The sequence below is a fragment of the Oncorhynchus clarkii genome, chromosome 20 (genome assembly GCF_045791955.1).
Source record: "Oncorhynchus clarkii lewisi isolate Uvic-CL-2024 chromosome 20, UVic_Ocla_1.0, whole genome shotgun sequence".
Classification (NCBI taxonomy): Eukaryota; Metazoa; Chordata; class Actinopteri; order Salmoniformes; family Salmonidae; genus Oncorhynchus; species Oncorhynchus clarkii.
Genome location: NC_092166.1, coordinates 46,604,848 through 46,749,026, shown reverse-complemented (window position 1 = coordinate 46,749,026; position 144,179 = coordinate 46,604,848). Strand labels below are relative to the sequence as shown.

Below are 144,179 nucleotides of genomic sequence, written 5' to 3'. Positions count from 1 at the left end.
CAAATGTAATCTTCAGGTTAATAAATAATATGTCCATCTCAAACAAAAATCAATCCAATTAAATCAAACTTTATTTATAGTGCATTTAAAGTCCTGTTCTTTAACTTAGGTTTTTGGTTGAGATAAAAACGTATGTACGCTTGACACTAATTTCTGTATTCTATGGAAACGTGGAGCTTCATGGCAAATGCTCCAGGAACACAAGGAAAGCACAAAGGACAACGTCAGCCCACAATGTATCTCTGTTACAGTATCCAGAGGACTGACTATTGTGACAGGATAATGCTATAGTGTCCATGTTTGGTATCTACGTATCTGAAACTTGTTAAATGAGGATAACTCTGATGTTATCTATATGGATGTATTATCTCTGTGGTTACTTGTATCTGTACAGGGTGAACATTGAATTACTCTTACATTGGTCTCATCCCCCACACAAGCTTAGATGTTGTGACACCCTGCGGAGATTGGGCCTGGGAGTGTTTAGGTTACTGTAAACTTGGTATCGTATCATTGGATTGGTCAATGGTGGTTGGTTTTTGGTTGGAAGGATACACCAAGGAGGAAGGTTGTATGATCCAAGGAGGAAGGTTGTATGATCAATTCTCCTTTCCTAGGCTTCTAGGCCTCTGGCCTAATAGGCATCTCTTTGTTCATGCTTTGTCTTCTAAGTTAACCTAACCTTAGGATCTATATGCCTAGAAGTATGCTTTGTAATGCTTGTTAATGCTTTGTAACTTAAGCTTCATGCCTTGAATGTGGATCCATTCACTGTACAATGTTAATTGAATATCTGCCTTTGATATAGACAATTCTCAGACCTATTCTTACTAGTCAATGTCAACTCATTGCCTAATACTTGCTTGTATATTTTAATTATCTTTATGGAGTCAGATAAAGATTTTAATAGGCTAATTACTTAGTCTTATTACGAGTCACATGTGATGTATATATAATATACTGTATATACACATATCAAATATTACTGCCCACTACATGCAAATCAACAATTATTATTTTGTTGACAAACTGGATATTGAATTGTGTTTGGTTGTCAACACAACCAAATATCAACATTTGAAGAAGATGTGTCTTCCATCTAAGCCACTGGCATTAATTCTAGTTTGTCTACAAATTAATGTATATGTTGGACTCATGTCTCCATCTCAACCAAAAATCTAAGTTATAGAATAAGATTAAATCAAGTCAAACTTTACTTGCATGGATTTAGTCAAATTCTTTACATTTTGTTAAACACTTTTAAAATAAATAAATAAAAATGCACGTTCTCCCGACTTCTACTCACGGTACAACCAGTACTGCAGCTACAACGGATGAATATGGCAGTGTTCCGATAAGCTTGCAAAGTTATTATTAGCGACTTGTGTCTTTTTCAATATCAAGGAATATTTCACTTTTTCTGGTCATGGGAGTAACAACATAAATTGGTGAATGATGCAGCAATAATGCAGTGCGACTTCAGTTTCACTATCAGATGGAAGACTGTGTCCCCTTTTCTCAGCAGAGGGAGGGAGAGCGGAAGGACGGTGAGTCGGGTGAGAGGCAGCCTCACTGCTGCTCCTTCTCTCCCCTCAGACTGACCATCAGCTGCAGGCCACCAGTCCAGTAAAAAAATATTTACAAAAATGTAATATTTAACAAAATATGCTCGATCAGCTATGCTTCACAGGTAATACAACAAATGATCTATTATCAGTGTGATATACCTAATTTAAAAATATAATACTTTCAAAATGGTCTAAGATGAACAACATTGGCAGGGCAATTCAAGCATAGCCAATTCAAGAATAGCCAGTGATATAATACATTGGGCCTATAGACTACCGCACAAACCTCATTGCTACAGAACTGTTTTTGAAATGGTTTAATGTTGCATTGGCTTCCTTTTTTTACCTTCTTTTTCTCCCCAATTTAGTGATGTCCAATTGTGATCTGGTTTCATCGCTGTAACTCCCCAAAAGGCTCGGGAGAGGCAAAGGTCGAGTCATGCATCCTCTGAAACATGACCCGCCAAACCGCACTTCTTTACACCCGCTCGCTTAACCCTGAAGCCAGCTGCAGCAATGTGCCGGAGGAAACACAGTTCAACTGACGACCGAAGTCAGCCTGCAGGCGCCCGACCCGCCACAAGGAGTCACTAGAGCGCAATGAGCCAAGTAAAGCCTCGCCAGCCAAACCCTTCCCTAACCCAAATGACGCTGGGCCAATTGTGCATCGCCCTATGGGACCCCCGGTCACGGCCAGTTGTGACACAGCCTGGGATCGAACCCGGGTCTGTAGTGAAGCCTCAAGCCAAGCGATGCAGTGCCTAAGACCGCTGCGCCACTCGGGATGCAAGGCTTATGTTTATTAAGTCAAGTTTAAAAGAAATCTGATCCCGGCTTGCATTTTGACTCAGAAAGTGATCTTGACTCTGAAAAGTTTGGTTACCACTGCTTTCCTGTATACCCATTTGATGTCGTTACCTTTATGATGACTCATTTACAGCCTGTGTGTGAAATTCAAAGGGAGGAAGACGTAAATATTGTAGTTTTTTTTAAAGCTACATATACTTATGAAATCTACATATACTTGTATAATGAACGTGCAGTATTAATCTCCAGTCTCTCCTCTCCCCCGCTCCTCCAGACTCCACTGTCCACTCCTCTCCAATCACGCTGTGTAATCTAGTTACCTCACTAATTATGCGCCATAGATATTTTTAGCAACTAGGTCGTCATCGCCATGCAGTCCTATGACCCGTATAGACTGACTGATTGTAATGTCCAGCCTAGTCCAACATACTAGCTAGTTCTGTCTTTACTGCAGTTTGATGGTGCACAGCACATTCATTCTTACATTCATATTCATGTAAAATACATCAAATTCACACAAAGACTAGATTCAAAGTTCCAATTTCTTGTTCTTATTAATTTGATTCAGAGATGGCACATTTTCAGGGAGCTAGCATTGGAATGACTATTCATTCTGGACCAGGGGTCTTCCACTCTTACCCTATGTCGTGACGTGACTATCATTAATGTGATGACTGCTATTGGTGCATATATCCTTGAGTTAATTCGGGAAATGGCAACTCATTAAACAAACTGTTCCCATGTGTAATGATTTGCACTGAGAGTCGGAAAGCAAGTTCAGGGAGTGAGTGTTTTAATAAATAAACGGAACATAATACAAAACAAGAAACTCGAACAGCAGACAGACATGAAACAGAAACAATGATGTCTGGGGAAGGAACAAAAGGGAGTGACATATATAGGCCAGGTAATCAAGGAGGTGATGGAGTCCAGATCAGAGTGTCATAATGTGCTGATGCCCGTAACGATGGTGACAGGTGTGCGCTATAATGAGCAGACTGATGACCTAGAGGCCGGAGAGGGAGAACACGTGACACGTGGTGCCTCAAATTCCTAGTGAGTTGATTGTTAAATTATTAATTTAATAGAGTAATAATTCAATGTAGTAGGTGACTTTTCGATGAATAGCAGTGATCATATTAATGACAGTCATGTCACGACATATTGGTGCCCCCTGTGAGTAATGGAAATATCCGCTTGAGTCAGATTCTGTACCAAGAGGTGAAGTGGATCTAGCGTTTAGTTCCAACAGCGAGTTACTATTAATAGTTAGCCTCAAGTCGAATAGTCGCGGAGAGGGTTGGAAGAACGCAGTGGTGCCTTCCATCCGGTAGATGGGTGCCAGGTTCAGTCTTCAGTCCGGTATCATCACGGCGGACTCAGTAATCATTTTGCAAGCGTCAGGAATAGTCTGCCCAGATGCCATTCGCACAGGGTCAAAAGACAAGGTGTGTTGGGCTGGCTGCAGCAAAGACCAAAGAACTTTGTGTATGATATTGAGTTTAACACCAAATCTCACCAAAATGTCCGCTCCCACATAGACTGTATGGGGTAGGTTTGCATTGACCAGTAGGTAGTGAGATACTTCCTTGGTTCCAATGCGGAGTGATAGTGCACACACCTCTAAGGCGTGAGTGTCATCTGGGGAGTCATTCCCAGTGGGAATCTGAACGTATTCGAAACAAAGGGGCGTTGAACATTTCCAAACTGATTGCAGATTTTTCGGACCAGGTTGCCCCCAGGTGGTGAGGGTAGGCAACAACATCTCCTCCCCGCTGATCCTCAACACTGGGGCCCCACAAGGGTGCGTTCTGAGCCCTCTCCTGTACTCCCTGTTCACCCACGACTGCGTGGCCACGCACGCCTCCAACTCAATCATCAAGTTTGCGGACGACACAACAGTGGTAGGCTTGATTACCAACAACGACGAGACGGCCTACAGGGAGGAGGTGAGGGCCCTCGGAGTGTGGTGTCAGGAAAATAACCTCACACTCAACGTCAACAAAACTAAGGAGATGATTGTGGACTTCAGGAAACAGCAGAGGGAACACCCCCCTATCCACATCGATGGAACAGTAGTGGAGAGGGTAGCAAGTTTTAAGTTCCTCGGCATACACATCACAGACAAACTGAATTGGTCCACTCACACAGACAGCATCGTGAAGAAGGCGCAGCAGCGCCTCTTCAACCTCAGGAGGCTGAAGAAATTCGGCTTGTCACCAAAAGCACTCACAAACTTCTACAGATGCACAATCCAGGCTGTATCACCGCCTGGTATGGCACCTGCACCGCCCTCAACCGTAAGGCTCTCCAGAGGGTAGTGAGGTCTGCACAACGCATCACCGGGGGCAAACTACCTGCCCTCCAGGACACCTACACCACCCGATGTCACAGGAAGGCCATAAAGATCATCAAGGAAATCAACCACCCGAGCCACTGCCTGTTCACCCCGCTATCATCCAGAAGGCGAGGTCAGTACAGGTGCATCAAAGCTGGGACCGAGAGACTGAAAAACAGCTTCTATCTCAAGGCCATCAGACTGTTAAACAGCCACCACTAACACTGAGTGGCTGCTGCCAACACACTGACACTGACTCAACTCCAGCCACTTTAATAATGGGAATTGATGGGAAATGATGTAAATATATCACTAGCCACTTTAAACAATGCTACCTTATATAATGTTACTTACCCTACAATTTTCATCTCATATGCATACGTATATACTGTACTCTATATCATCGACTGTATCCTTATGTAATACATGTATCACTAGCCACTTTAAACTATGCCACTTTGTTTACATACTCATCTCATTTGTACATACTATACTCGATACCATCTACTGTATCTTGCCTATGCTGCTCTGTACCATCACTCATTCATATATCCTTATGTACATATTATTTATCCCCTTACACTGTGTACAAGACAGTAGTTTTGGAATTGTTAGTTAGATTACTTGTTATTACTGCATTGTCGGAACTAGAAGAACAAGCATTTCGCTACACTCGCATTAACATCTGCTAACCATGTGTATGTGACAAATAAAATTTGATTTGATTTGAGGTTGCCAGTATGGCATCCTCAACCATAGTGACGTTTAGGCACACGCCACCTATCAAAGGAGGGTGGTATGTGTCGACTGGTGAATCAACCAAGCCACACAGGAAAACCTCACGTTTGGTTCATTTCCGAGTTGAACTTATCACCCTGCCATTTGCCACCAGTGGCGGACTCATGACCAAGTTCACCGGTGGTATGTCAGTTGATGACTTCGAACCCTCGTCATTGCACAATGTATGGCATGTAGCCTTTGAAAAATACTGTGACGCCAACGGAGTTGGAATTGTTTTTTTGTGAACAGACTTGGTTGGTTTTCCAATCCATTAGTGGTACCAAACGGTCAATTAAATCTATCCCAATCAACGTCTGTTCCGTGTCAATGCTAGTCATGTACACAGGGTGGATAAGTGACACACTTTTGTAGTTCAGTTTTAGTAGGAGAGGCTTGGTTAGAGGCGAGGTAGACTGAGTGAATCCTCAAAGTGTCGTGTCGCAGTGTTCCGTTTTTAACCAACGTTTTGCTGGGTCCACTGCCCTTTTGAGTTCATCCAGAAAAGTTTGAGATATGAGAGAAATAGTCAAACCCAACTCTTTCAGTGCATTACAGGTCAAACTGTCCTCTAAGACTGGGCGTCCTCTATGTCTGCTCTATGTCAGTGTTGTTTGGCTTTCCTGAAACAGGGTCAGAGAAACAGTAGTTTGACCATTTGGTCAAGGCGATCCCCGCCAAGTGCGCAGAGAGCATCTGTTCCCACCTGTGGGGAATTCTGGGCTGAAAGGTCAAGAAGAAAAGCCAAGCTTTGGTTTTGTCGGCGAGAAGCCGCCATGTTATTCTGGGACGAATGGCCAGGAGGAAAAGACTGAGAGATCCCTAAGAGAGGTGAAGTCTGAAATCTCCTGTCGTTCCTTCATTCCCTGAGCTCCGGAAGCGAGCTAAGTTGCTCTGTTGGGTAGTCCCGTGATAGCTTGTGACTGTTCTGGAGTTCCTCCAGATGGTACCTAAGGGTGGTATTCTGCTGCATCGCAGAGTCCACCTGGAAGCCTAGGGTATTTATCTTAGACACGTGAGTGTCGCACTTGCTCAGGTCGGCCTCATACTTATCTGTCATGGTTTGCAGGGAGAGGTCTCAAGTGCGGAGAGATTCAGGGATGAGATGTCCTCCGATTGCTTAGAGCTCACTTTCTCCAACTTTCTCACCTGGGTTCACTCATCGTTCATTTGAGCAGCGACTTCAATGAATTCTGCTGTTTTGTCATCCAAATTGGTTATTGTGTTCATTAACTGATTGTCTTTGGTCTGCAGCTTTTGGAATAGAACATTATTGTTTGACTGGTGTCATTCCAATCTGCTTTCAGGGCATCAAGTTACTTGCCCTTGTTTTTAGCTCGTCAGATTCATCTAGTTTTGCATGGATTTCATCACACTTAGGGCTGACTACTGCCCCCTTTGGAGGAATTGCGTGCCCATAGTAAACAGAAAAAAAATCTGTCAAAAATTGCTAATATATGCATATAATAATTATTATTGAATTGAAAACACTCTAAAGCTTCTAAAACCGTTGGAATTATGTCTGTAAGTATAGCAGAACTCACAGGGCAGGCATTCTTCCAAACTAGTTTTGGGATCATGAAAGTTGGGGCAACTTTGACGTCATCGCCCCCACCCTTCCCAACCAGCTATGGATCTGGGGACACTTTCTATGTCTTCCACTAGATGTCCTCATTCAGTAGAGCGTTTAATCGTTCAAATCCCGCGAGTTTTGGCCCTATGGGAGTGAATTGAGTGAGTGTCGCGAGAAAATACCTTGGTCCCATCCATTCCTTTGTTCCAGCACTCCGGAGGAGAACTAACAATGACCGGTTGAATTGAAAATTGTTTTGTACGTTTAGAACATCCTAAAGCTTGATTCTGCACTTAGTTTGACCTGTTTAGTCGACATATAATATGTAATTTTGAAGTTTTGATGCGCAACTTTTCGGGACCAGAGGAAATTTTGGGTGCATTTCAGCTGATATTGTTAGCAGATGCTAATACAAAGACACAAACCAAACAATGTTTTGGGTAAGTATGAACCCTTCCAGTACATTCTGAACGAAGACCATCAAAAGTAAGGGAATATTTATGCTGAAATTGTGTGTCTCTGTTGACTCCAACATAGCGGAGAAATATTGCTTATGTCTGAGCGTCGTCTCAGAATATTGAATAGTGAGCGATTTCTGTAACGTTAAAAAGAAATGTAACAAAGCGATTGCATTAAGAAGCAGTGTATCTTTCTAACTATATGTAGAACATGTATATTTAGTCAAAGTTTATGATGTCTATTTACGTTATCTTGCGGCGCTATCTATATTTTCTGCTGACATTTTTCAGTATTTTCTGAACATGAATTCAATGTAAATGGACATTTATGGATATAAATGGCATATTATTGAGAAAAAAAATGTACTGTGTAACATGTCCTATTACTGTCATCTGATGAAGATTTTCAAAAGGTTAGTGAATGATTTATTTTTTAATCCTGCTTTTATAATTTAATATTTTCTGGGACAAAATGGCTGCCTCTTGTCTTCGTTTCGGTGGTGGTCTAATATAAATATGTGCTATGTTTTCGCCGTAAAACATTTTAGAAATCTGACTTGCTGGCTAGATGAACAAGGTGTTTATCTTTCATTTGAGCTATTGGACTTGCTAATGTGTGGAGGTTAAATATTTCTAAGAATATTTGTGCATTCCGTGCGCCACCGTTCCAGCTGGTTGTTCCCAAAAGGGATCCCTACCCCGTCAACAGGTTAAATTAGACTTTATCAAGGGTTTGTTCACTTTCATTGTCATAAGTGTTTGCCAGATATTTCAATTGATCTGTTCTCAAATGCAGTTCCTCTGCTTGCAGTATCTTGTCTTTGTCTGCATTTATCGTCAACTTCCTGGTTCATTCCACCTGTACCCTTCATTTCCACAGCTTCCTGCTCATGCCTCTGCTGGGCGCTGAGGTTTTGGACCACTTTCCATCTCTGCTGGTGGGCATAGTTTAGGGCTAAACTGAAGAGAAGGCCAATTTCTGCAGTTTTTTTCATTTATGACATCGTAATCTAACATTCTCAGCCCTTCGGCATAATTAGGATTTGCGTCACTGCAGAGGTCAGCGATCAATCTTACAGTGGGTGAGGATTCACTTATTAGCGGGGGAATGGGTGGCACCATATCTGATAGCTTGATCATTATAATGATTATAAGTTATTTAAATGTATGTAAAGTTTGGTTTTTGAGTCGCTGGAAGCTGCAAACACGATTTTAATCAGTTTATAGATGTCAATGAATCATCAATACTGGATCAGTAAAGTGGGATTTGGGCTAATAATGAACTTACAGAATCTCAATTGATTAATCAAGTTTTATGATAAATCAAACCTATATAGGCTATTTGGGAATACAACTTTAGTTAACCTGAAAGCGTTGCTGTATCTACAGTCTTGGCCAAAAGTTTTGAGAATGACACAAATATGAATTTCCACAAAGTTTGCTGCTTCAGTGTCTTTAGATATTTTTGTTGGATGTTACTATGGAATGATGAAGTATAATTACGAGCATTTCATAAGTGTCAAAGGCTTTTATTGACAATTACACGAAGTTGATGCAAAGAGTCAATATTTGCAGTGTTGACCCCTTCTTTTAAGACCTCTGCAATCCGCCCTGGCATGCTGTCAATTAACTTCTGGGCCACATCCTGACTGATGGCAGCCCATTCTTGCATAATCAATGCTTGGAGTTTGTCAGAATGTGTGGGTTTTTGTTTGTCCACCCGCCTCTTGAGGATTGACCACAAGTCAATGGGATTAAGGTCTGGGAAGTTTCCTGGCCATGGACCCAAAATATCGATGTTTTGTTCCCCGAGCCACGTAGTTATCACTTTTACCTTATGGCAAGGTGCTCCATCATGCTGGCAAAGGCATTGTTTGTCACCAAACTGTTCCTGGATGGTTGGAATAAGTTGCTCTCGGAAGATGTGTTGGTACCATTCTAAATTCATGGCTGTGTTCTTAGGAAAAATTGTGAGTGAGCCCACTCCCTTAGCTGAGAAGCAACCCCACACATGAATGATCTCAGGATGCTTTACTGTTGGCATGACACAGGACTGATGGTAGTGCTCACATTGTCTTCTCCGGACAAGCTTTTTTCCGGATGCCCCAAACAATCGGAAAGAGGATTCATCAGAGAAAATGACTTTACCCCAGTCCTCAGCAGTCTAATCCCTGTACCTTTTGCAGAATATCAGTCTGTCCCTGATGTTTTCCCTGGAGAGAAGTGGCTTCTTTGCTGCCCTTCTTGACACCAGGCCATCTTCCAAAAGTCTTTGCCTCACTGTGCGTGCAGATGCACTCACACCTGCCTGCTGCCATTCCTGAGCAATCTCTGTGCTGGGAAAACCGGGAAGGACTAGAAAACAGTAGCAAGAAACAGGCAGGAGCAGGGGGAAACAAACGAACTGGCAACAGACAAACAATGAACACAGGGGATAATGGGGAAGATGGGCGACACCTGGGGGGGGGGGGGGGGGGGAGATAAGCACAAAGACAGGTGAAACAGATCAGGGTGTGACACTAGGTTAATGTTGAAAAGTTTAGATGTCTCATTGGTTTTCCAATGTTATCCAAATGTTAACGTCCTTGTTACATTGAAGGAGACAACGATATCCAATCAATTGAGATCAGATGGATATCATATAGCGTTCCCTGTTGCAATAGGTGTGAGAAGACATGTGGTTTCACCTGAAATAAATAAAAAAAAATGTACTGGTGATACGGATGACCTGAAATATTCTGCTTTTACAAAACTTTATGCTGTTTTCAAATGAAACACAAACACTTGCTCTTGTTAAAGCTTTTAGAATTGATTGACTACAGTCAGCATATATATCACCTTTTAGGCTCCTACTAGGATTCATCATAAGGTGAGGCACTCATATTATACACCTCCTTCAACACCCACTTATCAAAAGAGGATTCCAGCAAAGGCAGGACTTCCAACAAAACCAGATCAGTAATGTGGGATTAGAGGCTCTAATGAGCTTGCAAAAGCTAATTTAATTGATGAATCAATGTTAATGATTAATCATCCCTGTATAGGCTATTTGGGGATTTATATTTCAATCAACCTGAAAAGTTGCTGTATCTAGGTTAATGTGGAAAAGTTGGAACATATCAATTTGGATATTATCCAATGATCAACCAGAAAAGGTAAGTTGAATTACCTAACACATTTATACAATTGAATGAGACACTGATATCCATTCAGTTGAGATTGGTTGAATACCATCCAGTGTACCCACATGGAACAAGATGTGGCATAATACATGAGGGGGCGTCTAGTTTGCTGCCAGTTTCAACCCTCCAAGCCACTTCACAGAGCACCCTAACACCCCTGGAGCTCGATCCAGAACAACCTGGTCGGCCCAGTTGCCAGGTCGGCAAGAAGCAACAAGTGACACAATGAAAACCGTGGCCGTTCTTTTGCTCAACCACGTTTGTCACTTTGGCCTGCCAGGAGAAACCGTGGACAGTGACAGAGGAAACCACTTTTCGGCTGCTGTAATGACCCAACTGTGGAGGCTCCTGGGAGTCAAAGCTAAACTCCACATTGTGTACCACCCTAGGAGCTCCGGCAGGGTAGAAAGGAGCAACCAGACAATCCTGAGGAAATATGTGGCAGCCAACCACAAAGATTGAGACCTCAAACTCCCACTGGTACTGATGGCGATCAGAGCTACATGCAACAGGACTACTGGAATAACACCGTTTGAGATGATGACGGGCCGACAAATGACACTCCCACTGCATCTCCTGTACAAATCTGGAGATGTTGCCGCAGTCATCTCCTACACGGCTCATCAATACATGACAGACTTGCAAACCCACCTCCAGGCTACCATTGCATATGCTCACGGAAGTTTGAAAGAAGTTTAGAAGGTGACAAGACCCATTATGACAAAAAGGCCTCACACCAGGTGTTCGAGGTCGGGGATAAGGTGAGGTACTACATATACACCAAACCTGCGATCTTAGCGTACTGGATGAGGCACTTTTAGTTGACCCAACTGACTACAAGCCAAAAGATTGGTCTGTCACTCGCTCTTGGACAGTGCCAGACATTATCCTGACTGTTACCATGATCCTTGTTCTTATTGCCCTTGGTGTGTGCACCTACTATGTACACAGGAGCACACGTGCAATGGAAGACCTAATGAGGTCTTATACTAGAATCACCAGTGGGACGGAAGCAATCCCGATTTTCGGAAAGTTGGCAATAGATCCTGAAACCCCATTAGGTGTTCATTCCACAGCATCCCCAGCCTCCTCTCCCGAATTCACTAGGTCAGCCCTGTAATGTCCACAGTGTAAGTTTTGTCATTCAGGGTGCCACTTTTCTAAGTGCCAAACCTCTTACTTCTACCCCCTCCTTTTTCGAACATTCTGTTAAAAATCGCGCAACTTTTCAGCGTCCTGCTACTCATGCCAGGAATATAGTATATGCATATGATTAGTATGTGTGGATAGAAAACACTCTGAAGTTTCTAAAACTGGTTAAATCACGGCTGTGACTATAACAGATCGTGTGTTTCATTGAAAAACGCAAGAAAAACTGCTCTCTGAAAGCTAAAAATAATTTCCATAAGTCACTTCCACGAGTTGTTAAAAGAAGACAAAATGTAATATCGACCTGCATGCAATTCATACAAATTCCACACGATGTCGCCATTGTCGTCATTTTCAATTGAATTAATTGTTGGAAAATCCATCTATCTGGCATCCGTTTCTTCCAGTCTTCACCCGGATGTTGTTACTGAGGACTATGGCAGCCAAGGATTTGCAAGCGAGGAGCTATTGAATAAACATCGCCCTGTAATCATTTTGATAGATTATAAACGTTTACTAATACCTAAAGTTGGATTACAAAAGGATTTCGAAGTGTTTTGTGAAAGTTTATCGTCGACTTTTTTAATTTAAAAAAATTACGCAGCGTTTAAAAACAATGTTTTTTTCTGAATGACACAGCTTCCATACAAAGCTATTTTGGGTATATATGGACCGATTTAAACGAAAAAAAGACCCAATAGTGATGTTTATGGGGCATATAGGAGTGCCAAGAAAGAAGCTCGTCAAAGGTAATGAATGTTTTATATTTTATTTCTGCGTTTTGGGTAGCGCCGGCTACCGCAAAATCTGTTGTTTACGTGTCGTGCTGGTATTTTGGGGGGTGCATGCTGTCAGATAATAGCTTCTCATGCTTTCGCCGAAAAGCATTTTAAAAATCTGACTTGCTGGCTAGGTTCACAACGAGTGTAGCTTTAATTCAATACCCTGCTTGTGAATTTTGATTAAGGTTTGAGTTGTAACGAGTACATTTAGCATTTAGTGTAGCGCATTTGCATTTCCAGGTGCCTACTTGAGACGTCTGCGTCTCAAGTATGGTCAAGAAGTTTTTAACTACCAGCTTCAAGTAGAATGACCATAGATATGACAGAGACAATGCCATGATAGAGTCATTTAGCAAAGATAATGGACTTCTCTAGAACATAGTCCGATTAGATGATTGAGGTGTGGTAGCTATATTTTGTATATCTTTTGTTTATGTTTTTATTCATTTTTGTTTCATTCGCTTTGACCCTTAGGAAATGATCGAGCGACAAACCCGTTCCACATACAGCCACCAGTTATTGCCACGCTGCTAATTTGGGGAATAAATGTAATTATGTATTGACTGGTGTTGTGCGTTATTAACGTCTAGATCCACTAAGCGGGACAACCAAACGACGGGCCCGGAACGAAGAGTTCATTCTGGTGGTGGTCTGCAGCTTGCTGAAATCCTACCAGGTTAAACCACCAGGGGGAGACTGTTACGATGCTCTTCAAACCAGGACATCCAATAGTCATTTCTTATGTTAGGTTGCAACTTGCAGGATCCTTCCAAGGTTGAATCCACCAGAGGGGGACTGTCATGACTCTCCTGTGAGGATCCAAAGGATCATGTCACAGTGGATCAGCTCTACAATGCTCTCTCTCACCCACAGACAGGAAGAGGGATGGATGGGGGGGGGGGGTTATGACATCTCACATCGATCGTAAACCATTAGGCATCAGACGAGTCCTTTGGGGCCTAGTTTAGGTGATCGGAATGTCTGTGTGCCTTATGAAGAGACAACCACACCAAAACTATAACATCAAACAATGGACACAGGGACAATAAAAATCATCCTCTGAATTTTGGTAATGATGAGAGTTGGAATGTGGAAGGTTAATGTCTATTAAGTTATGTCATTAAAAGTTAAATGAAGATGTTATAAAGAAAACATTAACTTGAAGTGTTTTCATACGGTGTACATCATGTTAACATACTTTTTTTGTGACGATAAAATTGTGATTTTAGTTCACTAAATGAGATCATAGTAAATTCTGATACCTTGCCTAGGAACTATCTACGCCGCAGGGAACCCAGAGAGCGTGTCAGCAAGACGGAAATGCCCCCTTTTTACCTGAGGGTATAAAGCATTTGATTTAATAATTAACATAGCAGACAAGGATGACCACGAGCTGCAGCCGAGGTCTATGCGACCCCGAACACGCAACACGATGTTGATTACAAAAGGAACCTCTTAACAAACAACGCTACGGTTGAGTAGCTGTTTTAAGGTCTATATCTAAGATGGTGAATTTATGCTGGACCATCCGGTTATTCTCTTCAATCATAATTTGTCTACATCGCTTTTACCCCCATGCTGGGATAATCTACACTGCTGATTAGCTGTCCTCAGAAGACCACTCTTCCAGAACGAGTACAAGGAAACAGACAACTAAGAGAGAGGACGTTGTCACATCTTGTGGACAATCAGAGACTTACACCTGAGAACGAAGGAGACGGCCATCCAAAGAACAAGGCCTCCGTCGAACCTTTCTCACTAAGCGGAACTCGGCCCACGAATGCCTGGGCCCAACAGAGATACTCAATAAAGTCCTTCAAAATTTAACTACATACATTAATTTTTACCCATAGGAGCGTGCAGTTTGGGGCAAGGTATTAGGGCTACTCTAAGTATATATGTAGTTTCCAAATGTATCAAAGTGTTGCTTTCCTCTCTTGCTCCCTCTCTCACACTCTTTAAATCTCCATTATATGTAACACGTGTCATATTGTGTTTGTCCGCTAGGGACCTGTTGTCATTGTATTAAGTTCTAATCAATAACCTATACCGTGTGTGTGTATATTATGTTATCATTTAGCTTGTTAGTAAATAAATAATAATATCAATGTGTGATACGGAATGATTAGTGGGACCCGTGTTTGTGCAGATTTACAGAATCTACGACGTTCAGAATAAGACAGACTTGAGGAAATGATTCATTGATGACTGGTATGATACAGTGCCTTGCGAAAGTATTCGGCCCCCTTGAACTTTGCGACCTTTTGCCACATTTCAGGCTTCAAACATAAAGATATAAAACTGTATTTTTTTGTGAAGAATCAACAACAAATGGGGCACAATCATGAAGTGGAACAACATTTATTGGATATTTCAAACTTTTTTAACAAATCAAAAACTGAAAAATTGGGCGTGAAAAATGATTCAGCCCCTTTACTTTCAGTGCAGCAAACTCTCTCCAGAAGTTCAGTGAGGATCTCTGAATGATCCAATGTTGACCTAAATGACTAATGATGATAAATACAATCCACCTGTGTGTAATCAAGTCTCCGTATAAATGCACCTGCACTGTGATAGTCTCAGAGGTCCGTTAAAAGCGCAGAGAGCATCATGAAGAACAAGGAACACACCAGGCAGGTCCCAGATACTGTTGTGAAGAAGTTTAAAGCCGGATTTGGATACAAAAAGATTTCCCAAGCTTTAAACATCCCAAGGAGCACTGTGCAAGCGATAATATTGAAATGGAAGGAGTATCAGACCACTGCAAATCTACCAAGACCTGGCCGTCCCTCTAAACTTTCAGCTCAAACAAGGAGAAGACTGATCAGAGATGCAGCCAAGAGGCCCATGATCACTCTGGATGAACTGCAGAGATCTACAGCTGAGGTGGGAGACTCTGTCCATAGGACAACAATCAGTCGTATATTGCACAAATCTGGCCTTTATGGAAGAGTGGCAAGAAGAAAGCCATTTCTTAAAGATATCCATAAAAAGTGTTGTTTAAAGTTTGCCACAAGCCACCTGGGAGACACACCAAACATGTGGAAGAAGGTGCTCTGGTCAGATGAAACCAAAATTGAACTTTTTGGCAACAATGCAAAACGTTATGTTTGGCGTAAAAGCAACACAGCTGAACACACCATCCCCACTGTCAAACATGGTGGTGGCAGCATCATGGTTTGGGCCTGCTTTTCTTCAGCAGGGACAGGGAAGATGGTTAAAATTGATGGGAAGATGGATGGAGCCAAATACAGGACCATTCTGGAAGAAAACCTGATGGAGTCTGCAAAAGACCTGAGACTGGGACGGAGATTTGTCTTCCAACAAGACAATGATCCAAAACATAAAGCAAAATCTACAATGGAATGGTTGAAAAATAAACATATCCAGGTGTTAGAATGGCCTAGTCAAAGTCCAGACCTGAATCCAATCGAGAATCTTTGGAAAGAACTGAAAACTGCTGTTCACAAATGCTCTCCATCCAACCTCACTGAGCTCGAGCTGTTTTGCAAGGAGGAATGGGAAAAATTTTCAGTCTTTCGATATGCAAAACTGATAGAGACATACCCCAAGCGACTTACAGCTGTAATCGCAGCAAAAGGTGGCGCTACAAAGTATTAATTTAAGGGGGCTGAATAATTTTGCACGCCCAATTTTTCAGTTTTTGATTTGTTAAAAAAGTTTGAAATATCCAATAAATGTTGTTCCACTTCATGATTGTGTCCCATTTGTTGTTGATTCTTCACACAAAAATACAGTTTTATATCTTTATGTTTGAAGCCTGAAATGTGGCAAAAGGTCGCAAAGTTCAAGGGGGCCGAATACTTTCGCAAGGCACTGTATCTATATTCTTGAGTTAATTCGGGAAATGGTAACTCATTAAAAAAAACTTTTCCGGTGGTGCCCCAAATTCGTAATAAGTTAATTGCTACATGATTAATTTAATCAAGTAATTATTAAATGTAGTAGGTAATTACTCAATGAATAGCAGTCATCACATTAATGATAGTCACGTCATAACACCTACAATGTCCGGTTGTCTGTTAAACCTGTTACTTAATTGCACTTACCTGGTGTCCCAGGTCTAAATCAGTCCCTGATTAGAGTGGAACAATGAAAAATGCATTGGAACTGGCTTCGAGGTCCAGAGTTGAGTTTTAGGGATCTAGAGTGTTCATTCTAACCCACTCCTCTTTGGGCTCTGCAATTACACTCTAACCAAAGGAATCATCCTCTGATGGTTGAGTGCCTTTTCCCTGACCAGGGTTCCCAGGCAATAATCATGGAACCTAACCAACCTTTCTCCGTAGGTTACAGGAGTAATTAAAGGCCTAGTTCATTCATTTTGTGGGATTATTTCAAATACATTTTTGTTGTTATATATATATATATATATACTTTTTATCAGGGGGTGCTGCGCAGCTATGGCTAGGATGGTGACTGATGGTGATTGAGTAGAGCAAAACCATCAAAGTGGATGAGATTCTGTCTGAAATGTTAAGTCTGCAATGAAAAGACAGATTAGCATTCCCAATGAGTGGGCCGCAATGGAAAGTGAGGTGTCTTTCGTTAGTTAAATCTAGTCTAGGGCACTGCATCGCAGCGCTAGCTGTGCAGTCAGAGACTCTGGGTTCGCGCCCAGGCTCTGTTGCAGCCGGCCGCGACTGGGAGGTTCGTGGGGCGATGCACAATTGGCCTAGTGTCGTCCGGGTAGGGATATCCTTGTCTCATCACGCACCTGGCTTCCGGGTTGGATGCACGCTGTGTTAAGAAGTAGTGCGGCTTGGTTGGGTTGTGTTTCGGAGGACGCATTACTCTCGAACTTCGTCTCTCCCAAGCCCGTACGGGAGTTGCAGCAATGAGACAAGATAGTACCTACTAATAATTGGATACTATGAAATTGGGGAGAAAAGGGGGTAAAATAAAAATAAATAAAAAAATAAGAAAATGCATGAGCAGCTAAACTCTATCAAAAGCTTCCTCAACATCAGTCCTTGCCATGAACAACATGTGAGAGATAGAGGGAGCAGGACATTGTCTATATAATATTAACATTTTACAGACAATGTCCTCCTCCCTCTATCCGTCATAAATGGGAAAGAAAAGCAAGATAGCATTATCATAGCCTGGTCCCATATCTGTTTATGCTGTCTTGACAACTCCAGATATGACAAATATGCTGGGACCATCATGATTTCTGAATCCTGACTTTGTGAAAGGAGATATACTTTAGGTGTGTCTTTATTCTGTTCATCACAGTGTGTGGTTTGAGCTTTGGCTGGACCAGCTGCTGCTGTGTGACACCCTAGCCCAGTGAAGCCAAGGCTTGACAACGATCCTTAGATACAATGAAAATGTGTGGTAGTAACACAATGACAATGTGACAATTCTATTGATTTTCTAAATTACAGTCGAGTTTCAGTGAATCTGAAATAAGTCTCTCTTATGCCAACTTTCGTGTCATTGGGGCAATACAGATAGGAGGACAAGCAGTCAAGTATCCATTTCGACTACAGACTCTGCCAGGGGGACACAACTCCAGTTACATCTCTGTGAGGCTGGGCCATGTGAGGCTGGTTACCTGAGAAAGAGCACTTGCTGGCACCATGTAACCACTGAGTCACATGTCACTTTCATCATTACACAAGGTGGACAGGTTAGGTACTTTCGAGATGACAAGTGTCTTATCAAACATTTGAAAGATATAGCTAATTAAGAATTTGGTGCATTGTATTTAATCATCGCACATGTTTTGTTTGCACCATCATAGAGCATAGGATTACAACAAATCACGTGTTTGATCAGCTGTATCTATTTCAATACTTTAAAAAAAGGTTTTTAAAAGCAACAGCCTTCATCAAAATCTTATTTTAAGACCAATAATCAAATCAAATCAGATTTGTCATATGCGCCGAATACAACAGGTGTAGAACTTACAGTGAAATGCTTACTTACAAGCCTTAACCAACTATGCAGTTAAGAAAATACCCCCCAAAAAGTAAGCGATAAGAATGACAAATTATTAAGGAGGAGCAGTAAATAACAATAGAGGGGTGTCGGTGCAGAGTCAACGTGCAGTTGCACCAGTGTTGAGGTAATTGAGGTAATATGTACATGTAGGTAGAGTTATTAAAGTGACAATGCATAGATAATCAACAGAGAGTAGCAGCAGCGTAGAAGTGTGTGGGGGGGGGGGGGGGGGGGGCGGCAATGCAAATAGTCTGGGTAGCAATTTGATTAGATGTTCAGGAGTCTTATGCCTTGGGGATAGACGCTCCGGTCCCACTTCCCGTGCGGAAGCAGAGAGAACAATCAATGACTAGGGTGTCTGGAGTCTTTGACAATTTTTATGGCCTTCCTCTGACACCGCCTGGTATAGAGGTCCAGGATGGCAGGAAGCTTGGCCCCGGTGATGTACTGGGCCGTATGCGCTACCCTCTGTAGTGCTATGCGGTCAGAGGCCGAGCAGTTGCCATACAAGGCAGCGATGCAACCCATCAGGATGCTCTCAATGATGCAGCTGTAAAACCTTTTGAGGATCTGAGGATCCATGCCAAATCTTTTCAGTCTCCTGAGGGGGAATAGGTTTTGTGGTGCCCTCTTCATGACTGTCTTGGTGTGTTTGGACCATGTTAGTTTGTTGGTGATGTGGCCACCAAGGAACTTGAAGCTCTCAACCTACTCCCCTACAGCCCTGTCTATAAGAATGGGGGCATGCTTGGTCCTCCTTTCCTGTAGTACACGATAATCTCCTTTGTCTTGATCATGTTGAGGGAGAGGTTCTTGTCCTTGCACCACACAGTCAGGTCTCTGACCTCCTTATAGGCTGTCTCATCATTGTCAGTGATCAGGCCTACTACTGTTGTGTCATCGGCAAACGTAATGATGATGTTGGAGTTGTGACTGGCCATGCAGTCATGAGTGAACAGGGAGTACAAGAGGGGACTAAGCACGCACCCCTGAGGGGCTCCTGTGTTGAGGATCAGCGTGGCGGATATGTGGTTTAACTACCCTTACCACTTGCTGGCAGCCCGTCAGGAAGTCCAGGATCCAGTTGCAGAGGGAGGTGTTTAGTCCCAGGTTCCTAAGCTTAATGATGAGCTTTGAGGGCACTATAGTGTTGAACGCTGAGCTGTAGTCAATAAACAGCATTCTCACATGGGTGTTTATTTTGTCCAGATGTGAAAGGGATGTGTGGAGTACAAGAGAGATTGAGTCATCTGTGGATCTGTTGGTGTGGTATGCAAATTAGAGTGTGTCTAGGGTTTCTGGGATAATGGTGTTGCTGTGAGCCATGACCAGCCTTTCAAAGCATTTCATGGCTACAGACGTGAGTGCTACTGGTCGGTAGTCATTTAGGCAGGTTACCTTAGTCCCTGTGCCTAAGAACACTATGGTGGTCTTCTTGAAACAAGTTGGAATTACAGACTCAGACAGGGAGAGCGGATGCTCGGAGTACACGTCCTGGTATTCTGTCTGGCCAAATGCCTTGTGAATGTTGTGAATGTTGACCTGTTTTAAGGTCTTACATCGGCTGCAGAGAGCGTGATCACACAGTAGTCTGGAATGCTCTGATGCATGTTTCAGTCTTACTTGCCTCGAAGCGAGCATAGAATTTATTTAGCTCATCTGGTAGGCCCGTGTCACTGGGCAGCTCTCGGCTGTGCTTCCCTTTTTAGTCTATAATAGTTTGCAAGCCATGCCACATCCGAAGACCTTCAGAGCCGGTGTAGTACGATTAGAATTAGATCTTAGTACTGTATTGACACTTTGCCTGTTTGATGGTTTGTCGGAGGGCATAGCGGGATTTCTTGTAAGCTACCTGATTAGAGTCCCGCTCCTTGAAAACGGCAGCCCTACCCTTTAGCTCAGTGCAAATGTTGCCTGTAATCCATGGCTTTTGGGGTGTACGTACAGTCACTGTGGAGACGACATCATCGATGCACTTATTGGTGAAGCCAGTGACTGATGTGGTGTACTCCTCAATGGCATAGGAAGAATCCCGGAACATACTCCAGTCTATGCTAGCAGAACAGTCCTGTAGTTTAGCATCTGCTTCATCTGACCACTTTTTTACAGACCGAATCACTTGTGCGTCCTGCTTTAATTTTTGCTTGTAAGCAGGAATCAGGAGGATAGAATTATGGTCAGATTTGCCAAATGGAGGGCAAGGGAGAGCTTTGTATGCGTCTCTGTGTGTGGAGTATAGGTGGTCCAGAGTTTTTTCCTTCTGGTTGCACATTTAACATGATAGAAACTGGGTTAAAACGGATTTACATTTCCCTGCATTAAAGTCCCCGGCAGCTAGGAGCACCGCCTCTGGATGAGCGTTTTCCTGTTTGTTTATGGTGGTATACAGCGCATTGAGTGCTGTTTTAGTGCCAGTCTCGGTCTGTGGTGGAATGTAGACAACTAAGAAATATACAGATGAAAAAAACTCTAGGTAGATAGTGCTGTGTACAGTTTATCATGAGATACTCTACGCCTGGCAAGCAAAACCTCTAGACTTTTAGATCTCGTGCATCTGCTGTGGTTTCAAATATGCATAGGCCAGCTACCAGTGTCTTACCAGAAGTTGCTGTTCTATCCTGCTGATAGAGTGTATAAACCGCCAACTGTACATTATTGTCATCATTCAGCCACGACTCGGTAAAATATATGTTAATTTGTAGGATATACGTGCTTTCAGTTCATCCCATTTATTTTCCAGCGATTGAACGTTAGCTAGCAGTACACAGGGCAAAGGCAGATTAGCCACTCGTCGCCTGATCCTCGCAAGCACCCTGATTCACGTATCTGCATCACCTCTTGGGTTGCAGTAAGCACTACTACTTTTTTTCTCTCTCTCAAATACAGGACAACAAAGAGGGTAGGTTGTGTTTCTGTTCATGGCTGCCAGTGGTCACAGTTCCCTTGCAGACCCCGTGTTTTGGCTCAGTTTCTACCTGGCTAGCCAAGCCTTTTTCCATTTTTGACTGATGAGCCTAGCGATAGCTGGGCCTATCAGCATGGCCCTCTCCTTACTTTCACCTGGGGTGCTGAGCTGATATGGCCCTCTGCCTACCCTTCTCCCTTCCTCGCTATGTCACTGTCTGCCCCCATGCCACCTCCCCACCTCTCCCATGGGAGCTAAAACGAAGATGTAAACCAAGCTACCACAAAACCAGCTCCCTCTAATTCATTATTCATTTCCCAACTTAATTAGTTTTCCATCCACTACACACCACTATCGCTGGCAATTAAATGGACAATAATGTTGTTATTCTGTCCAATTGATTTTATTTAATTGATCTGTATGAAGTAGTGGAAAGAGGAAGACGTGTGTAACAGACCAGGAAGTACAACTTAAGGTTAAATTGTTTAGCAGAGGTATGGCCATGCACTGTCATAAAATGGAATCAATTCAGCTATCAGATAATGGCTTACCTTACTGATAAAGATGAGTGGCTTGGTATGGGAAAATGTATAATACTATAATAGTTCACTTCTCCCCGTGACATACTGTAGGTGCACACTTCACATAATGGTTCTACATAGTGCCAAATAAGGGTTATTTTGCTTGTAACAATAGCAGAACTTTTTTTGTGCACTATAAAAACAAATATGCTGATACAATTGTACTTTCTAAGGCAACCAGCTGCAATATGATAGAGAGTTTGCTCAACATTTGGGAATATAGCTGAGCCTACCAACATAGTGGGGTTCAGAATTATTGGATCCTTTGATGAAGAGGATGAAAAAAGAATAGTATAAAATCAATAACCAAATCTAGCTGCCTGTAGCTCAGGCCCTGAAGCAAGGATATGCATATTATTGGTACCATTTGAAAGGAAAGTTTGTGGAAATGTGAAAGGAATGTAGGAGAATATAACACAATAGATTTGGTAAAAGACAATACAAAAAAATACATGAGTTCATTTTTTTTTTGTACCTTCATCTTTGAAATGCAAGAGAGGCCATAATGTATTATTCCAGCCCAGGAGCAATTTTGATTTAGGCCACTAGATGGTAGCAGTGTATGTGCAACATTTTAGACTGATCCAATGAATCATTGTATTTCTATTCAAAATGTTGTATCAAGACTGCCCAAATGTGCCTAGTTTGTTTATTAACTTTGCATGGCTGCAGGGGCAGTATTGAGTAGCTTGGATGAAAGGTGCCAATATCAAACGGCCTGCTCCTCAGTCATAGTTGCTAATATTTGCATATTATTATTAGTTTTGGATAGAAAACACGCTGAAGTTTCTAAAACTGTTTGAATTATGTCTGTGAGTATAACAGAACTCATATAGCAGGCAAAAACCTGAGAAATTCCACTTCCTGTTTTTATTTCTGTAGGTGACAGATCTTCAACCAAGCTCTCATTGAAATTACAGCGAGATATGGATGAGTTTTCACTTCCTACGACTTCCACTAGATGTCAGCAGTCAATTGAACTTTGTCTGATGACTCTAATGTGAAGGGGGGGTCGATTGACACAGGAAATAGTCACCAAAGCCAAGAATGGACCATGCTTTCACAGGGAAAGGACTTGCGTTCCACCGCTCATCTGAATTAATTATAATTCTTCGATTGGAATGTTATTCAAGATACAGTGGGGCAAAAAAGTATTTAGTCAGCCACCAATTGTGCAAGTTTTCCCACTTAAAAAGATGAGAGGCCTGTAATTTTCCTCATAGGTACACTTCAATTATGACAGACAAAATGAGAAGAAAAAAAAACAAGAAAATCGTATTGTAGGATTTTTAATGAATTTATTTGCAAATTATGGTGGAAAATAAGTATTTGGTCAATAACAAAAGTTTTTCAATACTTTGTCATTGCCAACAAAGGGTATATAACAGAGGTCAAATGTTTTCTGTAAGTCTTCACAAGGTTTTCACACACTGTTGCTGGTATTTTGGCCCATTCCTCCATGCAGATCTCCTCTAGAGCAGTGATGTTTTGGGGCTGTTGCTGGGCGACTTTCAACTCCCTCCAAAGATTTTCTATGGGGTTGAGATCTGGAGATTGGCTAGGCCACTCCAGGACCTTGAAATGCTTCTTACGAAGCCACTCCTTCGTTGTCCAGGCGGTGTGTTTGGGATCATTGTCATGCTGAAAGACCCAGCCACATTTCATCTTCAATGCCCTTGCTGATGGAAGGAGGTTTTCACTCAAAATCTCACGATACATGGCCCCATTCATTCTTTCCTTTACACAGATCAGTCGTCCTGGTCCCTTTGCAGAAAACAGCCCCAAAGCATGATGTTTCCACCTCCATGCTTCACAGTAGGTATGGTGTTCTTTGGATGCAACTCAGCATTCTTTGTCCTCCAAACACGACGAGTTGAGTTTTTACCAAAAAGTTATATTTTGGTTTCAGCTGACCATATGACATTCTCCCAATCTTCTTCTGGATCATCCAAATGCTCTCTAGCAAACTTCAGACGGGCCTGGACATGTACTGGCTTAAGCAGTAAGTGGTCTTGTATGTCTTCCATTTCCTAATAATTGCTCCCACAGTTGATTTCTTCAAACCAAGCTGCTTACCTATTGCAAATCCAGTCTTCCCAGCCTGGTGCAGGTCTACAATTTTGTTTCTGGTGTCCTTTGACAGCTCTTTGGTCTTGGCCATAGTGGAGTTTGGAGTGTGACTGTTTGAGGTTGTAGACAGGTGTCTTTTATACTGATCACAACTTCAAACAGGTGCCATTAATACAGGTAATGAGTGGAGGACAGAGGGGCCTCTTAAAGAAGAAGTTACAGGTCTGTGAGAGCCAGAAATCTTGCTTGTTTGTAGGTGACCAAATACTTATTTTCCACCCTAAATAAATAAAAATAAATTCATTAAAAATCCTACAATGTGATTTTCTGGATTTTGTTTTTTTCATTTGGTCTGTCATAGTTGAAGTGTACCTATGGTGAAAATTACAGGCCTCTCTCATCTTAAGAGGGAGAACTTGCACAATTGGTGGCTGACTAAATACTATTTTGCCCCACTGTATATGTAAAAACAACATTCTAAAGATTGATGCAGTACATCATTTGACATCTTTCTGACTGTTACGAACATTTTTGACATTGACATGTTATAGTGAACGGGCTTTGTGACTTTGGAATTGTTTACCAAACGAGCTAACCAAAGTAGCTAATTGGTCATAAGACATTTTCGAACAAATCAAGCATTTATTGTGGACCTGGGATTTCTAGGAATGCATTCTGATGAAGTTTATCAAAGGTAAGGAAACATTTATCATGTATTTTCTGGTTTCTGTTGACTCCAGCATGGAGGCTAATTTGGCTACTGTTCTGAGTGCCGTCTCAGATTATTGCATGGGTTGCTTTTTCCGTAAACTTTTTTTGAAATCTTACACAGCGGTTGCATTAAGGAGAGGTATATCTATAATTCCATGCATATAACTTGTATTATCATCTACATTTATGAGTATTTCTGTTGAAACGATGTGGCTATGCAAAATCCCTTGATGTTTTTGGAACTAGTGAATCTAATACGCCAATATAAACTCAGATTTTTTTATATAAATATGAACTTTATCAAACAAAACATGCATGTATTGTGTAACATTTTTATTTATTTATTTCACCTTTATTTAACCAGGTAGGCTAGTGTAGAACAAGTTCTCATTTACAACTGCGACTTGGCCAAGATAAAGCATAGCATTGTGAACAGACAGAGTTACACATGGAGTAAACAATTAACACAGTAGAAAGAAAAAGAGAGTCTATATACATTGTGTGCAAAAGGCATGAGGAGGTAGGCGAATAATTACAATTTAGCAGATTAACACTGGAGTGATAAATGATCAGATGGTCATGTGCAGGTAGAGATACTGGTGTGCAAAAGAGCAGAAAAGTAAATAAATAAACAGTATGGGGATGAGCTGGCTAAATTGGGTGGGCTATTTACCGATAGACTATGTACAGCTGCAGCGATCGGTTAGCTGCTCAGATAGCAGATGTTTGAAGTTGGTGAGGGAGATAAGTCTCCAACATGAAGTCCTATGAGTGTCATCTGATGAAGATAATTCAAGGTTAGTGATTCATTTTATCTTTATTTATCCTTTTTGTGAATGCTATATTTTGCTGGAAAATGGCTGTGCTTATTGTGGTTTGGTGGAGACCTAACATAAGCGTTTGTAGTGCTTTCGCTGAAAAGCCTATTTGAAATTGGACACAACGAGAATAGCTTTAAAATGATATAAGACACATGTATGTTTTAAGAATTGTAATTATGAGATTTCTGTGGTTTGAATTTGGCGCCCTCTATTTTCACTGGTAGTTGTCATATCGTTCCCGATATCGGGATTGCAGCCATAACAGGTTAAACTTTGTTCACTCTCCTCAAAACGATAGCATGGTATTCTTTCACTGTAATAGCTACTGTAAATTGGACAGTGGAGTTAGCTTAAATTTGTGTTAATCTTTCTGCCAATATCAGATGTGTCTATGTCCTGGGAAATTTCTTGTTACTTACAACCTCATGCTAATTGCATTAGCCTACGTTAGCGTAACCGTCTCGTGGACGGGACACCGATCCCGAAGACGTTTTAATTAATTGATTTTAAATGTGTATTACAACTGGTTTTGTTGCAAAACGCTATACAGGTGTATTCACACCCTTTGGCTTTTTCCACATTTTGTTGTGTTACAGCCGGAGTTTAAAATTATTCAATCGAGATGTTGTCACTAGCCTACAAACACAATACTACATAATGTCAAAGTGGAATTGTTTGTCAAATTGTTTACAAATTAAATTAAAAATGAAAAGCCAAAATGTAGTGAGCCGATAAATATTCAACCCCTTTGTTATGGCAAGCCTAAATAGTTACAGGAGTAAAACATCGCTTAAGTCACTTCGTTGAATGGACTCTGTGTGCAATAAGTGTTTAACATGATTTCTGAAAGACTACCTAATCTCTGTACCCCACACATACAGATAACACAGGTAAGGTCCCTCAGTCGAGCAGTGAATTTCAAACACACATTCAACCAGGAAGACTAGGGAGGTATTCCAATGCCTCGCAAAGAAGGGAAACTATTGGTAGATATTGGTAAATATTCTTTAAAAAAAGCAAACAATGAATATCCCTTTGAGCATGGTGAAGTTATAAATTACACTATGGATGGTGTATCAATATACCCAGTCACTACAAAATGTCAGGCATCCTTCCTAACTCAGTTGCCGGAGAGGAAGAACACTGCTCAGGGGTTTCACCATGAGGCCAATGGTGACTTTAAAACAGTTACAGAGTTTAAAGCCTGTGAATGGAGAAAACTGAGAATGGATCAACATTGTAGTTACTACACAATACTAACCTAATTGACAGACAGAAAAAGAAGCCTGTACAGAATAAAAATATTCAAAAACACGCATCCTGTTGGCAACAAGGTGCTAAAATAATACTGCAAATAATGTGGCAAAGATATTAACTTTGTGTTCTGAATACAAATTGTTATGTTGGGGGAAAATCCAACAACACATTACTGAGTGCCACTCCCCATATTTTCAAGCATAGCGGTGGCTGCATCAGGTTATGGGTGTGCTTGTAATTATTAATTAAAACATTTTAAGGATCGATGTCCCGCTAGAAGTACAACATCCGGTGAAATTGGAGGGCGCGCAATTCAAATAAAGTCATAAATATTATGGATTTTAAACATTTATGTACATGTGTCTATATCGGCTATAAGCTTAAATTCTTGTTAATCTAACTGTGCTGTCCGATTTATAGTAGCTATTACAGCGAAAACATGCCATGCGATTGTTTGAGGACGGCGCCCCACAAAAATATTTTTCCACCAGCACAGGTTTCATACATTCACATATAACGATTAAATATTCACTTACTTTTTGAAATTCTTCCTCTGATTTGTCATCCAAAGGGTCACAGCTATAACATGTAGTGTCGTTTTGTTAGATAAAATAATTTTTTACATCCCAAAATGTCAGTTTAGTTGGCACCATCGATTTGAGTAATCCAATTGTTCAACTTGCAGAGAAAGGAATCTGAGAATCTACCCCTAAACTGTTTCAACAAGTCAAAATACGTTTCTATTTACTCCTCAGATACTCTAAAATGTAATCAAACTATAATATTTATTTCGGAAAGTAGTATGTTCAATTGGAAACCAATTTTAGCAGGTGCATAATGTCTTCATGGCTCGCGCAAACACGAATTTCCAAGACTGTGTCCTACTAAAATTGATATTTCTTATTTGTTTTTGAAGTTACAAGCCTGAAAACTTAAACATTGCCTTCCACAGGGTGTCAGCAGTCTTAGGAATTGCATCCAGGGAGCTAATTTTCAATATGTCCTTTCTCTTGCATTTCTAAGAAAAAAAATTCTGGTTGAATATTCACCTACCATCTAATCTAATTGTTGTATTCTCTTATATTATTTTAACATTTCTACAAACTTCAGTGTTCTTTCCAATGTTACCAACTATATGTATATCCTGGCTTCAGGGCCTGAGCTACAGGCAGTTTACTTTGGGCACGTCATTCAGACAGGAAGTTGGGAAAAAAGGGGCCTTGCCCTAAGGACTGGGGAGTTTCAGGATTAAAAAAAATAAAACTGAATGACAATAACCTAAAGCACAAGGCCAAGTCTACTCTGGAGTTGCTTACCAAGAAGACAGTGAACATTCCTGACTGGCTGAGTTACAGTTTTGACTTAAACCTAATTGAAAACCTATGGCAAGACCTGAAAATGATGCCTAGCAATGATCAACAACCAAGTTGACAGAGCGTGAATATTTTAGAAAAGAATGACAGGCAAAGGTTTCACATTCCAGGTGGGCAAAGCTCATAGAGACTTACCCAGAATGACTCACAGGTGTAATCCCTGTCATGTCTATTCCTGCTCAAAGACCATCCTCCAGAGGGCAGAGAGGGAGGGGAGCAACTTTTCCACCTCTGGCAGGGTGCCCAGAGCACTGCAGAATACACCCTCACCATTCAGACTGTTGTAGCCTCCAGCGGATGGAATGAGCCGGCTCTCCGCACTCTCCGCACTTCAGCAGTGGACTGTGCGTGGAGGTCCTTGGACGCTCTCATCCCGATGTCCATCAGTCTGGATAACCTTCTTGTGGAGCGCCGGTGTCCACCTCACCCCCTTCCCTCCTTTGCCTATCCTAAGGCAGAGCCTGAACCAATGGAGGTAGGGGCCGCACAAATCTCCGCGGCAGACAGGCGTGCCGGAGACAGCTGGGGCTCTGTCCCTATTATGGCCATTAAGGGAACCAGCTTAAGCGGTGTCCGTTGCGCCCTAGAGCGGCGAGGGATGCATGTGTGCGCTAGAGCAGAGGAGTGGCCGCGTGACCTTCCATCTCTCAGGGTAAGCGTGAGTATTCCATTATAATTTTCCGCCAAACCCTTTTATGGTTCATATTTCACTGTCTGGCTTTGCCTCAATTGTTGTCTCCACAACTCGTGGACTCCGGTGCCGCTGGGAACTACATCGACCAGGTCTTCTGTAATCCTCGGCCTCCCGTGGCTCCAACGTCACCATCTCACGATCGAGCTTGAAAATCACTGCCTGGGAACCAGAATGTCAGAGGACCTACTTTCCCGTAACCTGTGGTTCCACGCCGTTTGAGAGTCCTGTAAGTGCTCACCATCCCATCAATTGGCCCTCCCGTATTGTTGGCCCAGTGTTTTGGGAAGTAGATGTGGACATCCGCCAGGCTCAGGAGAGGGAACTCGCTCCTGCCACCTGCCCCCCAAAACTAAGTCTCCACGGGGGTGAGAGATCAGCTGTTAACCTGGGCACATAGTAGGATAGTGTGTGAACCTAGAATACCTAGATTTCTGCATAAATTAGTCTTAAAATGTAGAATGCAGTCATCTTTGCAGGTCGGCCACTCCTTAGGAGAGTAGCAACAGTGCTGAACTTTCTCCATTTATAGACAACGTGTCTTACTGTGGACTAATGAATATCAAGGCATTTTGTAACCCTTTCCAGCTATATCCAAGACTGAGATATATTGTGTTTGAGGCAATGCTTCTTGTGAATAGCAAACTCAAATTTTGTTAACGTTTTTTTAGGGCAGCTCTAACCAACATCTCCAATCTCATCTCATTGATTGGACTCCAGGTTAGCGTTTTGAAAATAGACAAGAAAAATACAATAATGTGTGATATTAGTTTAAGCGCTCTGTTTGACTATTGTGACTTAAACGAGTATCAGATCAAATTTCATGATCAAATTATGCAGAAATCCAGGTCTTTCCAAAGGGTTCATATACTGTTTCTTGCCACTGCACATCCCTCACCACTAGACACCCAGGTATCACCCACACCATCCAATCACTCTCCGAAAAGCATTGGTGGCCCTACAAAAGAACTTCACTGGACTTTATGCAAACTGGTAATCACATATCCTGGGGCTGCATTTATTGAAGCTAGGATTTTAACAAAGTAAATCTGATGACTAGGCTGCCAAAATTCTATCAACATATTGACTCTCCTACTCGCTCTACTAAGACACTAGCCCATTGCTTTTCAAACTTCGGGGATGCTTACAAGTCCCTCCCCCGTCCTACATTCGGCAAATCTGACCACGACTCCATCTTTCTCCTCCCGTCCTATAGGCAGAAGCTCAAACAAGAAGTGCCCGTGCTTCGTACTATTCAATGCTGGTCAGACCAATCAGAACCCACGCTTCACAATTGTTTTGATCACGTGGACTGGGATATGTTCTAGACGCGTACACGGATACAGTGACTGAGTTCATAAGGAAGTGTATAGGAGATGTAGTACCCACAGTGACTATTAAAACCAACCCTAACCTGAAACATTGGCGCGAACCACCGCATTTAACAATGGCTAGGCGACTGGTAATATGGCAGAATAAAACAGTTGTTATTCACTCCGCAAGGCAATCAAACAAGCTAAACGTCAGTATAGAGATAAAGTAGAGTCACATCTTGTGTCTGACTTGTTAAATTGTATGTGGCAGGACCTACAGACAATCACGGACTACAAAAGGAAAACCAGCCACATTTCCAAGACCGACGTGTTGCTTCTGGACAGGCTAAACATATTCTTCGCACGCTTTGAGGATAACAGTATCACTGATGCGGCCCGCTACCAAGACTGTGGGCTCTCCTCCTCCGTGGCCGACGTGAGTAAAACATTAACATGTTAACCCTCACAAGGCTGCCGGTCCAGACAGCATCCCTAGCCACATTCTCAGAGCATGCGCAGACCAGCTGGCTGGTGCGTTTAGGGGCATGCTTCAAGATGGCCACCATTGTTCCTGTATCCAAGAAGGCAAAGGTAACTGAACTCAATGACTATCACCTCTGTCATCATGAAGTACTTTGAGAGACTAGTCAAGGATCATATCACCTCTACCTTACCTGCCACCCTAGACCCACTTCAATTTGCTTACTGCCCCAATAGATCCACAGACGATGCAATCACCATCACTCTGCCCTATCCCATCTGGACAAGAGGAATACCTTCGTAAGAATGATGTTCACTGACTACATCTCAGCATTCAACACCATAGTACCCTCGAGGCTCATCATTAAACTCGAGGCCCTGGATCTGAACCCCGCCCTGTGCAACTGGGTCCTGGACCTCCTGACGGCCTCCCCCAGGTGGTGAAGGTAGGAAACATCACCTCCACTCCCCTGATCCTCAACACTAGGGTCCCACAAGGGTGCGTGCTCAGCCCCTTCCTGTACTCCCTGTTCAGCGGGGCCACGGACATCAACCAGGGGGTTGGTAAATGGCATCATGAACTTTACCAGGACTTTCTGCCAAAAACCTGGTTGCCTCTGCCAGGAGGCTTAAATTTGGCCGCAAATTAATCTTCCAGCAAGACAATAAGCCCAAGCACACACCAAAATCCACAAACAAGTTATTAATTGACCACAAAGATCAACATTTTGCAATGGCCATTTCAGTCTCTGGACTTGAATCCCATTGAAAACCTATGGTTTGAGTCGAAGAGGGCAGTCCATAAGTGCAGACAAAGGACATCAATGATCTAGAAAGATAATGTATGGAGGAATGGTCTAAGATCCCTTCTTAAGTGGTGGAAAAAGTACCAAGTAATTGTCATACTTGAGTAAAGGTAAAGTCCAGGAGTCCAGGAGGTACAGAGTGGCAGGCAGGCTCGAGGTAAAGGCAGGCAAAGGTCAGAACTGAGAGGACTAGAAAAATAAAAAAAGGATTTAAAAATAAAACAGAAATACCTTATTTACATAAGTATTCAGACCCTTTGCTACAAGACACACTGAGCTCAGGTTTATCTTGTTTCCATTTATCCTCCTTGAGACGTTTCTACAAACTCTACCTGTGGTCAATTCCATTGATTGGACCTGATTTGGAAAGGCACACCCGTCTATACAATGTCCCACAGTTGAAAATGTGGGACTCTTCCTAGAGCTGGCCTCCCGGCCAAACTGAGCAATCGGGGCTTAAGGGCCTTGGTCAGGGAGGTGACCAAGAACCCGATGGTCACTGACAGAGCTCCAGAGTTCCTCTGGAGCTGGGAGAACCTTCCAGAAGAACAACCATCTCTGCAGCACTACCAATCAGGCCTTTATTGGAAGCTGGATGGAAGCCACTCCTCAGTAAAAGGTACATGACAGCCTGCTTGGAGTTTGCCAAAGGCACCTAAAGGAATCAGACCATTAGAAACAAGATTCTCTGGTCTGATCAAACCAAGATTGAACCCTTTGGCCTGAATGCCAAGCATCACGTCTGGAGAAAACCTGGCCCCATCCCTACAGTGAAGCATGGTGGTGGCAGAATCATGCAGTGGGAATGTTTTTCAGTGGCAGGGAGACCGGTCAGGATCTAGAGAAAGATTAACAGAGTGATCCTTTATGAAAACCTGGTCCGGACCGCAGACTGGGGCGAATGTTTAACTTCCAACAGGACCACGACCCTAGGCACACAGCCAAGACAACGCAGGAGCGTTGAGTGGTCCAGCCAGAGCCTGGACTTGAACCCGATCGAACATCTCTGGAGAGACCTGAAAATAGCTGTGCAGTGACGCTCTCCATCCAACCTGACAGAGTTTGAGAGGATCTGCAGAGAATAATGGGAGAAACTCCACAAATACAGGTGAGCCAAACTTGTAGCGTCATACCTCGCGTTTTCTTGGGTGAGGCAAATTATTTAAGATACTCTTTGAAGAGGTAGGGTTACAGGTGCTTTCGGAAAATAGGCAGAGACTGCTGTCCTAGCTTCTGTGGGAAGCTGGTTCCACCGTTGGGGTGCCAGGACAGAGAAGAGCTGGGACTAGGCTGAGTGGGAGCTGCCCTCCTGTAGGGGTGGGAGGGTCAAGAGACCAGGGGTGGCAGTACTGAGTGCTCTGGTTTGGGTATAGGATTTGATCGTAGCCTGAAGGTAGGGAGGGACAGTTCCTCTTGCTGCACCGTATGCAAGCACCATGGTCTTGAAGTGGATGCTAGCTTTGACTGGAAGCATGCAGAGGAGTGGGGTGACATGGGAGAACTTAGGAAGGTTGAAAACCAGGTGGGCTGCAGCGTTCTGTATTAGTTGCAGGGTTTTGATGGCACAAGCAGGGGGCCCAGCCAACAGAGTTGCAGTAGTCCAGACAGGAGATGACAAGCACCCGAGTCTGCAGATCCTGAGACACATGGCCCTGAGAGGGTGGAGAAAAGGATGATGGTTCACATTGTTGAAGGGAGCGGATAGATCTAGGAGGACGAGAACAGAGAAGGTCAGCTTTGGCAGTGCGATGCGCCTCCGTGACACAGAAGAGCGGACTCGGTTGAGTGACCCGTCTCAAATTGCTGAGGATCAAGAATATAATTCTGAGATAACGAGAAAGTTGAGAGATAACACCCTCCAAGTGTTTTGGAAAGAAAAGGGATACAGCCAGGTCTGTAGTTTTTACATCAGATGAGTCGAGTGTTGGTCCCCTCTGACTCCAGGCCATTTTGAAGTTAGAGGACGTAGCCAGTGTTCAGGGATGAAGAGGTCAAGTCATAGGGTAGTTGTGTGAGTGGGACCAGTGGACTGAATGAGGAGCGGATGTTGACATCCTTTTTCAAAGTGTTTGGCAAAGTCATCCGTAGAGGGGGAGGGCTGATTAAAGAGGCAGGAGAAAGTGGAAGAGAGTTTCCTGGGGTTAGAACCTTGACATTTAGAGTGGCTTTAGCAGCAGATACAGATGAAGAGAAGGTAGAGAGGAGGGAGTGAAAGGATGATGGGTCCTCCGGAAGTTTAGTTTTCCTCCATTTTTACTCATCTGCCCGCAGCCCTGTTCTGTGAGCTCGCAATGAGTTACTCAGCCAGAGAGCAGGAGGGTGGCTCGAGCAGGCCTGGAGGAAAGGGGACAGTGCGAGTCATAGGATGGGGAAAGGGAGGAGAGTAGGGTCGAAGAGGCAGGATCATGAGACAGGGAGAAGGATTTGGCAGAAGGGAGAGATGATAGAAGAGGAGAAAGGGAGAAGATCACAATGGCACATGGCCTTCTGGGCAGGGGCTGAGTGGTTAGGGTTAGAGGAAGACAAAAGTAAACAAATTAGTGATCAGAGACCTGGAGAGGGGTTGTAGTGAGGTCAGTAGGCAAACAGCCTCAAATAAAGATGAGGTCAAGCATATTGCCTGCCTTGTGAGTTGCAGGGTTTGGGAAAGGGTGAGTTCAAGAGGCAAGTAGAGGAAAGAGTTGAAAATAAATTAATCTAAAGCAGATGTTGGGAGGTTGAAGTCGGAAAGTACAAAGCGGTGTGCCATCATCAGGAAGTTAGCTCATTGAGGAACTCTCCAAGGGCAACTGGTGGGCGATAGATGACAATGTTAAGCGCGAGTTCAAAAGTGACAGTATGGAATTCAAATGGACAGGTGAGGGGGAGAAAATCTCCAGTCAAAAGAAATGAGTAGCCCTGTGCCACCACTGCGATGACCAGATGCTCTTGGACCATGAGAGAAGACTGTCAGACGGAGAGCAGCTTGAGTAGCAGTGTTCTGTGGTTATCCATGTCTCCGACATCAAGAGACCGAAGGGCAGTGTAGGCTGAGAACCTCTGCATTCTTGGCCGCAGATCGGCAGTTCCAAACACTGCCAGAGACACGGAATTCTACATGGATGGTGTGTGCAAGGTACGCTTAATTAGAAAGGTTGCAGCCAAGGGGTGGGGAGTGTCTAAAATCTACAGGGAGAGGAGAGAACAGGTATAGAAAACACACATAGTTGCCAAAGCTACAAAAGAGAAAAATGTGATAATCAGAAAATAACTAGTTAAGCTACTCAAGTCAGAGTGGTCTGGAGCCTTCCTCTCGTTCCTTCCAGGAACAACTTGGCAGAACCGGCCATGTTCAGCTATTGTCTTAGTTTTTCTGACAAGACTGACACGACTGCTGCTTAAAGCTGCTGCTGAGCAACAGGGGAGACTGAAGTACTAACACTAATTGCTAATTGCCTAGCAGAGGGAAAGAGCACGCCTCCCAGTACTAATTACTGATTGCCTAGGAGAGGAGAAACCACTCCCCCTCCAATACCACCACTGATTACAAAAACAAGTCACAAATTGCCTTGCCCCTTGATCCTGGTTGATGTGTCAATGACTACCTGCAAAATACGAGCAGTCAGAAGTGTACACACCAAGTAGGCTACTGGGAAGACAGGCAGCACTTAAAGTACTGTAGATGGCCTTAACTAGCAAACAATACAGTAGTTGACAACAGCTAAAGAAAAGTATCCTTTTTATCACTCCTGGAGATAACAGGTGTCCTCTAGCTATACAATTATGCAAAATGTATTTCTCTGAGCAATTGTTTTAGTAGAAAGTCATCACAAATGTTATACAATATAGTTCAGTATTTGTATTATTTATATTTTATACAGTCTTGTGTTCATCTTTATCAAGGGATCCGATCATTCAGGACCACACTGTACATTCTCAAGTTGAATTGTATGTTCACCTAATTTAGAAAAGATTCTCAACCAAAAAGTCTATCTTATTTGCATATTTCCCAATGTAAAGTTAAACTCTTTATGATATATTTGGCATTCCTTTGAGAGCCTAGTTACAGCCTAATGCAGTGGTCTGAAACAGCTGGTTTACAAGCCACATCAAGAGGGCTTGCAAAGTGAATCCAGCCTGAGTGAGAATAATCAACACTCACAACGTACATTAAAACAACCTAGTTATTGAGACAACCTAAATCACATAAACTGGAGCAGCCATCTCAGTAATAGGTGCAAAAAGTCCAACTACTAATAGATTGGATTAGTTTAGCAAAATGTACGTATTTGATGTTTATGTAGGATACGATTAATTAACCAATCAATGTACAGGTATTGAAACAAACAATACTGAAAATCAACCTGCAATAGAGCATGCTGGGAAATGTGATAATGATGGGCGTGGTTTTGACGCGCTTTGAGCACTTCGAGGATAGTTTGTTGAGTAAACAAACTTTAACACATTAGCTCAAACTCTTGTCCTTTTGAAGTCCACTCAACTCACAGAATAATGCTGATTAAGCGATTGGTTAAGTTGGCTTTTTGACAGTGTGCTACAAAGAACCCTTTCCTAAGGTTCTATAAAAATACAAATAAGATTCTTTATAATCAATATAGCACCAGAAATGGTTCGGTCATCATTAAAACCCTTTTCTGGTACTACAAATAACTTTTTTCATTGTTCTTTATAGAACTTTTTCAGTGCTGTAAATAACCCTTTCTGAAGGTTCTATAAAGAACCATTCCCAATCCCAAAGGTTCTACAAATAACCTTTTGAAGAAGCATACAGAGTTCTTTATTCTGGTTAGTCGTATTATAGTAGGTGTGTTCAAGTTGTAAGGCCACTGATGAACTACAGACAACTTATTTGACATAAAGCCTTGCATGACTTTTTGCACCTTCAACACAACACTGTTACTGGCCGTAATCATTGCAACACATTAGATCAACTGGAATGACACTGGAATGGTTGCACAAAAAGAGCTGTGCGAAATCCACGCCCCAAACTATTCCAATGAGCCGCACCCTCACGTTTTTTTTCCTGAACTGCAAAGAACCATTGAATGGCTCCAAGGGTTTTTTGAGTCGTTGTGGTCCTACATTCAGTAGAACCATCACCCGAAACCAAAGAACCCTTGATGAACAGTGTGTGTAGAGCAAGGGTCTTCAACCTTTTCTTGCCCAAGTACCCCCACCCAGGCAAGCTGACAACCTAGGGACCCCAATCATATATTAGCAAAATATGTTTTTTTCTTCCGTCATCTGGTGAATGATAATGGCAAGGCCAAGTAATCAACATTTTTAAATAGATTTGGTGGATAGTTTTACCAGATCTATTTTTAACTATGATTATTTTCATTATTTTGATCTCCCAACATTATACAGTAACTGGAAGTGTAAACTCTAACATAGCCTATTCGCTAGAAAGGTAACCATTAATTGTCATGCAAATGGAGACAGTTATTATCGTAATTGTCATTTTTGTAGAAATGTTTTTGAGTTTGTAATGCATCATAATGCATCTTTGAAAATGAGCTATGATACACCTAATGAAAACAAGACCATTTTGGTGACACCCCTGTCTCAACAGAACAAATGGTTTTGACTGTTTAGAAAGTTTGGAAATGTAGCTTCTCCTCCCAACCGTGCCATTCTGCTCATAAAATGATTACACCTTTACTAACTTTACCCACAAATGAAAAACTGCTATTGGGTAAACTACGCTGAACAAAAATATTAACACAACATGCAACAATTTCAAAGATTTTACTGAGTTACAATTCATATAAGGAAATCAGTCAATGTAAATAAATGAGTTAGACCCTAAGCTATGGATTTCACATGACTGCTAATACAGATATGCATCTGTTGGTCACAGATACCTTTAAAAAAAAGTAGGGGCGTGGATCAGAAAACCAGTCAGTATCTGGTGTGATCACCATCTGCCTCATGCAGCGCAACACATCGCCTTAGCATAGAGTTGATCATTTCTGGGATCTTTTGTTTCAGCTCTTGAAACATGGGACCAACACTTTACATGTTGCATTTATATATTTGTTCAGTCTGTATCTAGTTGAATACAACGTTGAATCCACCCTTCTTGTAAAATCAATGTATTAAAACGATGATGACGAATATTATCCGATAAAGCCCTCTGTTCCTTTTACAATAAGTGGGTGCATAAGTTTTCACTGCTGTGCCAGGCCAGTATATTGTGTGTCAATCACACAGATAATATGCTTGTTTACATACTATCATCATGAAAAGGAAGCCAGCTAAATATTTGACGGCTTCTTCGAGCTACCCATCGAACAGTCAGTCACCTTGTGACCCAGGCCAGGGCTTCAAGAGAGCAGTGGATTCATTGTTCAATTTAACACCTCGGACTGTTTGTAGGTCTCAGACTCACATCATCTGCTACACACAGAATGAAATAGGACAATGTGTTGTTATAAAATGATATCATATATGCATAGGTCCATGGTCTACACAGACTCCCATTATCTCTGGATACATCACTGTATGTAGCATACAATATCCAGATTCCTTGGACACACACCTTTGGTAGCGCACCCTTGGCTCAAAATACAGTATATATACTGTATGTGAGACTGTAAATGTAGTCATTTAGTCACATAAGTCACTGTATGTATATCAGCAGCTCTGCACTAAGACTGCAGCCATCTACTTTGCTGTTAATTAGTGTTACTTCCTGAAGTCAGTCATCACTGAGGTCAGAATAAGGACTTGAGCCACACTTAACCCTTACAAAAAAAATAATGTCACATTTACAGTTTCACATGTGAAATCGCATTTTCACAAGTGAAATAGCTGTTTTCACATGTTGCACTTAAATTTCACACTTGAAACCATATTTTCACATGCATTACATTTAGAGTTCACATGTTAACACCACCTTTTCACATATGAGGAGAATAAAATTTTCACCTCACATGTGAATTGTATTTTAACATGGGAAATTTGCGGTATGCAGTTCACACGTGACATTCTATCAGATAGGAAAATCACATTTGCAGTTTCACATATGAAAAACTTCCACATTATTGTTTTTCATATGTGAACATGCAATTCCACATGTGAAAGTGAGATTTTAACGTGTAAGTTGTTCACATATAAAAATGCTAATTTAGTTTTTTACATGTGATTGTTTTCCACATGTGAACTTACAATTCCACATGGAAAAGTGAAAAACTCCACATGTGAAAATCTCACATTTTCAGTCTCCGGTGGGGGAAAAGGCATTGTCGTGCCCTCTTCACAACTTTCTTGGTGTGTTTGGACCATGATAGTTTGTTCCTCTACAGCCCCGTCGATGTGAATGGGGGTGTGTTCGGCCCTCCTGGAGTCCACGTTCATCTCCTTTGTCTTGATCACGTTGAGGGAGAGGTTGTTGTCCTGGCAAAACACTGACAGGTCTCTGACCTCCTCCCTATTTGCTGTATCATCCTTGACGGTGATCAGGCCTACCACCGATGTGTCATCAGAAAACTTAATGATGGTGTTGGAGTCGTGCTTGGCCACGCAGTCGTGGGGAACAGGGAGTACAGGAGGGGACTAAGAATGCACCTCCGAGGGGCCCCAGTGTTGAAAATCAAAACAAATCAAATGTTATTTGTCACATACACATGGTTAGCAGATGTTAATGCGAGTGTAGCGAAATGCTTGTGCTTCTAGTTCCGACAATGCAGTAATAACCAACGAGTAATCTAACTAACAATTCCAAAACTACTACCTTATACACACAAGTGTAAAGGGATAAAGAATATGTACATAAAGATATGTGAATGAGTGATGATACAGAACGGCATAGGCAAGATGCAGTAGATGATATCGAGTACAGTATATACGTAGACATATGAGATTAATAATGTAGGGTATGTAAACATTATATTAAGTAGCATTGTTTAAAGTGGCTAGTGATACATGTATTACATAAAGATGCAGTAGATGATATAGAGTACAGTATATACGTAGACATATGAGATGAATAATGTAGGGTATGTAAACATTATATTAAGTAGCATTGTTTAAAGTGGCTAGTGATATATTTTACATCAATTCCCATTATTAAAGTGGCTGGAGTTGAGGCAGTGTGTTGGCAGCAGCCACTCAATGTTAGTGGTGGCTGTTTAACAGTCTGATGGCCTTGAGATAGAAGCTGTTTTTCAGTCTCTCGGTCCCAGCTTTGATGCACCTGTACTGACCTCGCCTTCTAGATGATAGCGGGGTGAACAGGCAGTGGCTCGGGTGGTTGTTGTCCTTGATGATCTGTATGGCCTTCCTGTGACATCGGGTGGTGTAGGTGTCCTGGAGGGCAGGTAGTTTGCCCCCGGTGATGCGTTGTGCGGACCTCACTACCCTCTGGAGAGCCTTACGGTTGTGGGCGGAGCAGTTGCGTGGCAGATGTGTTGTTACCTACCCTTACCACCTGGGGGTGGCCCGTCAGGAAGTCCAGGATCCAGTTGCAGAGGGAGGTGTTTAGTCCCAGGGTCTTTAGCTTAGTGAAAACCTTTGTGGGCACTATGGTGTTGAATGCTGAGCTGTAGTCAATGAACAGCATTCTCACATAGGTGTTCCCTTTGTCCAGGTGGGAAAGGGCAGTGTGGAATGCAATTGAGATTGCGTCATCTGGTGATCTGTTGGGGCGGTATATGAATTGGAGTGAGTCTAGGGTTTTCAGGATGATGGTGTTGATGTGAGCCACGATTTTCAAAGCACTTCATGGCTACAGACGTGAGTGCTATGGAGCGGTAGTCATTTAGGCAGGTTAACTTTGTATTCTTGGGCACAAGGACTATGGTGGTCTGCTTGAAACATGTAGGTATTACAGACTGGGTCAGGGAGAGGTTGAAAATGTCAGTGAAGACACTTGCCAGTTGGTCCGCGCATGATCTGAGTAGACGTCCTGGTAATCTGTCTGACCCGGCAGCCTTGTGAATGTTGACTGTTTAAAGGTCTTGCTCACATAGGCTACGGAGAGCGTTATCATACAGTCGTCTGGAACAGCTGGTTCTCTCATGAATGCTTCAGTGTTGCCTGCCTCGAAGCAAGCATAAAATGCATTTTTAGCTCGTCTGGTAGGCTCGTGTCACTGGGCAGCTAGCGGCTGGGTTTCCCTTTGTAGTCCATAATGGTTTGTAAGCCTGCCACATCCGACAAGCATCAGAGCCGGTGTAGTTGGATTCAATCTTAGTCCTGTATTGACGCTTTTCCTGTTTGATGGTTCATCTGAGGGCATAGCGGGATTTCTTATAAGCGTCCGGATTAGTGTCCCGCTCCTTCAAAGCTGCAGCTCTAGCTTTTAGCTTGGTGCGGACGTTGCCTGTAATCCATGGCTTCTGGTTGGGTTATGTACGTATGGTCACTGTGGGGATGACGTCATCGATGCACTTATGGATGATGCCGGTGACTGAAGTCGTATACTCCTAAATGCCATTGGATGAATCCCGGAACATTTTCCAGTTTGTTCTAGCAAAACAGTCCTGTAGCGTAGCATCCACGTCATCTGACCAATTCCGTATTGAGTGAGTCACTGGTACTTCCTGCTTTAGTTTTTGCTTGCACGCAGGAATCAGGAGGACAGAATTATGGTCAGATTTTCAAAATGGAAGGTGACGGATAGCTTTGTACACATCTCTGTGTGTGGAGTAAAGGTGGTCCAGAGTTTTTTCCCTCAGGTTGCACATGTGACATGCTGGTAGAAATTAGGTTATATGGATTTAAGTTTGCTTGCATTAATGTCCCCGGCCTCTAGGAGCGCCGCTTCTGGATGAGCATTTTCTTCTTTGCTTATGGCCTTATACAGCTTGTTGAGTGCGGTCTTAGTGCCCGCGTCGGCTTGTGGTGCTAAATAGACGGCCTACGAAAAATATAGATGAAAGCTCTATTGGTAGATATTGTGGTCTACAGCTTATCATGAGGTACTCTACCTCAGGCGAGCAATACCTCGAGACTACCTTAACATCAGATGTTATTGACAAATAGACACACACCCCCACCCCTTGTTTTACTGGGCGTAGCTGTTCTGTCCTGCTAATGCCCACAAAACCCAGTCAACTGTATATTATCCATGTCGTTGTTCAGCCACGAATCGGTGAAACATAAGATATTACAGTTTATAATGTCCCGTTGCTAGGATAGTGTCGAACGGGGCTCATCCAGTTACCTTGGTATATATTCTACAAGTGTCTGGAATTCTATTTTACGGATGCAACAAACAAAATTAATGAGAAATTCCATCATTTGGTGCTTTGTTGATGGTGATGAAAAAACACTGTCTCGGATGCCGCTCCAGAATCTCCCATAAGTGTTCAATTGTGTTGAGATCTGGTGACTGAGTCCCCTCTTTCAAAGTCACTGAGATCTCTTTTTCTAGCCATTGTAGCCAAATTAATGGGCAACTATACATTTTATACATGACCCATAGTATTATGGGACTCCAGCCACCCTAGTCATGGACTGTTCTCTCTGCTACCGCACGGCAAGCGGTACCGGAGCGCCAGGTCTAGGTCCAAAAGGCTTCTTAACAGCTTCTATCCCCAAGCCATAAGACTCCTGAACAGCTAATTAAAGGGCTACCCAGACCCCTCTCTTACACTGCTGCTACTCTCTGTTTATTTTCTATGCATAGTCACTTTAACTCTACCTACATGCACATATTAACTCAATTAATTCAACTAACCGGTGCCCCCACACATTGACTCTGTACCGGTATCTCCTGTATATAGCCTCCACATTGACTCTGTACCGGTACCCCCTGTATATAGCCTCCACATTGACTCTGTACCGGTACTCCCTGTATATAGCCTCCACATTGACTCTGTACCGGTACCCCCTGTATATAGCCTCCACATTGAATTATTAGTTACTTTTATTTTTAATTTTTTACTTTTCTTAAAACGTCTTAAAGCATTGTTGGTTAAGGGCTTGTAAGTAAGCATTTCACTGTAAGGTCGACACCTGTTGTATTCGGCGCATGTGACAAATACATTTGATTTGATTTAGTAATTGCTTAATTAACTTAGGAACCACACCTGTGTGGAAGCACCTTCTTTTAATATACTCAATATACTTATTATCCCCCATTTACTCAAGTGTTTCCTTTATTTTGGCAGTTACGCGTAGTTCTGTGTATGAAGGTCACTGCCTGTTAAATGGGAAATCCTTAGTTGCTACATCCATTTTTGGGTTTATAAATGAATGATATGTACCCATTGATTCTTGCAGAATATAACTTGTACATGCCTCATGAGTTTACAGTAGTTCGACTATTGTTTGTACCCCATCAGAACACAAAATGTAAGTTCGTTTAACTCCAATGTTTGTAAACAAAGTAAATGGAAATAACAAGTGTATAGCCTAAAAACATGGTTAAAACTATGTATAGTTTTGATATCATGGTTGGTCAGTCTTTGCATCAATAGCCTGCTCTATGGATTTGACAGTGGTTGCATTTCTCCAGCCACATCCCTCATCTTTTTACTGAAACTGTGGTGGGGAGAACACACTGTTAATGTTTCAATTAAGGATTGCCGCTTTAAACACCTTTTAGTGGAGTTATAGTGTTACTATATGGTGCAATCCTCTAGTGAGTTACTTCTGTCCTATATCAAGCAAAACTTCTTAGTATTGCAAACAAAAATAATGATATTAAAAGCAAAACATAAACCAAAAAGTATTGATAGAAAAACAAAATATTGCAAAGAAATTATTTTGAAATGCGAGAACAAATGAATGTAAATGGAGCCAAAAAATAATACTTTTTATAAGACAATTAAATAAAACGCCTCCCTCTTTCCTGCAATTTTCCCTTTGTTTATGTTACCCTGGCCTTTGTTTATGTTACCCTTTCTATTCGCTGCTATTTTTCCAGTTGCAAGTTTTGGCACTTTCATTCCAGCAACATAGCAAATCAAATCAAATCAAATGTATTTATATAGCCCTTCGTACATCAGCTGATATCTCAAAGTGCTGTACAGAAACCCAGCCTAAAACCCCAAACAGCAAGCAATGCAGGTGTAGAAGCACGGTGGCTAGGAAAAACTCCCTAGAAAGGCCAAAACCTAGGAAGAAACCAGGCTATGAGGGGTGGCCAGTCCTCTTCTGGCTGTGCCGGGTGGAGATTATAACAGAACATGGCCAAGATGTTCAAATGTTCATAAATGACCAGCATGGTCAAATAATAATAATCACAGGCAGAACAGTTTAAACTGGAGCAGCAGCACGGCCAGGTGGACTGGGGACAGCAAGGAGTCATCATGCCAGGTAGTCCTGAGGCATGGTCCTAGGGCTCAGGTCCTCCGAGAGAGAGAAAGAAAGAGAGAAAGAGAGAATTAGAGAGAGCATACTTAAATTCACACAAGACACCGGATAGGACAGGAGAAACTCCAGATATAACAAACTGACCCTAGCCCCCCTACACATAAACTACTGCAGCATAAATACTGGAGGCTGAGACAGGAGGGGTCAGGAGACACTGTGGCCCCATCCGATGAGACCCCCAGACAGGGCCAAACAGGAAGGATATAACCCCACTCACTTTGCCAATGCACAGCCCCCACACCACTAGAGGGATATCTTCAACCACCAACTTACCATCCTGAGACAAGGCCGAGTATAGCCCACAAAGATCTCTGGCACGGCACAACCCAAGGGTGGGGCGCCAACCCTGCATCCCCACTGCTGAATTGCCTCTGGAGCTAAGCATGGTCGGTTCTGGTCGGCCCCTGGATGGGAGATCAGAAGTAGCTTGAAGTGGTGAAAGAAAATTAAAAAATTCACATTCTTTTTTTCCCCATTCGCTTTTTTGGAAGGGGAGGGTGATAATGTCACAGAGTGCCATCTCTGACCTGCAGTGTCCCCTGCTAGCACGGCCAAGTTATCATTCCCTAGAGGAGAGTTCAACTACTCAAGACGCTGTCACTCAAAAGGTCAATGCTGTTGCACCTACAGGGGCTGCAATGGTCTCTGTCATGTTCCACCGAAGTCGGTTCCTCTCCTTGTTTGGGCGGCGTTCAGCGTTCGGAGTCACCGGTCTTCTAGCCATCGCCGATCCTCTTTTCATTTTCCATTTGTTTTGTCTTGTTTTCCTTCACACCTGGTTTTCATTTCCCTCATTAATTGTTGTGTATTTAACCCTCTGTTCCCCCCCATGTCTTTGTGAGGAATTGTTTGTTGTAAGTGCTTGTGCACATGTTTACTGGTGCGCGTCGGGTTTTGTATCCATGTTGGTTATTTCTTTATGCCGTTGGTTTTGCAATTAAACTGCTCCGGCTATTACCTAGTTCTGCTCTCCTGCGTCTGACTTCCCTGCCACCAGTCACGCACCCCTAACAGTACCAAATGGAAGAAAACTGAATAAACAAGAAGGGACTATTCAGAGGGACTATTCAGATGACGAGACTCTGTATAATACACGTAAAACAAAGGAGAGAGTAGGAGGGAGAGTTTCATCTAAATGCTGCTCATCTTAATGCTGCTCTGTGTTTTTGTGTTTCATTTGCTATTGTGTCACTGTCACTTGAGAAGAACACTTAAAATAGGAAGCAGCATAAAACCATCCCTTCTTATAATGGCCCATTCTATTTTGACAGGACTATTATTGGTAGTTCAAATATTTGTGTCACTTTTTTTTAAAGAAATGTTGATACGTTTCTGATTTCAGTCAGTATATTATAATGTTTATTATAGCACTATTAGAACTAGCATTTGTCTGACCTTGATGTTTTGAATGCTTTGCAGGAACAATAAGCAACCACAACAAGGAAAACTAATCACCTTGTTACTGTCAGTTCAAGTCAGGACATCTGATAACCTGATCTTCGTTGAGCCAATAGCAAGTTGATCAGGGTAAGATGGATTACCTGATTTACAAGCCTCTAATTGCCAAGTAGCTCCTTCTTATATACTATGTCAGACAACCTTGTTTATGGGACAAGGTCGTTCATAGATCATAGATCAGGGTACTCAAATACTATTTGAAAAGGTCCAGTCACACAAATTTCCTAGGTGGGAAAGGTCCGGATGGATTCAATTAGCTTTTAGCGTCCATTGCTATGTCAACTTAATTTTTTTTAAAGTCAGGACCAGCGGTCCGTATTGAGCCCGTTCTGGGTCCGGACCAAGGTCTGCCTACTGAGTATGGATGCCCTAGAACATGCAGTCATTCATAGGCCATAGCGACAGAGAAAAACCCCAAAGCATATTACCAATGGTTATTGATGGTGTTATTCTAAGATAACTGATTTCTGGTCTTAGTCAACCCCCCCCCCCCGCCCTCTCTCTCTCTCTCTCGCTCTCTCTCTCTCTCTCTAAAACTACAGTTTCCTTATCTTTCATTCCCCGCTCCCTCTTTTTTTTGGTATTCTTCCCCTCATTCATTCCCGCAGGGTTTCTCTGAAATCCCTTGAATTTACACACAGAGTGAAGGGCTTTGGGAGGCGTGTGATGGATCACCCTCCTTCTCTTTCCAGGTCGGTTATATTCTTGTTGTGCTAATACTTATTCATCATCCCTGTAAGGCCACATTGCTCTCAGGGGAGATTGTCTAAACACCTATACTTATACCAAACGAGCCTGAAAAAGACACCTTTTTCTTTATGGGTTAGGGTTTATGTTTATGGTGCGTTGTAATGAAAATGGGTCATAGGCCAGCTCAGGGACTTTTATTTGGAACATCTCAAATGCCCTGGGGTGTCATCTATCATGTATGTGCATAAAAGCCATTGCCTGACTGACTGGAGAATAGCTACACGTGCTCATGTATGGCCCAGTAGTTGAACTTGAATAAACTCCCAAATGATTATCTGTAAACTATATGGTCTGAAACCAGAACTTTACATGTAAAAGTAGTACAATGGCGCCAGAGAAGAAGGCTGACATTTTACAGGTCCCCAACCGATTGTGTTTTTTGTTCATATATTTGCGTTGTTTGTAACTTATTTTTTAACTTATTTTGTACTTAATGTTGCCGCTACCATCTCTTATGACAGAAAATAACTTCTGGACAACAGGACTGCGATTACTCACCACGGACTGGCAGAATCTTTTTTTTCCATTAACGAGTCTGACGAGCCCGGCGCGAATTATATACTGCTTTCTTAGGTATAGGCCCAAATCCCCGTGATTTGTGCGAAGAGTAGGCGGAGAAAAAGAGGCCAGAGGGCGGGCTGCCTTCTGAGAATTCACATGATGACTCCTTGCTGTCCCCAGTCCACCTGGCCGTGCTGCTGCTCCAGTTTCAACTGTTCTGCCTTATTATTATTCGACCATGCTGGTCATTTATGAACATTTGAACATCTTGGCCATGTTCTGTTGTAGTCTCCACCCGGCACAGCCAGAAGAGGACTGGCCATCCCACATATGCTCTCTCTAATTCTCTCTTTCTTTCTCTCTCTCGGAGGACCTGAGCCCTAGGGCCATGCCCCAGGAATACCTGACATGATGACTCCTTGCTGTCCCCAGTCCACCTGACTGTGCTGCTGCTCCAGTTTCAACTGTTCTGCCTTATTAATATCCAACCATGCTGGTCATTTATGAACATTTGAACATCTTGACCATGTTCTGTTATAATCTCCACCCGGCACAGCCAGAAGAGGACTGGCCACCCCACATAGCCTGGTTCCTCTCTAGGTTTCTTCCTAGGTTTTGGCCTTTCCAGGGAGTTTTTCCTAGCCACTGTGCTTCTACACCTGCAATGCTTGCTGTTTGGGGTTTTAGGCTGGGTTTCTGTACAGCACTTTGAGATATCAGCTGATGTACGAAGGGCTATATAAATACATTTGATTTGATTTGATTTGAATTCGTAAGCGATCGAATAAACCCCCACTTCCTTCCATTCTGTTAGCAAACGTGCAATCTTTGGAGAATAAAATCGATGACCTACGTGAAAGATTAAACCACCAACGGGACATTAAAACTGTGATATCTTATGCTTAATGGTGTCGTGGCTGAACGACGACACTATCAACATACATCTGGCTGGTTATACACTGTACCGGCAGGATAGAACAGCGGAATCTAGTAAGACAAGGGGCGGCAGACTATGTATTTTTTTAAATAATAGCTGGTGCACGATATCTAAGGAAGTCTCGAGCTATTGCTCGCCTGAGGTAAAGTAGCTCATGATAAGCTGTAGACCACACTATCTACCTAGAGAGTTTTCATCTGTGTTTTTTGTAGCTGTTTACATACACCACAGACGGAGGCTGGCGCTAAGACGGAATTGAATGAGCTGTATTCCATAAGCAAACAAGAAAACGCGCTCCTAGTAGCCGGGGACTTTAATGCAGGCAAACTTAAATCTGTTTTACCAAATTTCTATCAGCATGTTAAATGTGCAACCAGAGAAAAAAAACTCTGGACCACCTTTACTCCACACACAGAGACGCATACAAAGTTCTCCGTCATCCTCCATTTGGCAAATCTTACCATAATTCTATCCTCGATTATAAGAAATCTCGCTATGCCCTCCGACGAACCATCAAACAGGCAAAGCTTCAATATCGAATCCTACTACACCGGCTCTGACACTCATTGGATGTGGCAGGGCTTGTAAACCATTACAGACTGCAAAGGGAAGCACAGCCAAGAGCTGCCTAGTGACACGAGCCTACCAGACGGGCTAAACTACTTCTATGCTTGCTTCGAGGCAAATAACACTGAAACATGTATGAGAGCACCAGCTGTTCCGGAAGACTGTGTGATCACGCTCTCCGCAGCCGATGTGAGTAAGACCTTTAAACAGGTCAATATTCACAAGGCCGCAAGGCCAGACGGATTACCAGGACGTGTACTGCGAGCATGCGCTGACCAACTGACAAGTGTTTTTACTGATATTTTTTTTAACTGCATTGTTGGTTAGGGGCTCGTATGTAAGTATTTCACTGTAAACCTGTTGTATTCAGCGCATGTGACTAATAACATTTGATTTGATTTGAAAAGTCACACTCTCAAGGTGAGGTTGAGCTATGCTGCAACCAGCACTTATTGGCCTCATTGGTCACTCCTAATAATAGAAACGTAAATGGAGAAATAGTAGTTACTCTTGCTAATATGAACATAATGACTTGTGTGCTGGCAATTTTAAATGAAAGTATGCTCCAAGCTTTTCTTTAAAAGAGTGTATAAAGTCCAAGTCCTCTGTGTTTCAATCAGTCGTCAATTACAGTGAATAGAGTTATTTATCAGGTAATGATGGGCCCAGAGAAAACAGAGAACAGAGTAGAGTAAATGAAGCAGTAACACCACTGCTCTTTAACTGATCTGTTTATACGTCACAGACAAAACACAGACAACTAACCCTAAATGAAAACAGAGGAACACAGCAAATCACGCAATGTCTATTTTCCACCAGTCCAGCTCTCTTCTGTTCTTGTCTTGTAGAAGACAAGGACAAGATGTCATGTTCACAAAACATGCTTTTTTAACTGTGTTCACTAAGTTGTTGTTTATATTTTCCTCACATCATCACAAAGCGGCAATCAACTTTTTATCAAAACTCCCATTAGCTGCCCTTACGGAAAAACGACAGAGATAGTTCATACATGTATCTACAAGCCATCAGACTGCTAAAACCTTGAACTGGACTGACCACCTGCACTGACTCTATAGATCTTAGCACACACCCACTCACCCACACAGATATACACTCATCACACACACACAAATATATATACTGTATATACAGTTGAAGTCGGAAGTTTACATGCCCTTTAGCCAAATACATATAAACTCAGTTTTCACAATTCCTGACATTTAATCGTAGTAAAAAATGTCCTGTCTTAGGTCAGTTAGGATCACCACTATATTTTAAGAATGTGAAATGTCAGAATAATAGTAGAGATAATTATTTATTTAGGCTTTTATTTCTTGTAGGCCTCCTTGCTCGCATACACTTTTTCAGTTCTGCCCACATATTTTCTATATGATTGAGGTCAGGGCTTTGTGATGGCCACTCCAATACCTTTGCCACAACTTTTGAAATATGCTTGGGGTCATTGTCCATTTGGAAGATCCATTTATTATATCCACATAATTTGCCTACCTCATGATGCCATCTATTTTGTGAAGTGCACCAGTCCCCCCTGCAGCAAAGCACCCCCACAACATGATGCTGCCACCCCCGTGCTTCACGGTTGGGATGGTGTTCTTTGGCTTACAAGCCTCCCTCTTTTTCCTCCAAACATAACGATGGCCATTATGGCCAAACAGTTCTATTTTTGTTTCATCACACCAGAGGACATTTCTCCAAAAAGTATGATCTTTGTCCCCATGTGCAGTTGCAAACTGTAGTTTGGCTTTTTTTTATGGCAGTTTTGGAGCAGTGGCTTCTTCCTTGCTGAGCAGCCTTTCAAAAAAAATGAGTAAAAATGACTCCAACCTAAGTGTATGTAAACTTCCGACTTCAACTGTATTCATGCTACACACACATCACAACTGCCACTACCAGACTCTTATTATGATTGCTAAATACTGCACAATTTAAACACTTGCTCCACAATCCCCTGTTCCCCAAAACACGTGTAAATATTGGACTGTAAATTGTGCCTTTCTGTATTGTACTTATGCTAGAAAAAATGAACACAATTGGAATGACCCTGGCTCCAGTTGGTTAGCGTTTTACCTGAGTTGCTTTCACCATGTTGGGTGTTGAAGGTGCTTTTTGTTTTGTTTTATAATAGATTTAGCAACAGGTATCCCAGAATGCACAGCACGGACTGAACTGTCATTTATCTCTCGACCAGAGAGGAGCCAGAACAACACACAAAATAGAGGACAATTAGGAGTCATATTGCAGTCGCTGTAGTTTCATCACTATGGTAATTAATCAAAAGCAGGCATAAGAAAAACCAAAACATTAGCAAAAGCAGGCATCAGTTGACCTATGCCTACCTGAAATATAGGATGAGATGTCCTTTTTTGTCTACTCTCTCGTGAATTTAGATGTAGGTCTTCAATGTCACTTAAGTGCGAACTTGAGGCAACACTATTCACTTTCAAATGTGTTTGTCACATCAGAGCACCCAAACCCTCACTGACCTCACTGCGGACCAGTAACTAGTCTGTTGTGACCCCTGGTGGGCATGAGAAAAGTTTTGCATGTCAATATTCCACAGCTATACAGATTTTATGCTAATGCATCGCATCCCCTTTGCAGGTTAGCATTTTTTGTCATGAATCATGTTCTGGAGGCAGCTCTGCAGAGTGGTCACTAGCTGCACAGTCAAAATGTCATAAAATCTGATTTTAAACCTAACCCTGATATTAATCCTAACCTTAACCACACAGCTAACCCTAATGCCTAACCTTAAATTAAAACCAAAAGCCACATTTTTCTTTTCATTAATTCTTACAATAAAGCCAATTTTGACTTTGCAACTGGCCATCTAGCGGAAATAGCTCAGTTCTGCCTCAAGGACTCATCCCAATAAACGTCAACCTTCATCTCCTTTGTCCATCTCCCTATCAACAATCAGCTCATGTTGAAGCATGATATGATTGTGGATGACTGCATGCTCAAATGAATCTTCAAATCCCTGATGTATGGGTCAATAAAGGTTATTCTGTCAATAAAAACAATGATCTGTCAGAGATTCTCAAAGTCAGATGAAAAGCTTATGATAGGCTAAGAACTGTCTCTAATGTCCAGCTCAAGCACAACATTTGATACTATTCTAGTAACTATTTTTTTGTTGAAGCGTCTTCCTCCAAGTTCTCGTGCGTCACATTGCAAAGTAACGACAGCTGTTGCCATGGTATAGAAGACCCTCAATACTGATAGAGATTTTGAGTACGCCCACTGGTTACAAACTGGACGAATCAATATTATTTCAACGTAATTTGTCAAGGTATTGTGACGTGGAATCTGTGGAAAATACACTGTATTTGCAAAAAGTCATCAACATAAACGGTTATTTTGAGGGTGAAATTTCAACCACAGAATTATGTCATTATGGTAACCAGTTTTCACCATAGACAAGCCTAGTCTAAAATACATTGAGTTTGTACCTTTAAAACAACATCAAATCTTCAATGTTATTTTAACTATTAAAAAAAACAATAGGCTGGGCAGTACTTCCTACTGGAGAGTTCATCTATCTACAGCTATCCATTTGGTCTCCCATCCAGGATTAAGACTGCCCAAATATGCCTAATTTGTTTATTAATAACTTGCATGTTTAAAATTATGCACTCTCCTCAATCTTTCCCTGTAATAGCTACTGTAAATTGGACAGTGCAGTTAGATTAACAAGAATTTAAGCTTTCTGCCAATATCAGATATATCTATGTCCTGGGAAATGTTCTTGTTACTTACAACCTAATGCTAATCGCATTAGCCTACATTAGCTTAACCGTCCCGTGGAAGGGACACTGATCCCGAAGAAGTGTTTAATACATCATTTTGAACAGAAATGCAATGGTTTATTGGATCAGTCTAAATTTTTGCACATACATTGCTGCCATCTAGTGGCCAAAATCAAAATTGCACCTGGGCTGGAATAATACATTATGGCCTCTCTTGCTTTTCAAAGATGGTTAAAAAAAATTACAAAAGAATGGTTGTTTTTGTCTTTGTATTATCTTTTACCAGATCTATTCTGTTATATTCTCCTAAATTCCTTTCACATGTCCACAAACTTCAAAGTGTGTCCTTTCAAATGGTACCAAGAATATTCATATCCTTGCTTCAGGGCCTGAGCTACAGGCTGTTAGATTTGGGTATGTCATTTTAGGCGGAAATTGAAAAAAAGGGGTACGATCCTTAATTAACCAAGCCCAGCTTTGATATTTGTTTGAGAGATCTCGTAATGACTGAATAGATTCACTGTTGCTATCGACGGCATTCCATAGGGTTTAATGGAGCAAATGAAATGTAGCCATACTCTTTCTGTAAGTCAAATATCATCAATGATACTATTTAGGCCTATGTAGCATCATCAACAGCTACTATGTTGTTTCAATTCGACCCAGAGTTCATCTGAAAATAGACAGTACATGTAGGCCTAGAGTTTCAAGCTTTGGTTGATGTCAAATATAAGTTAATAGTGAACATGTTGGATTCACGTCTCCATTTCAACCAAAAATCTAAGTTAAAGAATAGGACTAAATCAAATCAAACTTTATATTAAGAGCATTTATAACCTTGTGGCAAAAATTCTTACACAGGGACACCCGAAGTCAATCTTAAATGAATCATTGTTCATTGTCAGCGCCCTGGAGAGGTTCCAACCCACTCAATACACCATATTACACGTCTGTCAGAAGCTCTCCCGGGGCAGTCCCAACGGTCTTATATAGGCTATACACAGACAAATTATATTTGCATGATTTGGTATTGTGAATCACTACTATCACTACTACCATTACCGTTTTGTTTCATTCATGTGACTGACAAATACTGTTTCATAACATGTGACAGAACAACACCCCACAAGGCTTCTCCTCTCTAAGCTGAGACCTCAGATATCTTTAGTTTTTATCAGGAATCAAAGTAAGACCCAAGTGCAGACTGTGAAGTAATTATGTTTAATGTAACAACCAGGGCAGGGAAATGACAGGTCAAGGCAGGCAGTGGTCGATAATTAGAGGCCAAGGTACAGGACGGCAGGCAGGCTCAGGTCAGGCAGAAGTCAGTAATCCAAAGGTGGAGCAAAGGTACAGGATGGCAGGCAGGGACAGACAGGCAAACAGGAGGACAAGAAAAGCGAAACTGGAAAAAGCAAGAGCTGAGACACAAACCACTGGCAGGCTTGAACAAACAAGACGAACTGGCACAGACAGACAGACAACACAGGTATAAATACCCAGAGGATAAGTGGGGAAGATGGGCGACACCTGGAGGGGGTGGAGACAAGCACAAGGACAGGTGAAACAGATTAGGGTGTGACAAGTTTGTAATGAATCATAAGAAAAGCACAAACAATATTCCTATAAGCACTGCTTATAGCATTTACAACCACTGCCACTAGAACAGGGTTCAGATTATACAAGTTAACCCTGTATCTCTCTCTTTCTTTCTTTCAGTGTCTCTTCCTTGAGGTTTGTGAGGCTTGAGGACCTTTTCTCTACCAACCGCCCCCTGCTGCCCACAGAGTTTGAGGATCTGGTTTAGAGATCGTAAAAAAATCACTAGGGACGACCTGGACAAAACATTAGTAGAGGCAGACAGACAGACATAAAGACAGTGAGCTAGTCAAGTCAACCAACTAAACAGACAGGAAGAGCCTGTAAGACAGTCAGGCAGCCAGGTAGACAGACAGGAAGAGCCTGTAAGACTGTCAGGCAGCCAGGTAGACAGACAGTCAAAGCCTGTAAGACAGTCAGGCAGCCAGGTAGACAGACAGGAAGGTTGACATACGGGAAGCAGTTAGGCCAAGGTTTGCATGACTAATTCCAGTGTTGTAGTGAGAGGCTCTTGCTTCCTTCTTGTCCACTGTGTTAAGGCCGTGTCACACCACTGTCATGTCTTTGTGGAGATTAGCTGACCGTCTTCTCACTTAAGGATTCCAATGCAACCCACTGTGTTTAGTGCAAGGGAAAATATAAGCCATTGCAATTTCGCAAAATTGTCTATTTGTAGATTTTTTCCTGAGTTTGTGCCTGCTTGGATACCATTGTTCTCTGAAATCTCAGTCTCCCTTGCCAACCACAGTTTAGCCAAAATACATAATGTTCTTGTGTGGCTCTGTTGAAATGCTAAAGTGTTGCACCAGTTGTGACAAACCCTGATCTGTTTCACCTGTCTTTATGCTTGTCTCCACCTCCCTCCAGGTGTCTCCCATCTCCCCATTATCCACAGTGTATTTATAGTTGTGTTCTCTGTTTGTCTGTTTCCAGTTTATTTTGTACGTCAAGCCTACCAGTGTTTTTCCCCTTGCACCTGTCTTTTTCTAGTTCCTGTTGTCTAGTTTTTCCTGTTCTGACCATTTCTGCCTGCCTGCCGTTCTATACCTTATGGACTCTGATCTGGATTACTGACCTCTGCCTGCCCCCTGTTCTTGTAATAAACTTTTGTTACTTCAACACTGTCTGCATCTGGGTCTTCTCCTGAAATGTGAGAACTGACCCAGCAGACTCAAACCAGCTCCACAATGCTGTCTCCCTGCAAGGAGCCACCATTGGAAGACACGAGGAGTTAATTCAATGTCATATGTAGGGACTCCATACCCTGGCAGAACGCCATGACCAGGCATTTGATACTTTGCTGGAGAAATTCAGTGGATTCACCACTGGGCAGCAGGTCACATGAGTAATCTCCCAGCCTACCCCAGTGTCCCGAGAACCCCACTTCCCTCCTCCGGAGCGCTACGCTGTAGATTCTGGAACCAGGCTTTTCTCTCCCAGTGCTCCTTCATTTTCAAGCTGCAGCCTTCTTCATTCCCCTCGGACTGCTCGAGGATAGCGTACATCATAACTCTGTTGTCCGTCTGGGCTACGGCGGTGTGGGAGCAACAGTACGTCATCTGCCTCATTCTGGAGGAGTTAGTGGAGGAAGTTCGGAAGGTGTTTGATTCTCTGTTGTCTGGGAGAGAGGCTGTTCGTTAGCTGCTCCAGCTACGTCAAGACTCCCGTAGTGTGGCAGACTACGCGGTGGATTTTCGCACGTTGGCGGCTGAGATTTCCTGGAACCCGTAAGTATTGTTTGACATGTAACTGCACAGAGTATCGGAGAAGTAAATGACGAGCTTGCAGGCCGGGAACTACCGACGGATCTCGACTCACTCATCGCCTTGACCATTCGGATCGATGGGCGACTACGGGAGTGAAGGAAGGAGAGGTTCGATTTCTAGGCAGAGTTGCAAAGAATAAGCCATATCTCAGACTCGCCAATAAAAATGAAATATTAAGATGGGCAAAAGAACAGAAACTGGATAGAGTAACTCTGCCTAGAAGGCCAGCATCCCGGAGTTGCCTCTTCACTGTTGATGTTGAGACTGGTGTTTTGGGGGTACCTTTTAATGAAGCTGCCAGTTCAGAACTTGTGAATCGTCCGTTTCTCAAACTAGACACTCGGAAAATCTGTTGCCAATTGGATGGAAACCTAGCTAGAGACGTTTTCCTCTTTATTCGTTGTTGTTCTTCTTCTAGTTCTCGTTGTTCTTCTTTCGTGAACAGATTGAGTTCAGCCCAGAGGAAGTCGGTGCCAAATCTCTCACACACACTAATTATTATTACTCACACACTCTCTCCTCTCTCTCCCAGCTCAGGACATGGTAGCTAAACTCCCTGAATGTGTCACGGCTTTCTTCCTGTGAAGGAGAGGCGGACCAAAACGCAGCATGGTAAGTGTCCATGGTTTTAATAGGAAAACTCAAACATGAACACAACTACAAAACAAGAAACGTGAAAACCCGAAAATCCTGTGTGGCACAAACACTGACACAGGAAACAATCACCTACAAAATACCCAAAGAATATGGCTGCCTAAATATGGCTCCCAATCAGAGACAACGATAAACACCTGCCTCTGATTGAGAACCAATCTAGGCAACCATAGACGTACCTAGACACCTAAAAGAACACAACCCCATAAATCTACAAAAAACCATAGACAAGACAAAACACATAAATCACCCATGTCACACCCTGGCCTAACCAAAATAATAAAGAAAACAAAGATAACTAAGGCAAGGGCGTGACAGAATGACTTCTCCTGGATTAGTCAGCTGAGGTACTTTTGGGAGGATGGAGATGTGTGCCTGCATATGATCACCACTACTGCCAAGTACGGCTACAAGTACCTGGGGGCAGATGTGGCATCATAGGTCCCAGAGTAGTGTGGCGGAAACAAAATTGTGGGGCCTGTAGTATTTCCTGATCTGGTAACCAACCCAGGTAAACTCCGGACCTCATATGGTATGATGTGATTAATCTGTTGTAAAAAAGGTTTAACACTTGGTGTCGATTTCCAAAGCACTGCTGAAATCTAATTAGCATAATAAAAAATCCCTTTATAAATACGTCAGTTTAAGCAATATCTGGTTTTAGAGATATCTGTTTTTCATTCACCACATATGCAGATGTGGCACTTCCGCATCACTTCCGACTTGGTTGACTTACCACTAGCTTTGTCATGAACTAGCCATGGTTATGAACTGGCCATGGTTATAATGCAATGAGACATACATGCACAGCCGTGGGCAGTAGGGGTGCTGGGGGACCTGCAGCAACCCTGATAAATTGAAATCATTTTGCCGAAATTAGGCTATACATCACAAGCATTTACAGTCAGGAAGGCTGCAATTTGGGCAGCATGCATGCCAAATATAGAACAGCTTGTTACATTGTGTCCATAGATATAATCTAAAAGATTTCGGAATTTCTAACCCTGGCACTTTGACTGTTAAACTCATGGGTACACTAGCAATGGCTGCCAATCCGGTATTGAATGGGAATTGCCATCAATGCATTATATTTATATGGTTGGTTGTGGCTGTCAGTTTGCCTTTCACGAATGTAAAAATAGACCAACTGTATGGGAAGCAAATTCCTACTGCTGAAAAGAGAAGAGTAATATGTCTGTAAAAAAAAAAGAAACAACACTGTTTTTCAAAGTAAACTAGTCTATCTGGAGATACTGGCACGAGTGCGTCGGCCATCACGTTGAGTAGCCTATGTTTCATCTTCATCATTGGGTGAGTCAGTGTCACCAGAAAGGTTATTTTGTTACCTACTGTAGCCTATATATTATATATCAGTGCTTCCATTAGGAAAATTCGGCACCAGACAAGTGACTGGGAATTTATGGGACATTTGAGAAATGTACCGATCATCCACATGCATTAGGTGCGTAAACCCATTAATGCATCCACTGACGCAGCCAGCAAGTCACCACATTTACATGTCCTTAAAAACAGCATACAACAAATTACAAAGCACTAAAATTGGTGCACTGACAAAAGAAAATGCTGAGCGGCGCACAGCCAGTGCTGAACAGGACTAATACAAACGTCGACTGGGGCTGCCTGAAACTGATGGTGAGAATATGAGGGATTGTGATTGACATTACTGAGAAGATTGTTCCATATCCCCCTGCTGTCCTGAACATCGCTGTAGATGTTGTACACCGTCTCAGAGACAAGTGAAAAGAGATGAACAGATACAAACAGGTGATCCGGCTGTTTGCGTTGAGGCACGTGAGAGACAAGGTGTAGAGAGCTGCGAAACTGGCGCCGATCTGCAGGGAGAAAGGCATTCGCTTTGCAGAAGATTTGAGCAAATGCGACAGGGAAGCCCGTGCGAAGCTGTGGCTGCAAGTCGATGAGGCAAGACACGGGGGAAAAAGCCTTCTTTCCGCAGGGTAGACCTAAGTGACTGACTGATTGCTCTTTTACAAGTTGGCATGCTTATACAGAAGTTGACTATTGAAGCCATATACTTTTTTAACTGGTGAATTTATTAATGCAATCATTTATCTGAACACTGCATATACAGTGCATTCGGGAAAGTATTCAGACCCCTTGACTTGTTCCACATTTTGCTATATTACAGCCTTATTCTAAAATGGATTAAATAAAAATCCTTATCCATCTACACCCAATACCCAATAATAACAAAGCAAAAACATGTTTAAACATTTTGCAAATGTATTAAAACATTTATTAAGGTGCATCATGTTTGCATTGATCATCCTTGAGATGTTTCTACAGCTTGATTAGGGTCCACATACGGTAAATTCAATTAATTGGATATGATTTGGAAAGACATTGACCTGTCTATATAAGGCCCTACAGTTAACAGTGCATGTCAGATCAAAAACCAGGCCATGAGGTGGAAGGAATTGTCTGTAGAGTACTGAGACAGGATTGTGTCGAGGCACAGACCTGGGGAAGGGTAGAAAAACTTCTCTACATCATTGAAAGTGGCCAAGAACACAGTGTCCTCCATTATTCTTAAATGGAAGAAGTTTGGAACCACCAAGACTCTTCCTAGAGCTGTCCGCCCGGCCAAACTGAGAAATCGATCGGGAATAGCCTTGGTCAGGGAGGTGACCAAGAACACAATGTTCACTCTGACATAGCTCCAGAGTTCATCTGTGGAGATGGAAGAACCTTCCAGAAGGACAACCATATCTGCAGCACTCCACCAATCAGGCCCTTATGGTAGGGTGACCAGACGGAAGCCTCTCCTCGCTAAAAGGCACATGACAACCCTCCTGGAGTTTGCCAAAAGTTACCTAAAGTATTCAGACCATGAGAAACAAGATTTTCTGGTCTGATGAAACCAAGATTGAAATCTTTGGTCAGAATGACAAGCGTCACGTCTGAAGGAAAGCTGGAACCATCCCTACGGTGAAGCATGGTGGTGGCAGCATCATGCTGTGGGGATGTTGTTCAGCGGCAGGGACTTGGAGACTGTTCTGTATCGAGGGAAAGATGAACGGAGCAAAGTACAGAACTCCTTGATGAAAACCTGCTCCAGAGCGCTCAAGACCTCAGACCGGGTCGAAGGTTCACCTTCCAAAGGATAATGATCCTAAGCACACAGCCAAGACAACGCAGGAGTGGCTTTGGGACAAGTCTCTGAATGTCCTTGTGTGGCCCAGCCAGAGCCCGCACTTGAACCAGATCGAAAATCTCTAAAGAGACCTGAAAATAGCTGTGCAGCGCTCCCCATGCAACTTGACAGAGCTTGAGAGGATCTGCAGCAGAGGCTCCTCAGAGGAGGAAGTGGAGGACCATCCCTCAGTGACATTTTCTAAAAGTACAAAAGTGAAACATTAAAGTTGTCCTTTTTAGATAAAACTATGTCACTAAATAATTGGTTAAAATATATTGTTTTGCAATGAAGGTCTACAGTCGTGGCCAAAAGTTTTGAGAATGACACAAATATTAATTTCCACAAAGTCTGCTGCCTCAGTGTCTTTAGATATTTTTGTTGGATGTTACTATGGAATGCTGAAGTATAATTACAAGCATTTCATAAGTGTCAAAGGCTTTTATTGACAATTACATAAAGTTTATGCAAAGAGTCAATGTTTGCAGTGTTGACCCTTCTTTTTCAAGACCTCTGCAATCCGCCCTGGCATGCTGTCAATTAATATCGGGGCCAAAACCTTGACTGATGTCAGTCCATTCTTGCATAATCAATGCTTGGAGTTTGTCAGAATGTGTGGGTTTTTGTTTGTCCACCTGCCTCTTAAGGATTGACCACAAGTTCTCAATGGGATTAAAGTCTGGGGAGTTTCCTGGCCATGGACCCATAATATCGATGTTTTGTTCCCCGAGCCACTTAGTTATCACTTTTGCCTTATGGCAAGGTGCTCCATCATGCTGGAAAAGGCATTGTTTGTCACCAAACTATTCCTGGATGGTTGGGAGAGTTGCTCTTGGAGGATGTGTTGGTACCATTCTTTATTCATGGCTGTGTTCTTAGGCAAATTGTGAGTGAGCCCACTCCCTTGGCTGAGAAGCAACCCCACACATGAATGGTCTCAGAATGCTTTACTGTTGGCATGACACAGGACTGATGGTAGTGCTGACCTTGTCTTCTCCGGATGCCCCAAACAATCGGAAAGGGTGTTCATCAGAGAAAATGACTTTACCCCAGTCCTTAGCAGTCCAATCCCTGTACCTTCTGCAGAATATCAGTCTGTCCCTTATGTTTTTCCTGGAGAGAAGTGGCTTCTTTGCTGCCCTTCTTGACACCAGACAGAGCCTGGGTTACGACAGCCGGTTACGACAGAGCTTGGGCGCGAACCCAGTCTCTGGTGGTGCAGCTAACCACTGCGCCACCCGGGAGGCCCCGGATATAGATACTTTTGTACCTATTTCCTCCAGCATCTTCAGGGTAGCCTATTGGTTAGAGCGGTGGACTTGTAACTGGAAGGTTGCAAGTTCAAATCCCTGAGCTGACAAGGTACAAATCTGTTGTTCTGCCCCTGAACAGGCAGTTCTAGGACTGACTGGTCCTAGGCCGTCATTGAAAATAAGAATTTGTTCTTAAGTGACTTGCCTAGTTAAATAAAGGTAAAAAACAAAACAGCCTATCAGAAGCTTCTAAAGCCATGATGTCATTTTCTGGAATTTTCTAAGCTGTTTAAAGGCACAGTCAACTTAGTGTATGCAAACTTCTGAACCCTCTGGAATTGTGATACAGTGAAATAATTAAAAACTAAATAATCTGTCTGTGAACAATTGTTGGAAAAATTACTTGTCATACACAAAGTAGATGTCCTAACCTACTTGCCAAAACTATAGTTTCAATGACTCCAACATAAGTGTATGTAAACTTCCGATTTCAACTGATATATATATTGTGTGTGTGTGCGTGTGTGTATGTGTATATATATATATATACACACATATTAAAATCATACAGTGGCCTATAGCCCTATGCATGCAATGCCTGATGCATTTAGTGCTCAAATCTCTGACTGCTGAACCGTGAGGTGGACATATGCTACACATGCTATCCTTTGAGGAGAGTGTACAGTTATGAACTTGAAAATGTATTAATAAACCAATTAGGCTCATTTGGGCAGTCTTGATGCAACATTTTGAACAGAAATGCAAGGGTTCATTGGATCAATCTAACACTTTGCACATACATTGCTTCCAGCTAGTGGCTAAAATTTTGCGCCTGGGCTAACGTAATACATTATGGCATTTCTCTTGCATTTCAAAGATGATGGTACAAAAAAATTACAAAAAAGTGTATGTTTTTTTCTTTGCATTATCTTTTACCCAATCTAATGTGTTGTATTGTCCTACATTAATTTAACATTTCCACAAACTTCAAAGTGTTTCAAGAATATCCATATCCTTGCTTCAGGTCCTGAGCTACAGGCAGTTAGATTTGGGTATGTCATTTTAGGCAAAAAAAAATAAAAAGTGCGATCCTATAAGTCGTCTGCTATAAAGATATAGGCATGCAGAAGGAGGTAAATGTGTAACTTTTTATCCCAATATTTTTTTATAAAGATATTATTTTGTTAGATTTTAGGAGTAACTCTGGTAGGCCTAAAACGTTCTTCCTCTCACCTCAAGTTCAACTGTCGGAGTCAGTTCATATCATAGGTCTGCAGTATACCCTGAGCCTACAAAACATTAGTAAGACCTTCCTAATAATGAGTTGCACCCCCTTTTCCCCTCAGAACAGCCTCAATTTGTTCGGTCATGGACTCTACAAGGTGTCGAAAGCGTTCCAAAGGGATATTGGCCCATGTTGACTCCAATGCTTCGTACAGTTGTGTGAAGTTGGCTGGTTGTCCTTTGGGTGGTGGACCATTCTTGATACACACAGGAAACGGTCGAGCGTGAAAAACCCAGCAGCGTTGCAGTTCTTGACACACTCAAGCCGGTGACCCTGGCACCTACTACCATACCCTGTTCAAAGGCACTTAAAGGTTTTGTCTTGCCCACTCACCCTCTGAATGGCACACATACATAATCCATGTCTCAATTGTCTCAAGGCTAAAAAATCCTTCTTTAACCTGTCTCCTTCATCTACACTGATTGAAGTGGATTTAACAAGTGACATAAAGGCTAAAGCTTTCACCTAGATTCACCTGGTCAGTATTTGTCATGGAAATAGCAGGTGTTCATAATGCTTCATACACTCAGTGTAATAGCCACACCAAACCTTCACAACGTTTCTAAACTTTATTAGGGTAATATCAAAAGTAAGTCAAGCCATTGTTTATAAGGGAAAAGCAAGCAGGATATTATATTGTGGTAAACACAACAGTACAGGTTAAAGACAGTACAGTTTTGTTTCAACAGAATGAAACAAAACAAAAGGTTTTGAACAGGCTATTTTGCCAACCATACCAGTACCTACCATACCCAACAAATGTCAGCATTAGGCTAATTATATATATATTTTTTTACAAAAAGCCTATTTTACAAAAAGCCTATTTTACAAAAAGCCTACTTATAACCTATCTTTAAATAAATACAGAGCACACAATTAGAAGACAGATCAAACTTAATTTAGCCAAGGGACATGTCTCAACATACATTTAATTGTTTAGCATATTAAAATAACTGGTTTAGATTAATAAATAGGCCTATCAATCAATGTACATGCAAAAATATACTAGATATTGAAACAAACAATTTTGCAATAGAGCATCCTGGGAAATATGATAATGATGGGCGTGGCTTTGGTTCAAATCTGGGTATTAATACCAACACTGGGGTTCTTTTACGCCAATGAGTATTAATGTAAAACCTGGAGTTCATTTAACTCCTGAATCAACACCAGAAATGTACAAAAAAATCAACACTAAGTAATACCGGCCACTTTACTGTGCACTAATGTCATCATTATAAACATGTTATGCTTCTCCACTGAAGCGCATTCTGTCAAAGCTTTCGTAGCTTTTCACCTGCTTGTGTGCTAGTGCACATTTGAACTTGTCTGTCGTATGTCTCACACTTTCACAGATGACTGTATGCTGGCATTGTATCCAAGTTCTACAGCTGCACCATTGAGACCATCTTGACTGGCTGCATCACCACTTGGTATGGCAAATGCACCGCCCTCGACCGCAAAGTGCTACAGACTGTGGTGCGAACAGCCCAGTACATCACGGAGGCCAAGCTCCCTGCCATCCAGGACATTTACATCAGGAAGTGTCAGAAATAGGTCAGTAAAATTGTCAAAGTCTCCAGCCACCCATGCCATAGACTGTTCACTCTGCTACCGTTCAGCAAATGGACCAAAAAGCTCTGAGACAGCTTTTTACCACCAAGCCATAAGACTGCCAAATAGTTAATTAAATGGTTACCCGGACTATCTGCATTGACCCTATCTTGCACTGACTCTATGTACACTCACAACAATATACACTCAGTGGTCAGTTTATTAGGTACACCCATCTACTACCCCACTTTGCCTCCAGAACAGCCTGAATACTTTGGGGGCATGGAAACTTTGCTCAATTGGTATCCCGGGACCCGACGTGTGCCAGGAAAACATTCCTCAAACCATTACACCACCGCCACCAGCCTGTATCGTTGACACCAGGCAGTAGGGGTCCATTGGCTCATGCTGCTTACGTCAAATCCTGTCTGTGTCATGCCATCATCATGACGCAACAGCAACCGTGATTCATCGGACCAGGCAATGTTTTTCCACTCCTCAATTGTCCAGTGTTGGTGATTGCGTGCCCACTGGAGCTGCTCTTTCTTGTTTTTAGCTGAGAGGGAAACCCGGGATGGTCGTCTGCTGCAATAGCCCATCTGTAACAAGGATCAGCGAGTTGTGCGTTCCGAGATGCCGTTCTTCACAGCACTGTTGTACTGCGCCGTTATTGGTCTGCTTATGGCCCGGCTGTTCGCTTGCACGCACGATTCTTGCCATTTTCCTTATACCTCTCTCATCAACGAGCTGATGTCACCCGCAGGACTGCCGCTGACTGGATGTTTTTTGTTTGTCCCACTATTCTCGGTGAACCTTAGACACTGTCATGCTTGAAAAGCCCAGAAGGGGGGCTGTTTCTGAGATACAGGATCCGGCGTACCAAGCACCGACGATCATATCATGCTCAAAGCCGTTTAGGTCACTCGTTTGGACAATTCTAACGTCCAATCGAACAGTAACTGAATGCCTGCTCTATATAGCAAGCCACGGCCACGTGACTCACTGTCTGTAGTAGAGATCCATTTTCATGAATGGAGCGATCATCATTCATCATGTAGGCAAATACTAGACCTATATATACAGTGCTTTCAGAAAGTATTCATACTTCTTGACTTAATTCACATTTTGCTGTGTTACAGCCTGAATTCAAAATTGATTAATTATATGTTTTTTCTCACCCATCTACACACAATACCTCATAAAGACAAAGTGAAAACATGTTTTTAGAAATGTCTTTAAAATTATTGGAAGTATAATACAAAAATATCTAATTTAAATTCACACCCCTGAGTCAACACTTTGTAGAAGCACCTTTGCCAACGATTACAGCTGTGAGTCTCTGGGTAAGTCTACGGGTAAAGTGCAACATTTGCCCATTATTCTTTTCAAAATTCTTCAAGCTCTGTCAAATTGGTTGTTAGTCATTACTAGACAACCATTTTCAGGTCTTGCAATAGATTTTCAAGTAGATTTAAGTCTAAACTAACTTGGCCACTCAGGAACATTCACTGTCTTCTTAGTAGCAACTACAATGTAGATTTGGCCTTGTGTTTTAGGTTATTGTACCCCTGAAAGGTTAATTAATCTCCCAGTGTCTGGTGGAAAGCAGACTGGACCAGGTTTTCCCTCTAGGATTTTTCCTGTATTTAGCTCCATCCCATGTATTTTTTATCCTGAAAAACTCCCCAGTCCTTAACAATTACAAGCATACCCATAACATGATGCAGCCACCATTATGCTTGAAAATATGGAGTGGTACTCAATAATGTGATGTATTGGAATTGCCCCAAACATATCACTTTGTATTCAGGACAAAAACATAATCGCTTTGACACGTATTTTGCAGTATTACTTTAGTGCCTTGTTGCAAACTGGGTGCATGCTTTTGAATATTTATATTCTGTACAAGCTACTTTTTTTTCACTCTGTCAATTAGGTTAGTATTGTGGAGTAACTACAATGTTGTGGAGCCATCCTCATTTTTCTCCTACCACAGCCATTAAACTATAACTTTTTTTAAATCAACATTGGCCTCATGGTGAAATCCGTAAGGGATTTCCTTCCTCTCCGGCAAACTAGGTTAGGAAGGACGCCTGTATCTTTGTAGTGACTAGGTGTATTGATACACCATCTAAAGTGTAATTAATAACTTCACCATGCTCAAAGGGATATTTAATGTCTGCTTTTTATTTTTTTTTACCTGCCTACAGATAGGTGCCCTTGTTTGCAAGGCATTGGAAAACCACCCTGGTCTTTGTGGTTGAATCGGTGTTTGAAATTGACTACTCGACTGAGGGACCTTACAGATAAGTGTGTGGGGTACAGAGATGAGGAAGTCATTCAAAAATCATGTTAAACACTATTATTGCATACAGTGAGTCCATGCAACTTTTAACTTGTTCAGCAAATCTTTGCTGCTTGCCATTAACAAAGGGGTTGAATACTTATAGACTCAAGACATTTCAGCTTTTCATTTTGAATTAATTTGTAAAAAATGTCAAACATCATTTGAATTTGACATTATGGGGTATTGTGTTTAGTGACAAAAACATTTCAATTTAATCCATTTTAAATTCAGGCTGTAACACAACAAAATGTGGAAAAAGTAAAGGGGCGTGAATACTTTCTGAAGGCACTGTAATCATTACATGACTTTAAAGGATAGGCCATTTGATGCAAACATACAGTAAGTAGGTTATAACTTTTCCATTGTATAAATTACATTATCACAATCGCTTGATTGCTCTACCAGTCTGTACAACAAAGGGAATTAGCCAGAACCAAGCATGACAGACAATGTTGATTTGCAGGTGGAATGATGCCCAATGAGCTTGCAAGGTTAAAGTGGGACGCAAGGTCCGATTGGCACTGCATTGTCCAATGAGGTTGTGGGGTGAAGCCATGCATGTGCACAGCTCATGAACACTACAGAGTTTTTTAATTTTTTATTCTCTTTGTGCATGCTACAGAGGCTAGAGAACAATGATGTGATGGTGAAGTACAACATTTTTGGGACCACTTTTGGCTCGTGAGCGCTACTTTCAGAACTACTGGCTAAAAAGGATCGGAAAAGTACTGAGGAATCTAAGTATTTTTCTACCTGACAGATTTCATCTGTCTTTTTATTTATTTATTGAAAGCATGAATGCAGAGGAGTGGCATTTATCAAAACTCAATTTATTGAAAGAATAAATAGTCAAAACAATATCATACATCTTTTTGGCTGACTATCTTACGGGACAGACAAGACTGACATTTACATAACAGCTTTTGTCAGGAAATGCATGCATAAATATACTCGGTAAAGTATACTGTTGCACAGACATGATGGATTGGATCCTGCAGTGCGCATTCAAATGTGCTTGATGAACATTGATGTGCGTGATGAACATTGGATATAAATTACTTTTGTCATCTACAGCTGAATGGTCATATGAACTCAACTCCTCCTGAGATCAGCCAGTGACGGTCTTCCTGTCCTTGGCAACATGAGTTAATCTAGTCTCAACTGTCTTCGTCATGTGACTGTAGGTAAACCGGCTTGGCCTGCTTCCTCATGCGTTGCTGTGCTTTCAGCTTCCTGCCTTTCTGGGTTGCCAGTCCCATTATAGGCAGGTAGAGCTGCAATTAAAGAACCAAAATAAAACCATTACATTAGACAATAGTGAAATGACACAATAGTTCCTGAGAGAGAAACATTTGTTCTGGTTTAGATGTCTGTTACTTACAGGTCTTGGATAGGGATTCCTGTAATGAAGACCTGCAAATTAGAGTGCATAAAAATGTCACATTCTCACACCTGATACATTGCTAAATGAAATCATTAAAAACGTCAACCAGGCTGTCGTTGACACTTACCAATTCCTATCCTTGCCTCACATTCGTCTATGCACTTCTTTATTGATGTATGATCTGTCAGCTAAAGGGGATACACAGAACAGATAAAGAAAAATTTGAGCTACACCAGACAACCTTTAGGGCCATCTTTTAGGGATAGGCATGAATAATAGAGTACTTGAACGGCCGTCAAATCTCGATCTTAACCAAAGATCAATTTTTTTTTTCAAATACTGTCAAATTATTTGGTGGAATGAGCTTTGTGGCTACCTGAACCGGCAAGTTACATTTTGTCTTGAAGACAAAGTGAATTTGCTTCGACTCTAGAGTTCAATTTGTACATGTGCATTTGCGGGGCACAACAAAAAAGAAACCAAGCCAAGCATCACACCATTCATCTCCCTAAATTCACTTTCCCCTCTGTGTCTCAATCACTCAATTGCGTTCTAACCGTTCCCTCCACACACACAAAAGTCTTATTTCTCTCACAAATTTGTTTACATCCCTGTTAATGAGCATTTCTCCTTTGCTAAGATAATCCATCCACGTGACAGTTGTGGCATAGAAAGAAGCTGATTAAAAGGCATGATCATTGCACAAGTGCACCTTGTGCTGGGGACAATAAAAGGCCACTAAAATGTGCAGTTTTGACACACAACACAATGCCACAGAGGTCTCAAGTTTGTTTTGAGGGAGCATGCAATTGGCATGCTGACTGGAGGAATGTCCACCAGAGCTGTTGCCAGAGAATTTTATGTTAATTTCTCTACCATAAGCCAACTCTACAATGTCGTTTTAGAGAATTTGGTAGTACGTCCAACCGGCCTCACAACTGCAGACCACGTGTAACCACGCCAGCCCAGGACCTCCACATCTGACTTCTTCACCTGTTGGATAGTCTGAGACTAGCAACCCGGACAGCTGATGAAACTGAGGAGTATTTCTGGCTGTAATAAAGCTCTTTTGTGGGGAAAAGTAATTCTGATTGGCTGGGCCTGGCTCCCCAGTGGGTGGGCCTATATCCTCTCTGACCCATGGTTGCGTCCCTGCAACTTCTGTGAAGTCCATTTAAATTGACTGATTTCAAATATGAACTGTAACTCGTTGAAATTGTTGCATCGTTAAAATTGTTGCATTTATATTTTTGTTCAGTATACTTATTTTTTTCCATCTGTAGCCCAATAAACTGCATGGTTCCTGAGTCATAGTGGGAGGGCCACACACCATATCATCACGTGACTCCAAGTCATATATCAATATTTGCGCATAATGGCCTTTCCACTGCCATTTCTTGCATAACACATTTTACCAACGCAAAAAGATCCATTACAAATTAACAAATAATCTGTCGGCATTTACAAAACTGTACCGTAACTTCCTGTTTCCATCACAGCGGTTGTGATTTTTTTTATACGTATGACTTCACTCACATAAAAACTGTGGACACGCTGATCTATTTTTTGGTCTATAAATATGCAGGAATATTCTTAGATATCTAAACCTATTGTCAACCTTTATTTAGGCATTTTAAAAACACTTAATTTCCCTATTACGACAATACTGTCAATTTACGGATATGATTGCGGCTGGCCAGATAAACACACCAGTAAATAGCTAAAGTTACACCGCAAGTCAGATGGCTTGTTGCCGAAAATGGAGCATGTTCAAAATGATAACCAGCTAACGTTAGTTAGCTGCATTGGCTAATAGTTTCTATCTGATATCTTAGCACAATGTTTATCTAGCCAGCTAGCTAGCACAGTAGCCAATATAGCTAGCTAGCTGACACTACAGATAAAAGGGTTAGTTATCGTAATCTTCGCTAACAGGTCACCAGTGGTGTAAAGTACTTAAGTAAAAATACTTTAAAGTACAACTTAATCATTTTTTTGGGGTATCTGTACTTTACTTTAATATTTTTGACAACTTTTAATTTACTACATTCGTAAAGAAAATAATGTACTTTTTACTCCATACATTTTCCCTGACACCCAAAAGTACTCATTACATTTTGAATGCATAGCAGGACAGGAAAATGGTTCATTCACACACTTATCAAGAGAACATCCCTGGTCATCCCTTCTGCCTCTGATCTGGCAGACTCACTGAACACACATGCTGTTCTGGATGACTGTGTGATAATGCTCTCAGTAGCCGATGTGAACAAAAACTTTAAAACAGGTCAACATTCACAAAGCCGCTGGGCCAGATGGATTACCAGGACATGTACTCAAAGCATGCGCGGGCCAACTGTCAAGTGTCTTCTGTGACATTTTCAACCTCTCCCTGATCGAGTCTGTAATACCTACATGTTTCAAGCAGACCACCATAGTGCCTGTGCCCTAGGAAGTGAAGGCAACCTGCCTAAATGATTACCGCCCAGTGGCACTCATGTCAGTAGTCATGAAGTGCTTTGAAAGGCCGTTCATGGCTTACATCAACAGCATCCTCCCGGACACCCTAGACCCACTCCAATTGGCAAACAGCCCTGACAGAGCCACAGATGACGCAATCTCAATCGCACTCCACACTGCCCTTTCTCACCTGGACAAAAGGAACACCTATGTGAGAATGCTGTTCATTGACTACAGCTCAGCATTCAACACCATAGTGCCCACGAAGCTCATCACTAAGCTAACGACTCTGGGACTAAACACCTCCCTCTGCAACTGGATCCTGGACTTCCTGATGGGCCACCCCAAGGTGGAAAGAGTAGGCAACAACACGTCACGCTTGCCACGCTGATCCTTAACACTGGGACCCCTCAGGGGTTTTTACTTAGTCCCCTCCTGTATTCCCTGTTCACCCACGACTGCGTGGCCAAACACGACTCCAACACCATCATTAAGTTTGCTGACGACACAACAGTGGTAGGCCTGATCACTGACAACGATGAGACATCCTATAAGGAGGAGGTCAGAGAACTGGCAGTGTGGTGCCAGGACAACAACCTCTGCCTCAATGTGAGCAAGACAAAGGAGCTGATCATGGACTCAAGGAAAAGGAGGGCTGAACAGGCCCCCATTAACATCGACAGTGCTGTAGTGGAGCGGGTTGATAGTTTCAAGTTCCTTGGTGTCCACATCACCAACAAACTATCATGGTTCAAACATACCAAGACAGTTGTGAAGAGGGCACGACAAAACCTTTTCCCCCTCAGGAGACTGAAAAGATTTGGCATGGGTCCCCAGATCCTCAAAAGGTTCTACAGCTGCACCATCGAGAGCATCCTGACCGGTGCATCACCGCCTGGTATGGCAATTGCTCGGCATCTGACCGTAAGGCGCTACAGAGGGTAGTGCGAACGGCTCAGTACATCACTGGGGCAAAGCTTCTTGCCATCCAGGGCCTGTATAAAATAGGCGGGCCCTTCTTATGAACAACATTCTTCCTTTATGAACAAGTCTTATATATTGATATATTCTTTCAACAGCTTATTAGCGTACACCTAATATGTTCCCCCTGTTTGATGATGCTCCTTAAACATTAAGGTTGAACCAAAAGATTACATGTAACAAATATGAAATGAAATAGAAAATTGTGTGAAATTGAATGAAACAATGTATGTTGATGCGAATATGTTGTAAAATATTCCATTATGTTTCTATATGATAACAATAGCGTAGTAGATTTAATATGCCATATACTATTTTTTAACAGTTTCATTAATTAATTTGAATTAACTTAATCATTATGACATACTCCTCACTATTGTCATTGGTTGCACTAATTGCACTGTTTGTCTACATAACCTGGGTCAAGTATTCATGACATTACCCTGAGGAAGGTATAGTGATGCCCAAACAGTGGTAAATACCCAATAAATTGCTGGGAGTTTATACATGGAGTGTGCAACTTTATTTTGATAGTTTATGGTGTCAGAGGAAAACTCATAAGGTTGTCAGAGACTCCAGTCACCCAAGTTATAGACTGTTTTCTCTGCTATCGCACGGCAAGCGGTACCGGAGCTCCAAGTCTAGAACAAAAAGGCTCCTCAACAGCTTCTACCCACAAGCCATAAGACTGCTGAACAATTAATAAAATCGCCACCAGACAATTTACATTGACACCCCCCGCATCCTTTTGTACATTGCTGCTACTCGCTGTTTATTATCTATGCATAGTCAGTTCACCCCCACATACACGTACAAATTACCTCAACTAACCTGTACCCCCACACACTGACTCAGTACCGATGCCCCCTGTATATAGTCTCGTTATTGTTACTTTTTATTTCAGTCTAATTGGTAAATAAACTCAGCAAAAAAAGAAACATCCCTTTTTCAGGACCCTGTCTTTCAAAGAATTTGTAAAAATCCAAATAACTTCACAGATCTTCATTGGAAAGAGTATAAACACTGTTTCACATGCTTGTTCAATGAACCATAATCAATTAATGAACATGCACCCGTGGAACGGTTGTTAAGACATTAACAGCTTACAGACGGGCAATTAAGGTCACAGTTATGAAAACTTAGGACACTAGAGGCCTTTCTACTGACTCTAAAAAACACCAAAAGAAAGATGCCCAGGGTCCCTGCTCATCTGCGTGAACGTGCCTTGCATGCTGCAAGGAGGCATGAGTGCTGCAGATGTGGCCAGGGCAATAAGTTGCAATGTCCGTACTGTGAGACAACTAAGACAGCGCTACAGGGAGACAGGACAGACAGCTAATCATCCTCGCAGTGGCATACCAAGTGTAACACCACCTGCATAGGGTCGGTACATCCGAACATCACACCTGCAGGACACGTACAGGATGGCAGCAATAACTGCCCGAGTTACACCAGGAACGCACAATCCCTCCATCAGTGCTCAGACTGTCCGCAATAGGCTGAGAGAGGCTGAACTGAGGGCTTGTAGGCAGGTCCTCACCAGACATCACAGGCAACAACGTCGACCATGGGCACAAACCCACCGTCGTTGAACCAGACAGGACTGGCAAAAAGTGCTCTTCTCTGACGAGTCGCAGTTTTGTCTCACCAGGGGTGATTGTCAGATTCACGTTTACCGTCAAAGGAATGAGCATTACACCGAGGCCTGTACTCTGGAGCGGGATCGATTTGGAGGTGGAGGGTCCGTCATGGTCTGGGGTGGTGTGTCACAGCATTACCGGACTGAGCTTGTTGTCATTTCAGGCAATCTCAACGCTGTGCCTTACAGGGAAGACATCCTCCTCCCTCATGTGGTACCCTTCCTGCAGGCTCATCCTGACATGACCCTCCAGCATGACAATGCCACCAGCCATACTGCTCGTTCTGTGCGTGATTTCCTGCAAGACAGGAATGTCAGTGTTCTGCCATGGCCAGTGAAGAGCCCGGATCTCAGTCCCACTGAGCACGTCTGGGACCTGTTGGATCGGAGGGTGAGGGCTAGGGCTAGGGCTAGGGCCCCCCCCCCAGAAATGTCTGGGATCTTGCAGGTGCCTTGGTGGAAGAGTGGGGTAACATCTCACAGCAAGAACTTGCAAATCTGGTGCAGTCCATGAGGAGGAGATGCACTGCAGTACTTAATGCAGCTGGTGGCCACACCAGATATTCACTGTTAGTTTTGACCCCCCTTTGTTCAGGGACACATTATTCCATTTCTGTTAGTCACATGTCTGTGGAACTTGTTCAGTTTATGTCTCAGTTGTTGAATCTTGTTATGTTCATACAAATATTTACACATATTTACACTTTGCTGAAAATAAACGCAGTTAACAGTGAGAGGACATTTATTTTTTTGCTGAGATTATTTTCTTAAATCTTCTTGAAATGCATTGTTGGTTAAAGGCTTGTAAGTAAGCATTTCACGCTAAAGTCTACACATGTGACAAATAAAGTTTTGTCAATTATGTCTGAGTGTTGGAGTGTGCCCCTGCCTATCCATGAATTTAAAAAACAAGAAAATTGTGCTGTCTGGTTTGCTTAATATAAGGAATTTGAAATTATTTATACTTTTACTTTTGATACTTAAGTATGTTTTAGCAATTACATTTGATACTCAAGTACATTTTTTTTTTAAATTATAATTTTCTATAAAAGTATCAAGTATGACAATTGGGTACTTTTTCCACCACTGCGAGTCATATTTATCTGCTTAGCTAGCTAGCTTGCTTAATGCATGCATGTCCGGGCACGTCGACACAAGACTTATTGTTAGTGAATTAACTAAACTAATATTTGCAACAGGAGTTTGACTTTGGTCACTGTCTCAATTAATCAATTTCTCAACAGTGCACCTTTCTGTTGGAGAATGAGCAAGCTTACTACTACTGCTGATTTTCCCAGCTAGACATTCCTCAGCATTGTGCAGTGCTGCTATGCCAGAGGTGGCTGGCATAGCAGCAGTTTTGCTATGTAAAGGGACTATCGGCATTGCCGATAGAAGGGGATGGACTAGAAAAGGCCTATATCTGATATATAGCCTGACATATGGTCTTGGACAATTATTGGTCGTTCTCCAAAAATGCTTTTTCCATTCCGAGTACTTTAAAAAATATATATGCGAACAGCCAAATAATTTCAAATGCCCATCCCTACTATCTGTACCTGTTGGTTCTGTCTGAAGAGGGTCTGGGCCTCCTGGACAATGTACCGTCTCTCGCTCTCAGTCTCTTGTGGGAGTGTGGACTGCCAGCCCCGGGCGATCCGAAATACCCTCATATACAGTGACAGGACCTGATTACGTGTGGCAGATGTCATTTGGTCTAAAAACAATACAAAGCAGGGAATATGAAGAATATATGCAGGGAGTCAGACTGGGACCCTGTTTGAAATGATATAACCACTGATCAAACATCATTGGATAGGTGAAAACATATATATATATATGGATGTGAGTTAACTGCTTTGAAGTGTTACTGAAACAGAAGTAGGTTTACCCCTGGAAAGTGTGGGAAAATAATACATGTACTCGCATGTTTAAATAAACCACTAGGTGGTAATATAACATCGGAAATGTTTTATTTTCATTGTAGCAGAGACTAGAATCACAATCACAATCAGCTTAGAGTCCTTCACATACAGACCATCCCTGGTGACATTGATCGTATGTACACTAGAATTAAATTAACTGATTTTCAGAAAAGTGTATAAGTATATTTAATTTTGATTAGCTCACTGGGTTCTGCATCACGCTGATGAACATGGGCAAACATGAGCAAGCAGGGTGACTTTTTTTATGGGAGAATGTGCTGCTCGGGTTTCCTTAACCATAATAAGGATGAAGAAAAACTATTTTATCTCATAAATCTAATTGTGCTAATGGAAAAATGTCATATTCATAAATTCACTAATAAAAAAACACTTCCGTGTTTTCTATAGGTAATTCGAGCAGTACATTTGAGCAGACTATTCAACATCCTTCTAAGAAAGCTGTTAAAACAAATAATATGTGTTTCTTTTAAGGTGTTTGTATAATATGTCATTTGTTGTACCACCTAGGATATGTTATCATTATCTATTTGTATACTTCTTGTATGTATACTGGTTTTTCTACATTTAAAAAAGAGCTAGCAGGGTGGCAAGCCAATATACCTGGCTAATGATGACATGTTATTCTTTAATGTAATTGGAACATATAGGACAGGAATATCTAACGGTGTATGTCAACATTACAATAACATTCATTCCTAATGCTAATTTGCAGAATAGTCGTATTATGAATTACTTGACCTACCTGCTGTGCGCTTTTTTGTCAACATGTCGCATAGAGATGACGATTACACTGACGTAATTTTATTAACGTGTTCGCAGCAATCAGTGGGTTGCAAAGTCGCTACGAAACCATTTCATTTTTTTATTTAACCTTTATTTACAATGACGGCCAATCCGGACGACGCTGGGCCAATTGTACGCCGCCCTATGGGACTCCCAATCACGGCCGGTTATGATACAGCCTGGAATCGAACCAGGGTCTGTAGTGATGCCTCTATCACAAACATGTAGTGGCTGAGACCGCTGCGCCACTCGGGAGCTCAAAAGTCCAAATGTAATTCGCTTTTCAAAGCCCTTCAAGTTCAAACCAAAAGAGGAATAAGATTTCACCTAATATTACATCATGTTGATTCCTGTTCGTTTGAATTTTTGCCAGCCACTTCAAGGTTTAACTAAATCTAAACAGGGGAGCCCATCCTTATCCATGTAGATCAGTGGTTATCATAGCTTTCTAGACGTCTCGCTGGTGGGGTGCTCTGCGGGGAGGAAGTGATGCAGGGAATATTCCCTTAATGTCCACATAAGGGCGAAACACAAAGAAACTGTAAGCCTTTCGTACTGGTTCATCTGAGTTGTTTGATTTAGCAGTCAATTTAAAGTAGAAGTCAGTCGTTTATGGCGGTTGTTTGCAAACCAGGTGCGTTCTTATCAGGCGAAAGTCAACTGAAACGCTCGGTTTTGTTTATGATGCTGACTAGCTAACGTTAGCTGGCTATATTTTTAGCTATGTGGGGATGTTTGTGTCGTGTCCTAAGATAGCAAGCTAACGTTTTGTTTTACTAGCTAATGTTATTGGAGTGATGTACGCGATTTTCTAGACAATCATTTATTTGTAAAAGGTACGTTTGTTGTTCACTATCTAAACCAGTGTATAGCTTTGGCATGCTTGCTAGATAACGTTATCTGTAAAGTTAGCGCTCTAGCTACATGATGACGTGCTAGTTAGACAGCCACTAGCTAGGGTATGATGATGGCGAAGTATAGCAAGCCAAGGGAATTTAGCTACTGAAGTTGTTAGACAGTCATGTTGATTAGGTCAGCATGTTGTTAGTTGGTCAAACTAAAATACGCAACTTGCCAACGCCGCGTTCAGATGAGTTAACGTTAGCTAGACTAGCTAGTTTAGATTATTTCTGGCAGTGTTATTTTGATAAATGGGTTGCTAACTAAATAGTTACGTAGATAGCTATGTTAACTAGATATTCCCCTCAGTATTGAAATGGTAGATGCGTTCCTATTCAGCTAGCTAAAACAATAATCTCCATTTGCCAATAGAATGGGGTGAACATAATTGAAAGCACTGAAAGCTTTTACCTGTACATGTCCACGGTGAACTAGATCGGAGGTTCCATTCCTCATGAATAGTTTCAATCGCTAAATGTGATCAGGGGCGGTTCTCTTGTAGCTAAGTGTTTCATCATCAAATCATGAGTATTGCTAGGTGGCTTATGAATCTTGAGACAGCTGGAAGCTATCATGAATTTCTCATGAGTCACAGAATATTTCAAATGTATATAATTAAAAGCTCTCACAAAGGAGAAGGCTTGGGCATATTTGTTGCTATAGTTTGCTGTGGGAATACCCTGCTACGTAGTAACTGACTGCTTTCTCGATCTCAAATTACAAATTCACAGCAAGTAAACAAACTGAATCTACATGTGGGAGAACAACACCCCTGTATGACATTATGCTTATGGTGACAAGATGGTGTGTGTCATTCAGCATTGCGGTCACTACAATGGAGCAGAAAAAGACACCTTCATCTAGAGTGGTCAATGCATTCTGAGGAAGTGTCTGTAAGTATTTATCAGCACCAACCCTTTTCTTGCTCTATCTGTGAACTACTCTGGTAGGGTATTGTGTAGGCTAGTAGTATGTATGAGCCAGACCACTTCTAATTTTTTTATCTTGTGGTTTCTATGGTTAAAAACATCTTGTTGTTAAGTATTTTAGTCTGTTTCTATGATAATCCATGCTATATAAGGCTCCTCTCTATAAGTGTTTCGTACTTATACAGCCCTCCAGTTTGATTTGGACCCCCCCTCCTCTCCATGGTACAGTACCAGCTTTTATGGTACCAGGGCCAGGCTTCAAAAAGCTGCCAGGCCCTCCACCCTTCTTCGTTGGTGGTGATGTAGCCTACTGTATGATCTTCATATGTTTTTCTAACTAGCATTTAGTGATCGTTTTCTCTAGTAATTATCACCTCAGTGTTGTGGCTTTTGACCCTTTGTGACTAGCAGCTTTGTTGATCCAGTGATTCATTGTTACTGTTATTGTTGACTCTGTGTGACTGTGTTGGACTCCTCCTCTGTCTCAGGGCCCAAGGGCATGTTGAGACGTCTCACCAGGCCAGAGCAGAGGCGTCTAGGTGGGGCAGGCAGGGCCTGAAGGAGGGGAGGACAGACCGTGAGAACCAAAGCGAGCGACATGGGCCAGTGTGTCACCAAGTGTAAGAACCCATCGTCCTCGCTCGGGAGCAAGAGTGGCGACAAGGAGCCTGGGTCCAAGTCCCACCACAAGAAATGCGGGGGCACGGGAGGCAGTGGGGGAGGAGGACACAAGGAGGAGCCCAGCTCCCTGAGCAGCAAGGCCTCCAGTGAGCTCATGTTCAATGGCACCAAGAATGCCTTGGAGGTTACCGTGGAGACCACGATGATCCCCACATCGGCCATGATGGGGGACCTGAGGAATGAGGAGCACTCGGTGGCAGATAGGGAGGGGCCGTCCTTGCTGCGCATCGAGGAGCTTTTCTGCTGCTACAAGGACCCACAGGAGGAGTCTATCTTGGAGGAGGGCATGGAGAGGTTCTGCAACGACCTGTACGTGGACCCCGCCGAGTTCCGCGTGCTGGTCCTCGCTTGGAAGTTTCAGGCTGCCACCATGTGCAAGTTTACAAGGTGAGAGATGGGTTGTGAATGGGAAGGGGTAGGCATAAGACAAAGAAAACGCTACATCAATGTGTTGTTGCTGATATTCAGAGAATATATTCTGAGAAGATTCTTCGAGTCAAGAATTGGTCCAAAAGAGACCATATTAGCTCATAATGTCTGATGCTAAACCTGGATCAAATTCAAAAATGTCTACGGCTGCCATGCACTGTCTGTTTTAGGCTAGTTTCCTGTTACTGTGCAGTGTTTCAATTAACATTGTTCTGGCTGGCCACCCCACTCCACCCCCCCCACCCCCCCACAGGTAGGGGGCACAAATAGAATCCGTCTCTGGCTCTGACACTGCACTCTGTAATAAGTGGCTGAGATGAGTATGGAGTGGACAGTGTGTCTTTCTGATGGTCTATTCCTCAGATGATTTTGTCTCATCAATTGTCATAGTCTGAAAATTGGACCTATTACGATCATTTTACATAAAACAAAATGTTCCCATCTGAGCTACCTAGCTACCTAAACTTTGAAAGTTTTACTGTTGCTTTGCTGTTCAGACCAGGTCTGATTTAATGTCTGCAGTATAAAATGGGGTGGGGAAAAAAAGGCATATCAGAGGACATATCTGGCCAGGGTGTCATGTGCTGAAGCGACAGAAGCACAATATGGCAGGGTGACAGGATGTGGTCAAGTTTATCTCAGGGGCATCTTGCCCTTTCTCTCCCTGTGCTGTAAAATGTCTGGGCCTGCTGCACGTTATCATACTGACAAAGAGTTGAGAGACCAAGACGGCACAGTTATTTCCTTGCTTACTTTACCTGACTTGTTTATGTTGAGGCCTAGGTGATGTTTTATCAGTTTGATGGTAAGAGTTTCTCAACTGAGCTTATTGGCTTGAAATTGCCCCAGGTTTTTCTCCATAAGGCTTATTTAAGGCTTATTGCCTGGTTCAAAGGTTGACATTATGTTGCAGCAACATTAAAGTTTTGTGTTTTTATATTAGTTTTATTTCTATTAAATTTAGTTTGTTAGTTTTCAGTTTTTTATATTATTTAGTTGCAGTTATAGTTTTAGTGTTGGACAGAAATCATGTGTGGAGGCTCGGAACCATTTGTCAGAGTTGTTTGTTATTGTGTTTTTTGGGATGTTACCACATAGTGCCATGGCTTCATGGAACTCTATTCCACATCAGGTAACTGATGCAAGCAGTAGGAAATTAGGATAAACGGATAAAAAATACTCCTTCTAGAACAGCGAGGACTGTGAAGAGACAGACACACACGCATACACCTGATAAGACACACACTCTACACACACGTACACATGGATTTTGTATTCTAGATATGTGGTAGTAGGGTAGTGGCCTGAGGGTATATAACTGCCTTTATGTTGCTAGACCCCAGGAAAGGCAGCAGCTAATTGGGATCTTTAATAAATACAAATACCACAGAGAAGGCAGTAATATTAAAGGTGATCGGTCAGGTCATAGGTTAGGTTGAAATTATAAAGTAAATCTCAATGTGACTTGGATTCAAAAGGAATAGCGCCAAGACTGGTGCAAAAAATATGGTGGAAGCAAACTCTCCCCATGCTTACACCAATCCAATGCTTTTTAACTTTGGTAGTACATGTAAGAAGAATCAAGTTAGCTAAAAAAAATTCCCACCCTGTTAGCAAGTGATAGTGACGCACTAAGTAGACCTATTTGAAACAACACCATCTTCTGGCAGCATTTACCAGCCAGATTCTGTAGCTTGAATCTCTTGAAAACCCTGTTAGATTTTTTTGCCAAAGTTTACAATAAAACTAAACAAAAAGTTTACAATAATACTGAACAATTCATGATGATTTTATTTAGTTTAAGTCAAATATAGTTTCAGTGTTGTTAATTATTTTATTTAAGTTGTCTAAATAGTTTTTTCATGATACATTTTATTTTTTATAATAACCTTGTGTTGTGGTCTATAACGCAGCCCTGTTTTCCTCCACCTGTCTATAGGAAGGAGTTTGTAGACGGATGCAGGGCGATCAAGGCAGACAGTCTCGAGGGCATCTGCTCCCGGTTCCCCTTCATGCTGCTGGAGGCGCAGGGCGAGGAGAACTTCAAGGAGCTGTACCGCTTCACCTTCCAGTTCGGCCTGGACGCTGATGAAGGCCAGCGCTCGCTGCAGCGTGACATCGCCATTGCGCTGTGGCGCTTGGTCTTCACGCAGGATACGCCAGCCATCCTCGAGCACTGGCTGGAGTTCCTGGGCGAGAACCCGTCAGGTGTGCGGGGCATCTCGCGGGACACCTGGAACATGTTCCTCAACTTCACGCAGGCCATCGGGCCGGACCTGAGCAACTACAGCGAGGACGAGGCCTGGCCAAGCCTCTTTGACACCTTTGTAGAGTGGGAGATGGAGCGCAGGAGAAAAGAAGAGCAGTTAAAGAGGGCAGAGGAGGAGGACAGGGGATGCACTGAGACAGATGAGAGCTCTCCCTCCAGTACAGACAGACTTGAAACAGAGGGCGGACGGGGCTCACAGACCTGGGGGGGGCAATGACTATAGAATTCTGGGAAGGGAGGTTGGGGTGGGCGGAGTCTGACCTAAGTGAACTGTACATCTGTGAATCATTGGATGACAAATTGGTATTACTGTTATTCCTCTCTCTCCTTTTCTGTTGGGGTGGGCTGGGATTCGCTTCCACCCTGCTTTATTTCTGGTTAATGAAAGGGCTCAAATAACTATTGTTTTAGCACTTCTATTTAAGTTATTTGTTTTATTTTTCTTTAATATGTGTTTTAGGTAATTTGGACCTGTGGTCCATTTGAATCTTTCCCCACCCTCCCTAAACTCACAAAACAAGCTCAGTATATAAGGTTGCTTTAAAAGCCAGGTGCCAGAAAGCCATACCCCAAGTCTCATATTTTTACAGCTTACATTGACCTGGAAACACTGGTGATTTGACCTCTCACCCAAAGACGCAGGCCTATTAAATTCTCATATTACATTAAGGGAAATCTAGTTGTCTGCAAATAACACCTTATTACCAGAGCCTGAGCTTTACCTTTTGGGGTCAGTGAAATCAACTTGATTTTAAATAATAATGTTTTTATTTTGGAACAATATTTGAGTGTGGATGAATTGGGTTGCGTTTTGAAATGTGGACTATTTAAAGGGTTATTCTTGGCCTATCTATTGCCTGTAGTTGTGATGGCCAACCATGATTTGTTCAAAGATGTGGTCGTACTCAAGCGTGCATAATGTCCTAAGACTGAGTAATGTCCTAAAGTAAACATTTATTTGACAGTGACAATACCAATTACTTCCTAGAATTTTTATTTTATTTATCTAAATTAAATAGTGTTTAGTGCATTCGGAAAGTATTCAGACCCCATCACTTTTCCCACATTTTGTTACATTTTGCCTTATTCTAAAATGAATTAAGTTAATTTATTTCCTCATAATGACAAAGCGAAAAAAGTTGTAGAAATTTTAGCAATTTGATTACAAATAAACAAATGCCTTATTTACATAAGTATTCAGACCCTTTGCTATGAGACTTGAAATTGAGCTCAGGTGCATCCTGTTCCATTGATCATCTTTGAGATGTTTCTACAACTTGATTGGAGTCCACCTGTGGTAAATTCAATTGCTTGGACATGATTTGGAAAGGCACACACCTGTCTATGTAACGTCCCACAGTTGACAGTGCATGTCAGAGCAAAAACCAAGCCATGAGGTCGAAGGAATTTTCTATAGAGCCCCGAGACAGGTTTGTGTCAAGATCTGTGTCACAGATCTGGGGAAGGGTACCAAAAAATGTATCCTGCATTGAAGGTCCCCAAGAACACAGTGGCCTCCTCCATTCTTAAATGGAAGAAGTTTGGAACCACCAAGTCTCTTCCTACTGCTGGCCGCTCGGCCAAACTGAGCAATCGGGAAAAGGGCCTTGATCAGGGAAGTGACCAAGAACCCGATGGTCACTCTGACAGAGCTCCAGAGTTCCTCTGTGGAGATGGTTGTCCTTCTGGAAGGTTCTTCCATCTCTGCAGCACTCCACCAATCAGGCCTTTATGGTAGAGTGGCCAGACAGAAGCCACTCCTTGGTAAAAGGCACATGACAGCCCGCTTGCAGTTTGCCAAAAGGTACTTAAAGGACTCTGACCATGAGATACAAGATTCTCTGAATGCCAACAGTCAAGTCTGGAGGAAACCTGGCACCATCCCTACGTTGAAACATGGTGGTGGCAGCATCACGCTGTGGCGATATATTTCAACGGCAGGGACTGCCAGGTTAGGATCAAGGGAAATATGAACAGAGCAAAGTACAGAGGGATCCTTGATGAAAACCTGCTCCAGAGCGCTCGGAACCTCAGATTGGGCTGAAGGTTCACCTTCCAACAGGACAATGACCATAAGCACACAACTACAACAACGCAGGAGTTGCGCTGGGACAAGGCTCTGAATGTCCTTGAGTGGCTCAGCCAGAGCCTGGACTTGAAACCGATCGAACATCTCTGGAGAGACCTGAAAATAGCTGTGTGCGGCAACACTCCCCATCCAACCTGACAGAGCATGAGAGGATCTGCAGTGAAGGTGCTCTAACAAAGTACAAAGGGTCTGAATACTTATGTACATTTTATACTTAAGTTTAATTTTTATGAATTAGCAAACATTTCTGTTTTTGCCTTGTCATTTTGTGGTATTGTGTGTAGATTGAGGGGGGGACAATTGAATTAAATTTAGAATAAGGCTGTAATGTAACAAAATGTGGAATAAGTGAAGGTCTGAACTTTCTGAATGCACTGTACCAATAAGTCCTTTCAAATGTCAAGTTGATTTCTTCGAAAACGATCCCACTCTTTTATGCTCTCTTCTGCTCTTTGAGTGCTCTAGACTGCAAGTGTCTTCGCTTATTCTAACTAACAACCAGGGCTTGGTTCCATGTTGGTCCCTAGCACCAGTCCCTTTTAGTGTTCACAGATCCCAAATGACTGGACGCATCTAAGCGATATGGTTTTGGCCTGTGGACTTATGCCTATAGCTTTCACATCTAGTTCTTTCAGATCTGTGAACACCCTAGGGTAGGTAGGTGTTATGGGTTGGCCCTGGTCTTGTGCAAACAGAAGGTGGCTGTACCTGGGCTACATTCAGGACTGGGGCGTTACACAAAGCTTTTGTCTCGTTTACCTTTCCAAGTTCTCAACAATCTTATACCATTGGACAGCTATTCACTCTAGTTTTGTGAACATGTCAAGAATGTGTGTTGGCTGCTAGTGACCGTTGTGTTAAGTGCACAAAACACAATAGTCCTCCTAGTCGCCATGCTTGTAATGCTCTCATTCATTTATGTCTGCAGCACTCGGTTCTAAACCATTCACAACTGTTGAATGAACTTGGACATAGCCCAGGCCTTTTGGTGACAGTGGATCGTTAACCAGGTGTATTGGCTCATTGAGTATCTGTAACTAGGTCAGGTGGTGCCCTTCTTGTGAGGTTTACATTTACAATGGTTTCATTTCAGATCCCTTTGCCCTTTTTATATAAAATGCATTGATTTATAATAAATAAAACAGTGTTCAACTTTTGACAGTCGTCCACAAAATGCATTTGGGGAGTTTGTTTTTGTGGTGTCATTTTCCCACTCTGATTCAGAGTTGCAGTATGGCTTTTGAGGACATTTGGACACAACTGGGCATCTAATCTAACAAACCTTCTGTTCTCTATGTCCCAGGCTGCTCCCTGCCCTGGTTCTTACTTTTCAAGCTAAATATTAGCTGTTTAAATTAGAAATGTCATTTTATTGAGAAATGTATTAAAAAAAAATGTAGCTCTGATATGGCCAGAATATAATTTATTATAGTTAGTAAGGGTAGGCAAAGTATACTTCCCCGCTGTTGTAGGCCTGGGCTGTTTAGACTGGCAGTGTACACAAAACATGGTGCTCTTCCTCATGGGTGTGTCCAACACAAAGGGGCTTTCGCTATTGGTGGATGTTTCTCCTGGTAACTAGCGTCAGCTGTTACCAACACACAGGACACATGAGAATCGGACTTAATCTGGATATCGATAAACTGCGCTATAATACTCGTGAATAGAGATGATATGGATTGTGAGTATGTAAACATTAAACGAAATGTATCTTTCGTCTAAAAACAGCAAGTTGATGGAAAATGGTGAGAAGCCTAGCCATTCGTTAGTGTAGCTGGCTAGTTTAGCCACACAGCTACAGCGTCCAGTGGTTCTCGTGCGGCCAGCAACGTCAGTTAGCTAGCGCCGACTTGCTAGAAATCCAGCAGAAATACAACTGAATATCTATACTGATTCATTCACCGAGTGCGCTAACTTCAACGTCTGGAGTGCATTGTTGAAACTTAACTATGTGAAATGTAAAAGACTGATATTGTAACAATGGCGGAAATGAGTTATTCGTTATGCGGGTAAAAGAGAATCCGGCTGCGGCAACGCCAACATCTGCAGACGGACGGTCCCCATAAAAAAGTTTCTCGGTCCATTTCTATTTTTCTTGCTTCAGAGCTGATTTCGAACATCATGGAATGACATCATCCTCTCATATGGAATTGGGGCTATGTGAAAAACAGTGTCTGAGATATACAATGGGTAAAGAGGTAAGCTAAATATTATTTCTCATTCAAATAATTGGAGAACACTGAGTAGCTGAGGTCATGTGAATGGACGTACACTACAAAAAGGGATGGCTTTGCGTCTCCCTGCCATGAAGCCTGATATACGTGCCCACTCCTCGCGCTCAAGTGGAGGACGCTGTTGCATCTCTGCCATGGTGTTTTGTAAAGGAGTTTCACAATCCTGACAATTTAAAAGGACCAATAAAAAATGTTAGTCTTGTAAATGTCTTGTCTGTGACTCTTATCCACATAATTAAAAAAAAAAATGTATTTAACCTTTTATTTAAGCAAGTCAGTTAAGAACAAATTCTTATTTACATTGATGGCCTGGCAAAAGGCATCCTGCAGGGAGTGGGGTTAAAAAATATATATAAATATAGGACAAAACACACATAATGAAAAGTGAGACAACACTTCACAAAGAGAGACCTAAGACAACAACATAGCAAGGCATGACAACACAACATGGTGCAAACATTATTGGGCACAGACAACAGCACAAAGGGCAAGAAGGTAGAGACAGCAATACATATCCTAAAGCAGCCACAACAGTCAGTAAGAGTGTCCATGATTGATTCTTTGAATGAAGAGATTGAGATAAAACTGTCCAGTTTGAGTGTTTTGTTGCAGCTTGTTCCAGTCGCGAGCTGCAGCGAACTGAAGGACGAGAGACCCATGGATGTGTGTGCTTTGGGGACCTTTAACAGAATGTGACTGGCAGAACAGGTGTTGTATGTGGAGGATGAGGGCTGCAGTAGATATCTCAGATAGGGGAGAGTGAGGCCTAAGAGGGTTTTATAAATAAGCATTAACCAGTGGGTCTTGCAACCGGGAATATGGAGTTGACCAGTTTACAGAGGAATATAGATTGCAGTGATGTGTCCTATAAGGAGCATTGGTGGCAAATCTGTTGGCCGAATGGTAAAGAACGTCTAGCCGCTCGAGAGCACCCTTACCTGCCGCTCTATAAATTATGTCTCCATAATCTAGCATGGGTAGGATGGTCATCTGAATCAGGGTTAGTTTGGCAGCTGGGGTGAAAAGAGGAGCGATTACGATAGAGGAAACCAAGTCTAGATTTAACTTTAGCCTGCAGCTTTGACATGTGCTGGGAGAAGGACAGTGTATCTGTAACCGATGTGAAATGGCTAGCTAGTTAGCGGTGGTGCGTGCTAATAGCGTTTCAATTGGTGACGCTCTGAGACCTTGAAGTAGTTGTTTCCCTGGCGCGATGGGTAATGATGCTTCGTGGGTGTCGGTTGTTGTGTGCAGAGGGTCCCTGGTTCGAGCCCAGGTAGGGGCGAGGAGAGGGACAGAAGCTATACTGTTACATTGGTGCCGTGACCCGGATCACTGGTTGCTGTGGAAAAGGAGGAGGTCAAAAGGAGGGTGAGGTTTTTTTTTCTGGTTGAAATGTTATTGATTATTATGACTAAAAACAACCTGAGGATTGATTATAAACATCGTTTGACATGTTTCTACGAACCTTACTGATACTTTTCAGATTTTTCGTCTGTCTGTTGTGACTGCCTTTGAGCCTGTGGATTACTGAACAAAACGGAGGTTTTTGGATTTAAAGAGGGACTTTTTCGAACAAAACAAACATTTATTGAGTAAATGGGAGTCTTGTGAGTGCAACCATATGAAGATCATCAAAGGTAAGTGATTAATTTTATCGCTATTTCTGACTTGTGTAACTCCTCTACTTGGCTGGTTACGATTTGTAATGATTTGTCTGCTGTGTGCTGTTCTCAGATAATCTCATGGTATGCTTTCGCCTTAAAGCCTTTTTGAAATCTGACACTGTGGTTGGATTAACAAGAAGTTAATCTTTAAACCAATGTATAATACTTGTATGTTTTATGAATTCTTATAATGAGTATTTCTGTTTTTGAATTTGGCGCTCTGCAATTTCACTGGATGTTGGCCAGGTGGGACGGTAGCGTCCCACACCCCCTAGAGAGGTTAACACAAAATCCGGGGAGGGGCCAGCTGAGTATAAGTCTGTATCATCTGCATATAAATTAATGAGAGAGCTTCCTACTGCCTGAGCTATGTTGTTGATGTAAATTGAGAAGAGCGTGTGGCCTAAGATCGAGCCTTGGGGTACTCCCTTGGTGACAGGCAGTGGCTGAGACAGCAGATGTTCTGACTTTATACACTGCAGTCTTTGAGAGAGGTAGTCAGCAAACCATGCCAAAGACCCCTCAAAGACACCAGTTCTCCTTAGCCGACCCACAAGAATGGAATGGTCTACCGTATCAAAAGCTTTGGCCAAGTCAATAAAAATAGCAGCACAACATTGCTTAGAATCAAGAGCAATGGTGACATCATTGAGGACCTTTAAGGTTGCAGTGACACATCCATAACCTGAGCGGAAACCAGATTGCACACCAGAGCGAATACTATAGCCATCAAGAAAGCCAGTCAGTTGATTATTGACAGGTTATTCCAACACTTTTGATAAACAGAGCAAAATAGAAATAGGCCTGTAACAGTTAGGATCAGCTTTCCCCCTTTTAAATAAAGGACGAACCATGGCTGGCTTTTAAGCAGTGGGAACCTCCCCAGAAAGGAGAGACAGGTTAAAAAGGTCGGAGGTAGGCTTGGCGATGATAGGAGCAGCACCTTTAAAAAAGAAAGGGTCTAAACCATCTGACCCAGATGGGTTTTTTTGGGGTCAAGTTTCAGGAGCTCCTTTAGCATCTCAGGCTTAGTGACTGCCCGCAGAGAGAAACTTTGTAGCAGGCAGGGGAAAAAGAGGTATCTGGGATAGTCGCATTAGTAGGGGTGGGAGATGAGAAAATGTTGGAGGCATGGCTGAGTCAAATAGGAATCCTGACTTAATGAAGTGGTGATTAAAGAGCTCAGCCGCATGCTTCTTGTGGTTATTACTGACATCATCAACATTAACCTCTCTGCGCACGGAACCCGGTAGCGGGCTGAAATTCCACAACATACGGTGATCGCTACATAAATAGTCATATTAAACATTCATGAAAATACAAGTGTCTCACAGGTATCGAAGCCTAGAATCTTGCTAATCCAACTGCATTGTCAGATTTAAAAAAGGATTTACTATGAAAGAATACGATGCAATTATCTGAGGATAGAGCCCCATAAAAAACCAACTATTTCAACCAGCACAGGCTAACAAAATCACAAACTGCATTAAAATAAATTGTTTACCTTTTGAAGATCTTCGTCTGTTTGCAATCCCAATGCTCATTGTTACACAATGAATTATCTTTTGTTTGATAAAATCCGTTTTTATAGCCTAACACGAAACATTTTGTGAACCGCTTGTGTCGTGAATTCCGTCTCATTCCATTTTCAACGACGCATTCGAGGGTAAACACTCTCACAAAACGTGACTTTTCGTATATCGTATATCGAGTCGTATATCTCCCTCTCTAACTTTAAGCATCAGCTGTCAGAGCTGCTTACCAATCACTGTATCTGTACACAGCCAATCTGTAAATAGCACACCCGACTACCTCATCCCCATATTATTACTTACCCTCTTGCTCTTTTGCACCCCAGTATCTCTACTTGCACATCATCATCTGCACATCTATCAAAATGTTAATTATTTTCGCCTCTATGGCCTATTTATTGCCTACCTCCCTACTCTTCTACATTTGCACACACTGTACATAGATTTTTCTATTTTTCTTTTTTATGTTTTTGACTGTACATTTGTCTATGTGTAACTCTGCTGTTGTTTTTTTGTCGCACTACTTTACTTTATCTTGGCCAGGTCGCAGTTGTAAATGAGAACTTGTTCTCAGCTGGCCTACCTGGTTAAATAGAGGTGAAATAAAAAAGTAATGAGGCAAAATGGAAAATCATTTAAAAATATATACATAACGACTTGGAGATAGCCAAGTTCAGAGTCACTCGCCCCAACAGTGCGGGTATGCTAGAGGTGAGCGAAAGCTCGGGAAAGGGGGGGTTATGGGGGGGTACCTGTACCAGACAGGGGAGACAGGCCCGGGCAGACAGTGAACAGATCGCCAGGTGGAATCCAAGCAGCACTGCAGCAGGCAACGGGACTAGGCGTCACACCCACTTGGGAGAAACTTTTATTTCTGGGGGCAGATTTCTTGTAGAAAATGCCAGTGGATGGTCTTTGAAAAGCTGGAGGGGGCTTGAAAGACTCCTGCCACTTGTTGGACCCAAAGGCCTCGACGCCTCTCACTTCACACCTCAGTGCTAATTGAAGTTGTATCTGGTCTATCCATGCAGGCCTGGCAGCCTTAACTCAGCATTCAGTCCCATAAAGTAAAATAAACTCAGCAAATAAAGAAACTTCACTTTTTCAGGACCCTGTCTTTCAAAGATGATTCGTAAAAATCTAAATAACTTCACAGATCTTCATTGTAAAGGGTTTAAACACGGTTTCCCATGCTTGTTCAATGAACCATAAACAATTAATGAACATGCACCTGTGGAACGGTCATTAAGACACTAACATTTTACAGACGGTAGGCAATTAAGGTCACAGTTATGAAAACGTCAAAAACACCAAAAGAAAGATTCCCAGGGTCCCTGCTCATCTGCGTGAACGTGCCTTAGGCATGCTGCAAGGAGGCATGAGCACTGCAGATGTGGCCAGGGCAATAAATTGCAATGTCCGTACTGTGAGACAACTAAGACAGCGCTACAGGGAGACAGGACGGACAGCTGATCGTCCTCGCAGTGGCAGACCACGTGTAACAACACCACCTGTACAGGATTGGTACATCCGAACATCACACCTGCGGGACAGGTACAGGATTTCGCTACACTCGCATTAACATCTGCTAACCATGTGTATGTGACATGTGTATGTGACAAATAAAATTTGATTGATTTGATTTGGATGGTAACAACAACTGCCAGAGTTACACCAGGAACGCACAATCCCTCCATCAGTGTTCAGACTGTTCTCAATAGGCTGAGAGAGGCTGGGCCGAGGGCTTGTAGGCCTGTTGTAAGGCAGGTCCTCACCAGACATCACCGGCAACAACGTCGCCTATGGGCACAAACCCACCGTCGCTGGACCAGACAGGACTGGCAAAAAGTGCTCTTCACTGACGAGTCACGGTTTTGTCTCACCAGGGGTGATTGTCGGATTTGCATTTATCGTCAAAGGAATGAGCGTTACACCGAGGCCTGTACTCTGGAGCGGGATTGATTTGGAGGTGGAGGGTCCATCATGGTTTGGGGCGGTGTGTCACAGCATCATCGGACTGAGCTTGTTGTCATTGCAGGCAATCTCAACTCTGTGCGTTACAGGGAAGACATCCTCCTCCCTCATGTGGTACCCTTCCTGACATGACCCTCCAGCATGACAATGCCACCAGCCATACTGCTTGTTCTGTGCGTGATTTCCTGCAAGACAGGAATGTCAGTGTTCTGCCATGGCCAGTGAAGAGCCCGGATCTCAGTCCCACTGAGCACGTCTGGGACCTGTTGGATCGGAGGGTGAGGGCTAGGGCCATTCCCCCCCCCCCCCCCAGAAATGTCTGGGATCTTACAGGTGCCTTGGTGGAAGAGTGGGGTAACATCTCACAGCAAGAACTGGCAAATCTGGTGCAGTCCATGAGGAGGAGATGCACTGCAGTTCTTAATGCAGCTGGTGGCCACACCAGATATTGACTTTGTTCAGGGACACATTATTCCATTTCTGTTAGTCACATGTCTGTGGAACTTGTTCAGTTTATGTCTCAGTTGTTGAATCTTGTTATGTTCACACAAATATTTACACACGTTAAGTTTGCTGAAAATAAACGCAGTTGACAGTGAGAGGACGTTTCTTTTTTTGCATAGTTTATATAATTGTAATGTACTTGTCACGCCCTGACCTTGGATATTCTTTTTATGTCTCTATTTTGGTTTGGTCAGGGCGTGAGTTGGGGTGGGCATTTCTATGTGTTGTGTTTCTATGATTTTCTATCTCTATGTTTTGGCCAGGTATGGTTCTCAATCAGGGACAGCTGTCTATCGTTGTCTCTGATTGGGAACCATACTTAGGTGCCTTTTTTTCCCACCTGTCTTGGTGGGAAGTTGACTTTCTTTATGGCACTTAGCCTTAAGCTTCACGGTTTTGTAGTGTGTATTGTTTTGTTCGGCGTCTTTCCTTAATTAAAGAACATGTACGCTCACCACGCTGCACCTTGGTCCGCTCCTTTCATCAACCGTGACCGTACTTTGTTTTTATTTTTCCTTTTTCGTCTAGGCTTTCGAAATCTCATGAGACCAAACACTACTCACTCAGTTCCAGGTTGGATGGTGTCCTCAGGTCTCTGCTGTTCGTTTGCTAGAGCACCCTCCGTATAGCTTGGAAAAAGGAAACCTTAGTAGCAGTAATCCCTCCAGTTAATTCTGGCCAATATTAGGTTGTAGGTTTGGAGTTTTGATCTGGAGCAAAGGCCATGCTGTGGAGGGTAGCATCCAGCATATGTCCCTGCCGAATTGATTGGATGATTGGATTACGGATGTACATTGTGAAAATAAACAGCCTATGGATTCAATGTTTGGTGCATACAAGTATGCCTACCCATTATCTTAATTTCAATTATGTTTGCGCCTGTGAATTTTCTAGCTAGGCTATATCGAATGTTTTGCTATTGTCAGTACTCAAACCAGAATAATCCTCATAGCCTATCCATGATCTTAATTTCAAAGATGTCTGATGCTAACACTCCATTCAACATTTTTGAAGATATGTTAACATTTGACACTTTCTGTTTTTGTTTTTCTCATCACATTTTAACTTCAGTAGACTGAGACTATAAAGTTCACTCAATATTTAGTACCAGAACATCCTTTCCGTCTTTCAATGTTGTCTATGCCAAGGTTATTGCTGCATGTTAGCATTTCTTGTGTATTGCATGAGCCTTAGAATAAACCAATTAAATATAGGGCCTATCTGTTCGTATTGAATGGCATGCTGATGATAAGAAGTATTAAGTAGTCAAGTTGTCAAGATTTTTACATTTCATCTCAGCCTTGGATTGTTTTTACTCCCATTTGACACAAGATAATTGCATGGTGTAGGCCACTGCACAAGTCTAGGCTATGAAGTAGTCCATCTAGTCTATGAAAATAAGCAGGATGGGGCAACTTCTTGTCGCTCAGGTTCTCAAGTTCAGAACTGCTGCCAGTCAAAACCCATACAGCGCTGTGAAGTGCAGAGCCAGAGCTCTGATGTCATGCATAGCATGTTACTGTACAGCCACTGTGTTCCAATGTAGGTGTTCTATCAGTGCCAAATCTGCCATTTTTGACCCGTATACGGGTACGAGTGTAAAGAGCTATTGGGATCACTGGAGCATGACCTAGTGTATTGTGATACTGTACGTGTTCCTGAAATGGCTGACGCGTGACTTTTCTCTCTGACACGGCTTCCTGTTGTTGTTTACCTATCTATGAAGGAGAGCCAGAGGTGCCATGGGAGGGAAGCTTGGCTCGGCTGCCGAAGAAACACTGAATTAATATTTAATCGCCCTTCAGCACAAAAACAGGTGAAGTGTAGGGCAAATGCCTTATTAGGAGAGGCCGTTCCAGGTACACTTAGAGGACACAGTAGCTGACTGTCAGTAGTCTAATACTCAAATGTATAGATAAGGTAGACTTTGATTAGGTCCTTGTGCTGAGAGATTGAGTGACAAAAATTATGTATGAGTGGCACAGACACGCAAACTGAGGGCAATTTGGTTTCTAGGGATTAGGCTCCGCTCGTTTGACCTGCGTGCATATATAATATTATTCTCTCTCACATGCATACAAAAAACATGAAAACAGACTTAAAACATGTTTTTTTAAATCTAATTTTCAAAGATTCATAAACCACTTGTTATGAAAATGTGTTTATTTCATAGTGATGATAACCCTTTGACCTTTAACCCATAGGATCTTAAAGAGACTGAAAATTAAAGAGCCAAAGGAGATTGAGCTAGATTGTCTGGAGCAGGGCTTCTCCATCTATCTGAATGGGGCTAATGCTAACGCTAGCAAGCAGACCAAGAGACCCAACCAGAAGTCTGTCACCTCGCCACCGCCCGCTCTGAGAGCTACACACACGGCTGGTACACAGCATGCATGACTGAGCATAGACTACAAACCATCTTTGCTACAATACTAAATCCTTGTTAGGCTATTGTAGATTATGTCCCTGTTTATAAATACTTTATGACTAAACTAATCTTCGTAGCGTCCTTGTGGCATATTACCAGCAGAACACCACCTCACCCCTCAGTTAGCATGATATAATCCTATGCCCTCGGCCGTTGAATAAATGATAGTGACAGTTATAACCGGTGCCCATTTTTCCCCCTCTGTGTGCTATGGTACCATCTGTGCTATGTAACCTCTGCTCTTCACTTGATGGTGGATTTGACTGCTCATGTGCAGTGACTTTGCGCTCTCTGCCTCTGACTCATCACCAGATGCCTCCAGAAGGGGTTTGCAGCTAGCAGAGGAGGAAATCCACAATCTGGAGGTGAACAGCAGGAAGAGGAGTCTCACTGCCCTGGGAAAAGTGCAGAGGAGAGAATGGGTTCAGGTACAGCCATTCTAGTCTACATCATAGAAATATAATCTAGTCATTCTATTTCTAATGGTCTTTACACAGCCTAACCCTAATGTATAGTTGGATAGATCTTCCGAACAAATCAATGATCATAGACATTTCCACACAAATGGAATAGAATGTACTGTTTGTGTTGTGAATAATATTGTGTTTTCTATTTTCATCTTTGCAGAACTCGATCAATATTCGAACAGAACAAGGACCCTGTTTGCGGATATCTCCAGAGAGACGGTACTCTGAAGACTTTGAGCCCTACGACAGCATAGAGATGGAGGTAAAGTAGGAAGAAAACAATGCCCATCAGGCTCATGCGTGTGTGGGGGTTTACTGTTCTTTCTGCCACATTTCCATGGTGTGTGCCAGTATCTACATGTGTCAAATGCAGCTGTCAGTCTGGGTTTGCATGATTGCATCTCACTCTGCTCTGTATTCACCCTGTTCCTCTCCAGCGGTCGAGTCCACGCTCTCCTCATAGTCCCCACTTGCGGCGAGAATCCTGTAAGGTGTCACGATCGTTTGGCTCCAGGGCTGATGGCCGAGGAGGTAGCCAGGTGGAGCCTGAACATCAAAGCGAACGTGTCCTACTCAACATTAACGAGGTCAAGGTGAGAGATCAGCTGTTTTTTTTCTCTCCTTTTCTCTCCCTCCTCTGCTTCCTCTTCTCTCTCTCTCCCTCTTTTTCCTCTTTTCTCTCCCTAAGATAGTGTCCAAGACACTGATCCGGGCAACCAAAGTGCAAGAAATACAGCAATCTTTACCATTTACACATCACCAGATTATATGTAGCCATAAATCATAGATTTCTATCCGGAGTGCGCTGATTTTAGCGTTAATTTACAAGATTTTTCATTTCCTTTTATGTCAAGCAAGCATTCCCCTTCAGAGCGATATAAATCATGGCACGTAAAATGTAGAACTGCCCTGTTTCTTCAACTTGCGTTATAGCTCAGTGTTAACCTTGTTTGTGGTTAGTGTTACATACAATGCAGTGACGTGAGGGTGAGAACTGAGTAGTGTTCATTTGGTCACAAAACGGGATGAAAACATTTTGAAACAGAGGAGGAAATGCATGTACTTTTCATTACCATTTCAACTCAATTGAACATACCCCTGGTGTTTTTTGGCGCTCAGGTGCTTCGACGGAGCCTGGAGGTGAGCGTGCGGCGGGGCAGCCGGGGGTCGGCGGGGGAGGAGTCAGACGAGGAGTGGGTGGAGGAGCAGATTGAGAGGGAGGAGAGCACGGAAAGCCTGGAAGAGCTAGGTCTGCCTCTTTCCTCCTCCAACAAAACATCTACTAACACAAACCATCCGCGAGCCACTAGGCCCAAAGGCTGCCTTCACGACCCTGCAGACCTTATAGTGCTGGACTTTGGGCCCTCTCCTAAAGGTACTCCAACAATATGGATTACGATATCCTGTATTAATGTTATTCAGCGAGGAGTGCATCTTAACCATCAACTATAGTGGCTACCTTTCCTTGTCCCCCCCTTCGTTTGCACTGATCTGAAATGAAAGGATTGGTGAAAGTAATATGGTGGCTGCCTACTGAGGAGTTACCCACCAGATCTTTTATATCATTGCAGCTGAAAGGAAGGAGACAAGTAGAGGACGGCACTTTAGAGATTTTATTGAGCCTGGCATTTGCTTCAGGTTGTCTCTATTCTTTGACCTTTCTTTACCTTATTTCCATTATGTTGCAGGCCGTAAGATCAAGAGTTTGCTGTCGGCCAAGAGGAAAGACAACCTGGAGACCTACATACCCACCAAGCCTCTGCTGGTGAAGAGCAAAACTCTGGACAGGCCCTCTTCAGAAGAGTGCAGGGATGGCAGAGATCCTCAACGTATGTTCTGCCCTGTATTCATGTCATTCATAAACCTAAGAGGCCTTAGTAGAAAATAGCTGTTGCATAGTAAACAACAGTCAAGTGTACAATGGTCCCTGAACTGTGTTTCAAGAGTATGACTCTTTCTTTCCCTCTCTCTCTCTCTTAACCCCCCCCCCCCCTCTCTCTCTCTCTGACCCCACTCGCTCTCTCAGGGCCGTGGAATCATGTAGAGCGCCCCCTGTCTGCAGCAAGGAAGGCCTCCCAAGAGGAGCGCGACTCGGAGGAGACGGCTTGCAGGGTGCTCCAGGCCCTGCAGAGAGAGAACAGCCCACTGCAGAGCCCCGAGCCCAGGGCCTTCAGCCGCACCCCGGTAGGACAGATAACAACCATAGAAAAATAATGAGTGAATTTAATGATATTTCTATGGGCACAACCAGAGTGTGCTGTGCTGGGTCAACTAGTGGGTTGTGTTATCTTCTTGTGACCTGTCTGCTGTAGTGATTCATGTTTTACAGTCTAGCCTATCCCTGTCCCTTATTTTCTAATATTTTCTACATTTAGTTGAATATAGTTAGGCTATTATCCTCTCTAAGTCTAACTCCATTGTGCTCCTCCATTGTAAATCCACAGGTGATGGGATACCAGATGATGAACGGCTCGCTGCGTGGCTACGATGACGACAAAGATGAAAGTGGGGTGACCAGAGCCATGCAGAGAGTCATCCTCATGGGTCCCAGGTAGTGTACTGCAACGTTACACGCTGCTGTCACTACAATCTATGCATATAGAGAGGAATAAGGACAGAAATCTAAGTTACTATCTAAGTCTGTACCAGGGGTGTCAAATCCAGGTCTATACTAATCTCATGATCCGGGTCTATACTAATCTCCTGATCCGGGTCTATACTAATCTCATGATCCGGGTCTTTACTAATCTCATGATCCGGGTCCATACTAATCTCATGATCTGGGTCTATACTAATCTCTTCTATCCTTGACTGTCACAAAGGAAAAAAACATTGAATGGCTATGTTCCAATAGTATCCACAAATAGCATACTACAGAGAATGAAATCATCTATAAGGTATGCTAGTTTGCGTATCGGGAAGTGGCCAGATATAGTCTTAACTGGTGACAGTTTAGAACGACACTGGCATAACTAACTCCGTCATGCTTGTGTACTATGCTGGGATAATAACAGCATGTACAGACTATAGTACAGTACAAAACTCGTGGTAATGTCTTGGATGGGCGGCGCCAGAGCACCAGTAATTGTATACCTTCGATCGAGGCTCTCTAACGATCAGAAACCTGTAAGTGATAGCCTAACCTCTGACCTTGAAGCAGGTTTAGTCAACAAAGCTGTAGGGAATCTTCAATAACTGTCTGTGACCATGCATCCATTACCATAGATAATCACCAAGAGCAGGGTCAAAGACTATTGATGTGGTGAAAGAATTGATGAGTAATCGTTTTCTTTCAGGCAACAGCAGAGACTACTAAAGGCGTTGGAGAAACTAGAGGCAGGCACAAACTTTGAAATCCCGCAGACAGTGAAGACGGATAATAGCAAACCACCGGTGAGTAACTAGGTGAGACAGACAGTGAGAGAGAGAGAGAGAGACAGACACACACACGAAAACACCAAACACACACATGTATGATGTACTTTATGAAGTGACGGTTGGCTTGACTCGTGAAGTTCTGTCGTTGTCATGGTGGCAGAGGAGGCGGGTCTCGGTGGAGGCACCACCCACCATGTACGTCACCATGGAGATCCTGAGTAACTGGGGGAACAGGTGCCAGGTGGGGCTGACGGAGATGCAGTTCTTCGGCCCAGGGAACAGGAAGCTGTACGTGTCGCCTCACGACTTGGACATCCGGAACGCCGACTCCCCTGGGAACCTCGGAGTGCTTGTCAATGGGAATGCTAAGGTGAGTTGGAAGGCTCCCCCCCAAGCCTTTCTGACAACACAAATTAAACTATTTAGAAAGGTTTTGGTGCATTATATTTAATATTTATACATTTTGTAGAGATTTTTGGTGACACTTCCTATGAGTAGATATTATTTTGTTAATGTTATGTCATGCATGATAAAGGATTATACATAGCACATAAGGTGATATACAGTGCCGTGAAAAAGTATTTGCCCACTTTCTGATTTTCTCTATTTTAGCATATTTTTGATACTGAATGTTATCAGATCTGTACCAAAACTCAAAGTTTGACAAACTGACTTGTTGGAAAGGTGGCATTCAATGACAGTGTCACGTTGAATGTCACTGAGCTCCTCAGTAAGGCCAAATTAGAAAACATTTCTAAAAACCTGTTTTCACTTTGTCATTATTGGAGTATTGTATGTAGATTGATTAGATATACAGTACCAGTCAAAGGTTTGGACACACCTACTCATTCCAGGGTTTTTCCTCTTTTTTTTTCTTCTACATTGTAGAATAATAGTGAAGACATCAAAACTATGAAATAAAACAAATGGAATCATGTAGTAACCAAAAAAGTGTTAAACAAATCTAAATGTATTTTCAATTTGAGATTCTTCAAGGCAGCCACCCTTTGCCTTGATGACAGCTTTGCACACTCTTGGCATTCTCTCAACCAGCTTCATGAGGTAGTCACCTGGAATGCATTTCAATTAACAGGTGTGCCTTGTTAAAAGTTAATTTGTGGAATATGTTTCCTTAATGGGTTTCAGCCAATCCTTTGTGTTGTGACAAGGTAGTGTTTGTATAAAGAAGATGGCCCTACTTGGTAAAAGACCAAGTCCATAGTATGGCAAGAACAGCTCAAATATGCAAAGATAAATAACAGTTAATTACTTTAAGACATGAAAGTCAGTCAATCCGGAAAATGTCAAGAACTTTTAAAGTTTCTTCAAGTGCAGTTGCAAAAACCATTAAGCGCTATGATAAAACTGTCTCTCATGAGGACCGCCACAATGAAAGGAAGACCCAGAGTTACTTCTGCTGCAGAGCATTAGAGTTACCAGCCTCAGAAATTGCAGCCCAATAAATTCTTCACAGAGTTCAAGTAACAGACACATCTTAACATCAACTGTTCAGAGGAGACTGTATGAATCAGGCCTTCATGGTCAAATTGCTGCAAAGAAACCACGACTAAAGGACACCAATAATAATAAGAAACTTGCATGAGAAACACAAGCACTGGACATTAGACCGGTGGAAATCTGTCCTTTGGTCTGATGAGTCAAAATGTGAGATTTTTGGTTCCAACCGTCATGTCTTCGTGAGACGCAGAGGTGAACGGATTATCTCTGCATCTGTGGTTCCCACCGTGAAGCATGGTGGAGGAGGTGTGAGGGTGTTGGGGTGCTTTGCTGGTGACACTGTCAGTGATTTATTTAGAATTCAAGGCACACTTAACCAACATGGCTACCACAGCATTCTGCAGCGATATGCCATCCCATCTGGTTTGGGCTTAGTGGGACAATCATTTGTTTTTCAACAAGACAATGACCCAACACACCTCCAGGCTGTGCAAGGGCTATTTGACCAAGAAGGAGAGTGATGGGGTGCTGCATCAGTTGACCTGGCCTCCACAATCACCCAACCTCAACCCAATTTAGAAGGTTTGGGATGAGTTAGACTGCAGAGGGGAGGAAAAGCAGCCAACAAGTGCTCCGCATATGTGGAACTCCTTCAAGACTATTGGAAAAGCATTCCAAGTTAAGCTGGTTGAGAGATTGCCAAGAGTGCACAACTGTCATCAAGGCAAAGGGTGGCTACTTTGAAGAATCTAAAATATTACTACATGATTCCATATGTGTTATTTCATAGTTCTGATGTCTTCACTATTATTCTACAATGTAGAAAATAGTACAAATAAAGAAAACCCCTTGAATGAGTAGGTGTATTTTAAAATCAATTTTGCAATAGGGCTGCAACGTTACACAACGTGGAAAAAGTCCAGGGGTCTGAATACTTTCCGAATGCATTTATTTTTGGGCGACATGGGTCCCATTATGCCTGGTGAAAACCAAACAATGTATTCCACATGTATTCCACAGTAAGAACCTTGTACCAACGGTCAAGCACGGTGGTGGTAGTGGGATGGTTTAGGGATGCTTTGCTGCCTCAGGACCTGGACAACTTGCCTTAATGGAAGGAGCGATGAATACTGCTCTGTATCAGAGAATTATACAGGAGAATGTCAGGCCATCCATCTATGAGCTGAAGCTGAGTCATGCAGCAAGACAATGATCCAAAACACACAATCAAGTCTGTATGAAAATGGGTAGAAAAACACAAATTAGACATTTTGGAATGGCCTAGTCCAGACCTAATCCCAAATGAAATGTTGTGGCAGGACTTGAAACGAGTCGTTCATGCTTGAAATCCCAGAAATGTCACTGAGTTAAATAAGTTCTGCATGGAAGAGTAGGACAAAATTTCTCCACAGCGATGTGAGAGACTGATCAACAACTACAGGAAGTGTATGGTTGGAGTCATGCAGCTGAACGCGGCCAATTACTTTTTCACACAGGGGCATTGGGTGTTACATACAGTTGCAGTCTGAAGTTTACATACACTTAGGTTGGAGTCATTGAAACTTGTTTTTCAACCACTCCACAAATTTCTTGTTAACAAACTATAGTTTTGGCAAGTCGGTTAGGGCATCTACTTTGTGCATGACACAAGTAATCTTTCCAACAATTGTTTACAGACAGATTATTTCACTTATAATTCACTGTATCACAATTCCAGAGGGTCAGAAGTTTACATACACTAAGTTGACTGTGCCTTTAAACAGCTTGGAAAATTCCTGAAAATTATGTAATGGCTTTAGAAGCTTCTGACAGGCTAATTGACATTATTTCAGTCAATTGGAGGTGTACCTGTGGATGTATTTCAAGGCCTACCTTCAAACTCAGTGACCTTGTGGAAAAATCAAAAGATACCAGCCAAGACCTCAGAAAAAAAGAGACCTCCACAAGTCTGGTTAATCCTTGGGAGCAATTTCCAAACGCCTGAAGATACCACGTCCAACTGTACAAACAATAGTATGTAAGTATAAACACCATGGGACCACACAGCTGTCATACCGCTCAGGAAGGAGACACGTTCTGTCTCCTAGAGATGAACGTACTTTGGTGCGAAAAGTGCAACTCAATCCCAGAACAACAGCAAAGGACCTTGTGAAGATTCTGGAGGAAACATGTACAGAAGTATCTATATCCACAGTAAAATGAGTCCATTATCGAAATAACCTGAAAGGCCGCTAAGCAAGGAAGAAGCCACTGCTCCAAAACCGCCATAAAAAGGCCAGACTATGGTTTTCAACTGCACATGGAGACGAAGATTGTACTTTTTGGAGAAATGTCCTCTGGCCTGATGAAATAAAAAATAAAATGACCATCATTATGTCTGGAGGAAAAAGGGGGATGCTTGCAAGCTGAAGACCACCATCCCAACCGTGAAGCATGGGGGTGGCAGCATCATGTTGTGGGGGTGTTTTGCTGCAGGAGCATCTGGTGCACTTCACAAAATAGATGGCATCATGAGGCAGGAAAATGATGTGGATATATTGAAGCAACATCTCAAAAGACATCAGTCAGGAAGTTAAAGCTTCGTCGCAAATGGGTCTTCCAAATGGACAATGAAACCCAAGCATACTTCCAAAGTTGTGGCAAAATGGCTTTTTTGTGTTTGTGGGCCTATAGAAAATGTGTGGGCAGAACTGAAAAAGCGTATGCGAGCAAGGAGGCCTACAAACCTGACTCAGTTACACCAGCTCTGTCAGGAGGAATGTCAGGAATTCACCCAACTTATTGTGGGAAGCTTGTGGAAGGCTACCCAAAACGTTTGACCCAAGTTAAACAATTTAAAGGCAATGCTATCAAATACTAATTGAGTGGATGTAAACTTCTGACCCACTGGGAATGCGATTAAAAAAATAAAAGCTGAAATAAATTATTCTCTACAATTATTCTGACATTGCACATTCTTAAAATAAAGTGGTGATCCTAACTGACCTAAGACGGGGAATTTTTACTAAGATGAAATATCAGTAATGTTGAAACATTTAGTTTAAATGTATTTGGCAAAGGTGTATGTAAACTTCTGACTTCAACTGTAACTTTGTTTATGTAATAATTTAAATAAGTATGTAATTGTTGTGTTATTTGTTCACTCAGTTTCCATTTATCTAATATTTGGTTTTGGTTGAAGATCTGATAACATTTACTGTAGTATCAAACATACGCAAAAATAGAGGAAATTATAAAGGGGGCAAGTTATTTTTCACAGCACTGTAAATACGCTTAATACACATGAAATGCTTATCATAGTCCAAAAGGTGTACAGGTCCGCACAGCACTTTTCTAGAATATTGGACCGTTTGCTTTCCGATTTCTCAGTGCGGCTAGAGCAATTTCTCCAACCTTCACCCCATTCAAATGTAGAGAAGACGCGTTTGCAGAGTCGTGTTGGTTGGGAATTTGGGGGAGGTGCGCGGTCAGGCTGTGCGTCCCCGCGGACAGTGGTCTCAGAACCGTGTAGCTATGTCACAATGGGTTGCCGGACTGTCACGGCTCTGTGGCTTTGGTACTCACGGCTCTATGGTACTCTGAGTGTTACCAGATTACAGTATATTGGGTCTCTGGTCATTTTAAAGGCCCAATGCAGCCATTTTTTTTTTATCTCAATACAAAATCATTTATGGGTAACAATTAAATACCTTACTGTGATTGTTTTCAATTAAAATTATAACAAATAAACAATAATAGCTTCTTAGCAAGAGCAATTTCTCTAGCAATAATTTTTCTAGGACTGTCTTAGTGGTCTGAGGGAGGAGGGAAAAACTGAAAAGTAGCTGTTATTTGCAGAGTGGTTTGGAACTTTCTTATTGGTCTATTAACTAATTTATCACCTGGCGATGTAATCAGCCAGGCCAAAATTCCATCCCACCAAAACAGGCTGAAGTTTCAGGCTGTCTTTTTTTAAAATTTTTTTTATTTATTTTTACCCCTTTTTCTCCCCAATTTCGTGGTATCCAATTGTTGTAGTAGCTACTATCTTGTCTCATTGCTACAACTCCCGTACGGGCTCGGAAGAGACGAAGGCTGAATGTCATGCGTCCTCCGATACACAACCCAACCAGCCGTACTGCTTCTTAACACAGCGCGCATCCAACCCGGAAGCCAGCCGCTCCATAGCATCAATGCCTTCCTCTTGCAGGAACTGCTGACACACTCCAGCCACATGAGGTCTAGCATTGTCTTGCATTTGGAGGAACCCAGGGCCAACCGCACCAGCATATGGTCTCACAAGGGGTCTGAGGATCTCATCTCGGTACCTAATGTGAGGCAGTCAGGCTACCTCTGGCGAGCACATGGAGGGCTGTGCAGCCCCCCAAAGAAATGCCACGCCACACCATGACTGACCCACCGCCAAACCGGTCATGCTGGAGGATGTTGCAGGCAGCAGAACGTTCTCCACGGCGTCTCCAGACTGTCACGTCTGTCACATGTGCTCAGTATGAACCTGTTTGGTTGGTGGTTGAAGATATCCCTCTAGTGGTGTGGGGGCTGTGCTTTGGCAAAGTGGGTGGGGTTATATCCTTCCTGTTTGGCCCTGTCCGGGGGTGTCCTCGGATGGGGCCACAGTGTCTCCTGACCCCTCCTGTCTCAGCCTCCAGTATTTATGCTGCAGTAGTTTGTGTCGGGGGGCTAGGGTCAGTTTGTTATATCTGGAGTACTTCTCCTGTCCTATTCGGTGTCCTGTGTGAATCTAAGTGTGCGTTCTCTAATTCTCTCCTTCTCTCTTTCTCTCTCTCGGAGGACCTGAGCCCTAGGACCATGCCCCAGGACTACCTGACATGATGACTCCTTGCTGTCCCCAGTCCACCTGGCTGTGCTGCTGCTCCAGTTTCAACTGTTCTGCCTTATTATTATTCGACCATGCTGGTCATTTATGAACATTTGAACATCTTGGCCATGTTCTGTTATAATCTCCACCCGGCACAGCCAGAAGAGGACTGGCCATCCCACATATGCTCTCTCTAATTCTCTCTTTCTTTCTCTCTCTCGGAGGACCTGAGCCCTAGGACCATGCCCCAGGAATACCTGACATGATGACTCCTTGCTGTCCCCAGTCCACCTGACTTTGCTGCTGCTCCAGTTTCAACTGTTCTGCCTTATTATTATTCGACCATGCTGGTCATTTATGAACATTTGAACATCTTGACCATGTTCTGTTATAATCTCCACCCGGCACAGCCAGAAGAGGACTGGCCACCCCACATAGCCTGGTTCCTCTCTAGGTTTCTTCCTAGGTTTTGGCCTTTCTAGGGAGTTTTTCCTAGCCACCGTGCTTCTACACCTGCATTGCTTGCTGTTTGGAGTTTTAGGCTGGGTTTCTGTACAGCACTTTGAGATATCAGCTGATGTACGAAGGGCTATATAAATAGATTTGATTTGATTTGATTTTTATCTGTGAAGAGCACAGGGCGCCAGTGGCGAATTTGCCAATCTTGGTGTTCTCTGGCAAATGCCAAACGTCCTGCACGGTGTTGGGCTGTAAGCACAACCCCCACCTGTGGACGTCGGGCCCTCATACCACCCTCATGGAGTCTGTTTCTGACCGTTTGAGCAGACACATGCACATTTGTGGCCTGCTGGAGGTCATTTTGCAGGGCTCTGGCAGTGCTCCTCCTGCTCCTCCTTGCACAAAGGCGGAGGTAGCGGTCCTGCTGCTGGGTTGTTGCCCTCCTACGGCCTCCTCCACGTCTCCTGATGTACTGGCCTGTCTCCTGGTAGCGCCTCCATGCTCTGGACACTACGCTGACAGACACAGCAAACCTTCTTGCCACAGCTCGCATTGATGTGCCATCCTGGATGAGCTGCACTACCTGAGCCACTAGTGTGGGTTGTAGACTCCGTCTCATGCTACCACTAGAGTGAAAGCACCGCCAGCATTCAAAAGTGACCAAAACATCAGCCAGGAAGCATAGGAACTGAGAAGTGGTCTGTGGTCCCCACCTGCAGAACCACTCCTTTATTGGGGGTGTCTTGCTAATTGCCTATAATTTCCACCTGTTGTCTATTCCATTTGCACAACAGCATGTGAAATGTATTGTCAATTAGTGTAGCTTCCTAAGTGGACAGTTTGATTTCACAGAAGTGTGATTGACTTGGAGTTACATTGTGTTGTATAAGTGTTCCCTTTATTTTTTTGAGCAGTGTATATAAAATACATGAACATTTTGACTGCACGGGCTTTGTAAGTGAATGTATTCATCTATTTCGCTTCACCCGCAATAACATCTGCTAAATATGTGTATATGACCAATAAAAAATGCAGATTTGAATTTTTTACTTAAACTGACTGCTTATCTCTATGTTGTTGTGTGTTGGTTTGACCACCAGACCACAAAGGAGTGCCATATGTGGACCTGTCCTTTCCATCTCCCGGTTCAACTGTACTTCATCATCAGGAACTTGGAGCGCTCTCCGGACTTTGGGATATCCCTGATCAAGATTTGGAACTACAACAGGAGCCTCAGTGTAAGAGCCCATTTTAGGGCCAAACTGGCAGATTGAGTCTGAAATGGCACCCTATTCCTTATTTTGTAGTGCACTGCTTTTGGCTGGAGCCTTTGCAGTAGAGGTTGCCAGTTATAGTACAAAGGGTTGCATTAGGGAATGATTCAAATGGATTTTGATAGAAATGGTACTTAAGTTGTTAGCACTTACTGTATGTGCAGCCCATACACATATAAAGCCTCTGATTGGTTCATTACACCAGTCCTAGTTCAGGGTTTACTAAGATAAACACCATCATCTGTTAACAGTTGCTCATAAATCCAGCTTGTTTCAGCCAGCCCCTGTCATTCTACAGGGTGACCACCATATTGGCAGAAGGCTTTGGGAGGGAGGGTATAGCCTTCAAGCCGTGTCTGTGTGAGCTACCAGTCAGTCCAAATGTGGAACAGTAAGAGATTAGACCTGGAGGATTAGTGAGGGGACGCCCAGGTTACTGCTCTCGCCCTGCTGCTGTCACAAAAGGGAAGGACGGGAATCACAAAGCCCAGGCAACCAGGGGTCTGTCTGGAACTGTGGATGATATGGGTTGATATTAGCAGTGTCTCTGTTCATTGAGTCCTATTTCAGGTTCTAGTGGTGTGTTTTAGGATGCAAGGTAAGGAGCTGTTTGATACTGTGGGATCCATGGGGTGGGGATACACTGATTTAATAAGCAGGGATTGAGGAGATTTGAGTCTGGTCTTAGCCATTTAGCCATCCACCATGTCTGTCTGTGTGTGTTGGTAAGGAGACTAATTACAATTAGCTTTACAGTTGACTTCGTCTGCACGGTTAGCTTAATTGACTCTGTCTACATACCTGTGGGAAAGAATATTGGGGCCTACAACTAGAAAGCTCCTTGGTTAACAGTATGGTATCAGTTTCAGTGTTGATCTATGTCACGTTCACATCATTATTCAAGCTCTTTGACATTTTCCTTGTTCATTTTTCATTTTCGATGTTGCTTTTCTTATACGGTCTACCGAAATCCATGCATTACCTAAATATTGCCCTGCTTAGAGCTTGAAATAGCTGTGCTGTTCTTTTTTAGGACCTGGACGTTGGTGCCCGGCATGTGAATCTTTACCTCAACAGCACTCTGGTGTTTGAAGGTGAGCTGGACAAGGGCTGTGGCAACCAGATCTTTGATTACAGCACCAGAATCGACTTCCAGGCACTCCAAGTCCCAGAATCCTTCTCTCCCAGCCCAGTGGGGTCCGGCCACAGTCTGCGGGGTGCCAGCCCACAGCGCCATGACGAGAGTGGCGCGTGGGTGGAAAGCAGAGGGGAGAATCGAGACCCCAACCACAGACTATCTGAGGGGCTAGCCCAGGTCAGGATAGACATGCAGGATCAAATCTACAATCCCCCCTCCCCCACATCTACAAACTGTCCCCCCCTACAGAGGGACTCCTTTGACATGGACCCTCCGGACCTGGCCCTCCCCCACCCCCCTCTGAAACAGCAGCTGGAGCAGTCGGGTCAACCCACAGAGTGCACAGTCACCACCCAGCCTTCTTCCTCCAGGAGTCCCCAGTGGCTACAGCCCCTGGCCCGGAGCGCCCCCGAGGGCTGCGAGGCCGGAAGGGAGAGACCCCTCTGGCTAGTGCCCCAGCAGTCTGTGGAGCCCAAACCTCCCCTCCCCCAATCCACCTCTACCTCGGTGCTCCCGGAGCTGGGCTGTAACCCGGGGAGGGTGTGTCGGGGGGTGGAGAGGACTGTGAACGAGGGCCAATGGTGTGCAGATTCTCTGGACCTGGGAGGTGACCAGCAGCACCAGGACTGGCCTGTTAGTGGACGTAGGAGCTCAGGCATGAACAACAACACTAGTAGCAGAAAACCAGAAGAGGAGCACCAGCATGGAGCCATTGGACTGACCACAGGTAGGATAATATACTGTGTGTGTGTGTATGTGTGTGTGTACGTGTGGTCCTAAGACCTGTGTGAGTAATTTCATTTGTACAATACTTTTGCGGCTCCTTTATCTACTCTGCATACTGAGCTGTGCAGGCAAGATATGAGAAGTTAATGTGATTTGAGACAGAATCATCTCTAGTGGTAGCCTGTTTGTCTACTTGCCTTTATTATGCAACTCAAGAATGTTTTCCCCCCAGGATCTGCCATTGGTTTCCCAACGTTGAGGATATTGAGAAATCTCGTTGTTCTTGTAAACGGCAGACCAGACATATCTTATTTTTTTTCCTAAATGAGATTATAGAGCAGTCAGATTGCTGCATCACAACAAATCTAGGCCTGGATCCTATAATAATCTCTCTTTATCTCCATGACAACAGACAGACCCCCCACCCCCCCCCCCACCCCCACCAGACCCTCTAGTAATAGCTTGTTTTTCCCCTATCTGGAAACAAACACAACACACACACACACACACACACAGGGCACATGCCAGCTGGTTCTGACCATAACTTTCAGCTGACACGTCCACAACAGATATCACACCAGCTGTCTAAGTTGGGCTATTCAGTGTGAAAATTACATAATCATTACCATAACATTTTTATCTTCTTCATAACTGGAATATGTACAATTATTTTAGGATTATTGTGGGTCATAACTTTAGTTGGAGAATTCTTATCGCAAAATGATATAGAGTACCACAATGTATAAAACGGTCAAAAAATAAGCTTGCTTAGCTACACTTGTATTAGGTACTCTGCATGGTCTTTGAGGTAACATGAGTGTGTTGATTCCACAGAGGAGCCAAGTTCAGTGTCAGGCAGCATCAGCAAGAGGCAGCATCGTACCCCACGGGCCACGCTCCACAGCCGGCAGGCCCAGGATGACAACCTCATGGAGTCCTGGGACTCCCTCACAAAGTTCAACCAGTGCCAGCGTGGTCGCATCTCCAACATGGGCTTCGAGGGCGACATCTTTGACGAGTTCCTCCAGCGTTCCTCCAGAGCCGCCAGTATCGCCACAATCACCTCTGACCCAGCAGGCCCCCCCTGCAGCCCCTTCCCCTCTTCGTCCCACCTCTCTTCACCCGCCCCTCAAGGGGGCTTCTGCGATGACCCGGTGGATGACCTTTTTGCCGAGCCAGAATTTGAGATTCCGGTCCTCCCACGTGGTCAACGTCTGGTCATTAACATCCTGTCCACATGGGGTGACCGCCACTACGTGGGCCTCAACGGTCTGGAAGTCTTCAGCTCCAGCGGTCAGCCCGTCCGGCCCGCCCACATCCAAGCCGACCCGCCTGATATTAACGTGCTGCCCGCCTACGGCAAAGACCCGCGCGTGGTTGCCAACCTAATCGACGGAATCAACCGCACGCAGGACGACATGCACCTGTGGCTGGCGCCGTTCACCCAGGGGATGAGTCACGTGATCTACCTGGAGTTCGCTGGGCCATGTCAGGTGGCCATGATAAGAGTGTGGAATTACAACAAGTCCAGGATCCACTCGTTCAGGGGGGTGAAGGAGGCTGAGATGCTGCTGGATGGGAGGTGCATCTTCAGGGGAGAGATCGCCAAGGCGTCAGGGACACTGTCTGGAGGTAGGGGGGATCATGAGTGAGGGATAGCCTCTCTACTTAGACACCCAAATGTAGCCCATGTTATAGTTCTACCACAGTTGGCCTATAATAGGTCCTTATTTTACGAGCTTCATGTATTATATTAATTTAGATCGTAGAACTACAGCATTTGTTTGGTGACAAAATACACTGAGTGTACAAACATTAAGAAAGCCTCCCTAATATTGAGTTGCACACCCCCGCTTTTGCACTCAGAACAGCCTCAATTTGTCGGGGCATGGACTCTAACAAGGTTCCACAGGGATGCTGGCATATGTTGACTCCGATGCTTCCCACAGTTGTGTCAATTTGGCTGGATGTCCTTTGGGTGGGGGACCATTCTTAATACACACGGGAAACTGATGAGTGTGAAAAACTCATCAGTGTTGCAGTTCTTGACACAAACCTACTACCATAGCCCGTTCAAAGGCACTCAAATATTTTGTCTTGCCCATTCACCCTCTGAATGGCACACAAACACAATCTATGTCTCAATTGTCTCCTCCCATTCATCTACACTGATTGAAGTGGATTTAACAAGTGACATCAATTAGGGATCATGTATTTCACCTGGATTCACCTGGTCAGTATATGTCATGGAAAGAGCTTGTGTTCTTTATGTTTGTTGCCCATGCATTAAAACATGTTTGCCTCTAACATCTTGAATTATACCTCCACCCCTCTCCTCTTAGGTCTGGACCAGTTCGGGGACACCATCTTGTTCACCACGGATGATGAGATCCTGGAGGCTATGTCGCGCTACGACGAGACGTTCTGCGGTGAGGCGGAGGGCTTCGAAGAGCTGGTGGGGTATGAGGAGGAGCTGCAGAGGCCTCGCACGGCCAACGGAGAGGGGGAGGAACGACCTTTCACCCAGGCTGGCTTCAGACCCGAGGACGACCTCGCTGTGAGTACAACATGACTGACTGGGACTGTACAGTGAAAACATGGAAAGCCTGGATACATTTAAAAAAAAAAATGTTTTATGTTTTTAACCTTTATTTTACTAGGCTAGTCAGTTAAGAACAAATTATTATTTTCAATGACAGCCTAGGAACCGTGGGTTAACTGCCTTGTTCAGGGGCAAAATGACAGATTTTTACCTTGTCAGCTCAGGGATTCGATCTTGCAACCTTTTGGTTACTAGTCCAATGCTCTAACCACTAGGCTACCTGCCCGATTGATACAAGACGTGCAGGTTTTTTTTCCAGCCTAGCACTAACATTTCTGGTTTCTATTCACTGCCATCTTTCAGTTAAAACTCCATCTGAACCATACTGATGGTCAGTCTGAGGAGACCCTGGAGCAGATCCCAGGAATGTACAACGGAAAGTGTGAGTACTCTCTTCTAAGTTAGTGTTATTGATGATTAATTCCTCATTTTAAACACAGGACTGTATTTTGCTCTCTGTAAAATGTCGCTAGCTCAGCTTGTTTCACACGGACTCTAAGATCTCTCTCTCTCCTTCTCTCCCCCCTCCCCATCTTCAGGCCTTAGGATAGAGTTGAGCATGACGTGGGGGGACTCCCACTACCTGGGACTGACAGGGTTAGAGGTGGTGGGGAAGGAGGGGGACAGCCTGCCTCTGGACCTGACCATGGTGGATGCCTCGCCACGGGACCTCAACGACCTGCCTGAGTACAGCCAGGAAGCACGCACCCTCGATAAGTCAGTACTGTGTGTGTGTCTGTGTGTGTGCGTGCGTGTCTCTGACCTCACACTGCTGACAATGTAGATGGATCTAACTGCGTAACTTCTGACCACAGGATGTACAGGTAAGTGAGGAAATAATGGAAACACTTGAGTAGATAAGGGATAAAGTGTATTAAAAGCAGGGGCTTCCACATGTGTGGTTCATGATTTAATTAAGCAATTAACATCCCATCATAATTAGGGTCATGTATAAAAATGCTGGGCCGGCCATTATTTTGGCTACCATGGCTAGGATGATAATGCACCCATCCACAGGGCATGAGTGGTCACTGAATGACAGTCACCAGATCTTAACCCAATCGAACACTTCTGGGAGATTCTGGAGCGGCGCCTGAGACAGCGTTTTCCATCAACAAAACACCAAATAATGGAATTTCTCTTGGAAAAATGGTGTCGCATCCCTCCAATTGTTTTGTTTATTAGGATCCCCATTAGCTACTGCACATGCAGCAGTTACTCTTCCTGGGGTCCAACATAGAGTCCACAATTGACTTCCAGACACTTGTCGAAACTATGCCAAGGTACATTGAAGCGGTTTTGATTCGTGGTGGCCCAACGCCCCACTAAGACACTTTATGTTGATTTTTCCTTTATTTTGGCAGTTACCTTTATTTTAAGTCGTTATCCAGTTAACTTGTCAACAACTTCATCAACACAGCCAACAACAGTATTGTAAGGGATTTCATTCAACTGACTCTATCTCTTAAGTGTCTATCATGTCAGTGTTTATTGTGGCTTTCATTCGATATACAGTGCATTCGGAAAGTATTCAGACCCTTTGACTTTTTTTTTTACACATTTTGTTACATTACAGCCTTATTCTAAAAAAAAATATATATATTTGGAAAGACACACACTTGTCTAAATAAGGTCCCACAGTTGTCAGAGTAAAAACCAAGCCATGAGGTCGAAGGAATTGTCCGTAGAGCTCAGAGACAGGATTGTGTCGAGGCACAGATCTGGGGAAGGGTACCAAAACATTTCTGCAGTGTTGAAGGACAACTATCTCTGCAGCACTCCACCAATCAGGTCTTTACGGAAGAGTGGCCAGACGGAAGCTATTCCTCAGTAAAAGGCACATGACAGCCCAAAGACTCTCAAATTATGAGAAGCAAGATTCTCTGGTATGATGAAACCAAGATTGAACTCTTTGGCCTGAATGCCAAGCATCATGTCTGGAGAAAACCTGGCACCATCCCTACGGTGAAGCATGGTTATGGCAGAATCATGCTGTGGGGATGTTTTTCAGCGGCAGGGACTGGAGGACTAGTCAGGATCGAGGGAAAGATGAACAGAGCGAAGATCCTTGATGAAAACCTGCTCCAGAGCGCTCAGGACCTCAGACTGGGGCGATGGTTCACCTTCCAACAGGACAATGACCCCAAGCACACAGCCAAGACCAAGCAGGACTGGCTTCGGGACAAGTCTCTGAATGTCCTTGAGTAACCCAATCGAACATCTCAGGAGAGACCTGAAAATAGCTGTGCAGCAACACTCCCCATCCAACCTGACAGAGCTTGAGAGGATCTGCAGAGAAGAATGGTAGAAACTCCCCAAATACAGGTGTGCCAAGCTTGTAGCGTCATACCCAAGAAGATTTGAGGCTGTAATTGCAGCCAAAGCTGCTTCAAGAAAGTACTGAGTAAAGGATCTGAATACTTATGTAAATGTGATATTTCCTTTTCTTTATTTTATACATTTGCAAAAATGTTTTTTTTTTTAACTTTTTTGTCATTATGGGCTAATGTGTGTAGATTGAGGGGGGGGGGAATGAATGAATCAATTTTAGAATAAGGCTGTAATGTAACAAAATGTGAATAAAGTCAAGGGGTCTGAATACTTTTCCAAATGAACTGTATTGCAGTGCTCATCTACCCACCAGTGATAGGCAGTGCACATCTGACTGTCAGAATAGTAAGTTGGTAGGCTGCAGTCTCAGTGTGATGTGAGCACTAGCCCAGTCCCACAAGGGTGCTCAATCACCCTCCTATGGTAGGCAGTGCACGTCTTAGAAAGTCAGAGAAACAGTCGTGTGGCTGGTGGGCTGCAGCCTTGGTCTTCTCCACATTAAATTATAGCTGTAGATTTGTGTTCCTTTTTTATATATCTTTTTCATTATTCGTTTTGAATTTTTCAATTTTAACTTTTGGGGTTCAAGCCAAATGTACCCTCATTTTAGCACACAATATGTGAATCATAATTTCCCATCAAAACTTCCCCTTTCCTAGTCCCTGAACTAAAGTTCCTCCCTCCATTTTGAAATGCCAGACTGGAGGAGGCCCCTGCCCTCCCCTGGACCCTCTCCCCAGGCCCCTCACCGGTCCAGACTGATGAGCAAGCGGCTCCTCTCCTCCTGGCTTTCGTTTTTTGGGTTGGCAAACAGCTGGAAGAAATAGTGCTGCTCCGTGCTCATCTGGAGCATGTTGCCACGCATCAGGTTGATTATAGACAGGCAGCTCTCCCAGAAGATGTCTCTGGAGCTCTCCACCAGGAAGGGTCTCAGTGGGTAGGAGTTCTCGTTGCCCATGTAGGAGCAGGTCAGGTAGAGGCAGGTGATCACCATGGCCTGCAGCTGGTGCTCGGTGGCTGCTTCGGAGGAGACCACCTTGCGGCACAGCATGTAGACAAACACCACATTGGCTGGGGTGAGGATGCTCTGGTTCCCCCAGCCGTGGTTGAGCAGGAAGCGGTCTACACTCTGCAGCCACAGCCCTGGGTCGTTGGGGGACAGATTCTAGAGTCGGTAGCAGTGCCGACACAGAAACTCACCCAGTGCAGCAGTTCACCAGTTGAGGCCTGGACTATCACCCTCTTGGGCATGTCGGTGGCCACGTTGGAGTTGGCGAGGACGTTTTCTGAGCTCTTGGTGAGGTCTGGGGTACTCTGGTCCTGGGTGAGGGAGGACAGGTTGGTGCAGGACTGAGACTTCTCCAAGTGTTTGTTGTTGAGGTGGGTCACGCTGTTCTCGTTGTTCCCGTTGGGCTGCACCTTCTTGGAACCCTTCTGCCGCTTCATGTTGATGATTGAGCAGCGCTTCAGGTTCTTGCCTTTGGCGTTCCTGCTGTTCTGAACAGGCGTGTCATGGCCCACACTGCCTGGCCCATCTCCGGCCTCCCTGATAGCTGGGTGAGAGAGACTGGACATTTCCCATGGTGACTGGGTAGCAATCAGGAATTGGATCATGAGACCGTATGAGCAGACTAAGAAAATAAAGGAGCATGTCATACTTCATAACATTATCAAGTGATTTAAGAAGGGATGTCAACGTAACTTGTAGCGGTCAGATGAAACCAAAATATAACTTTTTGGTAAAAACTCAACTCTTCTTGTTTGGAGGACAAAGAATGCTGAGTTGCATCCAAAGAACACCATACCTACTGTGAAGCATGGGGGTGGAAACATCATGCTTTGGGGCTGTTTTTCTAAAAAGGGACCAGGACGACTGATCCGTGTAAAGGAAAGAATGAATGGGGCCATGTATCGTGAGATTTTGAGTGAAAACCTCCTTCCATCAGCAAGGGCATTGAAGATGAAACGTGGCTGGGTCTTTCAGCATGACAATGATCCCAAACACACCGCCCGGGCAGCAAAGGAGTGGCTTTGTAAGTAGCATTTCAAGGTCCTTGAGTGGCCTAGCCAGTCTCCAGATCTCAACCCCATAGAAAATCTTTGGAGGGAATTGAATGTCCGTGTTGCCCAGCAACAGCCCCAAAACATCACTGCTCTAGAGGAGATCTGCATGGAGGAATGGGCCAAAACACCAGCAACAGTGTGTGAAAACCTTGTGAAGACTTACAGAAAACGTTTGACCTCTGTCATTGCCAACAAAGGGTATATAACAAAGTATTGAGAAACTTTTGTTATTGACCAAATACTTATTTTCCACCATAATTTGCAAATAAATTCATTAAAAATCCTACAATGTGATTTTCTGGATTTTTTCCTCATTTTGTCTGTCATAGTTCAAGAGTACCTATGATGAAAATTACAGGCCTCTCTCATCTTTTTAAGTGGGAGAACTTGCACAATTGGTGGCTGACTAAATACTTTTTTGCCCCACTGTATGTAAAAATAAACTGACATTGAATATCCCTTTGAGCATGGTGAAGTTATAAATTTCTTATTGGGATGGTGTATCAATACACCCAGTCACTACAGATACAGGCACCCTTCCTAACTCAGTTGCCGGAGAGGAACTGAACCACTTTGGGATTTCACCATGAGGCCAATGACGATTTAAAACAGTTACAGAGTTTAATGGCTGTGATAGGAGAAAACTGAGGATGGATCAACAACATTGTATTCTGTGCTTACAACTTTGTGCCAACAGTTTGGGGAAAGCCCTTTCCTGTTTTCAGCACGACAATGCCCCCGTGCACAAAGCGAGGTGCATGCAGAAATGGTTTGTCGAGATCGGTGTGGAAGAACTTGACTGGCCTGCACAGAGCCCTAACCTCAACCCCATCGAACACCTTTGGGATGAATTGGAACGCCAACTGCAAGCCAGGCCTAATCGCCCAACATCAGTGCCCGACCTCACTAATGCTTTTGTGGCTGAATGGAAACAAGTCCCTGTACCATCAAGTGGAAAGCATTCCCAGAAGAGTGGAGGCTGTCATAGCAGCAACGGGGGGACCAACTCTATATTAATGCTCATGAATTTGAAATAAGCTGTTCATTTTTGGCCATGTAGTGTAAATATTGTTCTTGGAATTAGAGGTCAACCGATTATGATTTTTCAACGCCGATACCGATTATTGGAGGACCAAAAAAAAAACTATACCGATTAATCTGATTTTTTTTTTTAAATTTGTATTTATTATTATTATTATTATTATTTTTTTGTATATATATTTGTAATAATGCCAATTACAACAATACTGAATGAACACTTTTATTTTAACTTAATATAATAATAAAATCAATTTCGTCTCAAATAAATAATGAAACATGTTCAATTTGGTTTAAATAATGCAAAAACACAGTGTTGGAGAAGAAAGTAAAAGTGCAATATGTGCCATGTAAAAAAAGCTAATGTTTAAGTTCCTTGCTCAGAACATATGAAAGCTGGTGGTTCCTTTTAACATGAGTCTTCAATATTCCCAGTTAAGGAGTTTTAGGTTGTAGTTATTATAGGAATTATAGGACTATTTCTCTCTCTACCATTTGTATTTCATATACCTTTGACTATTGGATGTTCTTATAGGCACTATAGTATTGCCAGCCTAATCTCGGGAGTTGATGGGCTTGAAGTCATAAACAGCGCTGTGCTTCAAACATTGCGAAGAGCTGCTGGCAAACACAGGAAAGTGTTGTTTGACTGAATGCTTACCAGCCTGCTGCTGGCTACCACCGCTCAGTCAGATTGCTCTATCAATTATCAAATCATAGACTTAATTATAATGTAATAAACACACAGAAATATGAACATGATGTAATTTAATATGGTCGAATCCGGAAACTATCATTTCGAAAACAAAACATTGATTCTTTCAGTGTATTTTATTTTTTTATTTCACCTTTATTTAACCAGGTAGGCTAGTTGAGAACAAGTTCTCATTTGCAACTGCGACCTGGCCAAGATAAAGCATAGCAGTGTGAATAGACAACACAGAGTTACACATGGAGTAAACAATTAACAAGTCAATAACACAGTAGAAAAAAAAGAGAGTCTATATACATTGTGTGCAAAAGGCATGAGGAGGTAGGCAAATAATTACAATTTTGCAGATTAACACTGGAGTGATAAATGATCAGATGGTCATGTACAGGTAGAGATATTGGTGTGCAAAAGAGCAGAAAAGTAAATAAATAAAAACAGTATGGGGATGAGGTAGGTAAAATTGGGTGGGCTATTTTACCGATAGACTATGTACAGCTGCAGCGATCGGTTAGCTGCTCAGATAGCAGATGTTTGAAGTTGGTGAGGGAGATAAGTCTCCAACTTCAGCGATTTTTGCAATTCGTTCCAGTCACAGGCAGCAGAGAACTGGAACGAAAGGTGGCCAAATGAGGTGTTGGCTTTAGGGATGATCAGTGAGATACACCTGCTGGAGCGCGTGCTACGGGTGGGTGTTGCCATCGTGACCAGTGAACTGAGATAAGGCGGAGCTTTACCTAGCATGGACTTGTAGATGACCTGGAACCAGTGGGTCTGGCGACGAATATGTAGCGAGGGCCAGCCGACTAGAGCATACAGGTCGCAGTGGTGGGTGGTATAAGGTGCTTTAGTGACAAAACGGATGGCACTGTGAAAAACTGCATCCAGTTTCTGAGTAGAGTGTTGGAAGCTATTTTGTAGATGATGTCGCCGAAGTCGAGGATCGGTAGGATAGTCCGTTTTACTAGGGTAAGTTTTGCGGCGTGAGTGAAGGAGGCTTTGTTGCGGAATAGAAAGCCGACTCTAGATTTGATTTTCGATTGGAGATGTTTGATATGAGTCTGGAAGGAGAGTTTACAGTCTAGCCAGACACCTAGGTACTTATAGATGTCCACATATTCTAGGTCGGAACCATCCAGGGTGGTGATACTAGTCAGGCGTGCGGGTGCAGGCAGCGAACGGTTGAAAAGCATGCATTTGGTTTTACTAGCGTTTAAGAGCAGTTGGAGGCCACGGAAGGAGTGTTGTATGGCATTGAAGCTCGTTTGGAGGTTAGATAGCACAGTGTCCAAGGACGGGCCGGAAGTATATAGAATGGTGTCGTCTGCGTAGAGGTGGATCAGGGAATCGCCCGCAGCAAGAGCAACATCATTGATATATACAGAGAAAAGAGTCGGCCCGAGAATTGAACCCTGTGGCACCCCCATAGAGACTGCCAGAGGACCGGACAGCATGCCCTCCGATTTGACACACTGAACTCTGTCTGCAAAGTAGTTGGTGAACCAGGCAAGGCAGTCATCAGAAAAACCGAGGCTACTGAGTCTGCCGATAAGAATATGGTGATTGACAGAGTCGAAAGCCTTGGCAAGGTCGATGAAGACGGCTGCACAGTACTGTCTTTTATCGATGGCCGTTATGATATCGTTTAGTACCTTGAGCGTGGCTGAGGTGCACCCGTGACCGGCTCGGAAACCAGATTGCACAGCGGAGAAGGTACGGTGTGATTCGAGATGGTCAGTGACCTGTTTGTTGACTTGGCTTTCGAAGACCTTAGATAGGCAGGGCAAGATGGATATAGGTCTGTAACAGTTTGGGTCCAGGGTGTCTCCCCCTTTGAAGAGGGGGATGACTGTGGCAGCTTTCCAATCCTTGGGGATCTCAGACGATATGAAAGAGAGGTTGAACAGGCTGGTAATAGGGGTTGCGACAATGGCGGCGGATAGTTTCAGAAATAGAGGGTCCAGATTGTCAAGCCCAGCTGATTTGTACGGGTCCAGGTTTTGCAGCTCTTTCGATAGACCGGTCGTGGGTCCGGATATTGTAGCCCAGGAGTATGCTTCGGTGGTAGCACAGGAGCTCTGGCCGGGCTAGCTTCAAGCTAAGTGGATGGAAACGCTAGCCAGGAGTAATCATCCGGGGTTGATTGAGAATGAGAATGATGAGAATGTTCCGTTTGCGGTGGGAATCCGGGGATAAAAATAATAAAAATAAAAATAATAGGTCCGTTATGCTCTGGTTAGAGTCGCGTTGTTCGAACTGGCGAGAGCTTTCCGAGCTAAAGGTTAGCTGATGACCGCTAGCAATGGTTTGCTGACTGATAGCTGGTAGTTAGCTGGCTAGCTTCAGTTGAGGGGTTCCGGATCCGAAGTAAATATAAATACTTTAGGGGAAAAAAGCAGATCCACGCTACATTGGGTGAGGCGGGTTGCAGGAGAGTATTTAGATGTTGAGGTTTAGTAAAATGTTCTAAAAGATATGCAAAGAAAAATATGTTAAAAAAAAACGATATATACAAGGGACACGACACGACAAGACGTCTGACTGCTACGCCATCTTGAAACCATTCTGTATTTTATCTAACGAGGTGGCATCCCTAAGTCTAAATATTGCTGTTACATTGCACAACCTTCAATGTTATGTCATAATTATGTACAATTCTGGCAAATTAATTACGGTCTTTGTTAGGAAGAAATGGTCTTCACACAGTTCGCAACGAGCAAGGCGGCCCAAACTGCTGCATATACCCAGACTCTGCTTGCACAGAACGCAAGAGAAGTGACACAATTTCCCTAGTTAATATTGCCTACTAACATGAATTTCTTTTAACTAAACATGAAGGTTTAAAAATATATACTTGTGTATTGATTTTAAGAAAGGCATTGATGTTCATGGTTAGGTACATTGGTGCAACTACAGTGTTTGTTTTGCGAATGCGCTTGTTAAATCATCACCCGTTTGGCGAAGTAGGCTGTGATTCGATGATAAATTAACAGGCACCGCATTGATTATATGCAACGCAGGACAAGCTAGTTAAACTAGTAATATCATCAACCATGTGTAGTTAACTAGTGATTATGTTAAGATTGCTTGTTTTTTATAAGATAAGTTTAATGCTAGCTAGCAACTTACCATGGCTCCTTGCTGCATTCGCTTAACAGGTAGTTAGCCAGCCACGCAGTCTCCTCGTGCAGTGCAATGTAATCGGCCATGCCGATTAATCGGTCGACTTCTACTTGGAACCATGGGGTCTATGGACTTGGGCTGCAGTGGCAGCGTGTCAGTGAGCATAACCAAGTTAAAGAAGGTAATGGGTCCCTATATAGGTCTCTGACAATTCAGGCTTCTCAGATAAGTATTAGGGGAAAAGGTGGCTTCTGTAACCCCTTTTTGGAGCCGGTTAAACCTGTGTGCTTGGACTGCCGTGTGCCTGCTATTTTGGTACCCTCTAAGCTGGCTTAGGGCGTGATTGTATGTCCCCATAGTATGTTATACTGAGTGACCGACTAAATGGGAACGTTCAGTTATGAATAACTACTGTTCCCTGAAGGAAGGAACGAGGTGTAAAATATTTTGGCCCTGCGTCGTTAGGGGTTTTGGGCTTGCTGAAGAGCGGTACTGAATTGAGGAAATGAATGCAAGCCCCGGTATTATAGCAAGGAAGGCGGGGTCTCCGAGGGCTGGCTCTGCATCCATTGACCCGTTGGGCGTGATTTCAGTTCTTACGGTGAATGTGATTGGTGTTGACTCTCTCCGTAATATTTTTCTACCTTATTCCCTCCTTCAGGGAACAGTAGTTACATTCATAACTGTAAGTTTTAATTTCAAACATATTCCTGAATCAGTGAGGTGTGTCTCTCTCCTCTGTACAGACTCATTGATGGCCACAACATCACCACTGAGGACCAGCACATGTGGCTCATTCCATTCTCCTGTGGCCAGCACCACACCCTGACGGTGAACTTTGACAAGGCCCAGACGGTGGCTGGCCTCCGCATCTGGAACTACAACAAGACCCCAGAGGACTCCTACAGGGGGGTGAGAGAGAGAGTCGCCGGGATGGAGAACTGGCTTTAGTAGCCTGGTGGAAGTGTCAATTCAAAATGAAATATCTGGGCCCTGTAGGTTGCTTTTGCATTTGTGAGTCTTGTCATTAAAGGTGCAGTGCATTGTAGTTGTACAAATATATACGATGCTCCGTAAGTGTGCATTTACAATATATGCAATTACTATACATTCACACTCTGCCATAGATCCTTAAAGATATTTCAATATTGACTGATAGAAAAAAATTGTTAAGGGGTGAATCCCTATTCCTTACGAAAACACATTTCTTATTAATCCTATTCATGTGTGCTCCAGGTGAAGGTGATCCATGTGTCTCTGGACGATACGCTCATCTCTCCAGCAGAGGGCTTCCTCATCAGGAAGGGACCAGGGAACTGTCATTTTGACTTTGCTCAGGAGATCCTCTTCATCGACTTTCTCCAGACCCCCACCACTGGCCTGGTCAACAGCAAGAGTACAGAAGAGGACTCGGCCTACACACTCAAGTGACTACTTACTTGTAGGCTAGTCTGGTCCCATATCGGTTTGGGATGTCTTACGAATGACCATACGAGTTGGCAAGACGGGACAAACAGATCTGGGACCAGGCTAATTGTTTTAGGCTCTCATAAAATAGCATTCTGGCTATTATCCCCACTGTGCCAAACACCTAGTCATGTATCAAATGAATCATTCATACGATAATTCATATGCTCTACTACTGTAATGCAATACAATATGAGATGTCATTTTAAGGTTTGTGTCTTCGATGGTTTTCAGGGCTGGCTCCAGAAGACAGGAGCAAGCCAGCATGGACTACGAGGCCCCCATCATGCCTTGTGGATGTATCCTTCCTCCTGCTGCACACAAGACATAGTCCCACAGAATATTGTCCCCAACTACATTCAGCCATGGGATGATTTTTTCTTAAGCGGATGGTCGGGAGTCCAGAACATAATTATAAATAATTTGTACACAAGAAGCCTAAACGGATATAGTATTTGACAAAAACATATCAAACCCTGATTACATTGGGCTAAGATCACATATTTCTCTCTATTTATGCATGAGAATACTTTAATTTAGAATATTTTCTAAATGAAAATCACTTTCAGCTGATTTACTGGTGATTGTATAGTCTTTTATGTCCAACAACAAAAATGTTCTACACATTTTTACAAATCTTGAGAAATCACAGATTTGGCCCGCTGCTTTTACTGACATGTAACATGTCACCTTACATAGTCATACAGAAATTCTGCGACCAGTGCATCAAATATACAAACTAAATATTTCACCTTTTAGTAGATAGAATTGACAATATACAGTATATATTTAGCCTTTCATAAAAGACATACTGTACATATTCAATGTCATTACAACCAGTTTTGCCTGCTTGAGATACTGTGATCACTAAATGACTTGATGACTGTAAAAGTCCTGAGTGTGTGCACGGCTCCACGTCTCTTCCTTAACCCTTGACCCACCAGTCATCTTCCAGCTGCAGCTGCTGACCACCTGGGGTGACCCCTACTACATTGGCATGAACGGCCTGGAGATCTATGACCAAAACGACAAGAAGATACCCCTCAGTGACAACAGTATCCTACCTACATTGTTAACACCACAAACACATACACACACACTGAGAACTGCTGCAATCTACACTTACACCCAGTGTCTCACTTGACCTGACTGGCTGAGCTAGCTAGCGTGAGACTTCAAGTCTGGCCTAAGACTGGTCATAAACCCTGGTCCTAGAAATCCACATGGTGTACCGGCTTTAGTTTTAGCCAAGCATTAAAACACCTTATTCAGTCAATCAAGGTTGTGATGATTAGTTGAATCAGGTGTCTTTAGTGCTGGTGTGGAACGAAAGCCTGCTCTCCCTGTACCGGTTGTCAATATCTGGCCAAGTTGCAAAGACGGAAGCACCGCCTAGTTCTACAATCTCTTCTTCTAATCTGTTTTTAAACCTAACCCTAACCTTAACCACACTAGTTTTTGTTTTCATTTTTTTTTTTTAAATGGAATTTCGATATAGACCATTTTGTAGCTTGTTCATATAGTGGGAATCTCATGTACCATCCCTGGACCAAGTTTGGTGAACCCCCAAACTATAAATGTACCCTGAAATAGTAAAAGGGTGGCTTCCAGTAGAGGAAATGGAAATGGCAGGAGTAATGACACAGTAGTCAACACAGTTTGGCTGAGTCCATTCTTTAAACAATGCTTCTAGATGTCGCTGCGTTCCCAGACAGTGTGAATGTCCTGGACAGTGTGAACGGTGACGTGAGGACTCCAGATAAGCTGGTAGATGGAGTGAACAACTCTCATGATGGCATACACATGTGGCTAGCACCAGTACTCCCCGGACTGGTGAATCGCGTGTATCTCATATTTGACCAGCCAGTGACGGTGTCCATGATCAAACTGTGGAACTACTCCAAGACACCACAGAGGGGGGTAAAGGAGTTTGGGGTAAGTCAGTCTTCTTTTCTCTCTCCTCAGCACAGTAACACAGACCATATTCATCAGAGAGACCCAGATCTTAGGACTTGGGAGCAAAGCAGAATAAGGATCATTTCAGACTATAATGGTCTAATAAAGTACTATTATTAGGAATTCTTCCCTAGAGTTTTATTTCACCTTTTATTTACACAGGTAATTAAATTAAGAAATAAAATCTTATTTACAATGACGACCTGGCAAACATCAATAAAGAACAATTACATTATAGATTATAAATACACACATCTATACATATCTACAGTGCATTCGGAAAGTATTCAGACCCCTTGACTTTCCACATTTTGTTACGTTACAGCCTTATTCTAAAATATATCATCAGTCTACACACACAACCCCATAATGAAAAAGCGAAAACAGGTTTTTGCAAATGTTTACAAATGTATCAAAATAATTCAACAGTAATACCTTATTTACACAATAATACACCATTCAGACCCTTTTCTATGAGACTTGAAATTAAGCTCATATGCATCCTTGAGATGCTTCTACAACTTGATTGGAGTCCGTCCACCTGCTATAAATTCAATTGATTGGACATGCTTTAGCAAGGCACACACCTGTCTAATATAAGGTCCTGCAGTTGACAGTGCATGTCAGAGCAAAAACCAAGCCACGAGGTCGAAGGAGTTGTCCGTAGAGCTCAGAGACAGGATTTTTTCTAGGCACAGATCTGTGGAAGGGTACCAAAATATTTCCGGCCAAACTCCGCAATCGGGGGAGAAGGGCCTTGGTCAGGGAGGTGACCAAGAACCTGATAGTCACCCTGATAGAGCTCCAGAGTTCCTCTGTGGAGATGGGAGACATTTGCTGAAGTACAACCATCTCTGCAGCACTCCACCAATCAGGCCTTTATGGTAGTGGCCAGACGGAAGCCACTCGTCAGCTAAAGGCACATGAAATCGCACTTGGAGTTTGCCAAAAGGCACCTAAAGACTCTAAGACCATGAGAAACAAGATTCTCTGGTCTGTTGAAACCAAGTTGAACTCTTTGTTCTGAATGCCAAGCGTCACGTCTGGAGGAAACCTGGCACCATCCCTATGATGAAGTGTGGTGGTGGCAGCATCATGCTGTGGGGATGTTTTTCAGCGGCAGGGACTGGGAGACTAGTCAGCATCGAGGGAAAGATGAACGTCGCAAAGTACAGAGAGATCCTTGAAGAAAACCGGCTCCAGAGTGTTTAGGACCTGACTGGGGTGAAGGTTCACCTTCCAACAGGAAAATTACCATAAGCACACAGCCAAGACGACGCAGAAGTGGCTTCGGGACATGTCTCTGAATGTCCTTGAGTAGCTCAGCCAGAGCCCAGACTTGAACCCAATCTAACATCTCTGGAGAGACGCTCATCCAACCTGACAGAGCTTGAGAGGATCTGCAGAGTAGAATGGGAGAAACTCCCCAAATACAGGTATGCCAACCAAGCAAAAAAATGTTTTACCCAAAAGCATCTGGTCTCCCAACCAGGACCAACCCTGCTTAGCTTCAGAAGCAAGCCAGCAGTGGAATGCAGGGTGGTAAAGAAGACTCGAGGCTATAATCCATACCAAAGGGGCTTCAACAAAGTACTTAATAAAGGGTATGAATACTTATGTAAATGTGATATTTCAGTTTTGTATTTTTTATAAATTAGCAAAACGTTCTAATTTTTGGTATGTCATTATGGAGATTGTGTGTAGATTGATGGAGAAAAAAAACAATGTAATCAATTTTCTAATAAGGCAGTAACGTAACAAAATGTGGAAAAAGTCACGGGGTCTGAATATTTTCCACATGCACTCTACATACACATCAATACATATCTATATATACACATCTATATACACATTTCTGTAAACAAGAGTCTGTTCTCTGTTAAACTTTCTGGGTTTAAATAAGGGGTAATAAATGAATGACTACAGTAAGCCTTCCTTGTGTAGCTGCTAGTAGATGACCTCCTGGTGTATAACGGCATCTTGGACAGTGTGAGCCAGGCGGTGCGGGGCATCCTGCCCACCTGTGACCCGGCGGTGCCCTACCACACCATTCTCTTCACCGACAACGCCCACATTGCCCACCGTGAAAGGAACACTGTCATCAGGTAACCCAGCATGGGATTGGCTGCTGCAGCCTGATATAAGCAAATTATAGGTTTGGCTGCTTGTCCATCAACATGCACACATGCTTATTGGTTCTTCTGTCTAGCCGCTGTCAACATGAGAATGCAAAATCATTTACCATATCCACATGATGTGAGTTTTTTCAAATGGCAGGAGACCGTGGCTACCATAGTGGGACAAACTCTGTATTTTCAAGGACAGATGTTCCTATCAGTTATAACAGTGTGTAATTGGCACTGAAGTCTACCTCTTTGTGACTCGTGTTCAACGAAGATGTGCTCTCTCTACTCCAGCCCCCGCGGTAGCAGACATCGCGATCTGAAACAGTGAGTAACAGAGTCCCTCATTAGCCTTGTCAGTCAGTTATAAAAAGTTGTGTTCATGTTCCCAAGTCACCCCACCTCCAACCCACAGCTTGGCTTGTGATGCCATGTCCTTCTATAGTAGTTCCAAACAGACCTCCTAGTCCCTTGTCAATCATGTATCTTGTCTCTCCACCTTTCTGTAACTTCATTGTAAGACACAAGACTTGAACCTGTTCGCGTCAAGCTTTGTTGCCGTCAGTCAGTCCGTCCTTAGTTTTTGTGTTATCCGCAGCTCCCATGCTCCAGCCTTTTCATATACCTGGCCAGATTATGCAGAGACTCAAGTGAAACTGGTGTGTTTTCCCCTCCTTGTGTTGTTTTGCAGCAATTATGTGGAGGACCAAGATGTGAAGATGACCAATGAGAACGAGATAGTCCATCACCACAAGAAGAAACAAACAGCTGATCCAGGTAAGCAATTCAGACAGAATGTCTTTGTTCAGTATATACTGTGTCCACTTAAACATACCAGGTATAATATCAGTGAGAAGCAAATGAAACTAAAAGCTACATTATCAATATGGGTGTTTCAGAGCTGATGTTTCCACACTATTATCAACCCAAATGTTTCAGTGTCTTTTAAACATATCAAAGGCACAAACGTGTGAATCCCCCCCCTGCCTGCTGAAAACATTAAAAAACAGAACATTTGAATTTCTGATGTTTTGTCTCCTTTTGTATGTGAAGCAGCCTTCATTTTTTGGACACTAATGAAACAAAACCATATTTGCTTTCTAATCTTGCAGCGCTTCGGCCTAAAACCTGCATGACAGACACTGGGAAGCCCGGGAAAAGGAGGTACTGACAGATGGACTGACAGGCAGATGATCGGACAGACGGACGTTGATGGAGTCCCACTGGTCAAATGGAGGGAACAGAAATGAAAGGATGACGGTTTACTGACAATCTGCACTATCCCACTCGGGGGGACTTTTAATACAAAGCCTTGACCAGCTGAAAAGAACCATTTCCATTGCCCTCCATCAGTAATTACACTGTAGGGAAGTGTTGCCTTAGTGACAGCCCTTGTGTGTAAGTTGGGTCTACTTTAGAAGAGGACAGAGCTTGTACAGAACACATTTTGTTTGTATCCATCTGGCCACAGGATCAGCCTTCCATTGTCTCATTGGATTGGTTTTCTTGCCACTCGTTCTCTCTAGACTCCTACGTTTCATCAGATTAATAGTACCTGTGTAGTACTACATCAGATGAAGAGTACGGTACCTGTGTAATACTATGTCAGTACTACATCACATGTATAGAACCTTTGTTGTTGCACCTGTTTTGATTGTCCTTTTCACAGTGTCAGGGTGAACCTATATAAGGCTGCTATGTCGGCCATCTTTGTGCCTAGTTCTATTACAGCTCCTATCTGTCGCTGCTTCTCGTGATGTTGTGCTGCATTCTCCTGCTGCCACTGATGCACAGATACTCAAATATGAATTCAGTGGCAACAAGTACACTCTTAGTAGATGGGATCTAGATCCTATATTTATAAATGAGTTGTATTCATGAAAAGCCTAGTGGGCTATAGATTTGATAGCCCCTAGCCTCTAGCCTAGTGGCATAACACATGGAAATGTAGTAATGCACCTGCAATCTGCACCAACACACATGAATGCTATGCAGTAAACCTGTTAAGGTTTTCTCATGTCTGTTTTATCTAGGTGCATTTGGTGGCAGTGGGGTTTTAATACAAAGGGTGGAGAATATGACTGTCTTTTCCATAAAGTAGAAACAAGCAGAATATTGGTCACATTGAAGCAATAGGTCTGATACAGTTGAGCCATGCAAGACCACTCCATTTGCCTAAAGGCCCAATGCAGATGTTTTATATCAATTTTAAATAATTTCTAGGTAACAATTAAGTACCTTACTGTAATAGAATTCCATTAAAATGGGAAAAAGTCATTTTTTAGCAAATAACTATTTCTCAAGCAAGAATGTTCCTAGGACTGTATGGGAGTGGGTTGAGTAGGGAGGAGGAAACTGAAAACTAGCTGTTATTGGCAGAGTGGTTTGGAACTCTCTTTGTTATTGGTCTATTAAACAATTTACCGCATGGTGATATCACCATGGAAAGCCGAAAATCCCGCCCATGCAGACCTGCTGATTAGAAGGACCTATCAGGAAATAACACCGATCACATTTTTTCATACTTTTACAGTGTTAGTTTCATCAACTGTTGTACAATATGATAGAAAACACAGGGGAAACAAATTGTGACTGCACTGGGCCTTTAACACAGAAACAGTACACTTGCTTCTTAGATGTATATTTTACAGCACTGAATATATTCATCTATAATATTTTGGATTATGAATATATTGGTGAACATGTATACACACACACCCACAGTTATTAGAAAAACTTATTTGAAAAATAAGTGACCTTTATTGAAGTTGTTTTATGTGAAAATATTTTTTGAGACCCATTTGTTTGCGAAAATTGTCAAATATAATTAATACCAAAAGTTTATTGGAGATATATTACCAATATATACATTGTTGTGTGAACATCATGTTGGCTTTTGGTTGAAAAACACCTAAGAAAATGTAACCAGAAACAACTTAATATTTAATATGCAAACACTGAAACCATACCTCAAATAGGGAAGATGTGATCTTGAAAAGGGATGGCTATTTGATGAAATCTTGTTTTATCTTGAATGTTTGAGTAAATGTTTGAGTATAATCCAGTTGCAGTTTTATTCCTATACCCAGTAGTATTTGTTGCATGGACAAGTTACCACGGTTGAACCACAATATAGCCTATTTCTTACTTTATACCCTTGTACTGAATATGACAGAGTCACACTGCACCTGAGTGATGATGGCTATTACTTGATGTGTGACATTCTGTTTTGAAATATTTTCTTTTTTTAATCTTGTTCAAATACATGTATATTTCATGTAGGTACATTTTAATAAATTAAATAATTGAGAAACCAAGTGACAGAGTTGGTCTTGGTGTCATGATGTCAGACAATACAATTATTCTCTTTTGATAAGGAATGACTATGGTATTGAGTTATACTCTGCTCACATTCTAGAGGAGCAGTGCTTGGAGAAAAGGTGGTGGAGGACCAACCTGGATTTCCACAACTCATTCAAACATTGCCATGAAGATGAGTTCTTTGGAGATGCCTCAGATTTCCCTGGGAAAGTCCACTCCTCCCTCTGGTCTTCCCATTTCTGAATCTGGGGGCAAACACGTAAAATAAACATTTACTTGACAGACCATAGTAGTGCCTGAAGAAAAAAAAAAAGAAAAATGTTGAAGTAGTTATAACAGACCAATTATCTTGCAGGATTTGAATTTGGATTATGTACAATTTCTAATACTTTGTCAAATACTAATAACTCATTTCGTAATGGGTCCAACTAGGTCAATAATCTCTAAGAGAAATCCGATGTTTGAATATTAACTCTGCTGACTAAAGAGTTTGCCTTTGTATGGCCACGATGGTCTATTTGCTTGACTAAATAAGCCCAAAGTCATGTTTAGCTGAGAATATGGCAAATATTTCTCCACTAATGCTTACTTAATTATGTCTTTAACACTTTGAACCCAGTGACCCCTTTAAGAAAAAAATGTCATACTTGAAATTCAGTTGTGTACATGTGAGCAGATCACATTATGTAACATAATATCCTGTGGTTTTGCTTTTTGAATGCTGACAAATGTGTAACAGTATGGTTGAACAGTGGACACATGACCTTATACTGTACAGAACCAGTGAACCAGTAAACAAACCCACGGTAAATTTGTGTTATCAATACTTCAGAAATCCTTTCCAATTAGCTTCAGGATGTTTAGGAAATGTGGCACAGTGATTTGTAGATCCTCTTATACCAGTCACATGGGTCAGTGTCGACTCCTTGGATTTTTGCCGCCAATGATAATCTATAAATATAGCAACAACAATGGAGATGTTAGGGGAAAAAAGTGTAAATCTATGAAAAAAAAATGTATGTAATACATATTTAATATGCAATTAAATAAAAGTGAGAAGAAAACATGTATTGCTTTTTCAATGTCCACACCATAATTGAACAAAACAGGTGTTTTTCAGTATAGATCAAGAAACAGCCTACACTTGTGCTTACTTTCACTGTCTATCTTCTTTCTCTGCTCTGCCTCTTTGCCTTTTTGACCGAAGCACATGTAAATTACAAACAATCAATGCAATGGTAACAGACATCAATTAAACAGGGCCTGCTAGGGCACCGTAATGTTAACTGCTAGATTACCGGTATTACCATGACTTTGATAGTCTCGAAAGTGGGAGGTTTTTATTTTGGGGGAAATGATCTGTGGCTAAATCTACCCAGTTTGCTTTCTTGGCTGTCATATGATTCTAAAAAATATATAATCTGGTTACAAATAATTCTGCAATGGTTATCTGTTTGAAATGATAGGCCAAATCCCAATGTAAAGTCCCGTACTGAACGTGCCCTATTAGATTGTCATGCTGAATCCAGATTTCATATACAGTGCATTCGCAAAGTATTCAGACCCTTTGACTTTTCCCACATCGTTAAATCAATCTCCACACAATACCCCATAATGACAAAGCAAAAACAGGTTAAGACATTTTTGCAAATGTATTAATTTTTAAACAGTTTGCTATGAGACTCTAAATTGAGCTCAGGTGCATCCTGTGTCCCCAAGAACACAGTGGCCTCCATCATTCTTAAATGGAAGATGTTTGGAACCACCAAGACTCTTCCTAGAGTTGGCCGCCCGGCCAAACTGAGCAATCGGGGAAGAAGCGCCCTAGTAAGGAAAGTGACAGAGAACCTGATGGTCACTCTGACAGAGCTCCAGCGGCAGGAACTGGGAGACTAGTCAAGATCAAGGGAAAGATGTGTGGAGCAAAGTACAGAGAGATCCTTGATGAAACCTGCTCCAGAGCGCTCAGAACTTCAGACTGGGACGAAGATTCCCCTTCCAACAGGACAACGACCCTAAGCACACAAGCCAAGACAACACAGGAGTGGCTTCGGGACAAGCCTCTTTAATGTCCTTAAGTGGCCCAGCCACAGCCCGGACTTGAACCCGAACATCGTTGGAGAGATTTGAAAATAGCTGTGCAGCGACTACCCATCCAACTTGACAGAGCCTGAGAGGATCTACAGAGAAGAACGGGAGAAACTCCCCAAATACAGGTGTGCCAAGCTTGTAGCGTCATATCTAAGACTCGAGGCTGTAATCGCTGCCAAAGGTGCTTCAACAAAGTACTGAGTAAAGGGTCTGAAACTTATGTAAATGTGATATCAGTTTTTTGTTTTTGGTAAATTTGCTAAAATTTCTAAAAACCTGTTTTTGCTTTGTCGTTATGGGTTATTGTGTGTAGATTGGGAGGGGGGGATATTTAATCCATTTTAGAATAAGGCTGTGACGTAACAAAATGTGGATAAAGTCAGGGGTCTGAATACTTTCCGAATGCACTGTATACTACTATTCCTCTCAAAACGTATTCACTTTACCTGTGGTCTCCAGAATTCTGTCCCGTTGCATTTTCCATTTCTTGTCAGGTCGTTCACAGTTTGTTTTTTTGGGTTATTTCACTCCTTCAAATTCTGTTTCCACCACTGCATATCGATGCTTAATTCTAGAGGTAGTGGCTTGCGAAAGTATTCACCCTCCTTTTTCCTATTTTGTTGCCTTACAACCTAAAATAGATTTTTGGGGGATTTGTATCATTTAATTTACACAACACACCTACCACTTTGAAAATGCTAAATATTTTTTATTGTGAAACAAACAAGAAAAAAAAAACTGAAAACTTGAGCATGCATAACTATTCATCCCCCCCAAAGTCAATACTTTGTAGAGCCACATTCTGCAGCAATTACAGCTGCAAGTCTCTTGGGGTATGTCTCTATAAGCTTGGCACATCTAGCCACTGGGATATTTTCCCATTCTGCAAGGCAAAACTGCTCCAGCTCCTTCAAGTTGGATGGGTTCTGCTGATGTACAGCAATCTTTAAGTCATACCACAGATTCTCAAATGGATTGAGTTCTGGGCTTTGAGTAGGCCATTGAAAGACATTTAAATGTTTCCCATTAAACCACTTGATTGTTGCTTTAGCAGAGCGCTTTGGGTCATTGTCCTGCTGGAAGGTGAACCCCCGTCCCAGTCTCAAATCTCTGGAAGACTGAAACAGGTTTCTCTCAAGAATATCCCTGTATTTAGCGCAGCCCATCATTCCTTCAATTCTGACCAGTTTCCCAGTCCCCGCCGATGAAAAACATCCCCACAGCATGATGCTGCCACCACCATGCTTCACTGTGGGGAAGAGAGGTGTTGGGTTTTTGCCAGACATAGTGGCAAAAAAGCTACATTTTAGTCTCATCTGACCAGAGCACCTTCTTCCATATTTTTGGGGAGTCTCCCACATGCCTTTTGGTGGAACCCAAACGCGTTTGCTTATTTATTTTCTTTAAGCAATGCCTTTTTTCTGGCCACTTGCTTAGTGGCATTCCGGCCATTGTTATGAACCGTTCTCCTCTCAGCAGCCTCCACTGCTAGCTAAGTTATAAAATATGACCTTACAGTGTTAGGCAAGAATATCAAGGTCATATTATTGTAGAGAACAATCCAGATAATGATTAATTATGTAATTTATGACATACTGTAGGGCAGCGAAATCTACGTTTTGACATTAATTTTGTAGCACCCTCTTGAATTACCACATTTTTCTCTACATTGTGTCACGAACCGGCTCAAAGCCCGTAACAAAAGGGACACAATGTGGAAATAAGGAGTAACAAAACATATATTTATTAAATATAGTAAACTAAGTACAATATACAATGGTGTGTGTAATCAGTAATCAGTAGTGTAAGTGAGTGTTTTGCATGCATGAATGTGATAATGCAGGGTGTTGAAAGGTGCCAAAGCAAACAACCAAAAGGCCACCAAGATACACAACAAAATCTAGAAAGGTGTCTGCATGGAGAGAGTCTCCTCCATGAATGTGGAAGAGGTCTATTTATCCTGGGACACACCTGGCCCAGGTGTTTCCCATGTAGCTGACGACCCTCCCAACTCCGCCCACAGGCATCCTAATAAGGAAACAAGAACAAAGAGAAAATACGGCAGACAGAGTGGGAGGGTCGTCACAATTGTCAAACAGTAGTGAGTGATGTGAGGGTTGAAAATATGCTTGGCCTATCATGAGGGTGTCTGTGTATGCTGGAAGTAACATTTTGCAACATATGGTGTGACTAGTGGGAAGGCTATGGCTAACCTTGGGTGTAGGCAGTTATCATGAGTTGTGGGGGACACATACAGAGCATAGTGTTGCAAAAACAAATTGTATTTTGTTAGACAATAGCAGGAGCCAGATGTGTGATAACTGTATCTAGGGTATGAGCGCTTAGATATTCTGCACAGCAAAAACTACACCTGCTAACGGGAGCGCCTGGGGCTGGGACCAGCCTGTGCCAACGATAGGCTGAGTGAGTCTAAACCACGCTCAGCCTCTACTCTGACAGGCCAGCTCAGAAGCGGGAACTACTTCTGTCAGAGTACATTAGAATAACTTTGTCAGGAACTAGTCAGTTCTCTGTTCTGCCCTGCGTGGTGTTACAGTGAACCCGTATATACAAAAATTGCATTTACCATTTATTGCTTGACTAATAATAAAAACATAGAAGATTCTCGGTAACTCCGTGTCACCTTCTGTCCTGATGCCAGATTGGATTGACGCAACGCTAACAATTGGTGAAAAATTGTCTGGCCGATTGGCCATTGCTTGTCGTCGGACGGTGTGCCTCACAAATCCTGACCGGTCAACTAAAAAAGGTAAGCAGACACCTATTGTGAATAACTAAAGTTCTGCATATTGGCGTTATCCAAATTTAGTTTTTTGAGACACCTGTTTAATGCAAGTTACCAAATTATGTTGATTTAAAGTTTGGAATACAGACAACACGTGTGAAGTATACGATGATGAATGCAATTTTGAAACTGATCAGATAATTTGTGATATGACGGTAAATATAATGTACTAAATACTGGTTATCAAGTTTGTTTGAAGTTAATAAGTCAGGGACTATTAACATAGATTAGAGTGACGATTTTAAATTGGAATTTACACTAAATTCACATTACAATTTAACCCTAATTTGGTTTAAATTAAATAAAATAGAACACAGTAGAAATGACTAGTCAGAAGGCTGAGAAGGTGTTGAAAACATTGAAATCAACACTAGAAACTAACGAAGGTAAAGACAGAAAGGAATGGAGGAAAAGAGGAAAGAAGTGGTATAGGGAGTGGATAGAGGAAGGTAGTATTACTGCACCCAACAGACTCCCAGTCGACGGGGAGCCCGATAGAATATTAGAAATGCTGGAACGAAAAATGGAAAAGACCTGTTCCGAGAAAATTGTTTGTGTCATTTAGAGGGAAAATGCGTGCATTATAGTTTTGAGTCACTTTTCAAAAGTTGCTTAAAGTTCCTAATACATTTTTAAAAGTAGTTGAATATCGTCAGGGTAGTCTGAAAAGATCTTAAAACTAGCAACAAAATTGCTAGGTGGCCATCACTGATTGGTGGCGTACACTGGGCTATATTTGGCTATAAGAGAGGGAGGCCTGAATAGTTGTATCGTAAAAGTTTTGTAATAGTTCCCGGTTATTGATTTTGGTTTGATTGTTCAGATAACACCAGTGAAATTAAACAGGAGGTTAAGGTATACTAACATTAGGATCTGTTTTCATTATTGGGAACAATGAAAGGTCCGTAAAGTGGATTGCAGGCGGAGTTTATTTTATGTTAAAGGGAAAGTGCACGTTTATCGCAGTTGTGTGTGTCTAATGGCAGGGTATTCCTATCAAGCATTTTGAGGAGACTGTTTGAAGAGAGACTGAATGGGTTTTAGATATAACAATTAAGGAAATTTAAAACAAATGATTTGAGAGAGTACAATGTCATTATTATAATTATTAGGTTTTGTTTGTAGTAAACGTTTGGGTTTGAGGGGATTTTATTAGTACAGCCCAGCGACAAGATATCTTAAAGGGATACCATCACATATAGAATATTAGAAGTTTGGTTTTCTGAGTTTTTCACGAAACACGTTAACTCTTTAGATAAAGGGTTTCTTAATATGTCTAATATAGTATGGAACACGACTGTAAAAGGGTGGTATAACCTTTGAACTCTTTCATGGCTTTCCCTTGTGGTCTGATCAGCCACAGGGGAGGGCCATTTGGATAATGAATTTGTGGTCATTGGGGATACTGGTTTTAAAGGTAAATTAATTGTAATGGAGTTTATAGCTCTTGGATATAATTATAGTTTGAACCATAGAGGAGAAAGTGGAATTGAGGCAGGACAAATTATGGGGAGCGGGGGAATAAATTCTAGTGAGGAAGAGGAAGAGGTTCAGGATTCTGTTTTAAACATTGGCTGTGAAGGTTTAGAATGGGCTACTATTGATTTAGTATTACAACAGGAACAGAAATCATATTTATCATCGATCATAAATGGGGGAGGATATGGTCCTTTGAGGTTTGGGCAGGACATAGTTTAAGCCAATAGGGCAGGAAAATTCATGATAGAAAAAGTGATTTTATACACATTAAAATTATTTATGAAAATAAATAAATTGCAGTTCTTAGGGATGGTAAATTACTGTAGATAAGGTATCTCACACTATGCAACATACAGTGGGGCAAAAAAGTATTTAGTCAGCCACCAATTGTGCAAGTTCTCCCACTTAAAAAGAGGAGAGAGGCCTGTAATTTTCATCAAAAAAAAAAATCCAGAAAATCACATTGTAGGATTTTTAATGAATTTATTTGCAAATTATGGTGGAAAATAAGTATTTGGTCACCTACAAACAAGCAAGATTTCTGGCTCTCACAGACCTGTAACTTCTTCTTTAAAAGGCTCCTCTGTCCTCCACTCGTTACCTGTATTAATGGCACCTGTTTGAACTTGTTATCAATATAAAAGACCCCTTGCAACTCCAGAGTATGTTTGGTCTTGTGTTTTAAGTTATTGTCCTGCTGGAAGGTGAATTTGTCTCCCAGTGTCTGTTGGAAACCAGACTGAAGCAGGTTTACCTCTATGGATTTTGCCTGTGCTTAGCTTTATTCCATGTATTTTTATCCTAAAAAACTCCCTAGTCCTTGCCGACTACAAGCATACCCATAACATGATGCAGCCACCACCATGCTTGAAAATATGAAGAGTGGTACTCAGTGATGTGCTTAACCCCAAACAACACTTTGTATTCAGGACATAAAGTTAATTTCTTTGCAACATTTTTGGCAGTTTGACTTTAGTTCCTTATTGTAAACAGGATACGTGTTTCGGAATATTTTTATTCTGTACAGGCATTGGAAAACTTCCCTGGTCTTTGTGGTTGTATCTGTGCTTGAAATTCACTGCTCAACTTAGGGATCTTACAGATAATTGTATGTGTGGGGTACAGAGATGAGGTAGTCATTCAAAAACCATGTTAAGCACTATTACTGCACACAGAGTTCATTCAACTTACGTGACTTGTTAAGCACATTTTTACTCCTGAACTTATTTAGGCTTGCATAACAAAGGGGTTGAATACTTATTGACTCAATTAGATTTCAGCTTTTCATTTCCACTGACATTATGGGGTATTGTGTTAAGGCCAGTTTAGTCCTATTTTAAATTCAGGCTGTAACAACAATATGTGGAAAAATCAAACAGTGTGAATACTTTCTGAAGGCACTGTACATACACTTCATTATTATGCTTTTAACAAGGTAAAGCGTGAAGCTTTTGCTGTAAGACCTGCTTCCTAGTACCTGTGTCAAAACAGCTGATGTTCTGACTGCCCTTCAGGACAAACAGCACATCCATCACTTTGTCTTTGCTTGTATCCTCTATAGCCAAGAAATCATAAGTGGCTATGATAGAGAGAAAGGAAGTACATTTTACATCTACAAACATTACATCTTGGGCTGTTTTCCCAGACACAGGTTAAGCCTGGTCCTATACTAAAAAGCTATTTCAATTGAACTCTTTAGAGACTTTTTAGTTCAGGACAAAGCTTAATCAGTGTATGGGAAACCGTCCCATAGTGAAAAAAAAGGTTCAGCGTTAAGACACCTATTAACTTGCCTTCTCAAGTATAATGTGTTACTGTATCTCTTCCTCACCTGCTTGAAGGAAGGTGCTGGTTCAGAAGGTGAGATATTGCGGCCGGACTGGACAGGGGATGATGAAAGAGAAGGTGAAGACGATGATGAGGAAGAGAAAGAGGGAGAGGAAGAAGACAGCCGTCCTCCAGTGGGTCAACTGCTAAGACCCAAACTCTTCTTGGTCTGAGCTGATGGTGCCGCTCCACCACCCTCAACCGCCTCCCTCTTCAGAGGGTCGGCTTCTGTTGGCTCCATCATCTCCTCAGCAATGCATCACTGCTCAAACAGACCTAAACGTAGAGCAAATGTGGTCTAGGGGTTAGAGAAAAGGACACAAACCTGCACTGCCCTTATTTTTGACACAGTACCAAAGCTATTCAGGGCTGCCTGTGGGACTCCAGCCATCTCACTCCAAACCTTTTCAAGTTTTCCTCCAGAAAATTCTTAACAGAACAATAATATGCTTAACCCATGACCTAACACGCACTGTTTATATCCTGTGGCAGAATTCCAGTATTTCATTCTAGCTATTCACCCTGACTCAATATGGCTCTGGATTCAATCATTGGCATTCTCTCAGACAGTACTAGCTAGCTAGTAGTGTCAGCTGTCACCATTCCTATTCCAGCTCATGAATAAAGAATTGTCTAATTTATTTCAATTAGCGGGTTGAATTAATTATTTATTCTACTTTAGATGCTACTTCTGTCCGTGTGTGTGTTTAATCAAGAAGTGTCAATACAACATCACCTGCGTAAACCACCTTTGACAGGCCCTATCGTGAAATGCACCCTGTGGGGGGCAATGGCAACCAGCTGCACCCGGTTCTCAGGGGAAATGGAAAGAGAGCCTGTCTTCTTCGGTGTGGTTTATCGGCGGTTGGCATTCAACGTTATGGTGTGTTACCGCCACCTAATGTAATGAATATTTTAGACTACATCTAATGACTTTGTACTCAACATCATCTTTAAACTAATTTCCTGTATCCCCTTCTCCCTCATACTAGATCTCAGCCTCTCTCTTTCCCTCTGATATTGCTCACACTGTGTCAACACATGTTCCACGGTCTCTGTTTCCTGTTGGATGCTTTCCTATCACATTTAAGGTCTTGTTCAACTGGCTGTGTCACACCCTTAATCTTGTAAAAAAAATAACCTCTCTTCTGTCCCTTCCTGTTGTTCTCCCCTCCCCAACTTTCCTCTGAACTTGAAATAAATGCCTGCCCTTAGTATCTCTATTCCAGTTGCTCCTACCATTTCTCCCCCATCACTGTCCATATCATGCTTTTTGCCTCTGCCTTGCTCATCAAAACTACCACATCCCCACTACTAAGTGCTTGTTTAGCCAGTACATCAACTGCCTCGTTCCCCTCCACTCCCACATGAGCTGGGACCCATGTAAATATAATCTGTATACCCATTTGTTTACTCCTGCCATGGGTTTGTAGCACCTCATAAAGCAGGTCTTGTCTGCTACGTGATATAAAGGACTAGAGACTCCTTAACACTGCACATGAATCAGAGCAAATAACTACTCTTTCTGGCTTAACTTCCAACAGTATGGACATAATTTCCGCCCTATATACAGCCAGATGATCTGTAATACGTTTCCTGATTGCGAACCCACGTTCCTCCACTTCAAATACTGACCCAGTACATCCTGTCCTTGGATATTTTGAACCATCTGTGTAAAAGGCCATAAAATCCTGATACACAGTATCCAGACGTCTCTTAAACCAATCAGATGGATCAACACCCTCCGTATATTTCTGTAGTCTCTCCAACACTTCTGGATCAACTACTGGAGGTGGGAGTAGCCATGGTGGATTTACAGGAATCAGCACCGAACACCACAAAACACAGGGCTTTTAAAGGAAAATACAGCCAATCACCAGCTACCTGTCTGATTAGCTAGCTTACTGCAGGTGTGTCTGATACAAAAAAATACAAAAAAAATGCTTCGGGGCCTGAGCTACAGGCAGCTAGATTTGGGTATGTCACTTTGGGCAAAAATTGAAAAAAAGAGGCAGATCCTGAGACAAACTACCAATAAATAAATTAATAAACTAAATCAAACACCTTTTCTGTATAAAACAAAATTAAACAGATCTGATCCCTACACAGGCTCAAGGGGAACCTGTTAGGGTCGGTCTTCCAACGCCAGTACCCCTTGTAAGTCTTCAGGTGTAAAATCCTTGAGTCACAAAAACTTTTCTGCTGTCCAGTTTCTTAGATTTCTTTGAGACTTGTGCCGTACAGTTGCTAACTGTGGCAATGAACGCCACAAAATCCACCTTTTTAACACACAGCGTATCTTTTGACTGGATTAAAGGTGAACTGCGCCAAAGATTATGGATATAGCCTATGCCGTGTTCAAAACAACTGGGAACTCTAAAAGCAATTTGCTCGGGTTGGGAAAAATCGGTTTGAAAGGTCGTCCAACTCAGAATTCCAACTCGGGAACTCGGGCCTCTTTCTAGAGGTCCGACTTTCCGACCTGAAGATCACTGATTTCATGATTTGACCAATACTGATAAAATAGCCTACATGTCTCTCTGCCCTAACAATGGGAGTCCTTGTCACTACGGTCTGTTTAGGTCCCGCTTATCCTTTCTTGGGATTGGTTGTTGTGGAAAAATTCTTGCACAGGGAAACTCAAAGTCAATGTTAATGTCCTTGCCCAAGCAAGGGGGAGTGATGATCGGAGAGGCAACGTTCTTGGTGGAAATCTTAAAGTTGAAATTAGAAACAACCAACCTAAAGCTATTAATATACCTAGCAAAGCTAATGTAGCAAGCTAGCAACAGTTAAATCAAATCAATCAAATCAAATTTTTATTTGTCACATACACATGGTTAGCAGATGTTAATGCGAGTGTAGCGAAATGCTTGTGCTTCTAGTTCCGACAATGCAGTAATAACCAACAAGTAATCTAACTAACAATTCCAAAACTACTGTCTTGTACACAGTGTGAGGGGATAAAGAATATGTACATAAGGATATATGAATGAGTGATGGTACAGAGCAGCATAGGCAGATACAGTAGATGGTATCGAGTACAGTATATACATATGAGATGAGTTTGTAAACAAAGTGGCATAGTTAAAGTGGCTAGTGATACATGTATTACATAAGGATACAGTCGATGATATAGAGTACAGTATATACGTATGCATATGAGATGAATAATGTAGGGTAAGTAACATTATATAAGGTAGCATTGTTTAAAGTGGCTAGTGATATATTTACATCATTTCCCATCAATTCCCATTATTAAAGTGGCTGGAGTTGAGTCAGTGTCAGTGTGTTGGCAGCAGCCACTCAATCTTAGTGGTGGCTGTTTAACAGTCTGATAGCCTTGAGATAGAAGCTGTTTTTCAGTCTCTCGGTCCCAGCTTTGATGCACCTGCACTGACCTCGCCTTCTGGATGATAGCGGGGTGAACAGGCAGTGGCTCGGGTGGTTGATGTCCTTGATGATCTTTATGGCCTTCCTGTGACATCGGGTGGTGTAGGTGTCCTGGAGGGCAGGTAGTTTGCCCCCGGTGATGCGTTGTGCAGACCTCACTACCCTCTGGAGAGCCTTACGGTTGAGGGCGGAGCAGTTGCCGTACCAGGCGGTGATACAGCCCGACAGGATGCTCTCGATTGTGCATCTGTAGAAGTTTGTGAGTGCTTTTGGTGACAAGCCAAATTTCTTCAGCCTCCTGAGGTTGAAGAGGCGCTGCTGCGCCTTCTTCACGATGCTGTCTGTGTGAGTGGACCAATTCAGTTTGTCTGTGATGTGTATGCCGAGGAACTTAAAACTTGCTACCCTCTCCACTACTGTTCCATCGATGTGGATAGGGGGGTGTTCCCTCTGCTGTTTCCTGAAGTCCACAATCATCTCCTTAGTTTTGTTGACGTTGAGTGTGAGGTTATTTTCCTGACACCACACTCCGAGGGCCCTCACCTCCTCCCTGTAGGCCGTCTCGTCGTTGTTGGTAATCAAGCCAACCACTGTTGTGTCGTCCGCAAAATTGATGATTGAGTTGGAGGCGTGCGTGGCCACGCAGTCGTGGGTGAACAGGGAGTACAGGAGAGGGCTCAGAACGCACCCTTGTGGGGCCCCAGTGTTGAGGATCAGCGGGGAGGAGATGTTGTTGCCTACCCTCACCACCTGGGGGCGGCCCGTCAGGAAGTCCAGTACCCAGTTGCACAGGGCGGGGTCGAGACCCAGGGTCTCGAGCTTGATGACGAGCTTGGAGGGTACTATGGTGTTGAATGCCGAGCTGTAGTCGATGAACAGCATTCTCACATAGGTATTCCTCTTGTCCAGATGGGTTAGGGCAGTGTGCAGTGTGGTTGAGATTGCATCGTCTGTGGACCTATTTGGGCGGTAAGCAAATTGGAGTGGGTCTAGGGTGTCAGGTAGGGTGGAGGTGATATGGTCCTTGACTAGTCTCTCAAAGCACTTCATGATGACGGAAGTGAGTGCTACGGGGCGGTAGTCGTTTAGCTCAGTTACCTTAGCTTTCTTGGGAACAGGAACAATGGTGGCCCTCTTGAAGCATGTGGGAACAGCAGACTGGTATAGGGATTGATTGAATATGTCCGTAAACACACCGGCCAGCTGGTCTGCGCATGCTCTGAGGGCGCGGCTGGGGATGCCGTCTGGGCCTGCAGCCTTGCGAGGGTTAACACGTTTAAATGTCTTACTCACCTCGGCTGCAGTGAAGGAGAGACCGCAAGTTTTCGTTGCAGGCCGTGTCAGTGGCACTGTATTGTCCTCAAAGCGGGCAAGAAAGTTATTTAGTCTGCCTGGGAGCAGGACATCCTGGTCCGTGACTGGGCTGGATTTCTTCCTGTAGTCCGTGATTGACTGTAGACCCTGCCACATGCCTCTTGTGTCTGAGCCGTTGAATTGAGATTCTACTTTGTCTCTGTACTGACGCTTAGCTTGTTTGATAGCCTTGCGGAGGGAATAGCTGCACTGTTTGTATTCGGTCATGTTACCAGACACCTTGCCCTGATTAAAAGCAGTGGTTCGCGCTTTCAGTTTCACACGAATGCTGCCATCAATCCACGGTTTCTGGTTAGGGAATGTTTTAATCGTTGCTATGGGAACGACATCTTCAACGCACGTTCTAATGAACTCGCACACCGAATCAGCGTATTCGTCAATGTTGTTGTCTGACGCAATACGAAACATGTCCCAGTCCACGTGATGGAAGCAGTCTTGGAGTGTGGAGTCAGCTTGGTCGGACCAGCGTTGGACAGACCTCAGCGTGGGAGCCTCTTGTTTTAGTTTCTGTCTGTAGGCAGGGATCAACAGAATGGAGTCGTGGTCAGCTTTTCCGAAAGGGGGGCGGGGCAGGGCCTTATATGCGTCGCGGAAGTTAGAGTAACAATGATCCAAGGTCTTTCCACCCCTGGTTGCGCAATCGATATGCTGATAAAATTTGGGGAGTCTTGTTTTCAGATTAGCCTTGTTAAAATCCCCAGCTACAATGAATGCAGCCTCCGGATAAATCGTTTCCAGTTTGCAAAGAGTCAAATAAAGTTCATTCAGAGCCAACGATGTGTCTGCTTGGGGGGGGGGATATATACGGCTGTGATTATAATCGAAGAGAATTCTTTTGGTAGATAATGCGGTCTACATTTGATTGTGAGGAATTCTAAATCAGGTGAACAGAAGGATTTGAGTTCTTGTATGTTTCTTTCATCACACCATGTCACGTTAGTCATAAGGCATACGCCCCCGCCCCTCTTTTTACCAGAAAGATGTTTTTTCCTGTCTGCGCGATGCGTGGAGAAACCTGTTGGCTGCACCGCTTCGGATAGCGTCTCTCCAGTAAGCCACGTTTCCGTGAAGCAAAGAACGTTACAGTCTCTGATGTCCCTCTGGAATGCTACCCTTGCTCGGATTTCATCAACCTTGTTGTCAAGAGACTGGACATTGGCAAGAAGAATGCTAGGGAATGGTGCACGGTGTGCCCGTCTCCGGAGTCTGACCAGAAGACCGCCTCGTTTCCCTCTTTTTCGGAGTCGTTTTTTTTGGGTCGCTGCATGGGATCCACTCCGTTGTCCTGTTTGTAAGGCAGAGCACAGGATCCGCGTCGCGAAAAGCGTATTCTTGGTCGTACTGATGGTGAGTTGACGCTGATCTTATATTCAGTAGTTCTTCTCGACTGTATGTGATGAAACCTAAGATGACCTGGGGTACTAATGTAAGAAATAACACGTAAAAAAACAAAAAAACTGCATAGTTTCCTAGGAACGCGAAGCGAGGCGGCCATCTCTGTCGGCGCCGGAAGTTACACATACATATGTGCAACTGCACATGGGGACAAAGCTCGTAATTTTTGGAGAAATGTCCTCTGGTCTGATGAAACAAAAATAGAACTGTTTGGCCATAATGGCCATCTTTATGTTTGGAGGAAAAGGGGGAGGCTTGCAAGCAGTAGAACACCACCCTAACTGTGAAGCACGGGGGTGGCAGCATCATGTTGTGGGGGTGCTTGCTGCAGGAGGGACTTGTGCACTTCACAAAATAGATGGCATCATGAGGCAAAAAAATTATGTGGATATATTGAAGCAACATTTCAAGACATCAGTCAAGAAGTTACAGCTTGGTCGCAAATGGGTCTTCCAAATGAGCAATGACCCCAAGCATTCTTCCAAAGTTGTGGCAAAATGGCTTAAGGAAAACAAAGTCAAGGTATTGGAGTGGCCATCACAAAGCCCTGACCTCAATCCTATAGAAAATTTGTGGGCAGAACCAAAAAAGCGTGTGTGAGCAAGGAGGCCTACAAACCTGACTCAATTACACCAGCTCTGTCAGGAGGAATGGGCCAAAATTCGCCCAACTTATTGTGAGAAGCTTGTGGAAGGCTACCCGTAACATTGGACCTAAGTTATAGAATTTAAAGGCAATGCTACCAAATACTAATTGAGTGTATGTAAACTTCTGACCCACTGGGAATGTGATGAAAGAAATAAAAGCTGAAATAAATCACTGTCTGCTATTATTCTGACATTTCACATTCTTAAAATAAAGTGCTGATCCTAACTGACCTTCCACAGGGAATTTTTACTCGGATTAAACGTCAGGAATTGTGAAAAACTGAGTTTAAATGTATTTGGCTAAGGTGTATGTAAACTTCCGACTTCAACTGTAGATATATATATATATATATATATACAGTGCCTTGCGAAAGTATTCGGCCCCCTTGAACTTTGCGACCTTTTGCCACATTTCAGGCTTCAAACATAAAGATATAAAACTGTATTTTTGTGAAGAATCAACAACAAGTGGGACACAATCATGAAGTGGAACGACATTTATTGGATATTTCAAACTTTTTTAACAAATCAAAAACTGAAAAATTGGGCGTGCAAAATTATTCAGCCCCCTTAAGTTAATACTTTGTAGCGCCACCTTTTGCTGCGATTACAGCTGTAAGTCGCTTGGGGTATGTCTCTATCAGTTTTGCACATCGAGAGACTGAAATTTTTTCCCATTCCTCCTTGCAAAACAGCTCGAGCTCAGTGAGGTTGGATGGAGAGCATTTGTGAACAGCAGTTTTCAGTTCTTTCCACAGATTCTCGATTGGATTCAGGTCTGGACTTTGACTTGGCCATTCTAACACCTGGATATGTTTATTTTTGAACCATTCCATTGTAGATTTTGCTTTATGTTTTGGATCATTGTCTTGTTGGAAGACAAATCTCCGTCCCAGTCTCAGGTCTTTTGCAGACTCCATCAGGTTTTCTTCCAGAATGGTCCTGTATTTGGCTCCATCCATCTTCCCATCAATTTTAACCATCTTCCCTGTCCCTGCTGAAGAAAAGCAGGCCCAAACCATGATGCTGCCACCACCATGTTTGACAGTGGGGATGGTGTGTTCAGCTGTGTTGCTTTTACGCCAAACATAACGTTTTGCATTGTTACCAAAAAGTTCAATTTTGGTTTCATCTGACCAGAGCATCTTCTTCCACATGTTTGGTGTGTCTCCCAGGTGGCTTGTGGCAAACTTTAAACAACACTTTTTATGGATATCTTTAAGAAATGGCTTTCTTCTTGCCACTCTTCCATAAAGGCCAGATTTGTGCAATATACGACTGATTGTTGTCCTATGGACAGAGTCTCCCACCTCAGCTGTAGATCTCTGCAGTTCATCCAGAGTGATCATGGGCCTCTTGGCTGCATCTCTGATCAGTCTTCTCCTTGTATGAGCTGAAAGTTTAGAGGGACGGCCAGGTCTTGGTAGATTTGCAGTGGTCTGATACTCCTTCCATTTCAATATTATCGCTTGCACAGTGCTCCTTGGGATGTTTAAAGCTTGGGAAATCTTTTTGTATCCAAATCCGGCTTTAAAAACTTCTTCACAACAGTATCTCGGACCTGCCTGGTGTGTTCCTTGTTCTTCATGATGCTCTCTGCGCTTTTGACGGACCTCTGAGACTATCACAGTGCAGGTGCATTTATACGGAGACTTGATTACACACAGGTGGATTGTATTTATCATCATTAGTCATTTAGGTCAACATTGGATCATTCAGAGATCCTCACTGAACTTCTGGAGAGAGTTTGCTGCACTGAAAGTAAAGGGGCTGAATAATTTTGCACACCCATTTTTTCAGTTTTTGATTTGTTAAAAAAGTTTGAAATATCCAATAAATGTCGTTCCACTTCATGATTGTGTCCCACTTGTTGTTGATTCTTCACAAAAAAATACAGTTTTATATCTTTATGTTTGAAGCCTGAAATGTGTGGCAAAAGGTTGCAAAGTTCAAGAGGGCCGAATACTTTCGCAAGGCACTGTATATATATATATATATATATATATATATATATATATATATATATATATATATATATATATATATATATATATATATATATATACAGTATATATATTTTAGCAAACTAGCATCATAAATTTGTCTAATGTGCCAAAAATTAAGCTGTGTTGATTGTGACACAATTGTGGGTCACATCAACCCCACAAGTGATCACAGTTCTTCACTCGTTCCTTCAAGCTAAATCGAGGACCGATGGGGCAACGTTCGTGAATTGGACCTCCACTTATGGTAGGAATTAAACTGCATCCGTTTCGACTGGGATTTCCCCAAAGGAAAGTGGCTATTGCTAGGGCTGAAAGGGTCACACTCTTATC

The 144,179-nt window shown here is 42.8% G+C and overlaps 3 protein-coding genes and 1 pseudogene across 5 annotated transcripts; 2 read left to right on the top strand and 2 right to left on the bottom strand.

Annotated features, from left to right (window-relative positions):
- Window positions 1-66,363: 66,363 nt before the first annotated feature.
- LOC139376439 (LYR motif containing 1) lies at window positions 66,364-76,080 on the bottom strand. 2 transcript variants are annotated; one of them, XM_071119041.1, is made up of 5 exons: window positions 76,054-76,080; window positions 73,573-73,730; window positions 67,061-67,121; window positions 66,931-66,962; window positions 66,364-66,823 (listed from the first exon to the last, which is right to left on the bottom strand). In XM_071119041.1, the coding sequence occupies exons 2-5, from the start codon at window positions 73,723-73,725 to the stop codon at window positions 66,707-66,709; spliced, it is 363 nt and encodes a 120-aa protein (XP_070975142.1). In that variant the 5' UTR covers window positions 73,726-73,730; window positions 76,054-76,080; the 3' UTR covers window positions 66,364-66,706. The 2 variants fall into 2 exon arrangements, with proteins under 2 accessions (XP_070975142.1, XP_070975141.1); XM_071119040.1 differs by lacking the exon at window positions 76,054-76,080 and adding an exon at window positions 74,702-74,893.
- On the top strand, window positions 75,214-83,217 carry LOC139376438 (DCN1-like protein 3). 2 transcript variants are annotated; one of them, XM_071119038.1, is made up of 4 exons: window positions 75,214-75,283; window positions 76,374-76,535; window positions 77,060-77,639; window positions 79,621-83,217. In XM_071119038.1, the coding sequence occupies exons 3-4, from the start codon at window positions 77,170-77,172 to the stop codon at window positions 80,165-80,167; spliced, it is 1,017 nt and encodes a 338-aa protein (XP_070975139.1). In that variant the 5' UTR covers window positions 75,214-75,283; window positions 76,374-76,535; window positions 77,060-77,169; the 3' UTR covers window positions 80,168-83,217. The 2 variants fall into 2 exon arrangements, with proteins under 2 accessions (XP_070975139.1, XP_070975140.1); XM_071119039.1 differs by having other exon boundaries at window positions 75,240-75,376.
- A 416-nt stretch (window positions 83,218-83,633) lies between these two features.
- Window positions 83,634-126,825, top strand: LOC139376437 (katanin-interacting protein-like). The gene is given in 27 exon segments (XM_071119037.1): window positions 83,634-83,720; window positions 91,677-91,706; window positions 91,708-91,766; window positions 92,155-92,330; window positions 92,691-92,806; window positions 93,006-93,107; window positions 93,283-93,438; window positions 93,965-94,220; window positions 94,534-94,674; window positions 94,872-95,029; window positions 95,290-95,396; window positions 96,142-96,238; window positions 96,384-96,593; window positions 104,060-104,197; window positions 105,267-106,098; window positions 106,932-107,729; window positions 108,440-108,654; window positions 109,003-109,081; window positions 109,239-109,416; window positions 118,711-118,876; window positions 119,201-119,391; window positions 119,666-119,730; window positions 120,376-120,486; window positions 121,125-121,366; window positions 123,332-123,492; window positions 124,202-124,287; window positions 124,623-126,825. Coding segments are annotated over 27 exon segments (4,941 nt in total). The 5' UTR covers window positions 83,634-83,708; the 3' UTR covers window positions 124,682-126,825.
- LOC139377459 (cyclin-dependent kinase 5 activator 1-like) lies at window positions 111,675-112,961 on the bottom strand (annotated as a pseudogene).
- Window positions 126,826-144,179: the final 17,354 nt, after the last annotated feature.

Excerpts from the sequence above, each read along its gene's own strand:
- LOC139376438 (XM_071119038.1), top strand. The coding sequence starts at position 77,170 with ATGGGCCAGTGTGTCACCAAGTGTAAGAACCCATCGTCCTCGCTCGGG. Across the intron at positions 77,640-79,620 it reads ACCATGTGCAAGTTTACAAG|GAAGGAGTTTGTAGACGGAT; the intron begins GTGAGAGATGGG and ends ACCTGTCTATAG.
- LOC139376439 (XM_071119040.1), bottom strand. The coding sequence starts at position 74,726 with ATGTTGACAAAAAAGCGCACAGCAG. Across the intron at positions 73,731-74,701 it reads GACAAAAAAGCGCACAGCAG|ACCAAATGACATCTGCCACA; the intron begins GTAGGTCAAGTA and ends TATTGTTTTTAG. Across the intron at positions 67,122-73,572 it reads TCTTCAGACAGAACCAACAG|CTGACAGATCATACATCAAT; the intron begins GTACAGATAGTA and ends TATCCCCTTTAG.